Consider the following 134,253-nt stretch of genomic DNA (forward strand, 5'->3'; position numbering starts at 1 on the left):
GGTTTGGCCAGATCTACATTTGAAAAGGCAAACTGAGAAAATTACTCTGGAAATTTAAAGCAAAACACACAATATTCCCTTTATATCAGCCCACCTCCCCTCGGGATATTAACAAAAAGGAATTGCTATCTTCTAGTTTTCAATCAGTTGAATAGGGTAGTTGAATAGTAACAAAACTGGAAAGGGAAGGAAGGGAAAGGAAAGGGAAGGGGAGGGAAGGGGAAGGAAGAGGAGGAGAAGGAAGGGGAGGAAAGAAAAAGAAAGAAGAGAAAAGGGAAGGGAGGAGAGGGAAAGGAAGAGGAGGAGAAGGAAGGGGAGGAAAGGAAAAGGAAGAAGAGAAAAGGGAAAGGAGGAGAGGGAAAAGGAAGAGGAGGAGAGGGAAGGGGAGGGAAGGCAAGGCAAGGCAAAGGGAAGGCAAGGCAAAGGAAAAGCAAAAAGGGAGGGAAGGGAAAGGGGAAGGGGAGGAGAGGGGAGGAAAGGGATGAGAGAGGTGGAAGAGAGGAGCAGGAAGGGGAATGGAGGAGTAAGGAGGAGAGGGAAGGGAAGAACCAAATCTGCTTTTAAAAATTAGATTTCAGGGCAGCTGGATGGCACAGTGGATAGCAAGCCAGCCCTGAATTCAAGAGGACCCAAGTTTAAATCTGGTCACAGACACTTAACACTTCCCAGCTGTATGACCCTGGGCAAGTCACTTAACCCCAATTGCCTCAGGGAAAAAATAGATTTCAAAATCTTAAGATGTTGTATTTTAAATGTCATCTCTCATGCCTCCACAAGAAACTGTTATGGAGCGGGCCCACATAGGCATGAGCAGTCTCGTTAGTGGTGGTCTGATTTTTTCATGTTTCCCCTGCATAGGAAGTTTTCCCATGAGGGATGATAAACCTGTCAAGACATAAACTTTAGAAAATGTTAGTTACAGTAATGGGAACATTAGAATGCTTTTATAGCAGCAAAAATATAATGGCTAAACATGTAGGCAGTAGCTAAGGGGAATGGCTGCTCAGCATGATCCTGGGGAGTTATATGGGAGACAGAAGACCCAGATTTTCATCTTTGCTCTGCCCCGAATTCTCTGGGTGATTTTTTGCAAGTCACTCTCTGGTATTCAATAAAATTAGAGAATTGAACTAAATAATGTATAAATTCTCCTCCAAAACTAAGCCTTCCAGATTCAAACATACAAATTCCACAGATTGAACTTAGATAAGGAAGCATTAGAATGGTTAAGTCAAAATAAAGAGGCAGAGAAAATTATAGGTCTAGGGAGTCTGATTCTCATCTTCAGTTAATTTGTATGGCTGGATAATTTCTCCATTTCCTCATAAAACTACAATTCTCACAAAGACAAAAAGTAAGGAAATCATATTAACTCATTTTTTTAGCCTGCGCTGTGGGAAAATTGGTAATATCTGACATTTAAATAGCTCGTTAGAATTTACAAAGGATCCTGCATTCATTTTCTACTTTGATACATACAACATCCCATGATGATAAGTGAACATTGTTATCAATATGGAGACGGAGATGCTGGATAACCTACCCCAAAACTCACTAGATGGGACTTGAATCCAAATCAGAGCAGTATGATTGATAGGACGGGTGTTGGGTTTGGAATAGGAGTCCTTGGAGCCAGAACAAAGCTACACTAATTACCACTTGGGTGTTAGGTGGCACAGTGAATAGAGCAGAGCTTGGTCTCAAGAAACCAACTATGTCTGAGTTCAGACACTTATTAACTGTGTGACCATGGGAAAGCCACTTAATCCTGTCTGCCTCAGTTTCCTCATCTGTAAAAATTAATCAGATAAGGAAATGGCAAACCACTTCAGAACCTTTACCAAGAAAACCCCAAATGGAGTTATAAAAGAACCCACATGGATGAAATGAGCAAAGAACAAAGACCTGAACAAGCTCTCTCTCCTGTTTCAGGGAAAAGACTCGATAACTTCTAACTTTCTGACTCTAATATCTATTAGCTTAAAAGTGTTAAGAGATCATCAGCATAGTTTAGCATTCTTTGGCCTGACTCCCAAGACCCAGGATAATTCTCCATTGGATGATTCTGATCCTATCGGCTTCTCATTGCCTCTAAAGGTATCAGAAATCTCTAGAGATGGGATCAATAGTCTGAGGACACTTCAAAGGATCATGGGAAACTGGAATATAAGCCAGGCTTCCAAGTCAATCCTTGAATCCAGGTCCTGTCATGAAAATGTGGGAAAGTCACTTTCACTCTTTCTTCTTCGGTTTCATTATTTGTAAAAAGATCCCATGAGATGGCCTCTAAAATTTCTTCTTGCTTCAAATCCTATAATTTATGTGTAATGGTGGCGAAAATAATAATGAGAACCCAAAACAAATAAAATACGTGGCCTTTCTTCCTCAGTTTTTCTTCTTGTAAAACAGGAATAGCAAAGTCCTGTTGCAGGATCATAGATTTAAGTATTATTTAGCCTAGCCAATGTATTTTACAGATGAGGAAACTGCAGCCCAGAGAATGGAAATGACTTCCCTTCAGTGAGCAATTAAGACTGAGGAGAGGCAATTCCAAACTGGGATAGCGAATGCTAAGTAGAGATGTCTGTGCCCCTCAAAGTCCAACTCTGCTTAGAGGTTTAAAACCTAAACTTCCAGCATCCAAGAGAACCTCACCACATGTTGAGGCTTTAAGCCCTGTGGAAATGCAAATGTCCTGGGATGGATCACATCCTTATCAGTCATTAAGACCTTAATGTTGGAGCTCTTAATCTTTTTTGTGTCATGGATCAGAGAAGCCTATGAATCCATCTAAGGATAATGTTCTTAAATATATAATATAAAACATATAGGATTACAAAGGACATCAATCATACTGAAATGGAACTGTCAAAATGTTTAAAACAAACAAAAAAGGTCTTTGTTGATTCCAAGAATTAATGTGAACCTAAGATCTGAGAACGCATTTGGTAGGAGAAGGTAGAGATATAGCAGATTAAAGGGATGGGGTGGGGAGCATAAATACAAAATTGGTCGTCTCTGAATAGGCAGAGAGAAATTCTAGCTACTGTGGTTTTGTTAAGGATCTATTTTAGCATCATTTCAATCAGATCAGATCAAAGCATTACAAGGAGAACCTTGATACCTTATAACAATGAGATTTTAATTGATGAATCCTTGCCAAGATAATTAGGAAATTATACAGAATATTAAAATGTAACAACAACAAACAATTCAAATGTGATAGAACATGCAACAGAAAAAGGTAAAATATGAAGAGCAATTTGAGTATAAAAAAATTCAAGGAAATGTCAATGAAAATATGTAGATTTCCATTGAAATAATTATCTTTTCTCAGCATTTGCAAGGAAGTAATCCTGAAAATGCCTTTTTTTTTTCCTCTTCTCTTAATGGTGCTGCTCTAACCTACTTGGACATTATGAAAGTTTTCATATAATTATCCCTCTAAATAGAATCAGGTGACTCAAGGGAGCTTCATTTGCAGCCTCAAAAGCAATGAGGAAGTTTTTTTTAATGGTTATTTGTGAATCAGTCAAACTTTCCTTTTAAAAGTTGGTTTCTGATAAGAAATGACTTTTGTATTGCTGAACACAACAGAGAGGATCGATAAAAATGATTGTGTGATCCAAAAGAGACAGCTCAGGGACTAGATTATAGAGTGGTAGACTTGGAGCCAAGAAGGTGGTTGTTCAGTCATTGCTGATTCTTCCTCACCCCTTTGGGATTTTTGTGGCCAAGATACTGGATTGGTTTGCCATTTCCTTCTCCAGCTCATTTTACAGTGAGGAAACTGAGGCAAACAGGGTTAAGTGACTTGCCCAGGGTCACACAACTTTTAAGTATCTGAAGCTGCATTTGAACACAGACCTTCCTGACTCTAAACCTGGCATTTTATCCACTTCACCATCTAACTTTCCAGAGCTAGGAGGGCCTAAATTCAAATCCAGCTTCAGCACTTACTTACTAGTGATGGAACTCTGGGCAAGTCATTTAACCACTGTCTGCTTCAGATTCTTCATCTGTAAAAATAGAAATAATAATACCTACCTCCCAGGGTTGCTGTGAGGATTAAATGAAATAATAATTGTAAAGTATTTAACATAATGTCTAGCACATAGTAAACACTATATAAGTATTAGCTATTACTATCATAGCACCTCCCTCATGGGGCTGTTAGGAAAATCAAAGGAAATTATATTTGTAAAATATTTAGCACAGTATCGGTAGCTATAGGTGCTTAATAATTGCTCCCTTTCTCTTTAAGAAGAAAGGCAGTGTAGTCAGTGGAAACAGTTCTGGATTTGGAATCTGCATTTTGGTTCTCCCTCTTATTCTCTATGTAGCTTTAGGTAAGAGATTTAAACTCTCTCTTCACCCATTCCCCAGCCATTTCCTTGTTTGTGTATTAAAGGACTAACCATCCTTCCCTTTTCCAAGCAAAGGCACATAGTGAGTGGCCAGTGAGTCCGGCTGCTTTTAAGCATGAACAGGATGCTCAGCCAGTATCATCCTCACATGGACTTTGGGGCATTTCAGATTGCAGTATCTGGTTCTGGTCTGCTAACTACTCACTGCATACAGTGAGTAAGTGCCTCTTTTATTGGCTATGGCAGAGCAGCCAGAGCTAGGGAAGCATTCAGAAGGCACTAGGCAACCTCATTCCTTGCCTTGGTTCAGATTCTCCTAATCTGTTGGCAATGACAGACAAAGGCTAGAGAGGTTTTGGAGTTCTCCTTATGCAAGGCTAACATCTGGCCCAAGAATATTGGCCTTTGGTTTTTGACTTTGTGTTTGTTCTTCATTTTAAGTGAAGGAATTAGGACCCTTTAAGTTTCCACAGGTCAGACCACCGGCTGATCCAGGGATGGAATTGTGGCAGGATTTAGAGGCAGCAAGTCCAGCTTTGAGTCCCCCAAATCAAGGAGCAATTGAATGCAGAGAATGCTAAAACAAGGGCTTATACAGCAAAGATGCCAAATTTGGTTGTGAATGTGATGGGATCTAGCAACTGCATTAAGGCTAAGTCTGCTCTCTGCAGAACCCAAAGCCCTCAAGGGACAAGTATCCCCCCAAGTATAATTGTTCAGGGAGAGGGATGTTTGTATTTTTGTTCTGGATTTATATTTGAAGTAAATATCCCTAGATGGCACAGTAGGTAGAATGCTAGGCATGGAATCAGGGAGACTTCTTTTCCTGAGTTTAAATCCAGTCTCAGAGTCTTTCTAGCTATGTGACCCTGAGCAAGTCACTTCACTCTGCCTCAGTTTCCCCATCTATAAAATAAAATGGAGAAGAAGAGGGCAAGCCACTCAAGAATCTTTGGCAAGAAAACCTTAAACGGAGTCATGAAGAGCTGGACACAACTGTTAAGGACCTCGCCTAAGTGTGAACCCCAGAAATCCTGTCAAGGGTTAAAGGGGACTGTAGCATTAAGGGGCAAGTTGGTTCTCTGAAAGCCCCCACATCTTGAATCATAACACACTTAAAGGAATTGCAAATCAGTGTCTACTGACACAGATATTGCTTGTGAGTCAGGAAGGAAATAAATCGGAGGCAAGAAGGAAGAGGAGGGAGGCCAGAGAATACAGCTGCCTCTCAGTCTCCTTGTATCATTATCATCCTCGCACATGAAGGGATCTAGTCTGCTGGTCAGAATTAGATCCCCAGCAGCCATTAGCAGGTGGCTCCCATAACAGACAACAACAAAAATCCCTTTGTAAAAGGATTTTTAATTGTAACTGGTTAAATGGAATTAAATCGCTCACTGGTGATGAATGATGGAATTTTTTTAAAAAACCACTCCAAATGGACACTTGAGCCAATGACATTTGAAAAGCAGCATCCCAAGCCCTTAGGGGTACCTCTAGGACACCAAGGAGAAGATACAGCTGGGGATGGCGAGTACAGAGAGTTCTTATATCTATAAAACAAGAGAGATGAACTACATGACTTCTAGGTCCCCAAATCTCTGATTTTAGAGGGAAACAAATTTCAGAGCGATTCATTTTAGTCTCCCTCATGGCCTAGGAGCCGGGGACTAACTTAAAACATAGAAAAATGACAACTATTTCAACATTGATCTGATAAGATTTATTCATTATTCATTACTATTTATAAAATTTTAATGACAGAAAATACTTTTCTACACAGCATACAGATTTTGATTTTTTGAGAAGTCCAGTCTCTCTGTGTGTCATAGTGAAGGCTTGAAGCCTCTAGAACATAATAAAGTACAAGCAATGAAATTCTTCTACATTGCAAAGCACTGCTGAACCTGGCCCAAGGGCACAAGATTATCCTTGACTTTGGCAGAAAAGGACCAAAATACAGCCTTCATCTAAAATAAAATTTAGTCTAAAATTTTTTTTAAATTAAAAAACACTTTAGCCTAGAATCAGTCCTGTGTGTTAGTAGTAGGTTATTCGGTGATTATTCAATTAATTCACTGAACATCTGCAATCACGTCCATGTGTACATCCCCTTCACTGACACAGTCATCCCTCTATGACTAAGGACTTCTCTTTAAGGATTGTTGAATCACAGATTTTCAGAGCTAGAAGGGACTTAGTGGTCATTATGTCCAACTCCTATATAAAAGGATTACCCACTATTGTTATAATAATCAACTATGAAAGACTTAGTAATGCCGATCAATACAATGATCCATAATTCCAAAAGACAAGATGAAAAATGCTATTAGCCTCCAGATAAAGAAGTGACTCACTCTGAATACAGATTGAAGCATATCATTTTTCTTTATTTTTCTTGTCTTTGTTTTTTGGGAGGTTCTTTTTTGCAATATGCTATTATGGAAATATGTTTTCCATGATTTCATCTGTATAATGGGTTTTTAATTTCTTGCCTCCTCAATGGATGGAGGAGGGGTGGAGGGAGGAAAATATTTGGAACTGAAAATTGAAGAAAGGAATACCATAAAAGCAAACCCAATGAGTGGTGATCTAGTCTCCGTTTGAAGAGCTCCAATGAGAAGGAATCTACTTTCTCTTGAAGCTGCCCATTCTATTTTAGGATACCTCTAATAATTAATTCCACCTTGTAACAACCACTCGTGTGCTCTGGGTTTAAGCCGTCAGGCCTTAAATAGGATGACTCTGATCCTTCCCCCATGTGACAGCCCTTTACATACCTCAAGACAACTATTTTGTCAACGTGAATCTTCTTCCCAGGTTCAACATTTCCTTCAAAGCACAATGACCCCATAGCCCATGGACCCAAGGATCTCCACCATCTTGGCTGCCTTCCTCTGTGTTCACCAGCTTATCAAAATCCTTTTTAATTCCGGTGCCCAGAACAGAACACATTACCAAACATGAAGTTTGATGATGGTGGAGCAAGTGATCCCATTCCTCCATATTCCTGGGAGTCTTGCCTCTTTTAATGTAGCCCAAGATCACATTAACTTTCTTCTTCCCACTGAGGCCGATTGGGTTGTTTGCTTTATCTAACCTGCTATAACTTTTGTAAATGCAGCTCTGTGCTTACATGAACCAAATCCAATCTTAAAGACATTTCAGTAATTGCATTCCTTGGATCATGGTCCACTCAGGATTTTCCCTAGGAACATAGAAATCTGAAGTTAAATTGAAAGTATTTTTTTTTTTTTGGCAAAGGAGAGGAAAAGGGGGCAAGTAAAAGTGGATGTGGGGAGGAGAGGCGGAGCTGTGTGAAGAATTATCCATAAATACTAACCTAATTAGACACCACAGAGGGCAGGTATAAAGTCATTAAAAACAGCTTTAGAGACACCAGAAAGAAAATCCAAGGAAGAACTCAGCAATAAACCATCATATCGGATGCTTTCATAATGCATGATGCATGAATAGATCTTCATAACAAATCAAATTAATTTACTGGGGTTTTTATCTCTTCTGTTCCTTTTAAGATAAGTCCTTTCAGAGTCATATTCCAATGATGATTCCTATCCTATCAAGTGAATCAAGTCAATTTTGCCTCTGCTGCAGAATCTCTAATTTATTTTTTTAATTAGAAATTCTTAGTGTCTTTGAAGGCAGACATCCAAGGCTATGTTTGAGTATTGGCTTTCTATTTTAGATAGGATTTTCTATGAAGTACAAATCCGGTCTTCTCTTCTTCCTATGTCATGCCTAGCACTTAGCATAGAGCTTGGTACACAGGAGAAAAAATAAAGCTTTTTATTTTCAAAACACATGGATAGAGTTTTCAGCATTCACCCTCGCAAAAACTTGTATTTCAATTTTTTTCTCCCCATCATCTCACCATTGCCCCTAGACAACAAGTAATCCAATACATGTTAAACATGTGCAATTCTTTTATATATATTTCCACAATTATTCTGCACAAGAAAAATAAGATCAAAAGGGGGGGAATGAGAAAAAAAACCACAAAATGCAAGCAAACAACAACAAAAAGAGTGAAAATGCTACATTGTGATTCCCATTCAGCCCTCATAGGCCTCTCTCTGGGTACAGATGGCTCTCTCCATCACAAGACTGTTAGAACTAGCCTGAATCACCTTGCTGTTGAAAAGAGCCCCGTCCATCAAAATCGATCATCATATAATCTTGTTGTTGCACACAGCAGACATTTAATAAATGTCTACTGGTTGATTGACTGATTGGCATTGAATTGGCCTAGAAGTGGACAATTTCTTTCTACTCTTCCACTTGTAATTTAAAGCCTTCTTGAACTGAATCAGAAAAATCCTGGGAAAATGTCCTCTCATTGTCCTTTTTGAGGTGTCCTTTATTCCTGGCTTTGGGCCCATGGTTCTTATGTTGTAAAAACATGATTCCCTTATTTTAAATAGCTGTCAAATAGGTAATCATTGCTTCCTTTACCTAACTGTGTCAGGGTAAATCCAGCTAGACAATCCAGTAGGCTGTGAGTAGTCAAATTCCCCCTGCCTCCCAGCACAGAGATCTCTCCAAAGCAAATTAAATTCCTTTCTTTTTTTTTTCTATGTTTATTACAAATGGATGTTTATGTTTCCCTCCCCGAGGTCTAACAAAATGTAAATTAACAAAGAGCAAAGAATTTTCACCTGTAGTACCATTTTTGAGATATTTTTTTCAGCCTACCTCATTGCTTTAAAGAAAAGAAAAACTGACACAAGAGATGTGGGCCTCCATAAATATATGGCATATTACTTAAATGATTCTGTTTCAGAAGAGCTGAGAGATAAGTAGCAGGCTTATAATTATCCCTCTACCATCAATAAGCCTCAAATTGCTATCTACTCTCAGGGGCAGTGAAATTTGAAGATGGTTTTTGATGAATTTTCAAAAGTTGCATATTCATCAAGCTGCTACAGTATAGAATAGTAGAGGTGGATGGGACCTTGAAATTCTGCTTATGTAGAAGGAACTTATCAGTTAAAATTTGTAACTAAGATGCATAAGAATCATTTCTCCACCAAGCTTCTTAATCTAATGCATGGTCCCAAAGAGACCTGAACTTGATTGTGTACTTACTGATAGCACTAGGATCAAAACAGGAAGGGACTTGACAAATAAGGAAACTGAGACTCCAGTCAAGTGATTTGGCCAAGGTCACAGAAGCAGGAATCCAACTTCATTAATGTTCCGCCCTCTCCTCCCCCTACCCCCCCTTTAATTCATTTTCACCTTTCTAATTACATTTTACATTGCAGCCCCAATTCTCCCAAAGAAGCAAAATCAGATTAAAATGGAAGTGGTCAATGATTAACAAGATAAATAAAAATACAGTAAAACAAAGATGATGTCAATATGTGATTTTCTAAGTCAATATGCAGACCTGTGGGAATCCTTCTGTTGGACTTAGTGACTCATTTCTATTTGAGTTTGAAACCACGGTTTTAAAGGAAGGTAAGGAAAGGTGCAAGCATTGATTTGAGATTGGACCCAGTATACTGTTTGAATAGCAAATCCTAGTCTTCCTTTTTTTTTAGCATACAAGTTGAGTCAGATAGTCTCTGTTCCAGTCAGCAACATAAAGCTAAACAAAGAAAAGATTAGCTTCAAAGCGACTACAAAGGGAGGAGAATTACTTGTCTGAAAGGCTTTTGAAATAATGTTGTTGAGAAACAGAGCTATGTTATTAAAAAACCTTTTTTAAATCCTGCAAGCTCTAAATGAATGCAAGCACAGAGTACATTCAGGGACACATGCTCTTCCTTCGCAGCCTAGTGTCCCATTCAGTCCAAAGGATTTTGGATCAAAAATGCTTCTTGAGGAGCCAACGATGGCCCTCTTCACATCAATACCTATTGCAGCTCTCTCATTTTACAGATGAGTAAACTGAGGCCCAAGGAAGAAGCGTGACATGACCAATGTTATGCTTGTAGTAAAGGAGAGAACTAAGATTTGAATCCAAATCCTCTGACTTCAGACCTTGACCACTTCATACTGCCAAATGTACTTTAATGAGTAAATGAATGTAAAATGCTTTATAGGCTTTAAAATCATATGAAGATTTGGTGTCATAATTGTTGTTATTTATTCTTAGTATCCAGCGAGTGGTGACGGGGAATTACATCTATTTAAAGATCAAGAAAATGTATCCAAGGCAACAGATGATTAGAAGACTGAGGCTGACTTCTAAATTGATCATATCCTCAGAAAACAGAGTTATTGGGTTCGTTTTAGATAGCTCTCTCCAGTGACTTCAGCCGTCTCAAACTGACTATGCATTATAAGTATAAGAATATTCTTTTTAAAATACTGTGAATATGTAATGGGGAATCAGCCAAATTAAAGACCAGTTTCTAAAGTTGTCTTAGATATTTTGTGATGAGTTTCAGTACATGCAACATGTATATGGAGAGACAGAGAAAGAAGGGAAGGAAGGGGAGAGAAAAAAAAGGAGAGAAAGTAGAAGAGAAAATGAGGAAGTGAGAGGGGGAAGAAGGAAGGAGAAAAGAAAAAGAAGGAGGAAAGAGAGGAGAAAGAGAAAGAGAGCATTTTTTCTTCCTGCTTTCTATCCAGTGATGACTTGAGTTACTGAGCTAGAACTGAATGCATATAAAAGAAATAATGTACTTTGCTGTGCCCCTTTGCTTTTTTCCTTCTGGGAAGCTAGTGAAAAAGAATTTTCCTGACTCCTTGGGGGAAGAGCATTAGCTAACTGCATTGCCCAATCCCACGGCCATGTGTCCATGAGCACATGGAACCTTTGTTTTTTTTGTTTTTGTTCCCCCATGATCTTAGCCAATTGAGTATCTGGAGATGGAATTGTTCAGGTTGCAACCATGTAAACTCTGAAATATCAAGAGAGTCATCATAGGACTGAGTAGAAACTAAAGGAAGTAGGAGTGGCTAATGACAGAATTCTGAAATATTTAAAAATAGATGTCACCTGAGAGAGTCACCTAAGGATAGTGCCAGCTTCAAGGAGTAGGAGCCTTGAAGATCACAAACACAAAAAGAACAAATTGGCCATGTGCTCATGAACACATGGCCAGCCAAGGCCGAAAGCTCCATCTAAGAGGAGCTTCTAAGGACTCCATGAAGAACAAAGACCAGGAGGTACCCAGGGGTCCTCTATATTCTGCACATGTGTTTTTGAGCTCTTTTGTTCTTTAAGTCTAAGTCCATTCTCTACCAGGACATTGTTTGAAAGAGAGGAGGAAGAGTTAGGGGGATTTTTTGTTCTCATGATATTTTCTCAGTGAATCGGTTTGATTAATAATGGCAATCCCATAGGAAAGCAACTTGGGAGCTATAGCGTTAGAAACCCTAATCTCTTAGGTTTACTCCTAGAAATCTAAAGGGAGAAATTGTCAGCCACCTCCTGAGGACCTCCTCCACCAGTGCGTGTGGGATTGGAGAAAGTCACTCCAGAGAGAATCTTTCATGTATAAGGCAAGGTTTTCATCTTTTGGTAGCAGCTGATTTTTTTTTTTAAAGACAGCAATGTCAGTTGTAAGAAGGAGCCACTGAATTTTTTCATTGATTTAAAAGCCTGCTGGAAACATCTTGTCATTTTCAGATTTATTGCTGCCTCATTCTGAATAACTAACTAGTAAGCAATATCTTAAAGTCATATAGTAATCTCTCTCTGACTTATTTTTCATGTTAATAAGGTAGAAAACATATGAGGTATGACTACAAAACAGTTACAGATTTAAAAAAAAATTATCCCAGTCCATTGCAGTTTGGAAGGATTTAAACATTTCTATGGCAGAAGCAGAAACACTAATAAATGCTGAAGAAAATAGGTTTCTATTCGACGCATCTGAACTCACAAAAGGGAAATTCTGTGGTTTGTCTTAATACCAGACTTGGAGACAAAGTACAAATCCTACCTCATCATATGTATCTGAATTTGTCTACCAAAGAGACTAAAATGCATTCAGTTTTCAAGAGAAGTAAGGTACATCCATCAGCAGGCATTTAGAAAATGGGTGACGTTATTTTCAGTCCTATCAGGAAGATGCTGCAATAATAATACCCTTGCTATCAGAACTGAAGAAATCATTTTAGAATCATGAAATCTCATGGCTACAAGGATCATAAGATGCAGACCCAGAAGGAGCCTTTGGAATAAATTAATCCAATTCCTTTATTTATTTCACATATAAAAAAATTGAAGCTCTGAGAGGGTATATGTGAGCTATCTAAAAAAACCTAATGAATACAGAGTGTTAAAAGTGGGTCACAATCCAGTTCTCCTAACTCTGAGCTTTTAATCTATACATATATTTATATATTCTTTGGCAGCTAGTTTTCAAAAAGGAAATATACCCTAATCCAACTAGCATTTATTGATAACTAATCATTTTTTGTGGAGTAGTTTGGCACTTGCCTAGTCCAGAAAAAAAATCAGAATTTATTGATAAATAATCAAGCACTTGCTATGTGCCAGGGCAGCTAGGTCACACTGCAGTAGGTGGAGTGCCAGGCCTGGAGACAAGAAGACTCATTTCCTTGAGCTCAAATATGGCCTCAGACACTTACTAGCTGTGTAAGTAAGTTAATTTTGTTTACCTCAGTTTCCTGAGCTGTAAAATGAGCCAGAAAAGGAAATAATAAATCAGTCCAATATCTCTGCCAAGAAAACTCCAAATAGGGTCGTGAAAAGTTGGACACAACTGAATAACAACATGTGCTGGACCTTGTAATAATCAGCGCCCTAGAAGTACGAAAACAAAAATGAAAGAAATAATTCCTTGTCCTCAAGGAGCTTACACTCAGTTGAGGGAAACATTAGGTATATACACAAGCATAGAAAACATAAGTATTCCACACAAAAATTAGTCTAGACATGTGAAGGTTCTGATCAATGCTCTTTTAAAAATCTGCAATCTCAACATTATGGGAATTATGCCAACATTATGTCAACCAATATAGGTTACAACCCAGTGACTTCTTTTTGATTTCTGTGATCGAGTCTTATGCATGTCCTCGGAGAAGTACTGCACAGAATATCTACTTACTCAGTGTGCTACAAGGCCTTCTTTAACTTTTTTTTCAGATATTTCTAACTCAGAATATATTTCAGTAATATAGTATTAACATAGTAATAAAATATGTAGTATATATAGTAACACAGTAATAAATATATAATACTATACATAGTAATAATATAGTAAAATATATAATAACAAAATTTTTTTTAAAATAATACTTATTCTAAATTGATGTTGCTTTCAAATACTCTGTCTCTTTACTCGGGAAAGAATGGGAGATTTAGGTGATGTCTGAGTTCTTTTGGCTTCTTCAATGTGATGATTGTTAGTATTTCTCAGAAATGTTTAACTAGTGTAAAACAATCAGAGTTTCTAGCTTCATTTTTAACAATTCCCTTTTTTCTTTAGAATCAATAAATTGTATAAATAATTCAGGTTGGCAGTGTTATGATTATACAGTGACTTTTCATCTTTATCCTTTCTTATAATATGCTTTGGATTTTTATCTTTGTTTTAACAAATCACTGATTTGATTCCACAACCAGCTGAATCTGTTAACTCCAAATCAGCAATAAGTTGTTTACGATCAATTAAAATCTGGTCAATTTCATTTTTTGTGGAGTAGTTTGGCACTTGCTTAATCCAGAAAAGAATCAGAATTCAAGAGTTGTGACAGTTTAGAACAAAGAGTTGAAGCTAATAAGAAAAAAAATAGAAATAGATTTAAAATATTGCATTCAGGTATAAAATCAGCTTTATATGTAAAAGATGGAGACAGCACAGTTAGACATACTTGTCAGAAAAATATTTGGGGCCGAATATATTCCATATAGTGTTGTCTCAGGACTCTAGAGTTTCTTCACAATAGCCATAGAATCATAGAATCCTCCAGCAGGAAAGGACTTTAAAGGTAACCTCTTTGAATCTTCAACAGTGCAAAAATCCATTCTATAACATTCCTGTCAAGTGATTATCTAGTCTCTTTTTGAACACTTCCATTGATGGGGAACAAAAAGATTTTTTGACAGCATCCTTCATATGAAAAGGTCCCTCTGAGTATTACACCTTCATCTGTTTCCTTTCTTTCTATCCATTGTTGCTAGCTCTATGGCTCCAAAGGAGCCATACCAAAGTCTGATTTTTTAATTTGGAGAACAGCCTTTTCAATTATTGTTATTGTTTAGTCTTTTAGTCACATCCAACTTTCTGTGACCCCATGGACCCTAGCACCTCAGGTCCTTCTCTCCTCTACTATTCCTCAAAGTCTGCCCAAATTCATGTTTGTCATTTCCATGACATTACCTGTCCATCTCATCCTCTGCTGTCTCCTTTTCCTTTTGCCTTCAATTTTCCCCAACATCAGGGTCTTTTCCAATGAGTTCCATCTTTTCATTAAACAGCCAAAATATTTAAGCTTAATGCATAAGGATAAGTACCAAGTCATTTTTTCTACAGGTTAAACATTCCCAATGGAATTGGGAATTATTTTTATTATAGATTTTTATTTACAACACATATGCATGGGTAATTTTTCGACATTGATCCTCGCAAAACCTTCTGTTCCAAATTTTCCCCTCCTTCTCCTAGGTAGCAGGTAATCCGATACATGTTAAATATGTTAAAATGTTAAATCCAATATATGTATACATATTTATACCGTTATTTTGCTTCATAAGAAAAATCAGATCAAGAAAAGGAAAAAAAACTGAGAAAGAACACAAAAATGCAAGCAAACAACAACAGAGAATGAGAATGCTATGTTGTGTTCTACACTCAGTTCTTTCAGTCCTCTCTCTGGGTGTAGACGGCTCTCTTCATCACTGAACAATTGGAACTGGTTTGAATCATCTCATTGTTGAAAAGAGCCCTGTCCATCAGAATTGATCATTGTAGTCTTCTTGTTGCTGTGTATAACAATCCCCTGGTTCTGCTCATTTCACTGAGCATCAGTTCATGTAAGTCTCTCCAGGCCTCTCTGAAATCTTCCTCCAGATCATTTCTTATAAAACAATAATATTCCATGACATTCATATACCGTAACTCATTCAGCCATTCTCCCACTGATGGGCATCCACGCAGTTTCCAGCTTCTTGCCACTACAAAAAGGGCTGCCCCATGTGGCCTTTTCCCTCCTTTATGATCTCTTTGGAGTATAAGATGACATCTTTTAAAATCTTCTTTTAGATGAAAAGAAAAACTTTCAGATTCATCTATTCTGCTCTTGCTTTTTCTAAAATCTGGCTAATTCATATCAAACTAGCAACAAGAAATCTACAATCTTAATTCATTCATTTAACAAATTGACTGTGAGTAAGATTCTGGGGTAGAACTAGCTGGTTCTTTCCAATTTTATTATGAACAGTTCTAATTAAATAGTAGTTGAGAGTCTTTTCCCCAAAATATCCACAAGGAGCCCTCCCAGTATATAAATGAATAACTCCAATATCCTGTGGGAATGTGATTTCCTTAAATGCTCACACAGACTCGGTTTGAACGTTGGGTGATTTTTCAATGAAGGGGAGTGGGATTCTTTTCTACCACCAGAGTGAAGGGGGGATGTGGCCCCTCAAGCTTGTTTTAGTCTAGACTAATTCCGAGGTTAGAGTGAATAGTTTTGCCGCTACCCAGCAATCTGAAAATTAAATTAGAAAGTGAGGGCTCTGTATTCCAATCTCGACCCAGTTCCGATCCGCCTTCCCTCAGTTTCTCTGTGTGTAAAATGGGAATCGGGCAGCTAATTGGCTCAGACTGGACTCAGGAAGATATCTTTCCTGATCTCAATCAGGCTTCAGTATAGGCAAGACACTTAACCCCATTGCCTCAGTTTCCTCATCTGTAAAATGAGCTGGAGGAGGAAATGGCCAAGCAGTTCAGTATCTTTGTCAAGAAAATTACAAAAGGGGTCACAGAAATGACTGAACAAAAACAACAACAGGATGAGAATCATGATCCTCAACCCACCAGGCCCCTGCCCGGGCTCTAAGCATGAAGGAAAATGAGTTATGCTGAAAATAGAGAGATGAGCTATGGTATCACAGCTGCAGCTTTTCTCAAGGAAAGCCCAAGTCTACAGCCATGTCAACTCCCGGGGGTTTGGCGCCATCGTGTGGCCATTTCTGTTTTCTTCATCTAAAGCTGAAGGTCTAAGTCAGGGGTCCTCAAACTTTTTAAATAGGGGCCAGTTCCCTGTCCCTCAGACTGTGGGAGGGCTGGACTAGAGTAAAAACAAAAACTAGGAGCAAATCCCTATGCACGTTGCATCTATCTTATTTTCAAGTGAAGAAACAAAACGGGAACAAATACAATATTTAAAGTGAAGGAAAGTTAAATCAGCAAACTTACCAGCATTTCAATGGGAACTAAGGGCCTGCTTTTGGCTAATGAGATGGTCAGTGTCTGGTTCCATATTTGTCCCTGCTAGTCGCAACAAGGGATGCAAGTGTGCATCCGTGAGTCCTGATCTGGCTGGAGATTTCAAAGGTTTCATTCTAGAAAAAGTCTGTTCACAGACAGAAGTGCTGCCAAAGATGGTTGCCATTTTGAGTGCATGGTTCCTTTTTTTTTTTTTTTTAATTTTATATATATATATATATATATATATATATATATATATATATATATATGTATGTATGTATGTATATATATATATGTATACATATATATACATACATATATATACATGCATATATATATATAATTTTATAATTATAATAATTTTTTACAGTACATATGCATGGGTAATTTTTTTTTTTACAACATTATGCCTTGTACTCACTTCTTTTCCAAGTTTTCCCTCCCTTTACCCCCTCCTCTAGATGACAGGAGATCCCATACGTGTTAAATGTGTTACAGTATAACCTAGATACAATATATGTGTGTAAATCTGATTTTCTTGTTGCACGTTAAGTATTGGATTCCGAAGGTATAAGTAACCTGGGTAGACAGATATTAGTGCTAACAATTTACATTCACTTCCCAGTGTTCCTTCTCTGGGTGTAGTTGTTTCTGTCCATCCTTGATCAGCTGGAAGTGAGTTGGATCTTCTTTATGTTGAAGATTTCCACTTCCATCAGAATATACCTTCATACAGTATTGTTGTTGAAGTGTACAGAGATCTTCTGGTTCTGCTCATTTCACTCAGCATCAGTTGATTTAAGTCTCTCCAGGCTTCTCTGTATTCCTCCTGTTGGTCATTTCTTACAGAGCAATAATATTCCATAACCTTCATATACCATAATTTACCCCACCATTCTCCAATCGATGGACATCCATTCATCTTCCAGTTTCTGGCCACTACAAAGAGCTGCCACAAACATTTTGGAGTACATGGTTCCTGAGATGAGGATATGTCTCAGAGGGGAGAGATGCATAGAAATTACGAAGGCTGCTTGACTTGAATGCATCTTTCAGAGAGTCACAATTCTGCAGTTCAGCCAGTTCCATTTGGTAAATTGTATCCACATTTTCAATGTTAGTAGAAAATGGGTTACGGAAAAGCTGTATGTCCTGTTCATGGAGATGAAGCTCTTTAACTCTAAATTGGAACTCCTTTTGCCATTTTTCCAATGAATCCACACACGTTTTGTTTGGGAATGCAATCAGCGGTTTTTCTGCTAACAGATTTTGAGTTGTGGGGAGATGGCAGAAGTTTTCCTCCTTCACTTGTTTGATGAGGAGGCCTAATTTTACTTCAAATGCTTTGACATGTAATTGCACATCACAGATGAGCCTCCCGTTTCCTTCAAGTTGCATATTGAAGTTGTTGAGTAGCTCTGTTACATCTGTCAGAAAGGCAAGGTGCCATTTCCATTCTGCATCATTGAGCTCTGGTACTTCTTGGTTTTTTAAAAGTCGTAATCTATGGAAGTAAGTCATAGAAACGTTTCAAAACTCTCCCTCGACTCAGCCAATGGACTTGTGTGTGATATAGAACATCCTCATACTCCACATTTAGCTCAGACAGAAATTCCTGAAATTGTCTGTGATTTGTTGCATTAGCTCTAATGAAGTTAACACAAGATACCACAATTTTCATAACAGAGTCCCACTTCAGTGATTTACTACACAGCGCTTGTTGGGGGATGAGGCAGTGTATGGCTATTGGATGAGAATGGTTATGTTTGTCCATCTCTTGGTTAACGCGAGCAATGACTCCTTTCTTAGACCCCACCATGCTAGGGGCACCATCAGTTGTCACACTGGCTAGTTTAGCCCAGTCCAGCTCCAAACCATTCATCATTTGGCAAATCTTTTCATAGATATCCTCTCCTATAGTTGTTCCTTTGATGCTTTGCAGTGCCGCAAGCTCTTCTATGACTTCAAAATAATCGTTTTATTTTTTCCAATTATGTCAAAACAATTTTTAGCATTTATTTTTACAAAATTTTGAGTTGCAAATTTGTCTTCCTTTCTCCTTCCTTCTCCTCCCCTCTTGTTTAAACGATGGGCAATTTGATATAAGCTAAAATCTTACAAAAAATGAAAGTAAAAATGCATCATTTCATGTAATTGAAAAAATATACTAAAAAATAAAATGACAAAAATTGGGAGTTTTAGGAGAAAACAAAGATTTCAGGAGTGAGAGTTCAAAATGTCCTAAAGGAAGGGAAACAAAGAGGTTCAGAATAAAAGGCGATGCAGATAGACTCAATGTAAAGTATATGTAAAGTCTTTTTCAAACTTTAAATTTCAATTCCAATGCTCAAAATGACCACAATTGTCATCATTAAAACGCCTTCTAGTTAATAAGCTGCAAATTTCTAATGTTTGTTACCTGTTCTCATCAGCTATTTTTAGTAGCTGATTTTGTAGTCTTTTGTAAAGGTGGAAATAGAATGGTGGGCAGTGGAACATGTAGGGAAGAGAGAGTCTTTGGATCTCTTCTTTTTGCCAGAATGAGTGATAGAAATGGAGAATTTGGAAGTCAGAGCTAATAAGCACAAATGGACCGATGGCTGAGTAACATGCATTCAAGAAAGCTGTGGTGGGCAACAACCACTGATTGTGTTTAGCAAAATTAAAGAGAGAAAATGAGAAAAAGGACTTGACCAAGTAAAAGGTGCTCACCGACACCAAGATGGGGTAAGTGGCTCTAGTCTCAGGGGACTTTCTGGAGCTGTGAATATCCTGGACTTGTTGATGGTGTTTTTGCAGGAGAAGCACCAGGTAGCCACTGGATATAGCCATAAATCCTACACACAGGAAATCAGGAATAGAGAACAAAATTATAAATAGAGAGACTCTGAATGCCGCTGAAGCAGATTCTGAACAGAATCCTAGATTCCATACTCGTGTGTTGTTACTGTTTTTTATAATTTTTTTGTATATACACAATTATAGAGATATTAATCAGTATGTGTGTAGGATCTAGCAGAAAAGACAATAGGAAAATGTACATTGAGGAACACATTCATCATCAAGATCATACCCTCTAATACATTCCAGCCTTTTCTCTGAAGAATCATCATTTTAATACCATCTTCTGTATGCAATACTTCCATAGGTACCATTGAACTATTCTGGTTACCAATGTAATTATACAGGGTAAACATAGTGGCAACAGGATAATATCACTGATTACAATATTTCCATACCATAAAAATTGCTTCCACCAACTCTCTTGGAAACAGTTATCCCAGAACAGATTGGCATTTGGCAGACATAAAAATACAAAAATAAATTAACAAAGATGACAATCTAGGGAAACTGAGGCACAACATTGCACACTCTCCTTCTGAGTATTTGAATTATTGAATTATCTCCCCCTGGATACCTACGAGATCTCAGCACTATAATTTTGACCAACCCAATGTGAAGCAAATAAATCAAAAATAAAAAACTAAAAAATGCAAGAACAAGTCTCTTCCTGACAACCCCAGAGTTATCAGCAGTACAAAGGCCTTCATCTCAGCCAGAGAATCCAATTTGAGATGGACGGTTTACTGTGTCAGGTGGTCTGCAGTTATTTGTGCACTTAATTCAGCTTCTGCTTATATAGGGAGTAGCAGCGCTCAAAATAGCCCTATGCTAGGAGGGCGCCCCAAGTCTGTCAGGGATTCCAAAGGAGGGAAAGAGTGGGGCCTGGAGTAGCTCCATCTGTCCCCTCCGATAGAACAGGAACTGCTTTCAGGATCCAGAAAGCATTTCTGAGCAGAATATGCACAATTAGACCAGGAAGACAGGCAAACCCTGAACTTTAGAAGCTTGATGTCAAAATGGCAGTGTCCTCTGAAAATGCTGAGATACAAGTAAGAAACTGGGCTTACAGGACTGGAGACTGCCAGTCCCAAGACAGGTATCCATATCTTGGAGATTTCCTAAAAACAGCCAATCAGAGAACAGTCTGCCAGAGCAATTCCAACAGAATAAGGGATTCCAAAGCTAAAGCATCAAATAATCATCCCACATAGAAAGTTCCCATACACCCATAACAGCAATAATTGCACAATTTAACAATTTATCTTAAACACATATACACCTTATCTCTCTATTCCACACAAACCAAAGCAGGGAAGTCTGAGAGGAATAAAAACCCTTACCTTTGGGATTCCACCCCAATGTGCTGGTTTCGTTTCCATCGCTCTGTGACCTCAGGAAAGTTGTAGTCATCACATTTCTAAATTTCTGGAGAAATTTTAATTATGGTTCCAGGAGAAACAAGGTAGAATCTCATCCACTAATTCAATCTCCTAATTGAAGAATTTCAGAGAGTAACTGAAAAGAAAACCACACATTTATTTGAAACTACTTAGGATGTCCCTCACTAAGAAGTGACTTTGTGTTGGAATACATGGGAGCCACCCAACAGCGGCTGCTGGAGATCTGACCCAGAATGGATCTCCTCTTGTGAGAGGATGAAACAAGGAGACTGAGACAGTGGCTGTTCTCTGACCTCTCTGACTGAGAGGCTGTTCCCTTGTCTGATCTCCCTCTCTTCCCTCTGCCTCCAAGTTATCTCATTCCCAGTCCCCAACACCTGTGTCAGCAAAGACTGCCCTGCAACTCCTTCAGATGCTGTGATCCACAGCTGGGGAGGCTCTGGGGAATTGACCTGTCCCTTAACAATTCCGCGGGTTTTTTGTTTTGTTTTGTTTTTTGCTGTTATTCTCCCCTCCCTCCCCCAGCATGGTCCCCATACTGAGGAACACAAGCAGCACTATCACTTCTGGATGGTTGTATCAGATGTTAATCTTGTGAAATGTCATGGAGGCAAACTTTCAAACGGAGAAGAGGACTGTGGTCAGAACAGGCGTTTAAGTCTTTCATCAGTCTCCTGGCTCGGCCTTCCCAACCAAAACAGTCTTACCAGGGCTCTTCTTTCTTAACTCTGGAAGGATCCTTCTCATGAACAGTTCTGGTTCTTCTTGTAATTCTTGCCCCATGTTCAGATGCCATATGTTGGACTACACAGGAGAACTGCTGTAATACATGGGAGCCCCCTGACAGTGGCTGCTGGAGATCCAACCCAGAATGGATCTCCTTTTGTGAAGGGATGAAACAAGGAGACTAAGAGACCATTGCTGTTCTCTGACCTCTCTCCTGCTCCCTCTGCCTCCAATTTATCTCATTCCCAATCTGCAACACCTGTGTCAGAAAAGGCTGCCCTGCAACTCCTTCAGATGCTGTGATCCACAGCTGGGGAGGCTCTGGGGAATTGACCTGTCCCTTAACAATTCCGCGGGTTTTTTGTTTTGTTTTGTTTTTTGCTGTTATTCTCCCCTCCCTCCCCCAGCATGGTCCCCATACTGAGGAACACAAGCAGCACTATCACTTCTGGATGGTTGTATCAGATGTTAATCTTGTGAAATGTCATGGAGGCAAACTTTCAAACGGAGAAGAGGACTGTGGTCAGAACAGGCGTTTAAGTCTTTCATCAGTCTCCTGGCTCGGCCTTCCCAACCAAAACAGTCTTACCAGGGCTCTTCTTTCTTAACTCTGGAAGGATCCTTCTCATGAACAGCTCTGGTTCTTCTTGTAATTCTTGCCCCATGTTCAGATGCCATATGTTGGACTACACAGGAGAACTGCTGTAATACATGGGAGCCCCCTGACAGTGGCTGCTGGAGATCCAACCCAGAATGGATCTCCTTTTGTGAAGGGATGAAACAAGGAGACTAAGAGACCATTGCTGTTCTCTGACCTCTCTCCTGCTCCCTCTGCCTCCAATTTATCTCATTCCCAATCTGCAACACCTGTGTCAGAAAAGGCTGCCCTGCAACTCCTTCAGATGCTCTGATCCACAGCTGTGGAGGCTCTCGGAGAATTGATCTGTCCCTTAACAACTTTCCAATTCAAGAATGTCTTTCTTTTTTATTATTTTTATTTTATTTTCATTTTTTGACTTTTTTGCATTTTTATTCATTTCATAGCTTCCCAAAGTTGAAACATGCACTTACACTCATACATCTAGACATACATACATATATGCATATATACATATAAGAAATCCTCACTTGATTGCCAGTCTTCTGCTTGATATTTCTTTTTTTTTCATTTAATAGTTTTTATTTACCAGATATATGCATGGGTAATTTTATAACATTGACAATTGCCAAACCTTTTGTTCTCATTTTTCCCCTCCTTCCGCCCCCCCCCCCCATGGCAGGTTGACCAATACATGTTAAATATGTTAAAGTATAAATTAAATATATGTCTTTCTTTAAATAGAAATTGGGCCCCAAACATCAGCCCTTTCAGAGAAGGATATATAGCCAATGAGCAGTATTATATAAAGATTCTATTCCAATGTATGGGATTGCCTGTCATCTAGGGGAGGGAGTAGAGGGAGGGAGGGGATAATTTGTAAAAATGAATACAAGGGATAATGTTATAAAAAAATTACTCATGCATATATACTGTCAAAAAATTATAATTATAAAATTTAAAAAATTAAAAAAAAAAAGATTCTATTCCAATACTAATATCTTTCAAAGTAGGAAAAACCAAAGCTGGGGAAAGATTTTAGCCAACCATTTGGTGTTCAGAAAGCAAAATAAGACCTCTAGGAAATATATTAATCTTTGTTTAAAGAAAAAAAAGGAACATTGAACATTTAGAAAGTTTTATACTTGCTGCAGATGCTATCTACTCAAGAACTGAAAAGTAGAAAGGATTTTACATTTCATTTTGCTGAAGTGATGGAGGCTACCGGTATTGTTTTTCTTTCCTCCTTCTGAGGATTCAATTAGATGACCTTCTCGGGTCACTTCCAACTCTCTTATCTACCAATCAACAAGAGTTACAAATAGAATACAAGAAACATTCCTTCCTGACCCTGTGGTCTATGAATTTATGAAACAAAAAGTTTGTGATGAAAATGGTGATTGGGATTTGGAAGATGTCTGACAAAAAGGCATTACTTAAATCAAAAAGATTAAATCTGAGGACACTGCATAGTGCAGCAAAGGGCACTTGGCCTAGTAGCAAATCAGAAAGATATTAGCTAGCTAGAATTCTTATGGAAAATAGCAGCCTGCCTTCCCTATTTGCAGCAGAAAAGAGGATTTTGATCTCTCCGTGCTTCCCTTTTTACTTCCAGGAAGTGAGATGAAGCTTTACCTCTAAGGACCTGATTAAGAATCATAAAGAGGAAGACCCTCACTAGTCTGGACTCTGCTGCTGTGCTGTAAAGCTGGGATCTGCTACTCAGAGAATGGATATGAGAAGAGGAAGACTTAAGTTCGTTATAGATTCAAAATTCTCTCTTCCCTTAGAGATGTGATTATCCTTTCAGTAATAAGACAAGTAGTGTTGACTTCATGAAATCTCAAGAATGTCATCAAAGGCTTGAAATTTGTTCCACATAGAAAATACCAGCCACTATTTTTATTGATTGGTGATGATACACCTATCAAAATTACTAATTAATAATGATTATGAAATAAAATAATTTTTAAAAATACACTTGGGAGCTACTTGAGAAACTTTTGCAGGTTATCAAGAATAGTGGGATGTGAAATTGAAACAATATCCTTGGAGGATGGCGATAAGGAAGAACAGCTGAGGACACCTTGAGTGTTGTGTCTTTTTGTTTTGGTTTGGTTTGGTTTGGGGTTTTTTTGTTTTGTTTTGTTTTTTTTAATCTGGCCTGGATTTTCAAGCTTTGTTCTGGATTTTAATAAAAAGAATCTTTTCTCGTATTCATTTCTTTAGTCACTGATTATGACTTCCTGCATAAAGACAACATTGTTAAAATATTTTATATTCTCATCTGTCCATACAACTTATCAAATTTATGTTTTCAAAGCTTCCTCTTCCAATCTCTCTCTCTCTCTCTCTCTCTCTCTCTCTCTCTCTCTCTCTCTCTCTCTCTCTCTCTCTCTCTCTCTCTCTCTCTCTCTCTCTCTTCTCACTCTCTCTCTTTTTCTCTGTTTCTCACTGTTTCTCTCTGTCTCTCTCTGTCTCTCTTTCTCTCTCTCATACACACACACACACACACACACACACACACACACACAAACACTATTGAATACCTACAACAAATTAAGGGGTTGGATTGTAGTTGCAGAAGGGAAGAATAGATCCAATTCAACAATAACAAAATTTTATGAAGAAATCTTCAATGCAAAGATTCTTGAAATTGGAAGCATTATGTACTAATTCCCCCTCTGAAACTTAGTAGTTTCATGATCCTATCTAAGGCAATAAATATGAATATCATTTTTATTTTTTATAAAATTATTAAAAGAAGGTTATCTAAGATAGCTCATAATAAAAGCATGATGAGAAGGCATAAAGTGTTGTTTATAATGAGAATACCTAGGTTCAAATCCTCCTTCTGTTATTTATGACCTGTGTGATCATTTCTATAGAAGTCAAGTTTCTTCATCAACAAACCTAACTCTCTAGATTTTTTCACTTTCTCCATAACTGTTTGGCTCACATTGGTCACCCTCTCCACTCCTTCTTCTAGGGCCTTTTTTATGTTTTGAATTCCTTATAAGAATGTAGTTATCTGAGGCCAGAAATTGCCTCGATGAGGTTTATATAAAAACCTCAGGCAGGGCTTTGGCCATATGATCCTCAAAAGTTACAAACATCTTCCCAATTTGGAAATAAAAGAAACTAATACCAAATCAAATGGGAAAATATTTGCAAAGTACTTAGAGTAGTGCTTGCCCTATACTTAATGCTACATAAAATCCAATTATTATTATTGTCCTTATTCTTTTGTGGTTGTTAGATAAGTACTCAGATGGGGAAACTGACGTCTTGCCTATTTTTTATGACAGTTGATTTTCAAGGAATTCTCCAGAGAAAATAAAGAAAAAAAGAGACAGGTGGCAACAGGTTAGCTATCAGGCAGTGTGTGAAACATCTGCAGTTTCTGTCTTCAAGACCATGGGTTTCGACTCCTAAATGATGAATTCTAGATGTATATACATTTATAGTGTATAGCTTAGTATATAGTATATAGCTTGTAGTAGAAACATGAAAGAAAAAAGACAAGAAGAATGGGCAGCCTTTGTTCTGGCCCTGACTTTTGTCTATTTAATTATGGGTGTTTTAATCCTGTTGAAATGTGTTTGTAAATGTCTTCATGAATACCCATGGATCATCATAACCTTAAGAAGACTGGACTGAGGAGATTGTGAATAATGTACTGAAAAGGAAAACAAGCCTTCAATGAATTACAAGTCAAGGCAGTTTATTACTAATGGATACTCAAGTGTGAGGCCCTGTAGTCTTTCAGTGAACAAGCACACATAGTGGGTGGGCTTCTGCAGGAATGTGAACCCCGATTAAGAACCCAAAGCTCAGTTTCTGGCCTTACATCTAACATAAGAGGCTAGTGGATTCACAGGCACTACAAAGGAGGGGAATCTTAAAAAGAGTGGATGAACCAGGTGAAAGTTCAACATGATGATTATTACAGCAGTTCTCCTGTGTAGTCAACATATGGCATCTGAACGTGGGGCAAGAATTACAAGAAGAACCAGAGCTGTTCATGAGAAGGATCCTTCCAGAATTAAGGAAGAAGAGTCCCAGTAAGAATTTTTTAATTGGGGGTAATTAAATGGGCCAACACATTAAAGGGCCGAGCCAGGAGACTGATGAGACACTAAAATGCTTGTTCTGACCACAGTCCTCTTCTCCATTTGAAAGTTTGCCTCCATGACATTTCACAAAATCAACACCTGCTACAACCATCCAGAAGGGATAGTGCTGCTTGGGTTCCTCAGTGTGGGGACCATGCTGGGGTGGGGCAGGCAGGAGGGGGAATAACAGAAAAAAAAACCAGAGAATTGTTAAGGGACAGGTCAATTCCCGAGAGCCTCCCCAGCTGTGGATCACAGCATCTGAAGGAGCTGCAGGGCAGCCTTCTGACACAGGTGTTGGGGACTGGGAATGAGATAAATTGGAGGCAAAGGGAAGAGGAGGGAGATGAGACAATGCAACGGCCTCTCAGAGATATCAGAGAACAGCCACTGTCTCAATCTCCTTGTTTCATCCCCTCACAAGAGGAAATCCATTCTGGGTCAGATCTCCAGCAGCCGCTGTTGGGTGGCTCCCACGTATTCCAACACAAAGTCACTTCTTAGTGAGGGACATCCTAAGTAGTTTCAAATAAACGTGTGGTTTTCTTTTCAGTTACTCTCTGAAATTCTTCAATTAGGAGATTGAATTAGTGGATGAGATTCTACCTTGTTTCTCCTGGAACCATAATTAAAATTTCTCCAAAAATTTAGAAATGTGATGACTACAACTTTCCTGAGGTCACAGAGCGATGGAAACGAAACTAGCCCATTGGGTGGAATCCCAAAGGTAAGGGTTTTTATTCCTCTCAGACTTCCCTGCTTTGGTTTGTGTGGAATAGAGAGATAAGGTGTGTATGTGTTTAAGATAAATCGTTAAATTGTGCAATTATTGCTGTTATGGATGTATGGGAACTTTCTATGTGGGATGATTATTTGATGCTTTAGCTTTGGAATCCCTTATTCTGTTGGAATTGCTCTGGCAGACTGTTCTCTGATTGGCTGTTTTTAGGAAATCTCCAAGATATGGATACCTGTCTTGGGACTGGCAGTCTCTAGTCCTGTAAGCCCAGTTTCTTACTTGTATCTCAGCATTTTCAGAGGACACTGTTTTGACATCAAGCTTCTAAAGTTCATAATAAAAGCTTGGTGAGAAGGTTTAAGCAGTGGTCCTCAAACTTTTTAAATAGGGGGTCAGAATAGGTGAGAATTCACTTAGTAATCCTAACAGGTCAGCTCACTGTCCCTCAGACTGTTGGAGGGCCGGACTATCGTAAAAACAAAAACTCACACTCTGTCCCTGCCCCTCAGCCCATTTGCCATAACCTGGAGGGCTGCATAAACGTCCTCAGCAGGCCGCATCTGGCTGTAGTTTGAGAACCCCTGGTCTAAGTTTTCAGAGTTTCATATATGTGTATTTATGTATATTTGTATTTATTAATTTGCATATGTATGTGTGTATTGTGCGTTTACTTCTTTATATTTACAACAGCCACACAAGGTAGAAAATAAATTACAAAGAGGAATATCAGAAGATCAAACATTAGATCGGGATGAGCCCTTCAGACCTTCATTACCGGGATGAGGAAGCACCCCCAAGCATGGCGAGCAGGGGACTGGGCTGGGAGGCAGCAGTCCTGAGCTCTCAGACCCCTCAGACACATGACCGTGGGTGAGCCACCTCATCTCTCTGTCCAGCTGTAAAATGACTGATTTGGATGGACAGGCCTCTAAACTCAGCTCCAAAGCCACAAACCCCAGAGAAAGGGACACAGAAAAGGCATCTGGTCTCAGAAACTATGGACTCAAGCCACGTCCAGCTTGTGAGGCTGTTAGGCAAACCATTTTACTTCACGAGATCTCAGGGTCTTCACCAGCAAAATGAAAAAGATGAGCCAGACCAGGTATTTTTTAGCTCTAGTTCCTAGATATGAAAGTGAGGTGATAGGGGAGATAGAATGCTAGCCGGAACAAATCTGAGTTCAAATGCAGTCTCAGACACCCAATAGCTTTGTGACCCTGAGCAAGCCACTTAACCCTGTTTGCCTCAGTTTATTCATCTGTATAATGGGGGAGATAATAGCATCTACTTTGGTCTTGGTAACCTCATGTGTAAAATAGGAGTGAATTATAATAGTACCCAAGGATGGTTTTAAGGATTAAATGAGACAATGTGTAAAGTGCTTTGCATGAATGCTTATACATGCTGGATATTATGATCTCCTTCCCTGCTGGTTCTCAAATAAGCAGACAGATCTTCTAAAGGGTTTCTAGAAGGTTTTATTAATAGTCACCTCAGAGAAACATAGAGGAGCTTAAGATAATGAACACAAAGAGGTCACAAAGTGATAAGAAATCCTTCGATCTAACTCTGATCTTCCATTAAAATATAAATAGTGCTCAGGCAAGTTTTTCTTAGCTTCTCACACCTCACTCACAACTCATCTCTTTAATTCTCCCTTTGGGAAGGAAGAAAAATGCAATTAGTTCCCATTCAGGATCTAGAGTCTAGAAAGCTTCATCAGTTCACAGAGAGGCCATGTGATGTACTGGATAGAAAGACGGCCTCACAGACAGGAAAGTCTGAGATCTCATGGCTGTGTGAGCTTGTCTGTCACCCTTTGGTGAGGGCCATCTCCGGGCATCCTGATCTACCTCTGGTACAGGACCCAGATGGCTCTGGAGGGGAAAGTGAGGCAGGTGATCTGACCCAGCCCTCCCTCACTTACATCCAATTCTCCTGCATGGCATGGCAAAAACCTCCCTGAGGTGATGGTTCTCTTGAGAATGAAAGACAAACAACTTCCTTTGGTGGAGAGAGTTTTCTCATCTGGGAAGATCCTTTATTTATTTATTTATATGTTCTATTTATTTCATGTTTCACATTTTGGAGCTTTTGGCAACCTGAAGGGAACCATTTTAAGGAAAGTATTTTATTCAATACAACATCTCAAACAATGGCAGATCTCTCTCCCTTCTGGAAGCACATTCTCACCTCTGACACTGGCTACATAACCCTGGATAAGTCACTGGAATTTGTTTTCTTATCTGTAAAGTGAGGACAATAATAGTATCTATCTCAGAGTGGCCATCAAGATCCGGTTAAGTGAAATGATCTTTAGAAATCTCTGTATGAATGTCAGCTATCATTACCATGATTTTAGCCATAGAACATGATTTCAAGTAAGAGGCTTTTTCTCAAAAATCATATCATTTCATCTGCATTGTAAATCAAGAAGTAGAATGTCCGCACATGTAATCTAATCATATGCAAAAGCTTGAATCCATCATCGCCCCTAGCAGCCACATGGAGACATGTGGTTAAAATCACATCATATACTGACAGATGGAGTTTCATGTTTAGAAAAAAAAAAGATTTGCCCAGGAAACATGTGTGCTAGGATTAGAACAGTATAATGTCAAAGGTGCAGCTGCCCAATGGTCCCTCTCCAGGACTGCCTGAGAGAACTTAGCCACGCATGCAAGGGGAATTTATGGAATTCTGGGAGCCAGCAGACAGACTCCAGGTGAAAGACTGGCTTGCTCTGGGGAAGCCAGAGAGGGCCTTAGCTCTTTTAAACAATCCATTTCTACAACTCTTTGGATTCTGTTTTATTTCATTTGTTTGACTTATGTAACTGCTGCCTTTCAGCTTGGCCCCTCAGGGTAGACTTACAGAGCAGGAACTTGATTAAATCTACACCATTCATAAGGCTGGGAAAGCAGCAGAAACACGGGAACCACCTCTCAGGGATGGCAGTTAGAAAAGTACTTTGGGAAGGTCAGCAGAGTGGAATTCTGGGGAACGGAGATCATGCAAGAAAGGTGGCTGAGCTAGACTTCAATCCTGGGTCATCAGAGATCATACCTCCTATTTAGAACTAGAAGAGACTATCTATACTCTTCATTGTACAAATGAGGAAACAAAGGCACAGGGAAGCGATTCGCCCAAGATTTTGCAGGGAGTAAGAAGCAGAGTCAGGGTCCCATCCCAGTTTTCTCTAACTTTAAACCTAAAGTCCTTGTCCTGCTACTGATAATGATGGTGGCAGGAGAAGTGTGCATCTGTCATGTCAAAAACCAAAAAGCTAAGCTTCCCCAGGTGCTGAGAATAAGCATTTTGCAGACAAGAAGTAGGAACTGAGAGTCTGAACCAGAGACAAAGACCTAGAACAGTATCAGAAATGCCAGGTTGAGTCAAATGAGGAGCATCTAAAAGGACCGTTATATATAGCAGTCTATATTAACAGAAGTCATAGAATAAGGACTGGCTTCAAGGGCAGGAATAGCTGGACAGAGGCAGGGCAGAAAGGGATAAAAAGTTGACAAGCCAGTATCATAAAAGTTAAAAGGAAGATCATCTCTCCCGGGAGCTCAGGCTGTCCAACACAGACAGTTTATGGTTCTCAAACAGTGTCCTTTGAACAGTGGACCGGCACCGGCTTCATTAAGGTCCAGCAATCCCTGGCAGGTGAGAGCCAAAGCTTTACCTTCTCCCCCTGTCAGGACCATTCTCAAGTGACAAGCTGAGATTCCCTGGAAAGCTAATCACTGAGCCTTACTGTGGCAGGAATAATGTCTGCCTGAGAAGTCTCAAGGCCCTCCTGGGAATGTGGAGATTTTCTAATTTGGCGAATTGTAGCAAACCAAGGCAATGAATAAGCTGATTGAACACAGCATATTGGGGGGGGTTCATCTTATAAGTAACTAAAGAAGAAAGACACAATGAGCCTGGACCCCTCCCGAAGCTGGGAGTTGAATTGGATGGGCTCTGAAGCCCCTTCCAGAGCATCCCATGAGCCTTTAGGAGCTAAAGTATATTAAATGGTAAGTACCCCGCACTGATTGGCTAGAAACTCTTCTTGTGCAAAAGAATTTGAGCCCAAGATCTTCCTAGAAAGAATTAGATGGAGATCGACTGAATGCTGAGACTGAGAACAATCACAACCCAATAGAAGGCCTGTCAGGTCTCTTACTAGAAGGCCAGGGCTCACCGCTGCCTTTGTCACTTGCTACCTATGTGATGAGGACAATTCCCTTGCTCTGGGACTCAGTTTCCCCAACAGAAAAATAAAGGGGGACATCTTTCAGTTCCAGATCTGTGATACTAAAACAGAGAAAAGAATGAGAGGGTAACTGCATGTGTCTGTAAAGGATGCCCCCCCACACATCCGTCATCCAGGGATTCAATCTGGCAGGAGTTTCTGCAGGGACCACAACCCTCGCCTCCCCTGCCAAAGTCTGGGGACTGTCACATGGCACAGCCTCAGAAACGAGTTTGCTTATTTCGGTGGAAATAACAAAAGAAAGCGCACTGCCATCTGTACCTAAAGAGCAGTGACATTTCAGTCATTGTCTAGAAAGCTCCAAAATACGTCTTTCTACCAGAATATGAGCTCATTGAGAAAAGGCACGGTCTTCCATTTCTTTGTGTATCCCTGGTGCTTAGCACATACTAAACACTAATTATTTTTCATTCATTCATAGCAATAATTGCTAACATGTAGAATTTGATATGTATGTTTATATATTACATATTATTATTTATATATTACATTATATTTATATTTTATCATTTATACATATTTATACATTTATATTATTGCATGTGTTTACTCTATATATTAATGTATATATTTACTAAACACAATTTCTATGAAAATTATTTTATATAATTATATTACTTACATATGTATAAATAATTTCATTTGATCTTCACAACAACCCTGTGAGACAAGCACTATTATTATTCCCATTCTGCAGATAAGTAAATTGAGGCTGAGAGAAGTAAAGGGACTTGCTAAGAGCTAACAAACATCTGGAGGATGATTTGAACTCCAGTGTCCCTCCACCCCACCCCCTCATTGCCTAAGAGTCCCTATAAAAGTCAACACTACTTAGTTGACTTCCCTGGACCCCTCCCTCAGGGGACTATCAGCAAGCCATCAGATGAGGCTGGACCAAATGCTTCCATAAGGAAGCTCCCAAAGGCCCCGAGAAGAGGCCAGGAGCTGATAATCATTTTCAAATCTCTTTTCTTTGGGATATCCCAAGAGTCTCTGCTGCCCCAACAGGGGCCTGCCTCGAGCCCTCCAGCGAGAGTTTCCTTGTTGTGGACATCTGGCGATCAGCAGAGGCTGATCTTAATTAAATTCTAAAAAAAAAATCACTAACCTTTTAACACTTTGGTAGATCTGGGAGTTTTCCCCATAGACATTCACTCCAGGGATGTAGACTGAGACTCCTCCATGCTAAGGCAGCCTGGGGAGCCCTTGCCATAATTTCCCATCAGTCTTCAAAATGGACACACACATATCCCACAGATTCCAAGGGCCTTTCCCTAGATTTCTGTGGATGCCACTAAAAATAGGTGGGCATTAGCCAATGCACTATCCCTCCTTTCACTATAATGAAAATAGGAATAAAATAAAAAGTTGTTCAGTGGAAATGCTGTGTTGGAAGGTCGAATACCCAAATCCAAAACCTAATGAATTTTTTCACCCACAATTTTTCCTTATGTTCCTTCTGAAGTCAGTGTGTAAGATACTTTATCAAACTGAAGGAAAAAGAGAGAAAACTCAAGTCTGCCCATTTTGTTCTTCTATAGCAGTTCCGGGTACAATGTTTCATAAAGGGAAAGACATAGTAACTGATTACTAAAATGAGATTTGGGGATTAGCTGTAGACTTCGTGGATAATTGTTGCAAATATTCAATGAGATAGGATCTTCTTTTACCTTATGGGAGCTAATTATTTCATCCCATGGCCTGAAGTGAGAAAGGAAGGGAAAGAAACTTTCCATTAGCACAGTCATAAAAATTAATATGAGCCGCGGGCTAAAAAAGAAAAAAGAGGTCAAGCCCTTAAGAGAAAATCAGCAGCAGACAAATAATAATTTTATTAACTATTTTAAATAAGTTAATTTTTTCAGCTGAGTATGTTATCTGTACATGGAAAATCACCCCAGTATTTGTAAGTGTGAGAAGGACTGATGAGGAATTTAGACAGAAAGATTTTGAGGCTGAAGTAATATGAAAGAATAATGGAGCTAGGGGAGGAAGTGGAGTGAGGGGAAAAGGGAGAGCAGAGGGGCAAAACTCATGTCCTTAAAATTTATTTTCAATATCATATATATTGATATATTCAATATCAATATATCAATTAGATTTTTCAGGCATGTAATTCTGTCCTCAATAGCAGACTTTAAAATGCAAGTCCCAGCTTCAGAAGAAAAAAAAAAGTAAAGTTATAATAGAAATAAAAAACACATTTCATGAAACAATCTGTTTATAAATGCAACAACAGACAGAGAATTAGAAGGAAGAGGCAATTGGAGCTTTATTCCAAGATGCCAAATTGTATAAGATGCTGACAATTTATATTCCTTCAGAAGAAGGAGAGGACTAAACTAGGATTGGGTAAATGGATCAGTTAAAGTAGGAAACTACCTCTGCATCAGGGCTAGAGCATTCCCTTTTCCTGTTCTAGGCCCCGTCCCAAGTGGACACCTTCCAAGCAGCAGCTCACCAGAGCAAGATCTGCGATTCCTCCCTGATGAAAACTCAGATTTTGCTGCCGAAGGGTTTCTTTCCAGAATCACAGAATTACAAAATTTGAGTTCTGAAGAACCACAGTGGCATCCGTCCCACCCACAGGAAAATATACCTAGCATATGGTCATCCAGCCTCTGCTTGAAGACTTGCAGTGAGGGGGGCTTTCGCCAAAAGTTCCGGAGCTCAGTAAGTAGCCCAAAAAGTCAGGTTCATCTTCCTAATGGCACATTTCAATGAGTTTCTTGGCAGCTTGTCCCACATCTCCCCAGCGTTTGACCTCAGATCTGATGCTTGGCCCATAGGAGTGCTTCTTAAACTTTTTCCACTCACCACCTCTTTTCACTTGAGACCCTGGGTATATAGGTAGATAAAATAAGTATATAAATTAGGAATGTAAATCAAACATCTACAGATAATAAACACAAAGACCTTTTAAACATGTTTAAACAATTTGTTAAATTTAAATTTAAAACAATTCTTTGGTATACATGAAATTTTGCCATTTATTGAAAGCAAATTTGCATACTGAGATAGGTGTGTTTGTTTATTTTTACACAAAGAATTAAATCTCAGTAGAATATCTGCTGCCAAATTTTTCAAACCACCACATTCAGTTATGTGACCCCATGTGGGGTGGAGAACCCCAATTTAAGAAGCTTTGGTCTTCATGTAGTTGAAGAAAGCCATTCTGTGCCTCCTGGGCCTTCTCTTCTCCAGGCTGAGCATTCCTATTTCTTTCTTCACCTTTCTCTGAAAATTCTCCAAAGTCATGCCCCAAATGGGATAATCAGGACTGAACCCAGTGCTCCAGAAGAAGCTTATGCAGGCAGAGGACAGTGGGGCTGGCCCTTCTGGATCCCCACAAGTCATGTTCCTCTAAATGCAACCCAAGATCACATTAGCTTTTGGGGCTTGGACATAAGGTGTTGTCTAAGATCCCTTGCAGCTGTCAGGGTCTAGTCTGCCCCTAACACTTCCTATCTTTGACTTTTAACAGAGTGCACCTATCTCTAAATTCCTCTGGCCAGATTTGAGGGTGTCCCACTCTCGACAGGCAGCTCACCAATCTCTGCACGTCCATGGCCTCTCCAGGAGCAGGCCCATGGCATTTCCTTACCCATCACCTTTTAAGTTTCCTTTCAATTAGATTCCCTATCCTGGTACAAAAGAAGGAAGAAGAAAAGACTTCCTTGAGGCAGCATTGTATTGACTCTTCAGAACACAGAAATTTCCAAAAACTAGAATTGTCTAACATGATTAGGGGCAATGGAATAGACTCTGTGATGAGGTAGTGAGCTCCCTGTCACTGGGGGGTATCAAAGCAAAGAACTGATAAACCCCTGTCAGGGTCCCTCTAAGAATAAATCCTGCACTTGGGAAGGTCCTGAACTGGATGATATCTAACGTTCACCTCGTAATATGTCTCATACTTTCTCACCTCTGCTCATTCCATCCCCTCCATCTGAAATGCCTTCCCCAAGCTCACATCCCTCTTCAGAGGAAAATCCCATCTGTCATTCAAGGCATAGCCCACTTACTTCATCTTTCACAAAATTATCCTTGATGGCCAGAGCCAAAAGGGAGCCCTCTCCCCGAAATCCCTAGAATACCATTATGCCAAGAAGGTGTCGTGCCCTGATTTAGTATAATTATTATAACGATTTGCATACTTGGCCTATGTCTCTTACTAGTTTAATAATAGAATTAACTGCCATTTACATAACACTTCCAAGTTGGCAAAGCACTTTACAGTATGTATCTTCTGAGCTTCACAACTGTGAGGTAGGTAAGTGTCCTTAGCTCAATTTTACAGCTGAGGAAACCAAAGTTCAGAGTGGGGAATGACTTGCTCAGCCAAGCACAGCTAAGAAGTGCCACGGGTAGGATTTGAACCAGCTACTCCAGCCAAGTCCAATGCCTTTATTACTAAGGTAGGCTGCCTTCCTGCTTGACGCAGGCTCTATCACACCGAGCAGGGGATCGTCCACACAATATATATTTACTAAATGTAGGGAGAATTAATTAATGATGAAAGAATGAAACCCAATCTTGAATCATTCTACTTCTGAGTGACTAACGAAAGAAGGCTTTGCAAAGCTCTTTCTCTGTTACTGGGGATGGGCATACAAATCAAAGACAGATGGAACAATCACATATCCTTTGTATGCAGCGCAAAGCAAAGTTCTTTAAGGTTCTTTTCACTGATAAACATAATGATGTTTCCTGCTGGACAGTTTCTAACTTGGACCACTGAGAGTCAGTGCCAAGGTCGTGGATGGCCTTTTCTTGGTCTTCAGGAGCACCCACAGAAGCAATGGCCAGGCAGCATTTCCATGGTGGATCTGGGAGGGGGGATGACAGTGGTTCCCCAGGAAGATAGCCTGCAGGGTTAGAAGCAGGATTCATGGTCTGAGGGTGGAGGTGCCGTCACTCCTGGGCATCTTGGGCTTACGTACTCAACAGTGGAAGCTGGCCAACAGTTAGTCTTGGGGGTGATCAGGAAGGTGGTCTCCTCCACAATCATCCTGCTCCTTATAATGGCTTCAGAAGCCAGGCTGGGCACAGAGCCAGTGACCTAAAGAGTATTTCTATTCCCAAGGCTCTTGGGTCCAGGGCTTTGAGTTATTTCCTTCCAGGTCTCTGGGGAAGCAGTAGTCAAGGTGATGACATGGGTAGTCCTACCTGGTACATGTCACTTCCTGCCTTTCCCGCAGGGGGCCTGGCTGCTTCCACAAAATGCCTGCCAAGCCTCAGATCTCATTAGAAGCTGGGAACCTGGAAGATGCTGCCCCTTGTTTCTCTTGTCTAAATTTTGAAAGATCCTAAGCCTAGCTCACACTTCAAAGGGTGAGGCAAAGCCACATGAAAACAAAAGCATGTTCTCTGCTGAAAAACAGAAACCACCAAGTTTCTTTTAGCTCTATTATTATCTTTCCTGCAAACTGAACTCCCAGAACCCTCCTCGACTCAGCTCACAACCCAGCTTTTTGCCCATGGAGAGCTGCACCCTGGTTTTAAATTACACTATTCTTATGCTTATTAAAGTATGTTTAATATCACGTCTGCCCAAAAGACATCTCCCTGGGGTGTGACAATAGTACATACAGCCTAATTACAGGATAAATTCTGAGGATTTTTTTTTCCTCTAGCAGGTTGCATAGTAACTTACCTTGGATAATCCCTAAGTCATTTGCAGAAGCCTATAATTACTTGGCATTTACAGTTGAGAGATTTCTGTGTATTTGCCAAACGAAACCTATGTAGATGCTATAGACTATCCCTTTAGGCTCAGAAAATTATTAGGGCAAGAACATATTGCTTTATTTTCACTCTGTGGGATCTGCATCCCTGCTATTTGGAACTCCTAAATCTATATGTTAACTTGAGGAGGCTTTCCTGCCTGTGGGTATGATCGTGACAATGTAAAATTTAGGGAGACATGCTCGTGGTAGAGAAAAATACATTATATACATACATACATATATATATATATGTATGTATTTATTTATTATGGGGGAACTCACACAGGGCAAGCATTTACAAGGTGATCAGGAAAAGGGACAATCTCAAGGTCTCTCTTATGAACTTTAGAATCGATTGTATGACAAGGGAAACACTGGCACAGGACCGCCCAGCATGGCGTGCCCTCATCAGAGAATGAGCAAAAAAGATGTGAACTAGCCCAAAAGAAACATGAGATGCACAAAATTAGAGAAATCCCCCAAATTTTCATAGATTCTTTGTGTCTGACCTGTGACAGAGCATTCCGCTCCTATTAGTCTGAGCAGTCACAGTTTGACACACTGCAACTCCATGCTAACATAGTGGGGTCATTTTGGTGAACAAAGGGCAACAACCAACCAAACACACAAGCAAATGCAATGAATAAAACACTCTTCTCAGAAGGAACTTACATGGTAATGAGGGAGATATGCTCACCTACAAACGTATGCAGAACAGATATAAGGTAGTGAGGGAATAAAGTGGATAGAGAGAGTTTTAATTACTGAGCGAATGAGAAAAAGCTTCCCGTAGAAAGCTGTATTTGAGCTGCATCCTGAAGGAAGAGAGGAATGGGGAGGGAGCCAATCACAGGAGAGGGCAAAGATGGAAGAAGGGATGTTGTGTTTCTGGTTAGAGAGAAAGCCAGTTTGTCTGAATCACAGAGATAAGGAATACCCAATGAAGCTAGAGAGATAGGTTATTGGAACATGGTTGTAAAATGTTAGGATTACCAGGTGAGAACTCAGGTTGGCTGGATAGTGACAAGGTGAGAACTCAGGTTGACTTGACAGTTCTCTGGCTCAGACCTTTGGTTTGGGCCTTTAAAGGTAAAAGACCTTAAAAGTTAAATGGAAGAGTTTGCAGTGGATCCTAGAGGCAAAAGGGAGATTATTAAGTTTACTTGGATGATCAGATCTGAATTTAAGGAAAATCACTGGTAACTGAATGGAGAGTGAATTGGAGTGGAGATACAGTCATATTAGATACTACCTCTGAAAGGTGACCTAATCCAAAATGGCAGCTGTATGAGTAGAGAGAAGGGATCAGAGATGAGAGATGTTGTGAAGTTAAAAAAGATTTGGCAACTGATGCAATGTGCACAATGAGGAGTCAAATACGCCAAAATATTTATAGCACTACTTTTTGTGGTAGCAAAGAAATGGAAACAAAGTAAATGGCCATTGATGGGGGAATCTCTAACTAAATTGTGGCCCATTTGAATAAAGTAGAATTATTTTGCAAAAATGATATAGTATATCAGAGAAGGACATATGAATTCGTGTAAAGTAATCTAAACTAGGGGAATGATATACAAAAGGACCACTGTAACATAAAAGGAAAGAACAATGGCCTCGAAAATCAAAACTAAATGCTGTGTAATTATAATGACCCAACTTAGCACTGAAGAGTTACGATAATGCATCTCCCTCAATCAACAATCAATAATCAAGATTTATTAAACTCTTGCTCTATTGTCAGGCACTGTGCTAGGTCCTAAGAATATAAATATAATGAGTGAAACATTACCTACTCATAAGTAGCTTACATTTCTTGAAAGGCAAGGGATTAGAAAGGTGAAACAGCATATATTGTCAGACATGATTGATAATTTAATTAGTTTTGCCAAAGTGCTTTTTTTTCTTTCTTTTTTTTCTTTACTATAAGAAATAGCTCTCAGGATGAATGAGGAAAGGATATATTAAAAATTTTAAATGATGTAAAACAAAAGATATTAAAATGTTTTTATTCATTGAATCTCAGAATTGGAGCAGATCTCCAAGACTAATCCAATTTATACTCAACCAATACACTTTTCTAAAAACATCCCCCCAAAAAATGGAACTCCAGTTCTCTTCTCAAAGACCTCCTCTGAGAGGGAACCTAGTCCCTCCCCAGGCAATCCATTCCACTTTGAGACAAGTTGGTTAAAAAGTGTTGTTTTTTTTTTTTTTTTTTTGCTTATGTATAATCCAAATTTACCTTTGAGTCCTCCAGCAATTACTCCATATTATATTAATCTAGCCAAATATAATATCATTTGATGCCATACCTCATTCCTGACAGACTTTATAATGTTGTGATAAGAACTTTCTTCTGTCAATATGTAAGTCAGGATGGTTTTCCTTAGAAGGTATTGAAACCTTCCTCAATGCTTGGTTGGTTTAGGAGATTACAGGCTTAATAACTAATTAATAATCACTATTATTAATAATAATTAATAATAACACTAATAATTAATCACTATTAATAATCATCATCATCATCATCGACTGCAAAACAGTCCAAGAAGCTCCAGACTCTCTATATTTGGTTGATGGAAAATAACAGTCAATGCGGGCAAATCTGAAACTTCCTGAGATGTCCTCCACGTCCATTTTTGTTGAATATCCTTCTCCTACACCTACCCAGTGGCAGCTAGGTGGCCCAGTAGATTGAGTACCAGGCATGGAATCAGGAAGACTCATCTTCCTGAGTCTGAATCAAGTCCTCAGACACTTACTAGCTGTGTGGGCAAATCACCCAGGCAACCGTATTTGCCTCGATTTCTTATTAATAAAACTGGTTGGTGAAGGAAAAGGCAAACCATTCCAATATCTTTGTCAAGAAAACTCCAAAAGAGATGGAAAAGAGTTGGACATGACTGAAATATCCTAATAACTAGCTAAGTAAATTTTCTTTTGTTAACTATTGAGCCACAGGGGTCTTATCTTATGTCAATGCAAAATCTAATCTACCAGGATTAAGGCAGAATAAATATAAAACAATAGGCTTTTATAAACAGATTTGAAAAAAGGAAGCTGTAGTGGGTTTACACAGACAAAAAAGTCGAAAGATGCACAGAGAAGAGAAGCTTCAGCAAGAAATGGGACAGGTCAGGAGAGTTAAGACTTGAATCCAAAAAGAAATAGTTGAGGGCCAATTAAATTGAAACCCCCTAAGAATCATGCTTTCTCATTTTTTAAATAGGTGAAAGTGTAAACCCAATAAGTAATTAAGAGGATGTCCATGGAAGTTGACACATCACAGGAAAAAAAATATATTTTTCCTATGAACTGTGTGTAATTAGGTTCCCAAGGAACTTGGTAGCTGATTCAGATAACTTTGAAGGCAAAATGAACATTTTTTAAGAAGCAAAACTACTGTGAAATATAGTTGAAGTAAGAAGGGAGATGATCAAAGGCACAGACAAGAATTTAAGGGTCAAGGAAAGATTTTCAAGCTGAGGACTGTACAAGCCGATCTTCTGAAGATCTCTTTCAGCCATGATTAAAATATTTATGGAGTGCTTTGAATCTTAAAAATTTAAGATGGAGATGTGAGCCAGCAGCTAGAATAGTCATCCAGCAAACATATTTTTAAAGTTGCACTTTCTTATAGTCCAGAAACTGGCACAATATTAAAACTGTAAAATATCACTGCTGACCTTCTGGATATTCTGTTAATGAAAGCCTCTTTAAAGTAATTTTTAAGAATAGGTTTTTAGATTATCTTTAAAATCTAGATTGTAAAGCATCTTCCATCTCTTTACCTCTGACATCTTTGTGTGGGTATCTCTTTCGGATCAGTCTGCCAGTCCTTGTATTGCATATATTCAGGAATCTTGTGCATTAATAGTTTTCTATGGTGCCTCTGGTCTTGTGTATTGATGAGCTGCCAAGGTGAAATGATTGTGTCTCCTACCCAGAGGCCAAAATTCCAAACAAACTATTTTAGTCTTTGTCATCATCTCCTCCAATGGGTTTTCTACTCAGCTAAACTGGATCACGACTTTTTTAATGGATTGGACCTCATCACAAGTGCAAGAAACAACATTTAGGATCTTCTGGCTGGGAGGCAGCTCCTTCATTCACCACCTCAGAGATTGTTCCATAGCATCAAGGAGAAGCAAAGTTTCCCACCACAGAATGGGCAATATCCAACATTGTCTGCCAAGAAAGTTCACAGAGAAAAGTCAGCGATGGGAGTCCTTGTACACTTTGGGGTACTAGAACCCATGGCTCGGACTTCAAGGAAGTACAAATTAAAAGCTGGAGGAACCTGAAAGGTCAAAGTCATCCAGGCCCATGCTCTCATTTTTACAGATGAGAATAAAAGCCATAAAATGTGTAAAAGAAATAAGAATCAGAGGCAGGATCTGAACCTGGATCTTCTCACTCCATAGCCACCGTTTTTTCCATTGTATTATGCTCTCTCCCTCCTCCCAAAATATGGCCCATATTGGGAATACAAAGGCAACTTCACAGAAGAATTAAACTAATCCTTCCACATCAATCCTTTCTTAGGGGAACATTTAAATTTGGGGAGTTTGTCTTCTTTTATTTTTTAAATATGTGTGTTTAAGGGCATGAATAAAGGAAGGGGAAAGAAGGATATGATAGGTCACAATTGCTGGGGAGACAAGAGTATAATCAGGTCTTAGGCCATGGTTGGAGGGGGAAAGAATGGCCAAATCAGGCCAGACTTTTCTTACAAACCAGGGCTTTATGACTTTGGTGAGAACACACCTGGGACGTCTCCCCCAAGAACTAAAGGATGCTGCAAATGGCCAAGTGTATCACAGGTGGGAAGAGGTTGGGGGAAGGGGTCATGTCTCAGCCTAGCTCTTCTGATTGGCTTTCTGACACAAATCAAAAGTAGGGAATTGGCAACTATGAAAGTTGAAGAGATGAAAATTCCTAGCATGGGAGAGGTTCCAGGTACCGAATATTCCAGAAAAAGGAAAAGGATGCTGGAGGAAGGATAAGCTTATCTATAGCAAGGACAATGTGTTATAGAAAAACTAGGTCTGAAGAAAATGGAGTTCTTTTCAGACTATCATAAATTGCATATTTAATTTGATAATAATAATAATAAATTTAATAATAATGTTAATACTTATTCTGCCCTCAAATAAGATAACCTATGCAAGGTGCTTTGATTAAAGCACTAGATTTGGAATTAGGAAAGCTGGCACTGAATTGTCCTGGGGGACCCTAGACAAGTGCCTTCACCTCCTAAGTTCTCAGCTTGGTCAGGTGAGGGGGATGTTTGGATCTTCAAGGTCTCTTTCAGCTCCACATCTTATGATCTTCAAGCTCTATATAAACACTAGATATTGTTATTATTATTAATTATACACAGGGCACTGTGCAAACTGATAGGGATAGGAAAAAGGACTGGGGTTGTGATTTCACTAGTGTCAGAAACTTCCAGGTAAGGAAGCTCCCACCATCAGTGCAGGTCAGCATCTTCTCAGCATCCTAGAGTCTTAGAGTTTTGCTTAGAACCCTCAGGGTTCTAAGGTTTATACAGCAGCATACTTAAGTAAAGGAACAAATACTTTGCTACAGACCTAGGGAAGAATATGTTCCCAAAAGGTAGAAAAATTAAATGAATAGAGGAGGGGCACACTATCAGCCCACAGAGCCACAATACAGAATGATAGAGTCAGAAGGAACCTTAAACATTAGCTAATCCAACATCCCCATTTTATAGGTAACAGAACTGAGATGAAAATCAATATAAAGATATTATTCAATTATTATTCTGTAAGAAATGACCACCAGGATGATTTTGAGTGAAATGAGCAGAACCAGGAGATTGTTGTATACTTCAACAACAATACTATATCTTGATCAATTCTGATGGCCATTTTCAACAATGAGATGAACCAGATCAGTTCCAATAGAGCAGCAATGAAAAGAACCCAGCTATACCCAGTGAAAGAACTCTGGGAGATGTGGGAGATGACTATGAACCACTACACAGAATTCCCAATCCCTCTAATTTTGACTGCCTGCATTTTTTATTTCCTTCACAGGCTAATTGTACATTATTTCTTTTTGTGCAGCAAGACAACTGTTTGGACATGTATACATATATTGTATTTAACTTATACTTTAACATATTTAACATGTATTAGTCAACCTGCCATTTGAGGGGAGGGGGTTGGAGGAAAGAGGGGAAAAGTTGGAACAGAAGGTTTTGCAAGGGTCAATGCTGAAAAATTACCCGTGCATATGTTTTGTAAATAAAAAGCTATAATAAGAAATAAAGATATTATTCATCAATATGTAAAAATGAAAACTAGAAATAGTGATAGGTGGGATCTTTAGAGCACTTAAGGTTTGCAAACTGTTGTAAATAATCTGATCTCATTTATTCTACCTTTCCGATAAAGCATAGCAGGTCTAATTAATACATTGTTTGTGGTAGAGTTGTGAACTGATCCAACCTTTCTGGAGAGCAATTTGGAACTATGCTCAAAAGGCTATCAAACTTCATACCAGCAGTGTTTCTAGTCTATATTCTAAAGAGGTTATAAAGGAGGGAAAAGGACCCACGTGTGCAAAAATGTTTATAGCCCTTTTTGTAATAGCAAGAAACTGGAAACTGAGTGGCTGCCCATCAGTTGGGGAATGGCTGAATAAGTTATGGTATATGAATGTGATGGAATATTATTGTTCTGTAAGGAACGATCAGAAGGATGATTTCAGAGAGTCTGGAGAGACTTACATGAACTGATGCTGAGTGAAATGAGCAGAACCAGGAGATCATTGTCCATGGCAACAAGAAGACTATATGATGATCAGTTCTGAGGGATGTGGCTCTCGTCAACAATGAGATGATGCAATCCAGTTCCAATGATCTTGTGATGAAGAGAGCCATCTATACCCGGAGAGAGGACTGAGGGAACTGAATGTGGATCACAACACAGCATTTTCACTCTTTTTGTTGCTATTTGTTGTGTTTTATTTTCTTATTTTTTTTTCTGGTTTGATTTGATTTTCTTGTGCAGCAAGATAGTTATATGAATATGTATGCACATATTGGATTTAACATATATTTTACCATATTTAACATATATTGGATTACTTGCCATCTAGGGAAAGGGGTTGAGGGAGGGGAACTGGAATACAAGGTTTTTGCAAGAGTTAATGTTGACAAATTATCCATGAATATGTTTTGAAAATAAAAATCTTTAATTAAAAAAAATTTTAAAGCATAGCAGTCTGATCTATCTCTCTACATTAGAAGGCTTCAATACTGTGACAATTAGCGAGTCTCTTTACTTCTCTAAGTCTTTTCTCCTTGAAGCTAAAAATCCTCAATTTTCTCAACTGATCTCCAGGCCCTCTTCTTCTTGACTTTTTTGAATGGAAGTCAGGAATAAAAACCCTGGAAAGGGGAAAGGAGAATCATAATAGAAGAAACAAAGCTAAAGATGTTTTAAGGAAAATGAAGAGTCTGAGAGCAGCCAATGGGCCCCAATAACAGAACAGGCTTTTTTGTTTATATATAGGAAACACAGACTCAGCAGAACGAAGCCATCCCGGTGTGCCCCTCGCTCAGATAAGCCTATCTTGACAAAGACAGTGTGTCTTGATTTGAGTGAGTACAATATTAGGGATGTGGCCTTGGTGGGGGAGCAGGGGTCCCAGCAGGAGGAAATGTTACATTATTGTTAACACAATATGCTGCTTGGGTGTTTACACAAGGATTGCCCTGCTTTTCCCATGTGTGAAACAAAGATTAACGTGTTGTGAAAATTCTTTGAGGTAGTTCAAAGAATAATGAGCAAAAAATAATTGGAAACATTTTAAAAAAAAACACCAAGTGCTAGATAAATACTAAATAATAATTACTTCTGAAAATGGAAACGGGAATTACTCTGCCAAGCTTCTTTGGTTAGAATATAACACAATTATTTGTAAATAACTGTTAATGAGACCCTCTCATTAAAATTCCTAATTTTCTACTGGTTAAGTCTTTACCAAATCAAAATTAATGGTAAATCTAGATAACTATTGCTGAGATTGCCCTAAATGGTATTTGGCTGAGGTTTAATCAATTCCATTTCCTTTTAGGAACAGGTGACCCGAGCCACCGAAGAACACCACAGAGAGAAGAGGGACAAGACAACTGTCTTCTCCTAAGAACCCAGAAAATGTTAAAGATATGCTGCCTCTTGCCTGATACCTCGAACACTTAGATGTGTTCACTAATTGTATGAGCTCAGGCAAGGTTGCTCCCTGGGACTCAGTCCCTCATCTATAAGGGGAAGGCCTTGGACAAGTAGCCTCAGAAGGCCCTTCCAGCTGCGGGGTCTGTGATCAAGACAAAAGACAAATAACTGTGTCAGCTACAGGAAAATACAGAATAGAACCTGTTTCTCCTTCCTAGCTCATAATGATACTCCCCCATCTCTAATGGAGGAGAAAACCTCAGAGCCTGTGACTCTGAATGTAATAAAGGTCATTCTAGGCCCCCAAAATAGTCCTATGGAAGAAGTTCTTGGGGCTGGCAAGAGCCATCACAGAGTCTGCTGCTTCAGCCTTTTCCTCTTCATCCCCTCCTTGATCATTCCAGTGAAATTGCAAGCTCGCCATGTTTCTTCTCTACAGGGAACCCTCTCACTTTTGCCTTGGGAAGCGGGGAAACTTTATTTTCAGGACTTCAGCACTCTTGGGTGACTTCATTAGTCCTCATGTAATTACCTCCCCTGAGTCCACTCTGGCTATTTCCTTCTGGATATCCTAGGGCCTTCTAAATCCAACATGCCCAGAACAGAACTTACTCTTCACCCCCCACACAATCCTCTTCCAAATTCTGCTATTTCTTTCAACAGTAAAAATGTGTGCACTTATAAAAAGGAGTCCCTCATTCATCCCTGAATGTTGCATATAGGGAGCTGCAAACTTTGGATACCTAGGATAGGGTAGCTGGTGCAATGGATAGAGCATGGGCCCTGAAGTCAGTGAGTTCAAATCTTTATACTTGCTAGCAGTGTGACCTGGACAAGTCACTTAACTCCAAATACCTCATCAGAAAAAAAAAATGTAAAAGAAAGACTTAAGTTGCTCTGACTTATATTGGTAGAGGGAGTTTTCTCACTGGGAGTTCCCAGTTACTAATTAAATAATATTAATGAAGGAGAGATGTTGCATATTAAGAAGTAGAGATAATATTAATCACCAGCATTCTTTAGTGCTGTAAGGGCTTGCAAAGTACTTTACAAATATTGTCTCATGTGATCCTTAGAAAGAGCCTGGGAGAGAGGAGGTGACTTGTTCAGGGTCACACTCACAGGTTTAGTGAGTAAGTGACAAAGGATCCAAACGCGGTCTTAGGCAGTAACAGTGGAGTCAGCATCACAACGTATCTGAGATCTGTGAAGGAAGAAGGGAGTAAAGGGTGAGAAGGGAATCTGAGAAGATGGAAAGGATTGAGGCCACGGGAGGGGGGGCAACAAGACAGCCAACGAGAGGTGCTGATGGGTAGCGACAAGGGAACAAATGCCTGGGTCCTAACTCAATGTATCCTCTGATGATCTAGATAGTCTATTATTGCAAATTTCTTCCAAGCTGCCCCTAGTGTCTCATCCAGGGCTAAACTTCCAGGGTCTACCTTTGCAGTGACAGTTTTGTCAGCATAGCGCTGACGAACGAAGCCGTCATCTGACAAAGGGGTTTCTGAAGCTGCACTTTTCTGAAGGGCTCAAGTTATTTTCATGCTGGTTGACTCCCCTGGCCTCTGAGAACTGTTACTGCTCCTATTAACACTACTAGGAAGTAACTGAAGGTTCTTTCACTTGAGGCTGTGAGTTCAAAGCCTGGCTGACATGTGGAACAGTTGCATTTAAACTGATAAGCCAGCGTCATGGCCGCTAGCACGCAGGGTCATGAAATTCCGGGTTGGAGAGAGCCTTAGAGACACATCTTTGGGCAAATTACCCAAATAATAAAGTAGTGATGAGCGCCAGGATCTGAACTCGGAGCCTCTGACTCCAAATGCAATGCTCTTTTCACGGCTGCCCTGGGGACAGCCCCCTACCGGAGAGCCCACTGCTAAATTTTCAGTAGGAGCAAATATTTACACCTAGGAAACCCGCAATAACTACAAAGCAGGACTTGATGCCATAAATCAGGCCTTGGTTTACTGTTTTAAGTGTCTAGACTTATTAGAGAAAATGTTGATATTTCAGATTAAATTTAAAGTGTGTCAAGGGCGAGGAGAAACTGAGAAAACCTTTATAAAGGGCTATTTACTGTCACAACTATTCCATGAGCCATCCAGGAAAGGCCCCAATATCCAGGTTGCCCACCAGGTGGCGCGCCGCGTGAGCCTTCGGCTCCCTTTCTGCCCAGGCTCACACTTGCAGAGACCAAGCTCTCCCCTTGCTAAGACCCCCCCTCTCCTGAGATTTAAAAGGCTCCGTGAGGGAGGCGGGGGACATCCCTGGTCAGAGGGCATCTGGATGGTCAGATCCCATTCTGGGCAGGCCCAGTGGATCACTGACAGACGGGAGAGGTGCCGAATATAATGGCCAAGGGGGGGTAAGCAGGGTGAAACTGTCCCATCTTTGGTTAGAAATAGGTACAAGATTTGGGAGTGAGGGCAGGGCCCGCAGCGGTTGTCTCCAGATATCTGAAGGCGATCACATGGGCTTTATTGGTGGCCCCCAAAAGATAAAGGCTGGCACAGTGGTTGCCATCATAGAGGTCAATTTAGGTTTAATGTCAGAAAAACTTCTCAATGAGAGCTTCCTAAAGTGGAATGGGCTGCTTCTCCCCCAAAGCAGAGGACACATGGACTTTATTTGTATTTTCTGCATTTTTATTTGTCAGTATTTGTATTTGCTAGCAAAGGTTCTTAGTGGATTACAGATTGGAGCAGATGGCTTTCCTTCTAGCTCATAGATTCCGTGATTACTCATTTCCACAATCCCCATTCATTTGATGTCTTCTGAGCTTTGACTCAAATTCCCTTAAAGATCTCTGCTTTCTCTCTAACTCACTAGAAAATATCATGGGTTTAGTTAGAAAAGACCTTGTTAAACTCTGTCATTTTTTTTAAAAAAGCTAAAATCATTGAATCAGCACATGATGTAAAATATAGCCCACCTGGATCTCGACGAGATATTTGATGATCTTGAATGATCAGATGGGGGACAAGAGGGAGAGATGGGAGCAAGTTGGAGTAGGATAAGAAGGATTAGAACCTTATTGATCAAACTTGCTTAAAGAGTATTAATGAAGGCATCCGTGTCATTCTAGTGTGAAAACCAAAGTCTGAAAGGATGGATACTTGGCCCCATCCTGAAAAATCACCATTTTTGATCAATGACATAAAGGTAAAGGGCATGAGCATTCAAATTTGTAGATGACACATAGATTAAGAAATGGCTAACGAGCCAAATGTCAAAACTAAGATACAAAAAGATTTTGGCAAGTTGGATCAATGCATGGAATTAGGATAACACAATTAAACAAAGTTATTCCACAGAATATGAAATTTTAATTTTCCAGAATGAGGGAAACTAGCCTAATAGCATTTTGTTGAAAATCAAACCAACCAACCTTAATTTAATCTTTGGCTACCTTCATGAATATGACAAAGCAAATGAGAGCAGGCAAGTCAATCTTGCTGAAGCAGAGAAGCCCTGTGAGGGAGAGCCAGGAAGCAGCATATGCTAGGTAAGGAAAACCTTGACCAGCCTCTCTCCTCAGATCCTGATGGAGGCAGCCCAGGATCCCAAAGCCAAGAGCCATGGGATAGCAATGCTTTCAGCCCAGTACCTTCAGTCATCATCTTGTACCAAGACAAAATGCTCCTGAAAGCCTCCAAAGACTCAGAAAAAACTTTTGTCACCAAGGAGATTTATTCCAAAAGCTTCAGAAGACAGAATTAGGATCAATGAGTAAAAGTTGCATGAAGGGAGATTTTTGGCTCATTAGAAGGAAAAATATATACTGGAATGAACTTATATTGCAACAAGTTCCATAACCCTGTAGCTAGCTGTTTGAGCAAACACTACATGACTATGAGTGACAGACTTTTTCAACGGTGTCTTATATTTAAAGTTGAACTACGTACCTCTAAAATGATTTGTTATAATCCCCTATGAGAATGTAAACCTCATAAGGTCATGGACTAGTTCATTTTGCTTTGAACACAACCTCAACATCTCTAAAATTTCTCTTTACCTTCATTCTTAACCCCTTACATGTTTCTGGTAGTAATTTTACTTGTCTAGTCTCTACGGAGAGGCAGCTTGGAAGTGAATAAAGCACCAAATGCTGTCAGGAAGACCCAGGTTCAAGACCTGCCCAAGTCACATATTATGTAACTTTGGGCATTTAGTCTTTGTGATTCAGACAGTTCTGAGACTGTAAGTGGCAGAAGAGTTTATAAGATGCATTAGATGGGAGTCCCCTATACCACTGAACTCACAGAATTTTTTTTTAAGATCCTCCTATAGCCTCCAAAAACTGTGTGTATATTGATTGGACTTTTGGAAGGAAAATGTTAACTTTATGTATTTAAAGGTTCAATATTTCAAATAAAATTTTTTTGGACATGTATATCTTTAGTATCTCAGGATGCTTAAAATGAGTTAGGAAACATGTTTTAACCAATTAAAAAAAAAAAACAACATTAACTGCCATTTAAGTAAATTTTCTCAACAATGGTAAAAAAATATTTAATTTTTTAACAAAACACATTATAAAATAACTTCCTTAAGTTGACATATTATTCTGTTTAATTTGTCATTAAGATGACAATCTTTCAAGAAATAAAGTTTGTGTTGAAGAGCCCATTATTAATCTCATGGAGAACATGTAATAGCTGTGAAAGAATAAAGAAAATCTAAGGAGATCTAAGAGTTGTCTTTATTTATACAGCTATTCTATGGGAAAGGTTTGATTCTTATGTTGAGAGCTCCAGAAACCAGAATTAAAGTCACTGGGTAGAAGTCTCATGGATACAGATTTCAGCCCAAGATAAAGAAAAATAAGCTGGAAGATGAAATACCAAAAAGATGTCTGTAGGTTTTTGAAACATGGTACTAGAAAGTGCCCAATCCAGAGACAACAAGGAGAGACCCCATATGTTTATCCACATATGTATATTATTTCTTAATCCAATTGGTCATCATTAGCATCATGCATCTATGTTCACGTGCACACAAAATACATGTTACATGCTAGAAATACAAAGGGTTGCATTCGTCCCACCAAAGCCAAAGGAGTTGGTTAATCCAATGCGTCTTTTTTCTGATTTCCATTCCTGGGCTGTCAGTGGGACATAATTGAGGTCAAACTCGGGGTCCAAGCAGTCCAAGTTGAGGGTGGGTGGCAGTGTTCCATGGTAACAAGCCAGGGCAGTAAAAGCAGCTTCCGCTGCTCCGGCTGCTCCTAACAAATGTCCTGTTGCTCCCTTGGTGGAAGACATTGCAAGGGAATGAGCATGCTCTTTAAAGAGTTGTTTGACGGCCTTGTTTTCAACAGCATCTCCTAGAGGTGTGGAAGTTGCATGGGCATTGATGTAGGATACATCTTCAGGAGAGATGCCTGCGTCTTTAATTGCAGCAGCCATACATCTAAGGAACAAAGACATTTCATTAGGTAAATTGTCAAGAATAAATATCCTCTGTATGGACTTTTATTAGTAACGCAAAATATGCATCTATTTAGCAATATTTTTAGGGAAGATAAATTTGGTTAGAAACTCAACTTATCTTTAGGATGTACGGCAAGATTCCTTCATATCGATTTTCTAAAATCTTCCTACACATTTATTCAGAGAATTACAGTTAACAATCCTTAACGAATTATGAGTGGCAAGTACCATGAGGCAGAGGGAGCTGGCCTTGGGGTCAGTGACCTTCATGTGTCCAAATCAGAGAGACCAGGTGACTCTGAACAAGTCATTTAGCCTCCAGTCCTCTGGGCAGCAATAAGGCTATCAGTTGAAATGCATTTCTGCATTTGCATTAGTAACGGAAATTTATACACCATGAATTCCCTCAATACCTATGAAATTAAAGGCCTAGTCTGAAATATATACATATATACACACACATACCATATGTGTCAAATACATGTAGGATCTTATACTTTTCAGTTTCCTGATCTGTAATTGAAGGGATTATACTTAATGCTCTCTGAGGTCCCTTCCAGTTCCATGAAACCATGTTCTAACTAAATTAAACTGGCATGTTTTCCTGGGGAGAAGTCCACGGCTCCGGGACTGGGAGGAAGGGTGAGGAGAGAGGGAATAATAATCGCCCATGATGAGCTCAGCACTGAGCAGAGCACCCAAGTTATTGATAAAAATCATTAAAGACAAGTCAGGTCCAAGCACATATCTCTGGGCTGCTCCACTAGGGACCTGCTGTCCCACTGACACTGAACTAGTAACAATTACTCGGAATCCTGGGAGGGCATAATCTGCAGGAATGGAGAGAACACCCAGAGCACCGAGATCCCTGGGGGCTTCAAAGCCTTCATTTTTGGTCACTAAATAATCTGGCTCAGAGTACCAAGCTCCCAAGTAACTTTTGAAAAATATCTTCCCTGAAGCCAGTAAAGTAATCCTCAAAAGCTGAAAAGCAAATTTGCTAAGTTATGAAATTACTAATTTACTAAAAACAAAGCTATGCTAATTTCTAAAATGTCTCTGTGGCTAGGAATATAATCTGTAGCTTTCCCTTAATATTCCAAGTATATTTTCTAATTTTTTTTAACAATCAGCCAACTTCTTTGGCTAGAACCCCTGTTTAGCACCTTCTGCATTGGGGGTCCGCTCAAGCCCAGGCTAGAAAGGCTGACGAGAACAGAGGGGTGATTTGAAGCATAATGAAATCCTTCTCATGCCCCAACCCGGCAGGCCAAAAACAACTTCTCCACCGGCCTGACACCTACATAAAATTCCTAGCCTTAATATTTACTACTTCAGAGTCCCTAAGTATACTTTTCTTGAGTACAGGGTAATAGTAGGTGGGAGAGCTAATACAATAGCAAGGATTCTTTTATTTAAATCAATGCTACCGATCTCCTCTCACTGGGCGCTGAAGAGCAGATGTGGAGGAACAAAAAGCTCTACCTTACGGCGCCTGCTCCCTCCGGGTGGGGGGCTGTTATGTGGCCGGCGTCCCCCGAGAGTCCATAGCCCAGAATTTCCGCGTACATCCTGGCGCCCCTCCGAAGAGCGTGTTCGTACTCCTCCAGCACCAGGACGGCCGCTCCCTCTCCCATCACAAAGCCGTCCCTCTGGGGATGGAACGGGCGGCACGCCGACTTGGGATCCGAGTTTGTGCTCAGGGCCCGAGCCCTGGAGAATCCGGCCAGGGACAAGGAGCTGATGCAGGCGTCTGTTCCTCCGGCCAGCATCACGTCCGCGTCCCCGTGCGCTATAAATCTGAAGGAGTCTCCCACGGCGTGTGCGCCCGTGGTGCAGGCCGTGGATACGGCATGATTGGGTCCCTGAAGGTTGTAGCGGATGCTGACGTGACCAGCTGCCATGTTGACCAGGATCTTGGGCACGAAGAAGGGGCTGACTTTGTTGTAGCCTCTTGTCTGAAACATCACGGCCGTGTCAGAGATCACTTCCAGGGGAACCATCCCCATGCCGATAGCCACCCCGGCGGTCCCGTGGTCAGCTTCGGTCTCAGGGTGCCAGCCAGAATCTTGGATTGCTAATTCCGCTGCTCCAACGGCCAAGATGGTGGGATAGGACATGGCTCTGGCCTCCGATCTGGACACAAAGTTTTCTTCGTTAAAATGGCCTTCCCCGGGCCCTTTGGGCACATAGGCGGCAACTCTGCACGGGATGTTCTTAAACTCTTCACCCTGCAGCGAAACAACGCCGCAGTGGCCCTGGATGAGGCGCTCCCACACTGACTGAGTTCCAACCCCGAGCGGAGTGACTAATCCAATCCCAGTGATCACAACTCGCCTTTGCCTTTTGCTCGGAGGCCCAGAACACAACAGCCGCGGCTTGCTTCTAATTAGCCACGGCAGTAGTCTGGACTGGGGAATGCCGCCATGCGTCACTTTCATTGCCACTGGAAAGCAGTTGGGCAGCATGGTGGAGAAGGGAACATGAGACGCTCACTCCTGAAACAGACCAGAACAAAGCCATGAAGCAGCCGCTCTTCCGAAGCAGGGTTGCAACTACTTCTGTAATCGGGGAGCAGCTCTGGGTGATTGCTAAAGGAAGCCCACACAGCACCTTTTTTCAAAAACCACCTTTGTGAGTTTCATTCATCTATTACAGCATTTCTGAAAAAGTCCTGCATCCTGGGCTGAAAGTGCCCTGAGGGACTCTGGGAGATCTAGTCCAAGGTCACTAGCTCGAATGGATCAGAGGCTGCATTTGAATGCAATCTATTACATGCTTATACATTACAGTATTATGGGATAGGTTACAGAGGGTTAGCTTTAGAGTGAGAGTTCCTATGCTAGGGCCCAAGAACTATTAAAAAATATCTTCATAACATTTCAGTATAATTAATTACTGTTATCTTATATATGTACATGACTCTAGAAGAGAGACTGAGACCAACTTTGAGCAACCCTGTCTCACTTAAATCCAATTTATGCTCAAATCTAAAAACACACCATTTTACCTTGACCCCATCATAGGGACATCATCTTAGTGCTTTCCAACAACAACTGAAACACTTAAAGTCTTCTAGAAATGCACATGTTTAACATATACTGGATTACTTGCCATCTAGGGGAGGGGCTGGGAGGAAAGCATGGAGAACTTCATTTGGAACACAAGGTTTTGCAAGGGTGAATATTGAAAACTCTGCAAGCGTTTGAATAATAAAAAATTATTAAATACATAATTATATTATTATTAAATAGTTTTTTTAAAAAAAGTCTTCTAAGAACAGGATCCAGAGCTTCACGAAAATGCCCACAGGGTCTATGACACCAAAAAAAGGTTAAAAAACCCGGCCTGTCAGGCAGAGGCCTCCTTTTGGTGCACAGCATCTCAGCGCCCATGAGCATGCTGCTTAACCTTTGGTACACTAGGCAATTTTCTAAAATGACCTCTGGAGTCTTTCCTAACCCCTGACCTAAAATCCTATTGCTCTCTATCGTTTGCCAATTTGCAAGCGTGCAAAGTAGGAAGTTGATAAATAAGAACTGAAAAAAATGGTATAAAGTTTGCCAGCCGGTCAACCCCTGGAAATCTCCTGCACACATTGTGTCTGGCACAGCACCTGCTGCGCTTTGCAGGCCCCGAAACATCACAGGCTCCGCCTCTAAAGACTCTCCCCTGAGAGATCCTCCACCAGGAGCTTTCTGGATGCTCTCTAGGTGTTACTACGGGTTTAATCAGGGAAGGCATTCCGTATTTTTAATGATGCAGGGAACTGCCAAGTGTGGAAATCCCTTCTAGGATAAGTTCGCCGCTGTTCTGCAGCTTACAGTCCTTAGAGAAAGCCCCCAAAGGATCTCCTGAGTCCTCCTGGCTCAGTTCCACCCTGGAGTTTGTGGATGCTTAACAGCGCGAATTAATCCTTATGTGAAAGAGCCCAGGTCCAATAGGTATCTTTTTACCATTTTATAAATGAGTAAACTGAGGCTTAAAGGCTGACTCAGTGACCCAACAGATAAACTCTCCACTCTGCACTTTACAATTAATTTTGTTGAAATGAACTATGCTGAAGATATTGGCAACATCTATTTCATTCTGCAAAGGAGAAAGCTGGGGCCGATGGGATTAATAGGGGGAGGGGGCCACGGACATCTCGTACTTCCTCGTTTGACAGGTGGGGAAACTGAGGCACCGGGAAGACTGACTCTCCCTGGTTCCCCAGCAGAAAAAATCAGGGATAGATTTTAAAACCTGCTTAAGCCGAGGGATGCCCAAGAATATTCCGGCCAAAGCCGGGGCGCAGCAAGCTCTCCCACAGACAAAGAAAACCACGCCTGTCTGAAAAGGAACCCTGACTAAGGTCAGGGAGGTGGGACCTGGTTGGTGACGTCACGTCCCACCCGCTTTGGCCTGACGCATGCGCGAAGGAAGCGAGGTCTTTCAGCGCCTGCGCAGAAGAGACAAAAGCTCCCGACGCCTGCGTGGAAGCGGTGAAGACTCTGCGTCTGCGTAGCCTAGAAGATGGCTGCTGCGAGCCTCTTCCTGTGGTTAGGCCGCCTCTGTGGGGCTCGGCTTTGGGCTGAGGTGGAAGGATTTGGGGAAGCGACGATTAAGGGTCGCCTCCTTTAAGGAGAAAGGGAGAGAGGGAAGCCCTAGGGCCACTGCTCCTGGTACCTGGGTCCGGTCTGGCGCTGCAGTGCAGCCACGTTCCACCTCGCTTGGATGACGCAATACGCAACGTCCCTCCCCCTCTGTCCTTGCTAAATGGAAGGGCGGGAGCGGGGGCGGGGCTTTGCCCTCCAGTTCTGCCTTTCTCCGGGCTCCGAGCCTGCGTTTCGGAACCGGAAGCGTCGCGTGAGCTGACATCATACACTCCTGCGCCAGGAGTGCGCGTGCGCCTGCTGCGGCCCAGTCAGACGCTGCCTTGTAGGCTCGGGTGATGGGAGTGTCCTGTATTGCAACACCCCCCCCCTTTAAATTTTTTTTTTTTTTTTTAATACAATAATTGTTAAATATAATTATACTCGATAATATTCATCCAAGTCTAGAAGTATTAATTGGGCAGATTAGAGGACACGGAGTCCAACATTATTTTGCAAACTGAGGCACACAAGGTTTAGGAAGTTGCCCAAAGCTCCTGAGGAGCAGGCAGAATTTGAACCCAGGCCTGCTGACGGCGGGTTTCGTAGAACCTAGCTGTATATTGCGACGTTTAGGGCCTCCAGAACTACCCTGGCCGCAGTTCCTCACGCACAAGCAGGCCCTGGCCTGTTAACGCTGTTATTGTAGTGGTCTGAAGAGCCGGAAGTTCGATGTGAGGGATAGTGCTGGGAGAAGTCACCCAATTTCACTTACATTTGCATCTGCAAGTGATTTTGCGTATATAAACGTGAGGCAGAACTTGAACACTGACCCTTTTGTTTCTTCTTCCTTGACAGTTTCCAGGGTCGTCCACATTTGGAAACCATCACTCCTCCACTGGGCTTGACAACAGCAAGTCCTGGAGCCGAGGTTTCAACCTGGGCGCTCTGATTTGTTCTTTACCGCCTCTTCAGAGACCTCTTGGAGCACATTCTTTGAAGTTATTATTATGGATGACCATAAAAACTGCTCCTACGAAATAATAATAAATTAGTACAAAAGGGGCGGGTGACAAATTCAGGAAACCTTCAGAGACAGAATTTGTCCCGGGAGGATTTAGGGTAATTTGGCATATGGGCTTTGCTGTAGCCCCATGTTCGTGAGATCCTGCAGTCAATCTGGTGACGAACAAATTTATTTTACAGTTCCATATCATAGATACAGAGAAGCCTTTCCAGGTTCATGGGATCTGCCAGAGCTCTAATATCTTCTTGTTCTAGCCCTTTCTTTGGTTCCCCATTTCCTTGATGACAGTTTTTTAAGACTATTTCTCAAGCAAAGCTTTGTGGTAAATGTTGCAATCTTTCCCCTCCTCCCCCTCCATATGGCTTTCTCCATTCCTCTTTGCGTCGCTTGCAACTTCAATTCTTCAGAGATGTCGTATTCCATGAATTGCATCACAAAACATTATCGAACAGTGTAGATATTAAAAAGGCGAGCTTTTGTTTCAAGGAAAGCACAATGAAACTTCCCAAGTGAAACCCAGTCCTTTTTCCTCCCATTCATTCTTTTCTGGACCTTCCTTTCCTTAGCTCTAGGTAGGACTTGGTAAAAATGCCCTGCTATGCTGTGTAATACTGTTACCTATAGCTTTAAGTTAAAATTCCTGATTATTGCATTGAATTCAGATATTTCACAATCTATCTCCATGTAGGCTACTTCTCTACTAATTACAAAGTTGATCCCCCTATTTCCCAGAACACATGTTCCCCAAACTTTTCTCATTCCTCCAACCTAAATGACTACCCTGTTATAGTCCTTTTCTTCCTGATGACATTCTCCAATTCCATTTATTGCAGTTCCCTCTCCCTTTTCTCAATTCATAACATATACTTACATATGCTTACGTATACTTACAGCACATATTTGTATTATTTCTTAAGAATGGGGAAAGAGCTGATCAGGGAATGCCTGATGAATAGAATTCTACAGTCCACTTACAAAGGCATTCCATTTTGAGTGACCCTTTTTTGCTTATATTAGACTTTCGAATAGTCTCAGCTGAACACAAAGAAGCTGTCTCATGTGGATGGCTCTACTCCCTTTTTCCTGCATGTTCACTGATGTGAGAAAGGAGACAGGACTTCACCAATCCCAATTTAATCAGTAAGGAAGACTGTCAGCTCTTACCATTCAGTTCTAAAGGACTGAACTCTCCCCACCTTCCCCCCAATAGTATTTTATTTTCCAATTGCACATAAACATAGTTTTCAATATTCATTTTGTAGGATTTTTAGTTCCAATGTTTTTTTTCTCCCGGCCTTCCTTTACTCCTCCACTCCCCAAGAAAGCAAGCAATCTGATATAGGTTATAATGTATAATACTTTTAAACATATTTCCTTATTTGTCATGTAATGAAAGAAAAAACAGAACAAAAGGGAAAACCATGAGAAAAAACAACAAAAAAGTTAAAAATCATATGCTTTGTCCCTCATTCAATCTCCATAGTTTTTTCTCTGGATACAGATGGCATTTTTCATCCCAAGTTTACAGTAATTGTCTTGGATCACTATATTGTTGAGAAGAGATAAGTCTATTATAGTCAATTATCACATGATCTTGTTATTGTATATAATGATCTCCTGGTTCTGCATCATTTCATGTAAATCTTCTCAGGCCTCTCTAAAATTATCCTGCTGGTCATTTCTTACAGAACAATAATATTCCATAACATTCATATACTATAACTTATTCAGCCATTCTCCCACTGATGGGCATCCAAATCCACTCCGTTTCCAGTTTCTTGCCACTACAAAAAAGACTGCCGCAAACATTTTTGTACACATGGGTCCATTTCCCTCCTTTGTGATCTCTTTGGGACACCTGTAGAGACACTGCTGGGTCAAAGGATGTGCACAGGTCTAAATTACTCTCTAGAATGGCTGGATTAGTTCACAACTCTACTAACAATGCATTAGTAAAGGACTCAAGTATTTTTTTTTAAATTTTTTTCAAATACATGCAAAGATAGTTTTCAACATCCACTTTGTAAAACTTTATGTTCAAAATTTTTTTTGCCTCTTCTCTACCCCTCCCATAGACAGCAAGTAATTCTATTATAGCTTAAACATGTGCAATTCTTCTAAACAAGTACTGAACTCTTAAAGGAGTTCTGAGGATTGTATAGGTCAGAAAAGGATACTTTTCTCCTCTAACCCCAATAATCCTGTAGCAATATCTTGGCAGAGAAGAACATGGCAACAGGAGATATTTATACACAGCTTGAGAAAGGATGTTCCTTTCTGAGACCAAAACTTTCATGAAAAGAATCTAGAATAAAGAGAGGTTCACACTGGCAGTTGGGGTCCAGTTACTAAAGAGATGGTAGGCTTCAGAGCTGAGAACTGGAGATAACAGAACTGGAAGCCCTTCTCATTGGTCCTTAACTAGAAGTTTTAGTTCTTTTAGGAGCATGACAGTGCCTGAGTCAAAGCTCAAATAAACCAGATACTGGAAGCAACAGAGATTATAGCCAATGGGCAGAACCAGATGCTCTGTAGAGAACCCAGTCCACTTAGCCAAGAGGCCTCAAGCAGCAGGGACACCTCCTAAGCACAGCAGAGGCCTGCAGGATCAGAGACTGAAGTGGCTATAGCAACTTGTTTTATTTTGTTTTAATTCATTTTTAATTTAAATACAAAAAGACCAAAAAAATAAAATAAAACATTTCCATGTTCATACATGAAAGGATTCTATTTCTCTGGATGCAAATAGTATCTTCCTTTGTAGCTTCTTTTTGATTGATTTGAGTATTTACAATAATCAAAATGATTTAATTGTTCAAAGTTATTCTAAGAACAATATTGCTGTTAAGAGTACATTTCTTTGGTTCTGCTCATTTCACTCTTTATGAAAGTATCTTTTCTAAAATCAAGTAGCTCATAATTCTTTTTATCTTAGTATTCTATCACAATCATTCCATTTCATTTGAATTGTTAAATTTTCTGGCATATAATTGGACAAAATAATACTGCATTATTGCTTTAATTTTATCTTAATTAGTTGTATTATTCATTTTTAATACTAGTAATTTCGTTTTCATCTTTTTAAAATCATATTAATCAATGGGTTATCTATTTTTTTCATGAAATGAATTCCTAATTTTAGTTATTAATACAATGGTTTTCTTAAACTCATATATATGCTTATGTTCAATTTTATAGACCCTTTTTATATATTATATTTTATTTCATCTGTAATTTTTAGGTTTTCCAATTCACTGTTTACTGGGGATTTTTAATTTGTTTTTCCAGTTTTTAAAAATCTCATACCAAATTCGTTGTTATCTTTTTTCTCCATTTTACTGATGTAAGTACATTTAGAGATATAGATTTTCTTCTGATTACTACTTTTGCTCCATCCCATAGGTTTTGGTATGTTATCTCATTATTGCCATTCTCTTTATTGAAATTATTGATTGTTTCTATAATTTGTTCTCTAACTCATTCTTTAAGATCAAGCTGTTTAGTGTCCATTTAATTTTTAATCTTTGGTTCCATGATTCTTATTGCATTAATTTTAATTGCATTATTGAAAATGATACATTTAATATTCTGTTTTCCTAAAGTTTTTATGCCATAATATATGGTCTTTTTTTTTTTTTTTTTTTGTAAAGGCACCATGTGTCATTGAGAAAAAAACATTTTCTATTCCCATTCACTTTTTTCTAGAAAGCTATTATATCTAGCTTTTCTAAGATTCTCTTTACCTCTTTAAAGCTTTATTTTTTTAAAATTAGATTTATGTAATTCTGAGAAGATTAAAGCCCCTCCTTCCCCCCCACACACTATTTCAGTATTATATCGATTTCTACCTGTAAACTACATCACATCTCCACATTTCATCAATTTCCCCATTAAGAATATGTATGTTGACAGGAGAGTGCTTCCGATGCACAAAAGAAGGAGGGGAATATTTTGTGTTATTTTATACAGTTCTAGTAAATACTTTTGCATTGAAATAACTGTGTCATATATCTGATTATCCAAACATATTATTGGGCACTTGTGAGTTATATGTTTAGAAGTATAACCCCTAGAGTACTTAGAGGCTGAGTCTCCTTCCCAGGACAAAACCTATAATTGTGACTTAGGGGGCTGCCTTTATAGTGCTACATTTATATTGTCATTTTTCCTGTTACTTAATACTACATTTTTGCATATGGATTTCCTGAAATAATGTATTTGAAGATATTTTACAGTTTGAAAATTACAAATATGCAAATATGCACAGTTATTATGTTTTCTTGTTTTTCTCTTACAATTTTTAAGATTGTAAATTCTTAAAGGGAAAGCATGTCTTACACTTATTTGCATACCCCATAGCACAGTAGGTATTTGATAAATATTGCATGGTCTCTATGATCCCCTCTAGTTCTAAAAGTGTACAATTCTATTATTTCTTGATTTTGTGAATTATTTCATATAAGTTCAGACTATCATGTGCCACTTAACAGCTCCTGAAGTACTTGTTCCTTCCTGATATTTAGTGGTCTCTGATGCAGACTTTAATATTTTAAGTGGACAAAACAGAGCTTAATGAGATATATAGTAAGTACTAAATTAAATAGTGTGGCAACAGACGTTCACATAGTAGTCTTTATAAAAAATTGTTTAACCATATGGGCACAGGACACAAAGTGGAGTTTTTTTCCACTAATTTAGCAATAGTGCCACCATGTGACATTAAAAATGCCATTTTCCACTAATAAATATGAAATCTAAAGAAAATTCACAAAAGATCAAGAAATATACAGATACTACAAGAAATATATAGATATTCACTTTGTAGGATTTTTAGTTTCAATTTTTTTTCTCCCTGCCTTCATTTCTTCCTCCACTCCCCAAGAAAGCAAGCAATCTGATATAGATTATAATGTATAATAATACTTTTAAACATATTTCCTCATTTGTCATGTAATGAAAGAAAAAACCAGAACAAAGAAGAAAACCATGAGAAAAAGCAAACAAGGTAAAAATCATATGCTTTGATCCTCATTCAGTCTCCATAGATCTCTCTCTGGATACAGATGGCATTTTTCATCCCAAGTCTACAGTAATTGTCTTGGATCACTGTATTGCTGAGAAGAGAGAAGTCTATCATAGTCAATCATCACATGATCTTGTTATTGTATATGTTTTCTTGGTTCTGCTCACTTCATTCAGCATCAGTTCATGTAAGTCTCCTCAGGCCTCTCTAAAATCATCTTGCTGGTCATTTCTTATAGAATAATAATATTCCATAACATTCATATACCACAATTTATTCAACCATTCTCCAACTGATGAGCATCCACTCAGTTTCCAGTTTCTGGCCGCTACAAAAAAGACTGCCACAAACATTTTTGTACACATGGGTCCATTTCCCTCCTTTGTGATCCCTTTGGGACACAGGCCCAGTAGAGACATTGCTGGGTCAAAGGGTATGCTACTTAGAAATCACAAATCAGTAATTTTCAAATCCTGGTTCTGCCATTTACTGTCTGAGTGGCCTCATGTAGGCCACCTTATCACTCTGGATGCAGTTTTCTCATTTGTTAAAAAAAAAAAAAAGAGGGTCTTAGAGACGCCCTCTAACTTTTAAGATTCCTTACAACTCTACATGGTGATCATAATATCGAGACTCCTTCTCACTAAAAGTCTTAATGGATTTTCAGCTATCTTAAATGATTTAAACTAGAAGTAATTTAATGAAAACTTCAGAATGAGGAGGAATGGATTAAATAACTTACTGGACAATTCATAGATGAGTTGTTTCCATGGTTTCATAAATTCCATTTCCACAAGGCAGAGAACTAGAAAGAAAAAGAGAATTAGCTCTAGCCTTCACCTCGTTCATGACCTCCAGATAGCTCCAACTGTCTTCTGGACATCTCAAACTAAACGTCCATCTCAAGCTGAACATGTCCAAAACTGAAGTCATGTTTTCCCACCAAACTCTTCTCTTCCTAATCTCCCCATTACTGTCATGGAAGGTCCTCCTTGTCATCCACACCCACATCCTAAGTGTCATCCTCAACTCTAGACTCTCTTACCACCCATATCATTTGCCAAATGTCAATTCTACCTTCAAAACATCTTTCATGTAGTTCCCTTCTCCCCTTACCCTAGTGTGGGTCCTAATCACTTTGTACCCAGACTATTACAATTAGTCTTGCTATCCTAACTCTTCCTATCTACTCCATCATCTATTCAGCTATCAAATTGATCTTCCAAAGGCACAAGTCTAGATCATATCATCTCTTTGTTCAATAAACTTCAGTGTTTTCCTATTAACCTCCAATGACAAAAATGAAATGTTTGATTTCTAAAATTCACTTTCTCTTTCCAGTCTTCTCATTATTCTCTCTGCTCCTCCCCATTTCACCCCTGCTAAAGTAGTCAGTGATCCAATAATACTGTCTTCCTTGCAGTTCCTCACACAAGAAACTCCATTGCTTGACCACATACAATTTCCCTATTTCCCTTGCCAGGAATCCCCTCCTCCTAGATTTTCTGCCTCAATCTAAATCCTACCTTCCTCAAGAATACTTTCTTAATCTCCCTTAATGCTAGTTGCTTCCCTCTGTGATTATCTCCAATTATTCTGGATATGGCTTGTTTATATATGGTTATTGAGCCCTGAGAGCAGGGACTGTTTCTATCTTCCTTTGCATCCCAGTGCTTACCTCAGTGCCTGATACATTGTAAGTGCTTAATACATGCTTGTTGACTTGGATGGATCCTCTGCAGAGGATCTGTGCAAGGAGGTGAACAAAAATTACACCGGATAAGACGAAGTAGATAAATTGAAACCTGCATCTAGGGAAGGAGTGCCCACAAAGATGAGATTACAAATAGATCCACCGAAGTTTGTCTTCCATTGATACAGATTATAACTCCTCTGATACTGAGCATAGTTTCCAAAAATTGATATTATTCCAGGCTCTCCCAGTGGGAGCAAGATAATTTAGCTAATTAAGAGAGAATTCTGGATCTCATCCTAAGGGAAACTTTCTCAGTCTCTACAACAGCAAACTGGGAATAGAGACATGATAAAGATTCCCAGCTTCTCTCCTGTGTTCTGAGTCTTTTCCTTCAAGCAACCTGAAATGAAGTTGATCTCTTCCATCTTCTTTTTGGTAGCCAATAGTACCCAAGCAGTTTCTAAACTAGAAATCCAGAGATTGAAAAAAGTTTGGAGGCATTCTCAACCAACCCCTCATCTCGAGCAAGATGTTCATCTCCACCAATAAGGAGAAAGTCCCAGATCAATGGGCTTTGAGAAAGGAGTTGCACTGAAGAATAAATACAGTACAAAGTAACCATCTTCTATCTTCTCAATACTTAGCAGGAATGGTCCTTAAAAAAGAATCAGATAGTCTAAAACCAGGCCCTAACATAAAGCTTATCCCTTTTGATAAGACTTGCCATAACTGGAACTCTGCTAGTCCCATTCAAGCTTTCAATGTAGTATCTAGGTTATGAGGATTTTAAATAGGATTTTAGTAGAGGTGAACTTTCATGTAAGAGAACATAGCTCCCTTGGAAAAGAATAACCAGAGGATCCAAATCTTGAAAGTTTAATTAAAGGACCTGTTTATTATAATCATTTTTTAAAATTACCAGTAAACAGATAGCATTTGAAATTCTTGAAGTAGATTACATTAGTAAGAGAATTGAAACAAAATCCCTCATAAGAGGCTTAACAAGACATTTCAAAAGGAAATATCATAGCATTTAAATAGGCAATTTTATATTGGAAGGCCAACCAAGGTCAGACAACGGATTGAGGAGTTAGTTATGTATGGTTAAAAGTCATGGAAACATTTCTAAAGAAACATGGAAACAGGAAGGAACAATATCCTTCAATTTTGTTACAATACTCCCTCCAAATGCAATATGCTCAGGCCCCCACTTGGGGAGATGTAAATCCTATTTGGCTGAAAAACCTCTGACACTCTGATGTTACATCATACATAAAGAAAACATGACTTGGGATTGGGAGAGAAATTTTGAGAAAAACTGAAGTTCAAAAGAGACCAGGTAAGAGAAAAGGCACATACCTTTGAATGGCTAATGGGAGCTCCCAAAGCCTAAAACATAAGAAAGCTGTCTTTCAAAAATGTCTCTTGATTCCAAACCCTTGTTCCCTAAGGACTGCTAAGGGCAGACATCGGAATCATTCTTTCCTTGGTTGAACTGTGACTTCATCTTGCTTCCAAGTTGAAGAGCCCATTTATTTCTGTCTTCTGTTATCCACTCACTCTACTCTACATAACTTCCCTGATTTATTACTTCTTACTTGAATTAATATCGGTGTTCCATATGTGTAATTATCTTTTGTCCTTTTTATATCAATCAAAGGAGTGTGTTCCTTTAAAGCAGTCCAGGAAAGTGGCTCTAATCTTGAAATCCTGAACTGCTATGCATTGTGTAGTAGATGACATAATTCTATCCCTACTTTTCTTGGAGATTTGAAAATAAAGAAATGAGCAACCACCAAAGCTTCCCTCCTGTCCCACCCAAAGGTGGAAATCACAGCTGTCTCTTAGGGATGTGCAGGGGAACATTCTTGATCTCATCCGTCTTGCCACCCGGTCTCTCTAAGAACCCGTGGTCAAGGTTAAATCTATTCCATTGGTAAATGGAGTTCATTAATAATCACAGTTTCATTTCAGTAACATCATAGGACCGGAAGACCTCATTAAGTGAGGTCAAACTAAACACTGCTGTGCCATGGATCAGATGGTTGTGACCTCCAAAAAGGCACCCTTAGGGAGAGAAAGGAACAGAACTCGAATATTCTTTTGAGAGAATTCTAAAAGTGGTGGGATGTTTCCTTAGTTCATTGTGTTTGTATACCAAATATAAGGTGAACTTCCAAGTATGGTGATGTCTTTTGATTCATGAATAAAATGGATTTAAGTGAGGCAGAGCAGAAAGAAATTTCAAAATATGTATATGGATAATTTTCAACATTCAATCTTACAAAACCCTGTTTTCTAATTTTCCCCTCCCTTTCCCCTCTCCCCCAATGGGTAAGTGATCTGATATATGTTAAACATGTGAAATTCCTCTATACATATTTCCACAAATACACAAGAAAAATCGGATTTTAAAAGGGAAAAAAAGAAAACAATGCAAGCAAGCAACAAAAAGAATGAAAATACTATGTTGTGATCCACACCCCCCTAACTTACCATAGGTTTGGGACCTTTGATTATCCTCAACCTGGTTTAGCCCATCTGCTGGAAAGGGTTTACTGGGCTGTGGCCCCAGTGCATGCTACAGTTTCTTGGAGCCACAAGTGAGAGTTAGGTGGATCAGCTGAACACCAAAGGTAGAAAGCAGCCTGATAAAGGGATCACAACACAGGTACTAGCCTTCCCTGAACAAATCCCACTCTTACAGTTCTAAGAGACAAAGTTCAGCGACAGACAGTGTTTTAGCCAAGTTTTTAGCACAGGTCCAAGAGAAAAGTTCAAAGGTTCTCTGGATGAACCAAAGTTCTGGAATATCTTACCTAACAAGTGTAGGAGGAATCCAAAAAATTCCATGTTTCTGGTTTTTTATCAGAACACATAGAGGGAGTTGGGAGATGGGAAAAGGCAATAAAGTCTGGATTTGATAGAAAGATCCAAGAGCACCCTTGTAGTTGCTGAGTTTGAACGGTCCAAATTACTAACTGAAAATTCACATTCCATTTATTCCATTCAGCCTTCATAGAGGAGATTGTATTTCCCACATATTTGAATAAGGATGACAAATAGCTTACAGTAACATAAAGGGTAAAAAATGTCATCTAAGACTAGGGATTTGTTGTGGAAACAGAGTTAAAATAAGATTCATGTAATTTTGTGAAAGAAAAAAATGACAGGATTTCATGATAAATTGGATATAGGATGTAAAGAAAAGTAAAATTCAGTTTGCTGTAATGTGGTTACTAGCTTTAGTCCAGGAACCTGAGTTTGAATCTTCATTCTGTTATTCATACCTCTGTGATGGAGAATGAAAACCTAGAATTAGGTACTCCTTTTTCTCAATTTTAAATGAAGGGCTTGGAGTAGAAGATCTTCCAGCTTTAAATGCTATAATCCATTCATCTAAGAAAAATTCAATTTATCGATATAAAGTAACAAAGCTCTTATGTGAATACATAATGGTTTCTGTGCTAAAGAGCTGACAATAGAAGAGGAAAGATGTCTACAGATAATTATAATGTATGTGCAAGAGAATCACAAGTTTATCTGGTGATGAACATCTTCAAGCACAGCGAGGCTGGTCCTCAGATGACAGTGTATTGCCAATTCATACTTAAAATCTCTCTGGCCTGGGAGGATTTAGCAGAGCCTGGACTCCATTGGCAGTCTTTGTGAGCCTATGTTTATTTCCATTTCATAGATGACAAAGTAAAAATCAAGTAGATTCCACAATTTCTGACTAGAGAGATGCTTAAAATTATAACAATATTAATAGGCCAGTAAAGTCGTTCTGGAGAATTAAGGGATATACTGTCAAAAATGTATAATTATAAAATTAATTTTTAAAAAAGAGAATTGAGGGGAAGAGCAACACAAAAACAGAATATTCATCATGTTAAGCCTCTTCTCAAACTGAATTCATTGATAGATGATGCAATGATGAGGTAGAAAGGTAGTTATCATACATTTTTATTCACTACATGTGGCCTAGGGACAGATTTTGTGGAGCTTGGTGTTTTGTGTGGGGTTTGGGAAGTGGAAGAGGATCCAGAACTGTGAGCATGGAAGACTCTCCTTAGGGAAACCCTTTCCACTTACACCAACCAGCAACTGTAACTTGTAGTGTTGAAATTGCCTCAGGCCCTGAGAATTTAATTGATTTAGCCATATTCACCCAGTTAGTACATGCTAGAGACTAGCTCTGAACCCAGCTTCCAGATTCCAAAGCAATCCTAACCACTCCTGGGCTTATTGGACCATATGATCACTCAAAAAAGAGGCATAGAATAGGACATAAAAAGTTCTGAGAGAAAAACTGAAGGAGTACACATTGAGGAGAGAAGTTTCCCAAGTGCAATCAGAAATGACTAATCAACTACTGATTAGTGTGGTAGGCGCTCTGCCAAGAGTGAAGGATAAAAAGATCCAATAAAAGGAAACAATCCCTGAAGGTCTTCCCCTCCCCATTCATTCATTCATTCGTTTTTTTGGACTAGGTGAAAGAGGAAATTCTCTGCCTCGATTGCTACCCAGTCTTAATCACTAAACGGGTGCTGCTGAAGAGCTGCTGAAGAGCTGAGCTTTAAAAGGCCGAGGGCTCCCGTTGCATCCTGATCTCTATCCCACCACTGGACCCTGAGGGCTCTGCAGGGGAAAATGAGGCAGGTGACCCTGCACAGCCCTCCCTCTCTTACATCCAGTGCACTTGCATGTCATGGCATGACCTCCCTGAGGTTCTTGAGAACAAAGGACTAACTACAACTCCCCGTCCCCCAGAAATTTATAGAAATCTGTAGGGGAAATCACACATACTCAAAAGAAATAAAAAAAATCTATGAAAGCACCTGCAGCTGGAAGGAGGTCAGAAAAGTCTTCAGGGGGGAAGCCTGGATTCTAAGGAGTAGAAGTGAGACAGAAATGCAGTGGAGGAGACTGAAGATGCAGGTTGTAGAGTGTGAGCATGATGGGCCTGGAAGGATGCTGTGGAAAGGTGGATTCAGAGCTGGGAAGGATCCTGGAGACTATTTTTTAGAAGCCCTCCACGTGGTTTCACAGATGAGGAATGAAGCGGGGACAAGTGAACGACATGCTGAAGGAGGATGCAGACTCGGGTTCGGGCCCCACAATTCACCTAGCTGCCCCGTGGTCTACGTCAAGAGCTTGAAGGACGAGGGTGCTGCTAGTTTATCCTGCCAGCCGCAGGGAGCCCGGGAGCTTTAGGCGTGTCCTTTTGTCAGCTCTGAGGATGGATCGGAAAAGACTGAGTGGGAGGCTATTGCACTAATGCCGGTGAGAGGGGAGCAGGGCTGAACTGAGCGAACAGTCGGGGAAGTGAGGAGGAGCCAGATGCTAGGAGCTGAGAATTGGGAATGGGGAAGAATCAAGGGCTGAGCCTGACTGAGGGGAAGAGTCTGGGTGACCGGAAAGATGGTGGGGCTCTTGGCAGAAGGCAGAGTACGGAAGAAGGGCTGGTGGGGGGGGGGGGAAGTTTTCTCTGGGACAAGTTTAGTCTGACATATCCACAGGCCACCCACTGGCGCTGGTTCCGGCGAGGTTGTTGATGGAAGGGCTGGGAATCACCTGCACTGCGGGGATAACTGAAGCCAGGCCGGCTGGGGTTGGAGGGCACAGAGAGACCCGGGACAGAGCTTGAAGCGGAAGAGATGGTCCACAAAGCGGGCCGGCTACTTCCTGCATTTGATTGTGGAGACGTCCCGGCAAACGGGTGAATTCTAGAACTGGTTTTGGAAGGGAGCAAAGTCAGAGGGGTGAAAAATAGTGGGTGACGATCAAAAATAGGATTGGGGGCAGAGCCTCTGGTTGGAGAGAGCTCCTTCCGTGGAATTGGACCACATCGGGAGAACTGTGGGGGGCGTGCGCGTGCGTGTGCACTCTCAGCCACAGGTGGATGCGGGAATGTGCCGGGCCTTCCCGGACTGCTCTTGTGGTCAGATGTGCCATCAGAATCGGGCCAGACCTTCCTGTCAGAGGCTGAGGCTCACATCTCACGCTTGGCCAACCACAGCAGAGCTTTCTCAGCAGAGCCGTCGGCCGGGTCACTGAGGTCATTTCTGTTAAGATTGGGACCCCTTGGGGCTGTCCGTGCTTGTCCTACCGGGTCAGGGGCTCAACATGGAAGGGGGGAGAAAACGACTAAAGGCCTCGAACGTAACTGGAGGCTCAACGCCGAAGTGACACTGTGGGCTCGCTCCCCGTTTAACTCTAGATATTTAGGGGCTGGTGGGATGGAGGCAGAAACGCGAGGTTTGGCCCCGCCCATTCTCTCCCGCCCCCGCGGGTTACAGAGACTCGGGGGTCAGGAAAACCTCCAGGGGGGTTCTCAGAGGCAGAGATGAGGAGGGGGCGCCCCGAGGGGCCGGGCTGAGTAGGGGCAGGAGGACCAGGCTGTGCGGGACCAAAAGCGGCTCGGGCCGGCTTAGCTGGGGCTGTCTGGGTCTAAGGGGGGGAGGGTTTAAATGCAGCCAAAGAGGCGAGTTCGCGTTCGACTCCTCCCAGGAGCCCCAACTCGGCTATCGGGGCCCCCCAGGGGAGGGCGGGCAGGACTCGGACGCCGTTACGGAGGGCACCCCCTCGCAGGGACTCCCCGGGGGGCCTCAGACAAGTGTTCAGTTAGTGCCGGGGTCACAGAAGGACTCCGGGATCTGAACCCCCGGGAGGCCGAGGCGGCCGGAGAGAATTATCCCGGGGCCCGGGGCCAGGGGGAGGGCCTTTCCCCGGACCTCGCGTGCCCCCTACACTGGGTCCCCTGACAGGAGCCTGGCGCGCGTAGCCGCGGCTCGCTCCATCCCTCGGCGGGCCGGCGGGCGGGGCGGGCGCCTGCTCAGTGCAGGGGGCGGGGGCCGGAGGAGGAGGAGGAGGAAGAAGAGGAAGAGGAGTCCGAGCCGGAGCCGGATCCAGATCCCGAGCCGGAGCCGGAGCCGGAGTCGGAACCCGAGCCCGAGCCCGAGCCCGGGGGCATGGCTGCTGCGGCCGCCGCCGCGCTCGGCCCCTCGGCGCCCGCCCTCTCCCGGGCCGTCTCGGAGCTGTGCCAGAACTCCCGAGAAACCTTCCTGGAGGCCTCCAGGCTGCTGCTCACCTACGCCGACAACATCCTCCGGTGAGACCCCGGCCCGGCCCGGCCCGGCGGTGAGACTTGCCCGCACGTGGCCGGGCTGCAGGGGAGGGGGCGGGCGCGCCGAGTTTGCGGGGCGGGGGAAGCCTGGGGGCGGGGGGCACTGCGGCACTCTCGCCGGGGCTGGCCTCCTGTCCTTCCAGGGGGTCCGGGGACGCGGCCGACGGCCCGGCCTCTCGGGGAGGGGGAGGGACGGGACTGGCCGGAGAGCGCTGGGCGCGGCCCCGCCCGGAGCCGCTGCCCCCGCTCCCCAGCCTGGCTGCCGGCCCGGCCCCGGGCCCCCCTCCCCGGGAAGCGAACTAGCCCTTTCCGTTTCGCTCGGCTGCGCGCCGAAGTTGTCAGAAAACGCGGGGAGGCTTCACTTTCTCCATTAATGCTCGGGGAGGGTCGGACGGGGGCGAGCGGCCGGGCCCCGGGAAGCCCTCGCTGCTGTGAGCTCCCCGCCCCCCGGCTCCCTGAGCTTCTCTGGAAGTTCCCGCAGTGACCTACATTACCCGCCCCAGCCTCCCGGCTCCGGGCCCGGCTCTCGGCCGCTTCCGCTCCATAGAAGGGACCATTAGCCACGTCGGGAGCGTGGTCGCTTCCCTGGGCGTCATGTGGGGTCACCACCATGGAAGAGGGCGAGCTCGGGCCGCGTCTGTACCAGGCTGCGCGCGCCTCGGGATTAAAGCCCTCTGCCGGGCCGCCCGGACCCCTTACCGGCTTCAGCCCCTTCTCACCGGGACACCGCCCCCCGACGTGCCCCCCCCCCCAGGCCGGGACACCGCCCCCGACGTGCCCCCCCCCCCCCCCGTCCGGGACACCGCTCCCGACGTGCCCCCCCTCCCCCCGCCGGGACACCGCTCCGAGGGCACCGCCTGGGCTGGGCGCGACTTCCACAGACCCCGCTCCCCCGGCCCTGAAAAACCAGCGCCAGCTCGTTCCCCAAACCCGGAGCGTGTGGTCCGGTGTCTGGAAAGGGGGGAGGGAGCTCCGGGGCTCACTTCTTCCTTCAGCCGAGGGCAGCGCTGCCAGGAAGTGCAGAGGCTCCTTTTGGTCCTCCTCATCCGTAACTGTATTCACCTGTCCCTTGTTGAGGTGCTTCTGAGACCCTGCCTGGGCATCAGTCACAGGCTCCCCGCCCCCTCCCCCTGTGATTGTACCGGCATAATCTAGAAGGGGACCAGTTTGCCGTGTCCCCGGGGTGGGGGAGGGGAGCCCTGTCCCCCACGTTCTGGAGCCGGGCCCAGGCTGGCAGCACCTCTGGTGCCCGAGCGCCCTTTGACCTTGCTCAGGGCCAGGCTGGCTTGGGCTCACGAGCTGTTGGTTCACAGAAAAGCCCCGCATCGGCCCAGTTTTTGTACTTTTCCTTGATTCTGTCGGTGTCAGCGCTTGGTGCGCTCTCCAGCCTGGGAGAACTCTCCAGAACCGCGAACTTCCAACGCAAAGGGTGGAGGGGCCCCATCTTCTCAGTCAGGAGCGTACCCCCGCACAGGCTTTGGGACCTGCTGCTGCCTTCCGGAAGCTGCTGAAGCTGGAGCCGGGAGCGGTAACTGCAGGATCCCGCGGGTCCTGGACCTCCAGAACCCCCCACGGCTGCGCCTCCTGATCCCCGGCCCCGAAGGGGATGGCCTGGCCATTCGGGCTTCCAGAAATAAGGGCTCCGAGTGCGGGGAGAAGCACCTCCGGACTCCCCAAAAGAGGGCCTCGCAGGCGGGTGCCCAATAAAGAGCCACCTCTCAAGTGGGTTCTCACACCCCCTTCACGCAGTCCGGGATCTGAGCCGGCCAAGCATGAGTGCAGTGCCCCAGAGTGACCAGCAGCTGCTTCACTGCTAAATCTAGGCTTTTCTCAGTTTCCATCTTCCTGCAGGCACTGATGCTCCAGGTGCTTCTTCCTCCCTTGCTACCAAGGCAGGGTCTCCTCCTGTGGGCTCTCTAATTGAGTGTGGGGCTGCAGACTTATGATTTATTATCACTAAATGAATCTAAACTTTCTTGGGCTAAAGGGGGTCCGAGGGAAACGTTTAAGAAGCCCTGGCCTGAATGGGCCTTCCTTGAGGGAGGAGACTGCTTCTGCCAGTCTTGCACTTGTTTGTTTCAGCTCCTCCAGTTCCCTCCCTTTTGGATCTGGCGCCCCTTTATGTGCTGTCTCCCCCAGATGCACCTGCCTTGAGGGCAGGGACTAGTACTCTGCTTTTACTTGTATCTCCGAAATGCGTTGCCTGATGCTACCTATTTGTCGCTGCTTCCTGATCACGTGACTCCCAAAGTCTACCGATTGTAGAATTTGACATTTGGAAGGGACCCCTACCTATAGTAAGGAATTCTTACTGTAGCCAGGACAAGTAGTTCTCCAGCCTCTGCCTGAGAATTTTCGGGAAGGGGAACCTCCGGACCTTCAGTGCCGCCCTTAGCCTTTGGGGACCGCTCATCAGGAGGAAGATCTTCCCGGCATAGAGCCCAAATCGGCCACTTTGCGGTCTTCACCCGCATTGCGCTCTGGAACCAAATGGAATAAGTGGCTGTTATCACCTCTGAGACCGCTGCAGACAGTTGGAGGCAGCTCCGAGTTGTATTTTCCTCAAACTAAGCAGTTCCCAGTTTCTTCAGCCAGTTTTCATGAGGTGTGGGCTCCACCTCCAGGTGTCCCCCTGCGGACACTGCCGCTTATCGGTGTCCTTGAATCAGGTGCCAGAACTGGGCAGAGATGAGACCTGCCCAGGACAGAGTCCAGAGAGACACTGTCACTCTCTTCCTGGAAGCCGTCTCTCCCCCGGGGTCTCCCACGGTCCAGTTTGCTGCATTACTCCTGACTTGCAGCCCAGGGCCCCCCCAGATCCCTTTGGAGCTCTCCCGAGCCTCCTGCCATCTGCGTGACTTCATTTACCTCAGTGATAAAGGGACGGCATTCTCTTCCCATTAGCAAATGACTCAGAGCCAGTCAGACCTCATGTGGGAAACCCAGAGACTTTGTGACTTACTTCTCCAGCCCTGGTCTCTGCAGAGCTCCCTTCCCCCTGCCTGATGTATCTGCCAGCTTCTTAAATCCAACACCGTCTTTTCCTCCTGTTCTCACTCCCCCCCTGCCCCTTCAAGCCCTCATGGAAACTTTCCTTTGTGAGTGAGTGGGGCCGCTATCCCCCTAATCATGATGAGGATTTCTCATTGATCTTTTACTTTCCCCTTGATCCTCATAATAATCATGGCCAAGTCCTTGAAAGTGTTCCTCTCCACATCTTTCCATCTCTCTCCATTGCTGCCACCCTGGCTCAGACCCTCATCACCTCTGAGATTACAGTCGCCTGATGGGCCTTCATACTTCAGGATTCTTTATTCATACTCTGGTTAAATAAAATTACAAAGGCCCAATTCTGCTCATATTATTTCCCTGTCCAAGCACTCCCAGTGACCCACTGCTACCTCTTGTATAACGTACACACTCTTTAGTCCGCCATTTGAGGCCCTTTGAAGTCCGATTCCAATTTATCTGGATTTTCTGTCCTGATTCCTTGGAGTTCCAGACCTGCCTTTCCATTTGGTTCTAGAATGTTTTTTTCATCTGGATGCCCATCAGCATGGCCCAAAAACTTAAATCAAACTTCTTAAATCGGTTCCTCCCTCTGACTATAGAATTTATGTCCCTGTATCCATTTTCACACATTCAAAATCTTAAGTTTATTTTCCTTCTCCCTTACTTTAGTCATCAAATTCTCAAGATTCTGAATTGGTGGGGTGGAGTTTGGAAAAGGAATACATTTCTGCTTATTTGTATATGTATAATATGTAAATATAATATATATGTGTGTGTGTGTATATATATATATATATATATATGTGTGTGTGTGTGCATGTATATATATAAAAATATAATATATATGTGTGTGTGCATGTATATATATATATATATATATGTATATATATATATATATATATATATAAATAAAACATAGTATTGCTATAAAATTAGTACCACCAAGCACCAATCTTCAAGAAACAAGCGCTCAAGGGCATGTATAGCTTCCAGATAATGGCTGTATAAAATCCTTCTCTGCTCAGGTCCCACTTCCTCGGTATGCCCTTTATTGATTTCTCAGTAGAAGTCTTTTCTGAGAGCGTATTGTCTGGATTTCTTTGCCCCCCTCACTTTTCACCTTCTATCATCTCTGTGTATACGTGCCGTGCCCTTTCTTGAAAGCAGCTTGCCCCAAGCATTATATACTTGTTGAATTGAACAGGAGAATATGTTGATGCTGGAGGGATTTTAATTCGGGCAGTCAGGAATCCAGATGTTAAATAGGAGGAGTCCCTAGCATGGCAGCAGGAATCGTTTCTCTGGGTTCCTGAGCTACATCGGGAAGAAAGAGGGAATGTGTAAGACAGAGAGGAGGTGGGGGCCATGTGTGTGAAGAGTGAAGGCCCTCACTTGGGTGGGCCGTGGAATGACATGGGACCAGGCCCAGAGACGGTGGAGTGCCCCGGATCTGATTGTGCAGGAGAATGACTTGGGCATTGGAAGAGCCAGTCCGCAGTGGGGATTGCAGGAAGGTGTGATAGAAACCAAAGCTGAGGTGATGAGAAATGCTGGAGAGGGAGAAACGCAATGGCACCTGGTTGTCTGTGAAGGGGCAGGAGAAAAGCTACAAACCTGGAAATGAAAACAAACAACAAACAAGTCTACCTTTGGCAGAAACGGGGGAAGGAAGTTGAAAAAGGCTGAGTTTGAGAGGAAATAGATTTCAGTTTTGGACATTTTAAAGTTTCAGAGATTTCCAGTGCATCCAGTTTGGATTTTCCTCTGGGAGGGCTAATGGCGTGGGCCTGAAGCACTGGGAGAGACACTTGAATGGATAAATCTGAGCCTTCTGTTTTGAGAGGATGATTAGGAAGATTCTGAAGATCTCCTGACAGGGTAAGATACAGACACCAGATCCTTTCTCGAACTGAACTGCCAAGCGTTCCAGCTCTACTGCAGAGAGCACAACTCTGTTGAGCTGGCCATTTTGTCTAAATGCCAAACGTGTTTGCCAGAAAATTATTTTATGGAGAATCACACAGGGCAAGCACTCACAAGGTGGTTAGAAAAAGCAATTAAGGACACTCTCAAGATCTCTCTCTGTCTTTTAATTTAATTTTTTAAAAATACACATTGCTTTATGAATCACATTGGGAGAGAAAAATCAAAACAAGAGGGAAAAACATGGGAGGAAAAAATACAGAAAAAAAAAAGAAATAAACATAGCATGTATTGATTTACATTATTTTTTTTTTCTGGATGCAGATGGCTTTTTTTATTCAAAGTTAATAAGATTGCCCTGGAAGTGTCTCTCAAGAACTTTAAAATTGATTGTGTAACATGGGAGATCCTGGCACAGAACCGCCCAGCCACGGTGCTGTGGTCCGTGAGAAAGCAGAATTGAGTTAGCCCAAAGGAAACGCAAACGACACAAAGTGAGAGAAGCCCCTGAATGTCCCTGGGTCCTCTGAGCTCACGTTGGCTGATCAGCCACCATTGGACCCGCTGTAACTCGACTCTAATGTAAGGACGCCACTTTGGTCCTCGAAGATGAGGTCCTGAGAGCAGGGGTTTAGAGAGAAGGGGAGGGCTCTCCCCTCGTCCAGCTCCCTCCATCTGGACAGGTTCACTGCTGTGGGCAGAGTCACAATTCAAATCCAGCCCCCCGACCCAAAATGCCCAGTGTTCTTTCCTTTGCCCCTGGAGCTCAGAAAAGAGGGCAGCGCTGGAATTGTGGACCTGGGAGTCCTCCATGTGAGCATGAGGTTGCCAAGGGGGATCTGGGAGAGAAAAGGAGACCAGACTCAGAGCCCCAGAGACAGCCCCAGTGAGAGGCTGGAAAGCAGGTCGCCCGATAAAAGGACTGTCAGGAGAACCAGAGGAATGTGGTGTTCTGGAAGTAAGGAGCAGAATGGAATGTCTGAAGGAGATGATAGTCAGTGCGCCAGATGCTGCAGAGAAAACAAGGAGGGCAGGAAGTGAAAGTGGCAGGTGATTAAGGGTGGCCTTTGAATGAATGTCAGCGGAGGGGGAAGAAGACATATTGCAAAAGTTTGAGATGACTTTTCATGATGTTTGGCAGCAAAGGAGAAAAGAGATGAGATGGTTAGAAGTCAAGGGGACTTTTGTTTTTTAAGAATTATAAAAATTTGTACCTTAGGGATACAAAGAAAGGGGGAAAAAATCCTTCTCCTCATGGAGCTCACAGCAAGGTGGTAAGGAATAGTTAGAGATGACTTTTTCATGATGTTTGGCAGCAAAGGAGAAAAGAGATGAGATGGCTAGAAGTCAAGGGGACTTTGTTGTTTTGTTTTTTTAACGATTAAAAAAAATTGACTGTGGGAAGAAATTATGGAGAGGAAGCTAATGGAGATACATGAGAAAGGTACATGATTGCTAGAACGTGCTCCTAGAGGAAGCGAAGGGAGATGGGCTTTAAAATCAGCCTTCTCAAAGTAAGGCTCTTTTCCTACCAGCGGGGATAATGGGTGGGAAATGTTGAGAATGTGGGAAGTAGGTTAGTGTTTAGAGATGAATATGCAAAAAAAAAAAGTCATCAGTAAAATCCAAGAAGCAATAAATAAATAAAAGGGCAGAGAAAGACACAAGAGGTGTTTTGTTACTGTTAGTCAGTAAACATTTATTAAGGGCCTGTGAGGCGCCAGCCACTGTGCCAAGTCTTAGGGATAAAAAGAAAGGGGGAAAAAATCCTTCCTCTCATGGGGCTCACGTGAGCAGCTGTGTACAAACCAGGATGATAAAGGATAAGTGGAAGGTTCTGCTGTTCAGAGTCCTCGGGAAAGGCGTCTGGGAGAAGATGGGATTTCATCTGGGACTGAAGGAGCCAGGAGTCAGAGGTGAAGAGGAAGAGACTTTCAGTCCAGAAGACTGGGCCCTGAGGTTGCAGGAGCTTCCCTTGCCAGATAGAGGGTCTGGTCTCCAGGGTGAGAGGAGATGGGTGGACGGAAGATGAATGGAAGCCGGAGGCTGCCAGGCCATTGTGGCAATCCAGACCCTAGCTGTCAGGGCCAGAGGGAGAAAGGGAAGTGCTCAGGAGGAGCTCACAAGGCCAAGTCCAGGCCTTGGTATGGATTGCAGAGGAGGTGATTTCGGAAGTGCTTCTAGGACTCCCTGAAACAGGGTCTTCAAGACCCAACCACTTTTATACATAACAGACTGTTCTCAGTCACATCCACCTCTCTGTGGTCCCGTTTGAGGTTTTTCTTAGCAAAGGTACCTGGGTGACCTTCTACGGCTCATTTTGCAGGCCAGGAAGCTGAAGCGGACAGGGTGAAGAGGCTTGCCCAGGGTCACACAGCTAGGACAGATTTCACCCAGGAAGATGAGGCTCCCAGACTCCAGGACTCTGAAGAATACATGACTTTTAAAAAACAAGTTGTATGGAGCAAGCTGTTTCTTAAACAAGACTCTTCCTTGTACACTGAAATGTTTATCTTTATTAAATTATTTGTATTGATTTTTTATTAAATTTATTATGAGTAAATTAACAATAAAAATGACATTCATAGGTTTTCTTTTTGGACATTTATTTATGTTAAAGAATTATGTGGTTAGGATGCTAGAATGGTGGTCAGTATAGGAGCATAGATTAAGAGTTTCAAGGTGCCTTAGGGGCCTAGTCCAAACCCTTCTACAGAGAAAGAAGCAATTAGCCCAGTGTCCCCTGGGAAGGAAGTGGGAAAGCCACAATTCCAGCCAAGCTTCTCTTTGATTCTCCTCTCCACCGCCCCCTATTCCCTGCTTCCTGGCATTTCCAAGAAGGGAGGTGTGATGGAGGGAGACCGGGACACAGAGATTAAAAGTACTGAGAAAGTTGGGATCTGGGTCAGATGACAATAACAAGGATGGAGAAAGAATGATATAATGGATTACAGAGACATTTTTTTAAAAGATTTTTAAAGTGTCTTGTTTATTTTTTCAACATCAGTGTCACTTCCCACCGATTCACTCCCACAAATAGAACCTTTCCTTGTAATCACCAAGTACGATGAAACTGGACAAATTTATCCTATTAATCCATGCCTAGAAACGTGCACCTCCCTCCACAGCCTCAGTCCATGGTTCTGTGAACAAATGAGAGGCATTCTTCACTGTCAGTTCTGTTAAGCAGAGGTGTCAAGCTCTCTGCCCAGCCTGAACCAATGAAAATCTAATTAAGAATGTCTAGCAAAAGAAATAAAAACAATAAGACACAGATAATGTTATTTTGTGGTTTTCTAATAAATATGGCAACAGAACCTTTTCTGTTTGAGTTTGACAACACTGCTTTAAAATGATGATTCAGTCTCTACATTGTTCATAATTTTGAAATATTTTTCTCCTTTTTAATGTTATTCATTCAAGTGTTTTCCTTTTTAATGTTATATTCATAGTCTAAAAGCTTCTTAAACTGTAGGTTGTGACCTCACATGGGGTCATGTGGGAATTGTAAAATTATGATTTATTATCAGAAAAATGTGTGATGTATGCACCTATTTTATTATACCTATATACCTGGGATTATATAAAGAATTTTTTGATGAAAAGAGGTCACAAGTAGAAAAAAAAAAAAAGCACAAGAAACCCTGATCTAAATGACTGCTTTCTCTATTGTTCATCATTTTACACAGCTCTTCCCAAGTTCTTCTTATTTGTCATTTTCTGTAGGGCAGTAGGTTTTCATCCCATTAAGACACCACAATTTGTTAAGCTTTTCCCAATCAGTGGGATCCCATTTTCTTTCCAACTCTCTGATGCCACAAATATTTCAAATACATGGGACCTTTCTCTTTGTCTGACTGGAAGAGACCGTACATGAGTGAGCTCTCCTTAAGAGAGTGGATGTATTGCTGCTACCCTCTAAGGGTTTTCTTCCCGACCTCTCCAACCAATCATTTCTGTCCTGCATCCTGTTCTTCAATGATTCTGTTAAGATTTAAGAAAAAGGAGCAAGAACAGTTGGAGAATAGGACCCAAGGAATTGATTGCTGGAGTGGAAATGGCGAGAACCTTGCATGGGAAGGGGTGACTGCGGCTGCATCTTAGCAGCTGTGATGGAGAGCAGGAGCAAAGCCCGGAAGCCCACATTTGGGGGAGCATTTTTCAAAGAGTTCAGGAAAAACCTAAAGTTATTTAGGAGAAGCTCTTAAGAATGCAAGATTAAAAACATTAATAATTCCAGTGAAGATGAATAGGGAAAGAAAGCTCTCTGGAGAGACTGGTAATGGATGCACAGGTAACTCACTGAGCAGCTGACATTTTTAAAAGGCAGGACAGAAGATGGAAGCCAGATGGGATGACCAAGCATAAAGACAAAAGTCCTGGCTGAGAAGCGCGGGGCTGAAACTCCAAATGAACTGAGCAAGATGGCCAAGGACAACTGGAGGAGCAGGGTTTTAAAATCTTTATTGAAGAAAAGAGGATCAAAGAAGGCATTGGATAGGGGACCATACTACTTGTGAGACCCAAAAAAGGCAAAGTTTACTGTGCTGTTTTCTCTGCCAAACAGAATACTTGGAATATAAAGAATGGAACAATAAGTTAATATCTAAGATCAGTATGGAGATAGTAAGAAATTATCTGGCTGGCCCTGAGGATTTCAAGTTACCAGACTTTTCAAGGACTGAAAGAACGAGCACGTGATTATTGAGCTGTGGGTGATTGCTGAAGTGTGGAGACTGGAAAATTGAGGTCTTGCCGTAGGAGGATCAGTAGAATAAAAAAAAGGTGTTATCATGAAGAAGGGAAGATTTAGGAGCAGGGGATAGCTGTTTCTGAGTGTTTGACAGAAATGTGGAAATATGAAAGAAGAATTAGGCTTTGTTCTGTTTAACCCTCAGGAGGAGCAGGCAGCACAATGACAAATAGGCCCCTTTGGGCCTGATGGAGGGCCACGGTAGCCGCCAATTTGAGCTGCCCACAAGGGGATCGGGCCGCCTCAGGAGGTCCTCCTGGAGGACGTTCTCATTCCTCTTGGTCTCCAGGGGACAGCTGGGTGACCTGGGACAGTTTCTGTGGTCTAATTCTGAGAATCACAACCTGAAGTTAAAAGGCGATAAGAGTTAGAGTCTTAGGTAGGGATCCAAATAGATAATGTGGGGCGTTATGACTCAAATGATGGAAGATAGTGGAAAAACGACAAGATTTGGAAGCAGAGAAATTGGACTTGAATTTTTAGCTGCTTGACAGCACTTGTGTGTTGCTGTTTCTAGGCCCCCATTTTTGGTTATGAATTTAGAGGACAGAGTTAGGGCTGGAAGGGGGGCCCCAAGGTCTTCAAGGTAAGGCCCCTCCCCTCACAGAGGAGGATCCCGAAGAGCTGAGAGGGTGAAGGGTCTGCCCAGAGTTTCCCCGTTCTTCCAATTCCAAGTCCTTCCTGTGTGACACTGAAATAGAAACAGGTTGTAAACCTAGAAAAGAGTCCCTGCAGCGGCTTGTGGCTAGAAAACCACCTGTTAGCATGATCTCTGTTCCATTGTGTTTTGTTTATTTTGTCAAGTGTTTCCCAATTACATCTGGCTCAGATCAAGGCAGCTTTGTGGGTATTTGGCCCATGCACTTCTGCCCTGTTCCCCTTGATAGTTGAACTAGTTGACTTTGGGTGGGGGCATCCTTTTAGCTTCCTTTTAGACTCTTGCTCCTGTCCTAGAATCCTCCATCTCTCAGTGGTTTTCTGCTTTGTATTTGTACATAGTAAGGACCTAATCAATGTGGTCAAATGAATGAATGCATCTATTCCTCAGTGAACTGGAAAAAGCTTTGAATTTGCCCACGAAGGTCATGGTAGTCAAAGAGTCATTAATTACAGTGGAATGCTGAATAAAAAATTATATTGTAAGAAATTGAGGGAGGAAGGTGTGGCAGGTAGCGCTCTAGGTCACACATTTTAAAATCCCATTTATTTTTTCCAGAATGAAACTGTGGATATAGGTTGAATACAGGTTGGGCTTGTATGTCTGGTTAGAAATGAGAAAGAGCTAAAGCTCTGGTCCCCTCCATGGCGAGGCTAGCAGAAGGAGCTGTTTAGGCACAGCAGGGCGGACAGGGCTTCTGGAGCCAAACCCAGCTTCTTTGCCTTGGTATGGCTTGTGGTGGCCTACAGGCCAAGGGCCAAGGGCCCAGCTGGCGTCCCGGGCTCCTGGTGATCCGGAGCCTTTGTCCCCCTCACGTCCAGCCCTTCCCAAATGATCCTTTCTTCCTCAGCTTTCTGGTTCCTCTTTATGTATTTTCCTCCCCTTAAAAGGTGAACTCCATGAGGACAGTGTCTGTCAGAACTCCTGGCCCACAGTGAGTGCTCAGAAAATACTTTTTCATCCATTCAGCCCAGTCTTGAAGCCAGTGTAATTCCCTTTTAAGAAAAAGAGCCAGTCTGTTCCTCTTGGCAGGAGACGGATAAGATTCCTCCTACCACAACCACAGACGTGGTGATTTGGTGACAGTGCTGGTTACAGTGAAGTAAAAGACCAGTTTGGATTATACAGTAAGGAGTTTAGCTGCCAGAGAACTTGAAAGGTGGGAAGTGAGGAATAAGTCATTAACCAGGGCCCTTTGATTCAATTTATTTATTTATTATTGATCTTGGCCAGGGAGCTACTATGGTTATATATTACTATAACATTACTATAATATATTATGTTATTATAATATAGATTATATGACAATATAATATATAGCTATATAGTACTATGATGTTATATAAATCATATAATAATAACACATATTATATAATATATACTTATAAAGTATATTATATATACTATCTATTATATACCCTTAAGAATTGCTTCAATTCCAGGTTCTATCATATCCTTGCTCCTTCTTTCTTCTATCCTATACTTAATTGTGTGGTGCTGGGCCTCCAGAGACTGTTGACTGCTACTCGCTTTGGGTGATCTGTGGCAGGGATGACATTTTCAGAAGGAAGCTAGAAAGGGCTGTTAGGGAAGTTGAAATCCTGTCAAGAAGCAGAAAGCTTCAGTCTATTGGTGCTATTTTCCTGCCTCCTTTTTGTAGGCAAGAACTTTAGATGTGGGAAATTAACTGATTAAGAAGATGGTAACTGAGAACATTCTTTAGGTTTCTGCACTGGGACTTAAAACAAAAAAGGATGGACTTTGGTTTAGAGGCAGGGAACTCCCTTGGAGGAATGTTGAAATATATATTTGTTTAGTATTTAGTGTTACAAATCAAAAGGATTCTCAACTGCAAAGACAGAAGGAAATAGAAACCTGCTTAGCCAGAGCCAAGAAGCTAGCTAAGAAAGTAGCTACAGAATAGAAAGAGGAATGGCCGCAGAGAGGCCCAGTAATTGGACATTGCGTCCAAGAAAGGAGCCAACACATAAATCTGTGGTCCCAGGTGTTTATACAAGTGTGTGCAAAGTAGGGGTGACAAACAAGGGGTGCAAGAGATCCTGAGTCAGGGAGACAAGTCTCACCTAACGAATTTCATCTAAGATTTGATAGGATGGAAATTCATGTCAAAAATATGTGACTGCAAAGGTATACTTTAGTAGAAGCAGAATAGATCCCAAGGGGCAGAGCAGAAAGGTTTTGTGAAGATAAATGTATTTGAGGAAATCCAGAAAGGATGGACTAGAGGGGTAAAGAATGACTCTGAAACCTTTAGAAGCAAACCCCATGGAGGAGGAAATGAAAATCATGTTCAGGGAGTTTATTATAAACCATCTAGACAACAGAGAATAAAGGAGCTTAGGAAGCCTGAAAGAGAAGCATGATATAGTAGTGGTGGGAGGCTTTATAACTTATACTTCTTAAAGGCATGGCTTCTTGTAAAGGTGGTGATCAATTTATCCTTCAGAATCAGTGAGGGGAACTGATACTCTCTATTTTCTTCTGACCAAAAAGGAGAAATTGGTTCCCAAGATTGAAATGAAACAAATCTTTTTTTGGGGAAGTGCCAATTCTATATTAGAATTTGTGGTAGAGAAAGAAAAGAAAAGGAGGAATTATTCTGATATGTGCCAATCAATCACTAAGCATCAATTAAACACCTACTGTGTGCCAGGAATTGTAGTAGGCATCAGGAAATGGAAATCTACCCCCTTCTGTTGGTGAGACACCATGTACACTTAAGTGTAATCAGAGTCAATAAAAGGGGACTGTGAGCTGAGTTTGGGAGGAAGTAGGGGGTGTCCTGAGGAAATGGATTCTGGGAAGGGCACCTCCTGTGCCCATGAGCAGTATGAAATGGGGGTTACTGAGAGGAAGACTATGGGCCACACCAGTAGCCTGGTTGTGGCAGTTGGAGCCAGGTGGTAAGGACTTTCAGCCTGATGGATGCTGGAGGCAGTAGGCAGTGGCAGAGAGACTGGACTAGCAGGATGGGTTGGTGTGGGGAGAGATTTCCAGCCTGTCTTTGTATCCCCAGTGCCTATTACAACAGCTGGCACTTAGAAGGCATTTAATAAATGCTTACTGATTATTATAAAAGAAGGGAGCATTTCACACCAGGAATGTGCCCGAAGGCTTAACCTCAGCTCCTCCTAGCAGGAATTTCAGGTTCATGTTTTGCCCTGAAGCCACAGGGACCAAATGGAAATTGTTCCAGGGGGAGTGACAGGTCTGTGTGTTGGGAAGATTATTTGGCCAGTGAATGGGGGATGGAAGGGGAGAAACAGGGTCTGGTAGGCCAGGCCAGAAGTGACGGCCCTAAGGAGGAGAGGGCCCAGCGACCGCCCTCTTTTACCCTTGCTATTGAAAAGAGCTTTCTTGTCCTTCAAATGGTTGAATTAAACAGCCTAGGCCGGAGCCTCCTAGCAGAAGGGGACCTTTTTTGACCTGTATTTCCCCTAAACACTGTCTTATGCCCTTACCATTCTCTGCTTTGTGGTATCTGTTTTTTGTTTTTTTGTTTTGTTGTTATTTTTGAGGCATTTGGGGCTGTCACACACTTAGGGAGTATTAAGTGTCTGAATACGGCTTTGAACTCAGGGTCTCCTGACTCCACGATGGGTGTTCCATCTACTGCGCCATTGAGCTCCCCCACTCCCATTAGGCCGTAAACTCCCCTATGACAAGGGCTGCCCTTTGTCATCTTTGTGTCTCAGGTGCCCCTGAGGTGACCATCTGTTTGGATTAAGTATGGTGTGATGGAAGGTAGTCTAAGGACCTAGAAAGAAAAACTGGGAAAGCTGCCCCAGATATCTACTTGATAAAATGTTGGAGTCAGAACTCCCTGGGTCTGTATCCTTCTTCTGGTGCTTAAATGCTGCATGGCCACAGGCATGTCACTTTATGTCTGAAGTCAGTTTCTTCTTGTGTTAAATGGTATATTACCTCCTTTATCTCCCTCACAGCATTATTGTGAGATTAAATAAGATAATGTGTATAAAGAATTTTGCAAACCTTAAAGCATCTGCCAGACTTTAAAAATTACTATTATTTACAAATAAGCACTACGTAGAAATTGATGATTAAAGGATGAATCTTCTAAAAACGATTTTAAGAGATTGTAGGGAACAGAATTAGGACAAAATAAAGCTCTCCTGACAGATGCTGTCAAAGTCAAATTTTTTGATCCCCCCTCCCCCGAGCAAGAATTTTTTAAAAAGGGTATCATCTATACCATTGCCAAGGACGTTGGCCCTATGTCCCAAGAAAATAGAGAAGAAGGGATGGGTGACTGACCAAAAGGTTACAGATCTTTGTTAGAACGAGAGATAGAGAGGAGAAAGGAAGAGCTGCAGGAATGTTGGTCAAATGAGTTGTCTAGTAAATTTAAAGAAAAAGGAACTCACAGAAGAAAAAGGAAACATTCGCTGATTAGATTTTGAAGCAATTTGTAACACATTTATATGATTCTGTGAGGTGGCTGAGTGAGTGTTACTAACTCCAACTTTACAAGTCAAAAATGGAGGCAGGGAGAATCAGAATTGACCTCTGTTCCAATTCAGACCTTTCTTTCTTCTGTAATACACCACCTTCCATATGTAATTCATTTGTAGCTGTGGATGTTCATCTGTACTTGTGGATGCTTTACTGTCCCATGTAATTCACCTGTAGCTGTGGATGCTTTACTGTCCCATGTAATTCACCTGTACTTGTGGATGCTTTACTGTCCCATGTAATTCATCTGTACTTGTGGATGCTTTACTATCCCATGTAATTCACCTGTACTTGTGGATGCTTTACTGTCCCATGTAATTCATCTGTACTTGTGGATGCTTTACTGTCCCATGTAATTCATCTGTACTTGTGGATGCTTTACTGTCCCATGTAATTCACCTGTACTTGTGGATGCTTTACTGTCCCATGTAATTCACCTGTACTTGTGGATGCTTTACTGTCCCATGTAATTCATCTGTACTTGTGGATGCTTTACTGTCCCATGTAATTCACCTGTACTTGTGGATGCTTTACTGTCCCATGTAATTCATCTGTAGCTGTGGATGCTTTACTGTCCCATGTAATTCACCTGTACTTGTGGATGCTTTACTGTCCCATGTAATTCACCTGTACTTGTGGATGCTTTACTGTCCCATGTAATTCACCTGTACTTGTGGATGCTTTACTGTCCCATGTAATTCATCTGTACTTGTGGATGCTTTACTGTCCCATGTAATTCACCTGTACTTGTGGATGCTTTACTGTCCCATGTAATTCACCTGTACTTGTGGATGCTTTATTATTGCATGTAATTCACCTGTAGCTGTGGATGCTTTACTGTCCCATGTAATTCATCTGTACTTGTGGATGCTTTACTATCCCATGTAATTCACCTGTAGCTGTGGATGCTTTACTGTCCCATGTAATTCACCTGTACTTGTGGATGCTTTACTATCCCATGTAATTCATCTGTACTTGTGGGTGCTTTACTATCCCATGTAATTCACCTGTAGCTGTGGATGCTTTACTGTCCCATGTAATTCACCTGTACTTGTGGATGCTTTACTATCCCATGTAATTCACCTGTACTTGTGGATGCTTTACTATCCCATGTAATTCACCTGTAGCTGTGGATGCTTTACTGTCCCATGTAATTCATCTGTACTTGTGGGTGCTTTACTATCCCATGTAATTCACCTGTAGCTGTGGATGCTTTACTGTCCCATGTAATTCACCTGTACTTGTGGATGCTTTATTATTGCATGTAATTCACCTGTAGCTGTGGATGCTTTACTGTCCCATGTAATTCATCTGTACTTGTGGATGCTTTATTATCGCATGTAATTCACCTGTAGCTGTGGATGCTTTACTGTCCCATGTAATTCATCTGTACTTGTGGGTGCTTTACTGTCCCATGTAATTCATCTGTACTTGTGGATACTTTACTATCCCATGTAATTCATCTGTACTTGTGGGTGCTTTACTATCCCATGTAATTCACCTGTAGCTGTGGATGCTTTACTGTCCCATGTAATTCACCTGTAGCTGTGGATGCTTTACTGTCCCATGTAATTCATCTGTACTTGTGGATGCTTTACTGTCCCATGTAATTCATCTGTACTTGTGGGTGCTTTACTATCCCATGTAATTCACCTGTAGCTGTGGATGCTTTACTGTCCCATGTAATTCATCTGTACTTGTGGGTGCTTTACTATCCCATGTAATTCACCTGTAGCTGTGGATGCTTTACTGTCCCATGTAATTCATCTGTACTTGTGGGTGCTTTATTATTGCATGTAATTCACCTGTAGCTGTGGATGCTTTACTGTCCCATGTTCTTCATTTAAATTTGTGGATGCTTTACTATCTCATGTAATTCATGTGTGGCTGTGGATGTTTTACTATCCCATGAATTCATATGTATCTTTGGATGCTTGCTATCACATGTAATTCATAAATAGCTGTGGATGCTTTAGTATCAGAGATGTAATAGCTCCATTGGTTTTGCTTCCCTCCTTTATTTGGTTGCAAGGCAATGTTCCCTGGGGCAGTTGGGGCTGGGTGGGCCAGGGGACACCTGAAATGACTATGGTAAAAATAATGTCATCAACTGAACTTAGATAAGGAAGTCATCAGTTGTGTAGCATGATATGGTCTTACCCAAGTCTGCCATTCCTACACAGCAAACTGTCATGTTAAAAATCCTTTTTTTTTTTTTTTTTTTTTGGTAGCTCCTAAAATACCCCCAAACATTTATAGTTAGTTATGACAGTTCTGTGCACTGATGGTCATACTGAGCTTCTACACATTTTGCCCATCATGGTCCTTTCTCTGATCTGAATGCTAGCTTTTCCTTCAGTATCAGTCCAGTGCATGAGTGACAGAATCCTTACTAATCCTCCCGGACCACAGGTTATAGGTCATTTAGGAATGAGCAGTGTAGACTCGGATAGGAATGCCTGTTTTACTTAGTTTGTCCTGGAATATACTTAGGTATTAGAAATGAAAAGATGTCAAAAAAGTTTAAGGCATTGTGTAAAATTTAGAGAAGAATTACAAGTGAAATTTTTGTTTATTTTTTCTCAGAAACCCTCATGATGAAAAGTACAGATCTATCCGGATTGGGAATGCAGCCTTTTCAACTAGACTCTTGCCTGTCAGAGGAGCAGTTGAATGCTTGTTTGAAATGGGGTTTGAAGAAGTAAGTATTTTGCAGTAACTTCTCAATTGTGATTTTTTGGGTTTTTTTTTGTTTTGTCTATAAGGTGTGGACTATCTTGTCAGACGTGTGGAGATGCGTGCTTCCCCACCACACTCATTCATGAATTGATAGATCAATTTAGCTTTTAGGCTTAAAAAAAAGCCCTGTGTATATCAGTTCTAGTTTTACTGGCCTGAATCCCTTAGGTTAAATAGAATACTGTATATAAATTTTTTTTAAGCTTTGAGAATGATCTTCTAGAAGACTATGTGCCCTTGAGCCTTCTTGATTCCCTGCCAACTTTATTATCAGTTTCAATTTGATCATCTCAGCATAAATTTAAAGATGGAAAAAACTGCAGGAAGTCAGGGTTAGAGTGGGGATTCATACCCAATGCGGCCCAGCTCAAAGCCCATTGTTCTGTCTGCTCTGTCACCCAGTTCCCTAGGGATTGGTGCCTTTGTTTTTTTTGTTTTTTGTTTTTTGGTTTTTTCCAAAGGAGAGGGGATTGAGTACAAAAGCCTTGATGCTTTTAAAAAATGGTTTACCTGAAAAAGTAGTCCAAAAGTTAAAAAACTGAGAACATTCTACTTGATTCTGATTGTGTGTTTAGGACAAAATAGACCGTGGTCCTTGTGAGCTACTTCTGGTTGGTTGGTACTTCTAATTAGCACATAGCAGCAGGTCAGGGGTGCCATAGTACACAGAACACTGACTTGGAGTCAGAAAACGTGAATTCAGATCCTGCCCCAGACACTTGTGCTGTGTGACTCTGGGCCAGTCACCTCATCTCTGTCTACCTCAGTTTCCTCAGCTGTAAAGCAGGAATCACAATAGTACTACCTCCAGGGTTATTGTATCAAATGCAATAATAATTGTAAAGTGCTTAGCACAGGGCCTGGCACATAGTAAGTGCCATATATGATAATCAATCATCATTATTATACACGCATTTTATCCATGTTTGTAGAATTAAAGCGGCATGTTCTGCCTTCTTGCACTCTAACAAATAATAATCCACTCCAAAGAGAATGCAAAGGGTGAATTCCTGTCTTCTTGTGATTTCAGGGAGAGACCCATCTTGTGTTTCCTAAGAAAGCCTCCGTTGAGCAGCTCCAAAAAATCCGTGATCTTATTGCCATAGAGAGAAGTAGCAGATTGAACGACTCCAATAAGGCCCACAGAACAGATTCGTCTCCGAGGCCCGCGAGTGATGGCCAGCCCACGACATCCCAGCTTTCCAGTCCTGCTATGCTAAGCCAGTGCCCAGTAAACAGTCAGCTCCAGGCAACAGCTGCTCAAACGGTAATTCTGGATTGGAAATTGCACTTTTAAAAAACATTTAATTACCATAATATTGACAAGTTTTTTGACAGACGTCATTTAAAAATCGCTTCCAGGGTTTAGCCCCACATGGGGAACACTTTGTAGTTGCCTTTAAAATTATTGTGTGGCTGCCAGATTTGATTATGGATGGATTACGAAAAATGTTTTCTTTTTTGACACTTTCTTACTTTTATGTTGGTGTCTTATTATAACGATGAGACCTTAAGATATTTATGACTGCCCTCTGTGTCCTGCTTCGTTTTTTTATCTAAAATGGTAGTTCCTACCAGTGTGGGGCTGATAAAGTGATTGCAAGGGATCCAGCTTATTAAATGACTTAAATGTACTAAATAAACAAACATTTGGTATAGACAGAATGAATAATATATTTTACACATATATTTTGATTAATAAAATATGTTTATTTAAAAGTATTACTGAATCTGTAATGACTTTTTATCTTACCATTTCTCACAGAATACAATAGTATTCTTAGGAATCTGTGAATTTTTTTTTACATATGATAACAGCTTTTTATTTTTCAAAATACATGCAAAAATAGTTTTCACTCTTGCAAAACCTTGTGTTCAAAATTTTTCTCCCTTCTTTCTCATCTTCCTCTCTCCCTTAGACAACATGTAATCCGGTATAGGTTAAACATGTGCAATTGCAAAAATTTTGATAATCAGGAAGTATTAATAATCAAAGATTTGGGTTCATTGATTTACATGTGTGCCTATTAACATAGATCAGCGGTATACATTAGTCTTTAGCCTAAAATCAGTCGATGGATGGATAGAACTTCCAAGAAAGTTGTAGATTGAATCTCTATTGATCTGGCTGTTGTCATCGTAATGATTCATTTATTTAGCAGGTCAGCATCTACTTTTCAGTAGTTGGGAATTAGCATATTCTTCTTGACTGGCCTAACACTTGTTAGGTCTCATACAGAATAAAGTCTCTTTTTTTCTGATGATGGATGTTACAAGTTGTGAACTTTAGCCATCATGAGACACCTCCAGACACATATACTTAGAAGTAGAGTAAGATCATCTGATGCTATCCCTTGCCTTATCCAGTGTCCTTGCTGTTCATCTGAGGATCCATCCTATTTTTACAGACTTCTCACCAGGAGATAGAGTCTTCTACTTTCACTCATTCCTAATGGTCAGAAAATTCTTTCTTACTTTCTGATATAATTTTGTCTCTCATCAGTTTTCCATAGCCTCTTGTCCTTTCTTTAGCCAAAAATAGCTTTTCACTAGTCTCTCTTTAGCAGCTCTTTATATGAGACATTGTTAAGTTATTAAATCTCTTTTTCAGAGTAAATAATTTCAGAACCACCAACCTTTCCTTCCTTCCTCATCAGGGTCACAGAATATGTCCATTACTCTTTATCCATTCTGAGAAGGCTCTGTCTACTCCTTGAGAAACAGAAGAACAAAGTATCTAGTCGTTTTTTAAGGAATTTTTAAAAAATTTAATATAAATTTCTTTTTTTCCATGAGACTATTACCTGTTTATGAGACTATTACCTGTTTATGAGAAGGTGGATAGCATTTTTCTTCATTACTTCTCAGATATGTTGATAACATTCTTAAGTTTTTCAAAGTAGTTTGTTGTTATAATGTTGTTGGCCTATAATTTATTCTGGATTTGCTAATTTGATTCTGCATCAGTTCTTATAAGTCCTCCAAGTTTCTCTGAAACTTTACCTTTTGTGATTTCTTACAGAATAGTATTTCGTTATATTCACTTTTCTTTTCATAGTTTTCAGTTTTTTACATCTCCTCTTTACCAGTGGAAAGAACAATAGCCCTAGTTATTTCTACTTATGAAAGCTAATCAGACCTGTATCATTAAAATTGATGAAAATTAGGCTGCAGAATTAAGGATTTCTTGGCTATTTAATTTGCTAATTATGTTCTTATTAAAAATAATTCTCCTAAGACTTGCTACTTCACCCCGTACATATTACCTAACAGTTTACCCTTGTTAAAGAACAATTTCTATTTTAAAAAATTGCACATCACTTTTAAAAAATATGGGCCTGGATTAATGTATTGTTATTATTCTGATTTAGAGACTCTGTCTATTGAATTCATTTTCAGATAACCCTCCTTTTTTATTTCAAATATCTTGGAGGTTAGCACTGTGGTATTGATTTCAGGTTATGCTAACCACAGACCTCTGTGCACTCAATGAAAAAATAAAAACACTATTTCATTGTTCAACCAAATTCTGATTTGATCTCTCTTTGTCCCTCATACACTTTTATAGCCAGAATGATTATCTTTTGTCTGTCCTGTTCCTTGGGTACTTGTGACAATTGCATTTTTAAAAATATTGAGTGGATTCTGTAAAAGGAGATAGGGACTTGCAGGAATTTGGTTCTTAGAAAAACCACCCATCTTGCCTCAGGAGGAGGAGAGTGCCAGCCGACATTCAGATCATGACATCCATCAAGAAAAGGAGACAAATTGGGGGGTTGGGGAGTAATGAGATGGCCAATAATGGAAAGACAAAGGTCAGTCAGTAATCAGGGATATAGGAAAATTCCTACCATGGAACAATATCTTCTCTCTTACTTGCAGGAATTGATATTTTTAAGAGTGAAACACCAGCAAAAAAAGGGAACTAAGGACAAAACCTACCAAGCAATAACAAAATCTTTAGCAGATGGAACCTTAAATAAATACCTCACAAGCCTTAATTCCATGAAGAATGCAGAGAATAAAGAAGTGAAAATTCTGTGAATCTTAATAGCATAGAAATAGTAGCATAGAAGATAGTAGAGTAGTAGCATAGAAAAGATATGGAAGATAAATAATAAAGAGAATGCAATTAAAAATCCTTTTTAGAAAAAAAAACAAAAAAAAAATTTAAAAAACTAACAAATTAAAAACAAACTGAAGGAGAAGGAAAAGAATGGGGATTCTACTCTATTACTTGTGAAGGGGAAAAATAATTAAATAACTAGAAAAAGCAAGAAATAAAAAGGAACTAACTAATAAGCAAAACTTTCAAAATAGAAAAAGGAGTAACAAATCAGGTAAGGACTCTTAAGAGTGAAGGGTATAGAGCTAGTGTGATTATAGTTGCCTTAAAATAGATTACGCTAAAAAAAAAAAAAACCCTAAACCTAAAAACTAAATATAGAGAAGAGGTAAAAAATCCTAATGGGGAGGGGGAGAATATTAGAGAGAAATGGAGAAAATAACAATTTAAATGTAATAATTATAAATGTGGGTGATTTAACAATTCAATAAAATGAAAAAGAATGAGATTAAATAAGAAAACAAAACCTCACAATCTTTTGCTTGCAAGAAACACGTTAAAAATAAAGTTTAAAAAACATTAAAAATCAAAATCATATACAAGATAAAAATGAGAGATTGGAAAAAATTTACCATGCATCAGATGAATCTAAAGAGGCAGGAGTTGAAATCATGTTAACAGACAAAACAAAAATAAACACTTGAAGCCTAAAAGAGATAAATAAGGAAACTATATCATGCTGAAAATAACCATAGATAACAAACCAATGTCATTATTAAACTTATGTTCTCCCAATGCCTTAGGATCTAAATTAATAAAAGAAGCATTAAATGAGTTACAAGAAGATAACAGACAGTAACACAAAAGTGACAGATTTTAATGCCCTCTCTCTGTTTTTAGTAAGTTTAACAGAAAGATAAATGAAAGGCAAAAGATAAAACTGAACAGATTTAATAGAATTGCTGTAGAAACTAGAGCTAAAAGATTTATGGCATCTTCTAAATGGAACTGCTAAAGAACATACATATTTCTCAAAATCACTTGGAACTTGAATACAAATTGGCCATGTATTAAGCTGGCCCTGACATATTCTTATAAACATGTAAAAAGACAGAAATAGTAAATGCATTCTTTTGGATCATAATGCAATAAAAATAGTAATCAATCCAGGGACTACAAACAAAAAACAGACCCAGATGGAGACTTTAATAATGAAAATCTAAATAATGAGCTGCTCATAGAACAAATCATGGCCGGGGGGAATATATGTGAAGAAAAATGATAATGATGGAACAACATATCAGAATTTCTGGGATGCTTTAAAGCAAATATCCCTACAAACATACATTAACAAAAATAAACTGAATGTGCATATTAAAAATGAGAAAACCAACAGATAATACAAATCAAAAATAAAAACAGAAGAGATTTTTTTTTAAAATTAGAGGAGAAATGGATCAACTACAAACAAGAATAATTGATAAACCTTTAGCAAATCTGATTTAAAAGAAGGCAGAAAATGAGATTAACAAATAACAAATGAGCAAGGTGAAATCAAAATAAAACAAGAAATAAAAAGTATAATTAGACTCTATTGCGCAGAGTTATACACTAACAAAAATAAAAACTCAAATGAAATAAATAAATACTGTTAGAAATGGAAAATATCCAAACTAACCCAGGGCCAGTTAGAGATCTTAAATCACTTAACATCAAAAAGAAAATAGAGCTAGCTGTAAATGAATTGCCAAAGGACAAAAAACCTCCTGGTCTTAATGAATTTACTGGAAAATTCTGCCAGACTTTGAAAGAACAATTAGTGCCCATCCTACAAAAATTATTCACACCTTACCAGAATCCTTTTTATTAGACAAATATAATTCTAATACCTAAATTAAGGAAGGATAAAACATAGGAGAACAATACCATTAATGAATATCCATTCAGACATTTTAAATAACATTTTGTCCATTATAGTAATTTATCCAAGAAATTATTCATTATGACTAAGCTGGATTTTCGCCAGCAGTGCGAGGATGATATAACATTAGGAAAATAACTAACCTAATTAGTATTAAAAACAGAAACATCCAAAGTCATGTGATCATCTCAATAAATGAATAAAAGCAGTTGACAAAGTACAGCACTCATTTATGCCAAAATGCCTACAGAGTATGATAGAAAGGATTCTTTTTTTTTTTTTAAATCATGAAAGCATGTAAAATTTTTAAAAAATTAAAAAAAAAAAAAACAAGCATCATGTTTGATGGGGAAACATTAGGAAGGAAGAAAACCAGCATTTATTAAGTGCCTACTATGTTCCAGCCCTGTGCTGTCTAAATGTTTTACAAATATCATTTTGATCTCTCAACAGTCCTGAGAAGTAGGTCCTGTTATTTCCATTTTGCAGTTGAGAAAACTGATGCTGACAGAGGTTCAGTGACTGGCCCAATTTCACTAGTAATTGTAGTAATTCTGTGGTGAGATTTGAAGTCTTCCTGAGTCTGCATTCTGGCACATGCAGCTATCTTTTCCAGTAAATTAGAGAATAAAGAAAGGATGCTCTTTCTTCCTACTGTTATTAGACATAGCTGTAGAGATGCTGGCAATAGTAATAAGAAAATTAAATTAAATTTAGTTAAAGAAATTAAAGTTGCAAAGATATGTAAAGAAGCTATAAAATCATCCCTATTCCTTGATAATATGATATCTCTGGAAAATTGTAGAAAAATCCAGTTAGTTAGTGGTTTCGGCAGAATTTCAGGCTATAAGATAAATCCTCAAAAATCAGCAGCATTTCTATAAAATATAAAAAGTCCAAGAAGGGACTTGGTGGCATTGAAGGGAAATCCCTCTCCAAATGACTTCAAAATGCACAAAGCATCAGGGGATTGACCTAGCAGTGTGCACAGATTTGTGTAGAATCAAGTACAAAGTACTCCTTAAAAACAGAAGGAGGAACACATTAATTAACTGGAGGAGCATTTGGTGCTTGTGGTTGGCCTGTGACAAACCTGCCCAAGCTAATTTACTCTTTTAATGTTACACCAGTCAAAGGGATACTTTAGAGAACTGGATAAAATAAAAACAAAATTTGTTTGGAAATATAAAAGATCCGGAATAAGTAGGGAGATATTGAAGAGGGGGGATGGAAGGAGAATAGCACTTTCAGAATTCAAATTTATTATAAAGCAGCAGTCATTGCGACCATCTGGTGTTGGTTAAAAATAGCGAGGTCAGTCAGTGGAACACGCTAGACAAGGGAGAATCAGAAACAGCAGAAGCCTAAAAACACAAATTACTTAGGAAAGAGCTCCCCGTTTAACCAAAAACTGCGGGGAAATCTGGAAAATAGCCTTGCAGAAATTAGGCTTAGACCAACAGTTTACACCATATCCACTGTAGATTTTCAGCGGAATTACGGCCTTAATGTTTAAGATGATGCTATTCAGAAAAAACGAGAAAAGAAGCAGATCATATATTTAAGGCCTTGTCATTGAGTGCCATTTCTCTGCTAATGCTCCCCTAAAACTCCCTCCTGTTTATTGTTACAAATTCAGACATATTTTTGTCGTCCCTATTATTTCCTCTGATAGAATATAAGCTTCCGTAGGGTCAAGGGAATGTTTCTTTTTGTCTCTTTATGTCCCTTGAGCCTAGCCCAGCCTGGTACCCAGGGGATGCTTAATTGATGCTTGTGGGTTGTCTTAGTATTAAAAAAGAACCAGCCTTCCAAACCCCATATTGTGGGGATCAGTGAAATTAGGATTTGTTACCAATGAATGTTTGATTTGTAAATCTCTCGTATACCTGGGCTCATGTAAACATTTCTTGGGTGGGAAAAAGTTTAAGAAGCCCTGTTCTAAACAAGGAGTGAGTTAAAAAAAGAATTAGAAATGATGGTGTATTATTTAGATTGTACTGTCCTTTAAAACTTTGACTTTATATATTTGATTATGTATTTTTGGTGGCCTTCTGCATAAATAGCCTACATGGGCTGCCCAGTGGGATGGTTTTTATAGAAAAATCTCCAGTTATCTCCTTCATTTGCCTCGCTGACCGCAGGGATCTGCTCCTTGGAATTCCCGGTCCTCAGGTCAGACTGCAGGCCTGGAGTTTCCTGGTGACCTTTTTGCTGACACATTCCGTGTTCCCGTGCTCCTGCTGGCCAGGGCTCTGAGATCATCCCCATTAGGAAGATCTGGCAGAGGCTCCGAGCCTGACAAGGCCAGGAGGTTCTGTCCCAAGGCTCGTTCCTCCTTCTGGGGTGAGAAAGACAGGCCTAAGGCTTGATTGACTTAAGAAAGCACACTCACACACACACACTGGCAATTAGTGAACAGCTGGTCTAAATTTATACTATCGGGCAAGTGTTAGTTGCAGAACATGTGTGAATTTTTATGTGCTTTTCTTAGCAACCAGAGCAGCATATGAGTTACTGCCATGTGTGGAATATTTTTTTTTTAAAGAAATAATCACCATTTGAGAGCTCTCAGTGTTAGAAAAGTCATAAAAGTAATTCGGCCCAGTTACAGTTTCTGTGATAAAAATCAGACTCCTTTTGTGTTAGATTTTGTGTTTGCGTGCCTGTGTACATATAAGAAAGAGCAATTGTTAGATGAGGAGGTGCAGTTTACCCTGTTTTCTTGTTCTCTCGTTCTTAAAAGACCAAAAGTGACATTTAAACTCATCGAAATATATAAAAACTCTTTCTTCTTAAATCATAAATATAAATAAAATACAAATATGAAAATAAATGGAAAACAACTCTTCTTAATACGTAAATATAAATCAATAAAATGCAAATATAAGAATAAGTGGGAAAACGCTTCTTTTTTTAACCACAAATATAACTAAAATGTAAATACAAATTAAAAATAAGTGGAAAAATTCTTTTCAAATATAAAAATATAAGTAAATTAAAAATATAAATATAAAAATAAGTGGAAAAATTCTTCTTTTCAAATATAAAAATAAGTAAAAATATAAGTAAATTGAAAATATAAATATAAAAATAGTGGAAAAGTTCTTCTTTTCAAATATAAAAATAAGTGGAAAAATTCTTCTTTTCAAATATAAATAAATTAAGTATAAATATAAATGAATATAAAATATTAATATAAAAATAAGTGGAAAAACTCTTCTTCTTAAAATCACAAGCAAAACCTAGAGCCACAGAGGTGAGAGGGACGTTGAACAGTTGGGCCGAGGGCTAGCAGAGCTCAGACTAGAAAGAGAAGTCTTTATCTTCTTGGTGACAAAAGGCACTTGTGGGCGCAGCCTCTGTGGGGGAGGCGAGTTTTATCCCACTGACTTGGCAGCCTTTGCCAGATGTGTGCTTTTCTCCTGGTGAGTCTTAAATACGTCTCCATCTTCCTCCTGGTAATGCAGAGTGGGCCTCCACTTAATGAGAAACAAAGACACCTCCCAGATCTAACGTTACATTTAGCATTCTAACATTGTCTCTCTCCTGCAAACATCTCTTACTACTCCAGACAATTAACTCCTGCTTCTTGTAGCTGTTGCCTTAGTACATGGTTACCAAAGCGGCTGTAATAGCCATGTAATCAGCAGTTTATTTTTATGTCTGCACTTATCTGAGCTGTGCCAATGCATGCATAAAGAAATAAACCTTGTTATTTAAATGCCATTAAAATCAGAAGCAGTGAAGTCGTTGGCAAATTGAAAAAGACAAAATTGAAAATGAAAGCACTTTTGGAAAACTCTCCTCCCCCATTCCATAAATGAGAGTTTGAGTGGAAAATTGCTGCAAGAAGAACCGTTTTAAAAACTCATTTTAATATGAAAAAACAGCCTTGAACATTTCATATAAAGCCTATGCTCTGGTAAATACCGATAAACAATTTCTTATTTGGTGAGTTAAATTCATTATTAGTTACACTATCACAAGGCTGTGTCACAGACATGGAACCAGATACCTGCTGATTCATCGGGTCTCCAGAATCATCATAAATATATAAAAAATAGTTGTTAGTATATAACTGAGATGGTAGAGTTATAGCATGTAAACATGGCGCCATTGGATTCATATTATTGTTTAAAATGAGCCCATTTCTTATGTTTATTTTATTTTTTATTTTATTTTTTTAATTTTATAATCATAAATTTTTGACAGTATATATGCATGAGTAATTTTTTTATAACATTATCTCTTGTATTCATTTTTCCAAATTTTCCCCTCCCTCCCTCCCTCATTTCTTTTGTTTTAAATAGAATAAATTTTAGTGTTGCAGATCTTAGGAAACAAATTTTAGATAATTTAGATAAATCTAAGGATTGTGTGTTTGTTTTCTCCATAGGCTTCTGATTCAGCCATCCTAAAAATGCTTCAGACCAAATTTGAGGATGTGCTTATTTATGAAAACCCTGTTCTCCAGAAGAAAGCTTTGTCTTGTATTCCAGTACAAGAATTGCAAAGAAGAGCTCAAGAAAAGTTTGAAAGAGCTAAAAAATTGGATCAAGGTAGTACCTTTGACAATTCATTATATTCATGGCTATAAAAGTAAAATAATTTAGACTGCTTATAAAGAGTTAATATAATATATTCTATCTAAATTTTTGTGTTTTTTAAAGGTCAACAGTAATATAAACATAAATCTATTTGTATCTAATATGTACAAATTTATATTTATACATACAGAAATAATGTCTATGATAGTCTTGTCAGTCGTCAAAAATAATCATCATTCCTGATTTGACACATTAACAATGTAATGATCTATTTAGCATATGGCTACTATTTACAACTCTGTGAATAAATCAAAAAAATGAATTTGAGCCCTAAGTAAAATTATCATTGTTTTATTCTTTCACTCCTAAAACTAATATTTTGTGTATATGTAAATAAATAAATCAGTCACTAAATTGAGAATAGCATCAACACCCTTGCTTAATTTCATGTTTGTCACATAGTTCTTTCCCACATAATATATGTTTTAAGGTTTATTGTATGTTATAGGGTTGTATTGTATGTGTGGTATTGGATTATTGAGTATAATTAATTCTTTTTTTCACTTAATAGTTTTTATTTACCAGATATATTCATGGGTAATTTTACAACATTGACAATTGCCAGACCTTTTGTTCTAATTTTTCCCCTCCTCCCCCTTCCCCAAGATGGCAGGTTGACCAATCCATGTTAAATATGTTGGGGTATAAATTAAATACAACATATGTACACATGTCCAAACAGTTGTTTTGCTGCACAAAAAGAATCAGACTTTCAAATAGTATACAATTAGCCTGTGAAGGAAATCCAGAATGCAGGCGGACAAAAATAGAGGGATTGGGAATTCTATGTAGTGGTTCATAGTCATCTCCCAGAGTTCTTTCGCTGGCTGTAGCTGGTTCAGTTCATTACTGCTCTATTGGAGCTGATTTGGTTCATCTCATTGTTGAAGAGGGCCTCGTCCATCAGAATTAATCATCACATAGTATTGTTGTTGAAGTAGAGTATAATTAATTCTGATTTTTCCTTTTCTAATTGTTCCACTGGCTTTTTGATAATTTTATGATATCATTTTATGGTATCATTTAGGGGTTGTTTTATTTCTACATTTTTTGCTTTTTCTCTGGGTATTATAGATTTTTTTTGTTCCTTCAAATTAAATTTTCATTACCTCTGTAATGTATTCCCTTGATAGTTTTCAGGTATAATACTAAATCTGTACATTAATGTAAGCAATATTGTCATTGTCATTGAATATTCTTCTAGTTTTTTTGTTTTGTTTTGTTTTGTTTTTGTTGTTGTTGTTGTTGTTTATTTCCTTAAGGAACATTTTGTAACTGCATCATGTGTTCAGTGTTCTTTGATTGTTTGATTTCCATATACTTTATGTATTTTGTAGTCACTTTGAATATAATTTTCCTTTCTATTATTCTCCTGCACTTAGTTGTAGCTATGTATAAATGTTATTTAATTTTGTGGATTTATTTTGTATTCAGTACTTAGTGAAGCTATTAATATTTTCAGTTATTTTGTTAATTCTCCAGGATTTTCTAAGTTAAACCATCATGTGTTATTAGCAAATGGAGCTTTACTTCCTCTTTGTCTATATCTCTGATGTCTTTTTTGTTTTATTGCTATTTTTTGCATTTCTAGAACTATACCAAATACTAAAGGGACATCCTTGCTTTATCCCTGTATTTATTGGGAAATTTGCAAGTGTTTCCCCATTGTATATAACATTAGATTTTGATTTTAGATATTTTTCATCACACTTTTTAAATGTCCTTCTAACTTCATACTTTGAAAGATTTTTTTTCTTTATATAAATGAGGATTTTATGTTGTCAAATGAGTTTTCTGTATCCATATTAAGTGGCAATAGATATTTTGTTTTTAATATGACTAATTATTTTCATTATTTTCCTAAAGCATTCTTGCATCCATGTAGTGTTTATCAGATAATTGTAGTGTTTATGTCAGAATGTGATTTAATTTTTAAATTGGCATTAATTAAACATATTAGTCTATTGCTATAATCCTGGTTTAGGTATGAGTACTATAATAATATAATACTAATAACAGGAGTTTGGTTTTCACTCCCAATTTTTAAGAATAATTTGCATAGTATAGATGTTAATTATTTTTTTAAAATATATATAATCCTCTTATGACTCCATCACAGCTGAGAGTTTTATTTTTTGGTAGTTTTTCTATATCTATTTTGATTTTCTTTCTTGATACTAGATCTTTTTATTCTTGGTTTTGCTAGCATATAACTATAGCAATTTCTGATGATATTTTTAATTTCTATTGTGATTTTATGTATTTGATTTTACTTATTTTACTCCATTAATTAATTTTTGGTTTTTTAAAGATATAGTTTTCAATTTTTCAGTTTTAGAATATTTGCTAATTTGTCTGATTTTCAGGATTTCCTCTTGGATTTCTAATTTTTAATTGCATCTTCATTAGCACTTTCTTTTGATTTTACTAAAATATGTTCTTAGGGATATCATTTTTCTGAGGACTTGTTAACTGAATTCCAGAAATTTTAGTATTTGGTTTTACCACTTTCTCAGATTTATAAATTGTTTCTCTGGTTTGTTTTTTGGCCAGGATGTTTATTTTTGGGGCAGGATGTTATTATTAAGTTTCTACTTAGGTCTGTGTCTTTTGAATGTCCTCTCGGTTTCAGTTACTGCTTATATTGTGTTATCTATAAAGGAGACTTAGTATGTTTCAGAGTAGGGAGGACAGGGGTCTGCTGTCTCTCTGCAGTTGGGCTGTAGTAGGGTAACAGGGAGTGGAAAGGCCCCAATTGGAAGCTTGGCTCAGGTGGACCTTCACTCAGGCCCTGGTTTGGCTTGTCTCCAGTGTTACTGTGCATTCCGGGTGGTAATAAACTCAGAAAAAGTACCTGTTCTATTCTGACTTTCCACTTGTCCGTGCTGTGAGAGTGAAAAACGGTGTCTTCTTCTCCTTCCCCTGAGAATGGGCCACCTGGCCCCAGGCAGGCTCTGGGGACATCCATGGTCCTCTGCGGCTTTGGCCATTTGCTTTATCAGTGTCCTACTTGTGGGGTTTCCTCGTCAGATACACTAGAGTGCTTAGTCTTCCTTCTCCAGCTCATATTGCAGATCAGGAAACTGCGGTAAACAGGGTGAAGTGACTTGTCCAGGGTCACACAAATAGGAGCATCTGAGGCCGAGTTTGGATTCAGGAAGATGAGGCTTCCTCATTCTGGGCCTGGTATGTGCCCTGAGGGCTTCCTGGGTGCCCGGACACACTTTTATACAATATGTGGGCATGTACACAAATATGTGTCCATATGTGGGGATTATTAACCTAGAGGTTCCTGAACTTGGCTTTTAAGAATATTTTGCTAGCTATTTCAGTATAACTGGATTTCTTTGTAATCCTATGCATTGTATTTTATGCATTTAAAAAATTCTAGGAAAGGATCCATGGGCTTCATGATGCCTTCAGGAGGGGCCCATGATCCCCCCAAAGGTTAACAGTGTCTCATGATAGACAGACACTCACACATATAAAAAGGTAACATCATATTTACACGGATTATGAGTTATTATACTTTCATAGGCTATGTCTGTATACAGATATATCAAATAAACCATGCTGTTCAAGTGCTATTAAAATTCATACTCATGAATTTGTTTTCAGATTGAAAGAGATAACACTGAAAAGTCACTTGGAGAGACTTATTTTCTCCATTCCCACCTCCTTGGTTAAGGTGATTCTTAGAATAGAGCGTTCTCTCAGTAGACTATTGTACAATATTTTGGTGCATTTTTAGTTAAGTGTTTTTTAGTGTGCAAAGTAATTGACAGGTGTAGATAACAGTAATTTCTATTAGAATTTTTCTATTGGTTTTATTAGTTATGTAGTCATTGTTCTATTTATATAAATAAGCAACTGTTAGAAGAAGAAATAGCTTATATAATTAAGTCAGGAGATGAATTTGAATCCTGCCTCTGACATTTTCTAGCTGTGCATTCATGAAATCCCTTCACTGCTCTGAATCTCCATTTCCTTGTATTTTAAATGGAAATAATCAAATCTGAAATACCTACCTACATTTTGAGGATCCAATGGGATAATGTCTATAAACGTAGACATGAATAGCTTTGCTCCATTTAAAGTTCTATAGAATATCAGATGGTTTTGCTCTTGGTGTTAGGCCTTTGTTTTAGGCCAGATTGTGAACAACACTTGGCGCATAACATTCACTTAATACATGCTTATTGATTGATTGTAACAATTTAGATTTTGAAGAAGTAATCACTTTTGGTAGCCTTCTCAATGAATTAATTTGGTTTTAACTTTTCAGGTGGCAATATAAATGAAGAGGATATTCTTCTGATGGAACTTCTACAGTGGTTTAAAGGAGAGTTTTTTCAGTGGGTAAATCACCTTCCCTGCAGTAAATGCGGTGGCGAGACGATAAATAGAGGAAAATTGCCTCCTGATGATGATGAGCGGAGGTGGGGAGCAAGCAGAGTGGAAGAGCATTTCTGTAGCTCGTGCCACGTCAGTAATCGATTCCCAAGGTGCGTACACGCTCAGTGACTAAAAGCACCTTATCCCTAGCTTTCAAGAGTGTCTGTGAGTTAATTTTCCTTAGCTGAATTCCGTTTTTCCCATTGACTCTAATTACAAAATCAGAGATGTGTTCCACCTGAAAATATTATCCCTAGAGGTAATAGGGTATTTATTTTAGTAATCCTTTTAGAATGAAATGTATATAGGAAAAACAGTAACTTTCTAATAACATGAATAATAATGCTCAAAACTGTTGAGCTTAAACGTGTAAAAGAAGACTACTAAAGCACAATATTATCGGGTAGTTTTAAACTGGGAATGGGTTCAGGCACTCCTGCCTCATTTATTTTTTCGAAGGTATCAGTTTGCAATATTAATTTAGTCCTACATATGACTAAATTTACATCTAAGGACATTGATTTGGTCTTTTTTCCTTTGCTTTCTTCACACTCGTTGCAGTTTTTCAAGATGTTTGCCCGGTAGGACCTGCAGAATTTGTTAGAGTATTCTTATAAGACAGGCTACCTTCCCTACCTAGTTAATGTTTGGAATTCCCAGGGTTTTAGCATTAATCATTCAGAGTCAGCTGGGACCTGGAGTTGTCTGACAACCATCTCTTGTTCAGTAATCAGCACAGGTGAGTAGGTGCTACCCCTGCGGATTGTTTAATACCCAGCCGAGGAGCTTGTTACTTTAGCTGATGCCGAGGGACTGGTTAGCGCGTCAGCAGAAATGACAAAAGGTTTATCCGTGTTAGCTGGTGGCCAGAAGCTTGCCATTGTTCATATAAGAAGAACCAGGCATTTTATTTATTTGGCAGAAGGCAGAATAGGGGGCCGGATGGCCTTGTGGGATCCCCAAACCAGGAAGCCCTATTGTGAATTTTGATTTAACAGAATTCATAATTTCAGAATTAATTTTTAAATCAGTTCTCTCTTAAGAGGGACACTTACTTGAGGAATGTTCTTAAGCTGTTGTTAAGCTATTAAAGAACTAGCTGTGATTTTAATTGAGATCAAACACATTATTATTATTAGAAACAAGCCCATTTTCTATATGCAAACTCTTTAAATGCTCAGTAGGTTTTATTGATGAAGTTAGATTGCTCTTACTAGTTGTGTCCAGAGAGAGCTTGGAACTGGTGCTCTTGGACCCACCACAGCCTTTCCTGAAAGGGGCTTAGTCTCGGAGGGAGGGAGCAGGGTGCGGTGAAATAGGGCAGCGGAATGCAGAGTAAGGCAGCTGGGGCCGGGGCCGTCCTCGCCAGGGGATGCAGGTGAGCCATGTGGGAGGTGGCCTTGGAGAGGAGCCAGAAGGGGCGAGGAGCCCAGATGCATCTAGGAACGGCACAGCCCTGCTTGGCTTGAAATATGAGAAAAATATAGAAAGGGAGAGTCACAAGGACCTTGACTGGTCTGGGCCTAGGTTTGATCTTTACCTGGAAAGCAACAGAGTTAGTGTTGTCGGATTTGTTACTTGGCAAAAGAACAGGTGGATGGATGGGAACTGTCACTGGATAATAATGGTTATTGATTTTGTAAGTGACTGATCCAGGAATGGCAGCGTTTTACACTGTCACAGTGCTTCTTTGTTGGGCCCGTGAAAAGTCCAACTTTTCCAGTTTTAGGGTAATCTTAAATGTGGGGAGACTACGCCCACCCATCCCTCTATAGGTATCTCTAAACACACGCATCCATAAACGGAGATAAATGTATATATGTATATATAGCTTCTCTGTGTGTGGATGCGTATGTGTAAAAGAAAATGTCGAGTCAAATAAACATTCTCAGCAGTGCTTGGGGAAGCGCATCTTGAAAGAAGAGAAAAGAGCCTGATTACTACGAATGCTTCATTAAGGATCTTGTGAATAAGTAGCTCCCTTTTTATCTGTGGGAGGTTTAATTTTTCATCCAGTTGAAAAGAGCGACTTCTGCTGCCCCAGAGAAGCTGCTTCTCCTGGAAAGGGAGGGGAGCCGGCCAGGACATGGGGCCACTGGATTTGTGCATTTGTTTCCTCTCTTTAAGTTTCTCTTACTATTATTAGGAACTTGACAAAATAGCAACAGATAGTATGCAAAGAACCAAAGAAGTGGGCTGCAAATGAAACTGGGAATCTCTGCTAAACAGCTGGATGTGTCAGATTAAATGTGGTTGGTCCAATTTTAAAATTACTTTTATTTTGTTAAATATTTCCCAATTACATGTTAAAAAAAAAATTTCCAGTAGTCATTTTTAAGATTTTTGAGTTCCAGAGTCTCTCCCTGTCTCCTGCCCCTGCTGCTTCCTGAGAAGCAGGCAATTTGATGTCTGTTACAGAGAGTTCTCACTTAAATTAAGAGGATCGATCCATGTTACGTAAAGGGAGTTTGCCTGTGGATGGAGGAAGGGGAAGGAAGTTGGAAGGGGATCACAGGCTCATAGAGGGATGAGACTGGCCCATAATTCAAAGACATGTGGGAACCAGAGACACAGAAGCAAAAGCAGGAGGAGGGACCCTGAGGCAGGAGGGTCTGGGACCTGGCTTGGACCCAAAAGTGCAAGGAGGCCAGAGACATGGGGGCTGGACACAGACACAGGTCAGGACGGTGACACATGGGGTGGAGGGGAATGGCTGTCAAAGTCTGTTCTTCTGCATTTACTTGCAAAGGGTTTTTTTTTTTTTTTTTCAAGATTTTTTTTTTTATTATTATTTCTTATTTTGGTGGAAGGTTAGGAGACCATGGAACTCAGCGGCAAAAGTGGAGAGAGCACTATAAACATAACAGGTGTTTTTTGGAATGCAGATTTTTTTTCAGAATTCTTGAAGTTGAATTTGCATAATGCAAATTTATATAAAGCTAGAACTGTATACATGTAAAGTCATGCAAAACACATTTCCATATTAGCCATGTAGCAAAAGAAAACATACACAAAATCAAACAGTAAAAATAAAGTTTTAAAAAATTGTCAGTTCTCTCTAGAGGTGAATTTTCATCCTTTCCTTTCATCAATTCCTTTGGAATTGCCTTGGAGTATGTTCTTAATCAGAGTAGCTAAGTCTTTCACAGTTGATCATCCTTACAATATTACTGTTATTGTTCTGTACAATATTCTCCTAATTTTACTCAATTTACATCAGTTCATAAAAGTTTTCCCAGGTTTTTCTGAAACATTCTGCTCATCAATCTTTTCTTTTTTTAAAAAATAATAGCTCTTTATTTTTCAAAATGCATGCAAAAATAGTTTTCAGCATTCAGCCTTGCAAAAGCCTTGTGTTATATATTTTTCTCCCTACCTTCCCACCTCCCCCTATTCCTAGAAAGCAAGTAATCCAATATATATTAAATATATGTAATTCTTCTAAACATATTTCCACATTTATCATGCTACACAAGAAAAATCAGATCAAAAAGAAAAAAAAATGAGAGAAAAAACAAGCAAACAACAACAATAAAAATGAAAAGGTAAAAATATGTTGTGATCCATATTCAGTCCCTATAGTCCCTTCTCTGGGTGCAAATGGCTCTCTCCATCACAAGTCTATTGCAGTTGACTTGAGTCACCTCCTTGTTGGAAAGAGCCACATCCATCAGAGTTGATCATTATATAGTCTTGCTGTTGCCGGATCCAATGATCTCCTGGTCCTGCTCATTTCACTCAGCATCAGTTCTTATAAATCTCTCCAGGCCTCTCTGAAATCATCCCAATGATCATTTCTTATAGAACAGTTAATACTCGGAGCAGCTAGTTAGTGCAGTGGACAGAGCACCTGCCCTGAAGTCAGGAGGACCTGAGTTCAAATCTGGTCTCAGACACTTAATACTACATAGCTGTGTGACCCTGGGCAAGTCACTTAACCCCAATTGCCTCAGCAAAAAAAGAAAAGAAAAGAACAGTAATACTCTTTAACATTCATACCACAATTTGTTCAGTCACTCTCCAGTTAACAGTCAGTCATCCTCTCGATTTCTTATTCTTTTCTACCACAAGAAGAACTGCAATATATGTGTGTGTATGAATTTATATATATATATATATATATATATATATATATATATATATATATATATATATATATATATATATATATACAAACCTAGTAGTAATATTGCTGGGTCAAAAAGATTGTGCAATTTTATAGTCCTTTGGGCATAATTCCAAATTGTCTTCAAGAATGATTGCATTAATTCACATTCATTACATTGTTGTTCCACTTTTTCCACATCCCTTCTAACGTATCATTTTCCTTTTCTGTTATCCAATCTGATAGGTGTGAGGTGATATCTCAGAACTATTTTAATTTACATTTCTCCAATTAGTAGCTATTTAGAACTTTTTTCAAACAACTGTTGATAGCTTTGATTTCTAATTCTGAAAATTGTCTATTTGTAAACGTTTGACCCTTTATCAACTTGTGAATAGTTCTTATTTTCTATAAATTTTTCTTCTATCAATACAGATTTGTCTATTTTTCCTATCATGACTTTTTAAAAGTTGTAGACATAGTTTCTGTGTGATTTAATAACTTATTTATAACATAAACCAGCATGTGTATTAATAAAAGAATGATCATTTGGTTGTCTCTCTTAGACCAAAGACCCTTCATGGCAGTGGATTACAGTTTATTTGCCCTTGAAAGAGTAGGTGTCCCCACAGTTGGCAGTTGACTCTGATTGGTTAATAATAAATGAGAAAATGAATGTTATAGTGGGGGGTTGGTCTGTATTACCATGAAGGTCTTTGAGTATGTGACTTGGTCACATGTTGGTCAAAGAGACTTATCAATTTCCACATAACTTGTTTAACAAAAGGGAGAATTAACATTTTCCCAGACTTTTCTGAGCAAACACAGTGAGCGAGAATTTACCCATTAATCTAAATTTAGAATTTCTTTTATTATCTTTGTTGGCTAAGTCTCTGAGAGATTTCCCACATTGTTTGATTTCTAGATGAAGACATGGAAAAGGGGGAAAACTTGAGTTCTAATTCAATTAGTTATTAATATGAAAGCAAAATAATTATTTCTCTCACTATATATTTGAGAAATGAGGCCTTTATCAGTGAAATTTTTTCCCATGTTTCTCATTTTCCTTCTTTTTTTTCCCCTGCTGAGGCAGTTGGGGTTAAGTGACTTGCCCAGGATCACACAGCTAGGAAGTGTTCAGTGTCTGAGACGAGATTTGAGCTCCAGTCCTCCTGACTTCAGGGCCGAGCTCTATCTACTGCGCCCCCGAGCTGCCCCCTTTTCCTTCTTATTTTTGCTAGATTAGTTTTGCTTCTATAAAGATTTTTAATGTCACATAATCAAAATTACTTATTTCCCATAAAATTTTCTATCTCTTATTTGGTCATAAAAGCTTTCCTTATTGGTCAGTCTGACATGTGCATTTTTCCCTAATTGACTTATGACATTATCTTTTTTTGTCCAAATAATTTATCCCTTTTGAGCTTATCTTGGTATATATTGTGAGCTCTTGCCATATGCCTAGTTTTGGCTAAAGTGTTTTCTGGTTTTCCAAACAATTTTTGTCAGATGTTCCTCAGGGTTCCTGATCCTGCCCCTCTGGACCCGCAGAACCTATCACTCAAAGTGGATGTAGGCAGCGGGGCTCCCAAAGCCCATCTGGTGCGGTGTTCAGTGCCAGCCTTCTCTCCCATGTACAGATCCCTCCTTTTGACCTTCTCTGCTCTTGAAGGATGTCTCCTCTCACCTTTTGCTGGCTCTGCCACTCCAGAATTTGAATTGAGGTGTTATTTTCAAGTTGTTGGGGGGATGATGTTGAGTGGGCTCAGCTGAGTGCTCTCTCTGCCCTGCCATCTTGGCCCCCCCTTTGATTTTGAGCCTTTATTCTGCATAATTTAGCTATTTTATTCCTTTCCCCCCCCAAAGTATTACTCTCTTCTCCCCTTCCCCCCAATTGAATCTGCCATCAAACAAACAAACATCTTGGCCATGGCTGAGAGGGAATGTCCTGTTTATGTCTCTAGTCTACAAACTCTGTTCCATGATGGGAAGGCCTCTTGCTCAGCCCTTTGTAATTGTTGTCTACATTGTTCTGGTTCTGCTCAGGCCATTCTGTTGTCTCTATTCAGCCATGTCTGACCCTCTGTGTCCCTTTTGGAGGTTTTATGGCACAGACACTGGAGGGGTTGGCCATTTCCTTCTCCAACTCATTTCACAGATGAGGAAACTGAGGCAGCTAGGGTAGGTGACTTGCCCAAGGTCATATAACAAGGAAGTGTCTGAGGCTACATTTGAACTCAGAGCTTCCTGATTCCAGATTTGGTGCTCAGGCCATTCTGCATTCATTCATATACATCCTCCTAGGGTTCTTCTGTCCTTTCCATTATGTATGTAATTTTATTTTTTTTAACTAAAGCTTTTTATTTTCAAAACATATATATGGATAATTTTTCAGCATTGAACCTTGAAAATTTTTGTGTTCCAGTTTTCCTCCCTTTTCCCCTATCCCTTCCCAGATGGCAAGTAATCCAGTGTATTGGTCAGCAAGTCCCTAGTCTTGGGCCTTGGCTAGTTCTTTGCTCCCACAGAGCGGCACTGAGTGCTTCTGTGCGCACTTGGCCCTGTTAGGGTGCAGACACCCCATGGTCTCACAGATCAGGCCCTATCAGCGGGACTGCTTCTTTGAAGAGTTTAACATGCTCTATACCAGCATCTTGGGGAGGTTGGGATGGACTTGGGAGACAGAGTCTACTCCGTTCTCCTTTTTGTCAGGAAGGTTGGAAAGTCTTCTATTAAAACTGTTTTTCCCATGTCGGAGGTTTTGTCTTTAAGCTTTATTGCCCTGGTTTTGTTTTTCTGCATTACCGACGTTGCCGAATGGCTCATCTCCCTGATTTCTAGCTGACAAGAGTTTGGCTTGTTTTTTCAGGTACAACGATCCTGAGAAACTCTTGGAAACCAGGCGTGGGCGATGTGGCGAGTGGGCAAACTGCTTCACGCTCTGCTGCAGAACCATGGGCTTCGAGGCACGCTACGTCTGGGACTCCACCGGTAACCGTGACCTCGAAACTGCCGGCGGCTTTAACCCGCCCTAATGTGTTCTCGTGAACATCTCCTTCGTGGCTCCATAGAGGAGACACTGCATGTGGATAGCGAGGCGCCACTGATGTGATTTTAGAATCCACCAATCGGAGCTTTGTGTCTCTGCTCGCTTTTTAGAATGAGCCATTCTCTTCACTCTCCTCATTTAAAAATAAGATAAAAGACAATCCCTGTCCCCAAAATGACAATAAAAAGCCGCTTCACTATAGCTCCTGCTTCTCCCAGGTTATTACAGCTAGAGTTGGGACTTATTTCTAATGTAAAGAAATACAAATAGCATCACCGGGCTTTGACATTAGCAAAAGAAATGCTTTTGTTTTTTTTAAAATGTATGCTAATCAAAAAATTTCATTTGGGGACTGTGTTTCTTCCTGGTATTTGCATCCCCAGAACTTTGCAGAGTCTGGCAGAGAGTAAGCACTGAGTGCATGCTTTTTCCATCCATCCATCTGTCTACCTGTCTGTGCTGCAGAATAGTGATTTCTTAAGTCTGACTATAGGGCTAATGAGTTACAAGGAAGGTTCTTATGAAACAGGGGAAGAAAATAAAGAACAAGTTCTCCTTAATGTATTTCACACAAAATACTATTGTTATTGTGAATATGGGTGTGTGATATACATATATTACATGATACATAACCTATGTATGTACCTTTAGGTGTGTATATGTAAATAGATAGATAGATAGATAGATAGATAGATAGATAGATAGATAGATAGATAGATAGATATAGATATAGATATGCATGTCTATATGTAATGTGTATCTATAAAGAGAGAAGGTTTTTTTTGTTTGTTTGTTTGTTTGTTTTAATGGCTACATATTTTTGTCTCCTCTGTTGCTTGTGCAGACCACGTTTGGACAGAAGTCTATTCTCCGTCTCAGCAGCGATGGCTGCACTGTGATCCTTGTGAAAATGTTTGTGATAAACCTCTCCTTTATGAAGTAGGATGGGGGAAGAAGCTCTCCTATATCATAGCATTCTCCAAGGATGAGGTAGGGGAAATACTTTTTTTCCTATTTAAGACATAATAATTAAGGTATTTTAATTATTTCATTAATTAAACAATCTACTAAATTAGCTTTCTAAATAAAATTATTTTTTTTGTCAAGTTCTGAAAATTTGTTTGATTTCTCAATCATTCTAAGAAATATGCTGGTTATAATGTGAAAATTAATTATCTTCTCACTATTTACATTTAAAGAGAATAATCTTTAAAAAGCTACTAAAAAGCTTGCTGTATATTCTGCTTATTCAGAAACTACTTATCAGTAGTAGTGAGCATGATAAATATATACATCCTCTCTTTTATTTGAGATTGTTGATGTCACTTGGAGATATTCCTGTAAACATGAAGAAGTGGTCTCTAGGAGAACTCAGATTAAAGAAGAAGTACTTAGAGAAACAATTAATGGCCTTAATAAGCAGGTATGTGATTGACTAGTCTTTCTATGATGACAAAGACATTTTTATAAAGATTGAAAAAAAATCATTTTCTTTTAATTGTGCTATCCAAGTGGAAGGATTGTTTGCCAGAACTCATCTATTTTTCTATTTGTACTTTTAACTTTTTCACATGATGGAAAATGGAATCATTTTAAAAGGAACATTTTGTACTTTAAACTCCTTTGCTTTGTCTCTTGTATTAAAAATAGAATAACCTTCACTTTGCTTCATTGAAGTGTAACCCTCATACCTCCTTTGAGGTGCGGGGTCCTCAGTGGCTGTGACTCTTAGCTTGACTAGCTTGACCTCCGAGCTGAGAGATGGACCTTGCTTGAGAATCAGTCTAAGTATCAGGAGGCTCCTCATGGGCTTGACCACAGGATGAGGAAATTTCACCCTCAGCAGCTCTTAAAGAACAGTGATCCGCGAAATTGGAGAGAAGAGATATGTTGATAGAATCACAGATTTTTTATTTAAGTTTGAAACCTGACTCAAATACTATAGATTTGGGTCTTGTTTAATGTGAACCATTACAAAACTCAGCTAATCCAAATACACAAAGAACAGCTTTCTGTACTGAGAAGCTCCTCAGAGGCCCCAAATGGTATCACTGTGTTCGGGTCACGGTGTCCAGTGGTGACTGATCAGACCAGTATCAGCTCGGAAGGCTCTCCCGTGCGTCAGGCACAAATGATGCTCATCAACATTTAGAATGGAGAGAACTTTAAATTCGCACACACTGTGTTTCTTTTGAACTCCTGCAATTCTGTTTCACTCATTGAGCAAGTCAGTATGGGATGGAGATGGTCCCAGATCATAACTAGAGAAACAAGGGAGAGCATTTCTGTGTTCTCCCAGGAAACAGTGACTCGACACCCTTTGCCAGTTTCAAAGCACTCATTGGAGTCAAATCGGTTTTGTGTGTTTGGATCTAAGATTCCCGAAGGATATTTCAATTGTGGTCCCTTGCACACTGTAAGATGTAGCTAATGTGCCTGCTATGTCTTGTGTGTGTGTGTGTGTGTGTATTTATATATACATATATATGTGTGTTTTTATATATGTGTGTTTATGAATGTGTTTTTATATGTGTGTTTATACATATGTGTTTGTGTTTTATATGTGTGTTTATGTTTTATATATGTTTTATGTTTTGTGTTTATATATGTTTTGTTTTGTGTTTATATGTTTTATATGTTTACATGTGTGTTTTATATGTGTTTATATATGTATGCACATATAAGTAAGTGTGTGTGTGTGCGCGCACACACGTCCCCTTATCTCCCCCCCCCCCAGGCTTGTTCCAATGCTTAGTGGCTCAGAGGGGATGGGGGCTCTACAAAACTATGCTGGTAGGACTTGGCTCAGGCTGGAAAACCTTCAGGCCCAGCGGTGGGTTCCACGCCTGCCACTGCTCTGGTTTAGCTGCAAGGATTGAAGGCCCTGGACACTCAGCATCTGGTAGCAGAGTCCCCTCCCCACCCATGCACAAAATCATGCGTGTTTTTCAAACCTGACTCTGAAGTCTCTATTCCCTGCGAGAATCCTTTTTATCACCTTTTGCCTCTCTGAAGTTCATCCTATTTCAGGCACTTTATCTGAACATCACCAAATCATCTCGGGGTTTTATTCAGAGCCTAAACTGGACTGCTATTGGGGGGAAATAACCCTTTTAAAATTGCTCCCCTGATTGTTCAGAAGCTCTGAGAAGTTATTTCATGTGACCTTGCAATCTTTCCTATGCCCCGAGAAAGGGAAATTTAATGAAGCTCCATTCTTCTCCAAAAGAAGTCTCTCTGGTAGGTAATGAAGTTGGTGTGTGATAGGTAGTGGGAGTGGAGGGGGGGAAGCAACTTGGTTAGAGTCTTTATCCATCTTATCTTCTGCATAAAGCTCACTTTTTCACTTTACAAAATTCCTTCTGCATTTTTATCACCTGATAGACCGGTCACATCTTGCAGTGTTTGTAATAGAAAAAATTTGCAATATCCTTCAGGAGTCCTAGCTCCAGAAGGAAGAAATTGATGGTCTTAGAAGTGTGCATTTGGAAATTAGGCAAACGGTGTCAGTCATATTTTATTTATAGAAGATAGAAATGACTTCAGTGTGTGTTCAAAAATAGATTTGCAAAAGAAAATCGGAAAGAAGGATTTGAGTAAAATAGTGTATCAAAATGTAAGAATAGTTTTTGGTTGAAAAAGTAAGTTCAAAATGCTTTCTTTGAATAAATCTAAGCAAATGATTGATACAGTTAATTTAAACAGAGTAGAAGGTAGAATTATCTCAGGTTAAACTTGGTGATTAGCATTGTTATAGCACCGCTTCCTTACGTTGCAGATGAGGAAAATGAGATATTAAATGATTCCTATAGTGTTGAGAATCATTTTAACTTGAGTTATTTAAAAGGCATTTTATTTTGCTATTTTAAAAATAATAATAAATTTTGAAATTGAAGCAAATGTTTCTACTATCATGTTTTCCTTACCCTCTCCAGCTTCTTAGTCCTAAAGTTATTTCACATTTTAACGATTTTTTTTTTGTCTTAGTGAGACAAAACTGTCTTAAACACTACCAGTTTCAGAGAAAGTACCAGCCTGCATCGGTTAAGGGAGTTTCCTCTTTGGGGAGTTACTTTGGCCATTGAAATTATAGCCTCAGTCCCCTTTTCTAATCTTTCTTAGATTCTAGCTTCAAATAGATCATAACCTGAAAGAATTTTCACTTTTTTCCTTTTGTTTTCTTTTACCACAGAGGCAGCTCTCCTTGTCAGAGAGCCGAAGAAAGGAGCTCCTTCACAGGATAATTGTGGAGCTTGTGGAGTTCATCTCTCCCAGAGCTCCTAAGGCTGGAGAACTCGGTGGCCGGATCTCGGGCTCAGTGGCTTGGAGAGTAGCCCGGGGAGAAATGGGTTCTGAGGTATTTAATTCATTAACAGAAAGGAGCTTCTCAACTCCAACATGGGCCCACTCTAGGGAGCACTTCTTGGTCTTAGGATAATGGCTTTGACATTTCCCCCTATCACTTCAAATTAGAAAGTAATGCTTTAAAGGAAAATGAAAATTTGGAGGGAATTAGTAGCTAATTGCTTTGGAGGAGAAATAAAGAGAAATATTAGTTGTCAACAGTTATACTACATAAATTATAAGAATTCTTAAAAATAAGGGTTTGAAACTATTACAATTGTGGTTAAAAGATTTCTGATATTGTGATTAGAATCTGCTTATTTGTTTATTTTCTGTTCATATTCAGGCTGCTTAGGTTATCATTATAGAGAATTTATTACATTATAGTTGGTTGCAAAGATATAAAGAAATAGAATCCTGTTCTGCTTCCCTTTCCCCTGCTTTGTTTCTTCTTTAGATAACTGATTCTATAGTCTTTCATATAGGTTGAAAAATAGGTATTACAGTTGCTATCTATATTGATAAATCTATAGTTTAAATCCATCATGTACTTCATTAGATTTCACCAAATCTCACTGTAGTCTGCTTTGGGGAGGAAGAAAACACCCAGAAAACAAAGTCTTATATTGATAACGTAACAGTTGACCTTAATATAAGATAATTTGATTGAGGATTGTAATATCCTTAACTTTTAATTTTTTATCAACTATAGGACAATTTTGTGAGATAAAATAGGAAAAGTTAATTTGTTGGTGACAGTGAATCTCTAATAATTTTAAACCTATCATTTTGATTAGAAATTATTTTCAATGATGAAATTGTTGCTGTGTCTTTGAAATAAGTTTTAGGCAATTCTTTGGTTAATATTTCTGATGCTAGGTAATTTGCTATGTGGATAATATATTTGTCCAATCCTGGTAAATATGATGGTTTAAATCAAATATTTGAGCAGTTGCTGTGTTCGAGGTACCTTGATAGATATTGCAGAAGATAGGGAAATGTGGAAAAAAATGGCCCTTGACCTCAAGAGAATTATGATCTAGTTTATAGACAGCAAGGGGGAGTGGAGAAAGATAGGTGTACACAAAATATGGAAATATACATTTTTTAAAACCATAATATTATTTTCCCCATCGATAGCCCTCTGTCTCCCTAATTTTTCAAAATTTGTCATTACTGGTCTTCTACAGTAGGACTGAGGAGGGTGGGTTATTCTAATTATATTTTGCAAATAGTTTTTGCTGTAATAGAGATGACTCAGTTTTCAGTTCAATCTTAGAGCAATAAGACAAAATTCAGTCAATAACTCAAATCACTAATTGCTGAACAAGTTACAGTCTGACGAGACCTAATTTAATGCACAGCTATGTTCTGTTAGAAGTATGAAAATTATTTAGTTATTCATACCTTTTTCTTCTAATGATGGATGTTCTTATTCTTCTAATCATGGTAGGGTAGTTGATTAAGGAAGGCTAAGTATCTAACATTATTAGCCTTTATTTTTACAGTGAAGTCAGCAGAAGAAAGGAAGCTTTGTGATTCACCTGAGGAAGGAAGAAACCTTGGTCATATATAATGAGAGCTAATAAAATTTGTAGAAAGTCAATATTTTAATTGCTTTAATGTCTAGAATAAAAACATAGTTGTCATTTCAAATTGCTCTATTCATTGGGATAAAATGGGATGGGAATTGGATTGTGATTTTATTAGTATAGGGAACTCGAGGGTGAAGAAACTCCCTCCTAATAAATGGATGCTCAGTGTGAACTATAAAAAAGCTACTTAAGCTTGAATAGCTTAAATCTACACTAGGACATTTGGAAGCCTTGTATTACATATGACAGTATGATAAGTCTGCCATTGAGAGGCCTTATGTGCATTCCTGGACCCCTCTCTCTCTTCACTTCTAATAGATTTGGAAAAAATAATTCTGCTTTCTTTTGTTAAGAGAAAAGAAACTGTGTTCAGACCATCTGGAGAAGAGAAAATGGCGAAGCTTTTCCACCTCACTTACAACCCAGTGGATGATTGCTATGTCCGAGTTTCAAGTAATAATGACAAAATCTCCGGATGGGAAAATGGTCTTTGGAAAATGGAATCTGTATTCAGAAAAGTTGAGACGGACTGGAAAATGGTAATTGTGTGTCTGGGGCAGCCTGCCGGGGGGCTCTTGTGTCTGTGGGCTCTGTGGGCTGGGGGGCTTCTGTGTGGGTGTGTCAGTGACACTCCTGCGCCTCCTGCACGTGCCTCAGAGGGAAGCTGGGTCATTTCCCATTCCTCTCCCTATGCTCCCCCCCCCCTCAGGTGACCAATCTCCCCAGCACCCTCGGCCCTCCGTCCTTGTTGCTCCCTGTGGTACCTGAAACCTGCATCTCTGTTGTCCTTGGCTTTGCCCCCTGTCTGGGTCTCTGCATTAACTCTGAATAAAGGTAAGACATCAGGCCTTGGTCTCCATTTTAGTTAGGCTTATCCATGTAAAATGAAATCGCATATATTTTTGGAGCTGTTTTAAAGGCAATTTTTCAGTGGGGAGAAGAAATCTCTCTGTGACCAGGTTCCCCTTCGGACTGCTTCCAGGACTAGGCCAGGACCAGGCCCTTCCATCCTGGCTGCCATAAGCAATCCCACCTGATGGCCTGGCTTTTCGTGGCTGCGATCCCCCATTCCCATGATTCCTTTCCCCCTTTCTTCCTCCCCTCTCCCCTTTTGTGGCTGCCCCTCACGTCTGGGAATCTTCAGGCCTCTCCTGATCACTTGGTCAGCCCTGATTGGTGAGCTCACCACTGATACTGGCATGGCTTCAGGGTACAGCGGTTTTTGCCCATGATCCCCCTCATTAGAATTCAAGGGCAGAGGATCCTGTGGTTCCTTTCTTATCATTCTCAGCATTTAACACAGAGCCTGGCACACAGTTGGTGCTTAATAAATGCTTGTTGACTTGATGACCAAATGATGTCACTTCCTCAGAGAAAGTTAACCAAAGACTGATCAGTCAGTGCATGATTCTTACTTCTAGATGACAAATTGCTTCACAGCACATCCCCAGGCTTGTGTTTGGGGGTTCCCTCAGGGCAGGAGATCGTTAGGTGCTTTGGGAGGTGCTGAGATAACTCCCACCTTGTCCTGCTCCTGTGGAGCCACTTATACAAGACACTGCCGTCGTCCTAGCGGGGCTGATCGGTGTCTTTCGTTGTCACCGACTGAATACTTGGTGGAGTTGGTCATAATGCAGCTTGACTTTCCCCAAATCTAACCTTGATCCTTGCTAGTGGATTTTCAGTAGATTTTAAAACCAAATGAGTGGCCCATTTCCCCCAAATTTAAACTTGATCATTGGGAATAGATTTTCAGTGGGCTCTCAATAAGAGTGGCCCATTTCCCCCAAATCTAATCTTGATCAGTGGCTATAGATTCTCAGTGGGTTTCAGTCAGATGAGTGCTCAGACCATTAGCATCTGCTGCTCTCCATCTCTTGGATCACTTTCTTAACCTTTCAGATGCAACATTACATTTCCATTTAGGAATTTCTATAGTTCTGGAATTTTACTTCTAAATTATATCAGCATATTTATCACAGTTCATCATTCCTTCAAGATTTCTGTGGCAACTGGAATAAAACAAATCCTAAAAAAAGGCCTATGGTCTCATAGGTCATTTACGTAGCGGACAAGAGTTTGGGTATGGTTAAATGAAAAAGTGAGTTACATCAGTTAAAATTGACCTTTTCATCTTTCATACTCCAGTCTTTATATTTTCTTGCACATGAAAAATAGTTTTGTTTTTTTGGTGAGCAATGGTTTTTAGCTATATTTCTATTTTAACTAGTCTTTCTATTCTTCCAATTTCAAGAAGAAATGACCCTTGTTCAGTAATAACCCCTCCAGTTGTAAAGTGCCTCTGAAAGTCTTTGATTGTTCTTTGAAGAATAATTAAGACTATTTTTCAGTTTGTCAGGCCTTGGTTTGTTTTTGGTTTTGACCATGTTTTCCTTGGTGCTTTGATGTGACTGATCGTGTTTTTATTATGTCTTACTTAACTTGAATTGCTTGACTTCTCTTAACCCACAGTTCCTTCAGTACCTCTAATAGTTACTGATGTGTGCACTTTAAGAGCTATAACTTTTGCATATTTCCTTAGCTAATATAAAAAAACCACAGAATTTGAAAATTCAACAAAACAACAATAAAATGTGTGTATGCCAGGAAATTCAGTTGTCAACTAACAGAACCATATTATAGTGACTAGCACATAGTAGGGACTTAATAATTACTTAATAATAACTAACTTAAGGTGGGGAAACCTATAAAGTCTCATAGCTAAGGTCTAGTGTTCTGAATCAGCCTATTGTCAGTAGAAATGTATCACAAAATGTTTGAACCCCGAGCCCCCAGAGCTTCTTAAAGGTTCATCTGAGGAAAAACCCAGTGAACTAGGAATAGCCAAGTGTTGCTGAGTTACTCTAAATGTGAGCAGAGCTCCTTTTTGTCAGCTACATAAACTTCAGCTTGGCGGTAAAAATGGCTGGAGAATTAGCAGCAGTTGTATTATAAATACCTGCTTTTGATATCTTCAGCTCAATTTTCTAAGAAAAAAATTTGCCATGATTATACAAAATCTAAATATTAAAAACCTAGAAATTAAATGAATTGAAATATTCAATATTAAAAAAAATATTGAGAAATGAACCAAATCAGTTCCAATAGAGCGGTAATGAACTGAACCAGCAACATCCAACAAAAGAACTCTGGGAGATGACTATGAACCACTACATAGAATCCCCAATCCCTCTGTTTTTGTCCGCCTGCATTTTGGATTTCCTTCACAGGCTAATTGTACACTTCAAAGTCTGATTCTTTTTGTACAGCAAAATAACTGTATGGACAAGTATACATATATTATATTTAACTTATATTTTAACACATTTAACATGAATTGGTCAACTTGCCATCAGGGGGAGGGGGTTGGGGAAAGGAGGGGAAAAGTTGGGACAAGAGGTTTTGTAATTGTCAGTGCTGAAAAATTACCCATGCATATATCTGGTAAATAAAAAGCTATTTAAAAAAAATATTGACGTGGCTCAAAATGTGTAGTTAGCTAGCAGAACCTAAAAATTCCATTTGCCCCCAACTTTTCAGTATGCTTGAATTCAGTCAACATTGAAATTTCTTCTGGGATATGGAGAACTTTTTGATTCAGATTAGGCCCCGCCCTGGAATTCCTTTCCTCTAGCTCCTTTTCCCCTGATTTTATCTGCTCCTGGGGGTTAATGATCACCTCTGTGCAGGAGGAGCTGGCTATCTGTCTATCCAGCTTCCCTTCTGCAGAGCCATCCGCCTGGTGGACATTTTAGATCCCAAACTCAACCTTCAGAGACTGAATTCCTTCTTTTTTCCCCGAGGCCCAGCCCTGACCAAACTTCTTTATGGCTGACAATATTCTTCTAGTCTCTCAGCATCGTCCCTAACTTCTTACTCTTTTCTCACCCATCCAGTCGGTTGCCGGATCTTGCTGTTTCTTCCTCACGTATATCCCTTTTTCTCCTTAGTTTACCACCTCAGCTGCTCACCTGGTCTCAGTGCTTCAGGTCTCTTGTCTTCCCATCCCTCCCTCTGCTCTCAAAATCATTTTCCTGAAGCACACATCTCTCTGGTGTGTTGCTTTATCAGCATGGTTCCCAGGGATGTCTAGGGAAGATATAAATTGAGCTTTTTGTAGGCTAATTAAACATTATGGCCCGCTTCCACATGTGCAATCTATACATATCATTCTTCCTGCTATTCACATAGCATTTTTTCCATTGGCTGCCCCTCTATCCAGAATGTACATTCTCCTCACCTCTGCTTTATAGAAACCTCCTGAAATGTGCATCTCAAATATTACTGCCTATAGGAATCTTTTCCAGTGCCTCTCTTAACTAGCTTGTATTTATTGTGTAGGTTTTTAATCTAGACTTGCATATGTATTTGTTCAATGACTAAAAGTCCTACAGGGTCTGAATTCAGATCGGTTTCTATCCATGTTATTATTTCTCTTAATAAGGAAAAACAAGAAAAATTACTCCTTGGGAGTAAGGATTTCATTGTTTGTATTTTGCAACTCCAGTGTCTGGAAAACAGTAGATCCCTAATAAATGCTTGCTGAATGATCATATTAATAAATTTTTAAATATGAAAAAACATAGGTTTCCCAAACCGTTTGACTGCCTGATGATCACATTATAATGCTAGTCTCCATAGTTTTGTCCCTTTCCTTCTCAAAATTCCTCATTCACTCCATTTCATGTTTTCCCTCCTACTAGGTTTATTTAGCTCGAAAAGAAGGCTCATCGTCTGGCTACATTTCTTGGAAGTTTGAGTGTGGGTCAGTTGGGCTTAAAATCGATACCATTTCCATTAGAACAAGCAGTCAAACCTTTGCCAGTGGAAAGATAGAATGGAAGCTACATTCTGATTCAGCACAAGTAGAACTGGCAGGAGGTAAGCATTGTACTTAGAGGCTTAAGCATGGAATGTGTTTACCATTTTCCTGAGAGTGTAATCATATTTAACTAGATGCTAAATATTATCAGGCCCAATGCAATTTTTCAAAAGCCCCACAAAAAAAGGACTCCAAATTCAGGTACAAGTGAAAAAGTCCTTTATGGTAACTGATGTCAGGTGAAGTTGACTTTTTTGTCCATCTTAAAATAATTCATATTTCTCTGGGTAGGTTTTATTTTTTGGCCGGTGGGAGGTTGTGGTTAACAGCGTACGAGTACTAAAATACCCATTCCAAAACTGCCTCTTCATGCTGTGGACTTAAATTTAAATGACCTAAAACCGAGCTTTAATTATTTTTTATTTCTTTCCACTCAACAGATAAAAGCCTTCATTCCTATCGTGATTTTTCTGATGCCACAGAAGTTATTTTGGAAGCAAAACTAAGTGGAGGGGATGGTGATGTTGCCTGGCAACATACCCAGCTGTTTAGACAAAGCTTAAATGACCGTGAAGAAAATTGTTTGGAAATAATTATAAAATTCAGTGACCTTTAAGAACTTGAACATTACAGAAATGGTGGCAGTCATCAAGGACTTATCATGGTTTAACATCTTCTGTTAATTCATTGAATATTGGCAATTTACCACTGCTCTCTCCCTGCTGACATCATTTTTTTTTCCCTGGCCATCAATCCTATCACTCTTGTCAAAATAATAAATCTTTATGCCATGGACCATAGTGAAATCCTAGAATCTTTAAATCTACCTCTCTTTAATATGCTAATTAATGTGTGTTAATGGTCAGAATAAGGCCTTACTACACAGGAATCATATTTTACATTAAAATTGCATATGTAGTATCAGAAGTCAAATATGATGCCCTCTTAATGCCCCATTCATAGTTACGGTAAAACATGAAGGTATTAGTCTCGGAAATGTGGTGTTTCCCAACCTCTAACATTGCCTTGCATGTTGCTGGTGCTTCATGTATTTTTGGATTGGTTAAACTTTGAAATTTTTGGTAGGGAGATAGTGGAATTGATTCTTTATGATTCTTTACCTTTTATCTTTAAAATTAACAATTGAGAAGTTATGATGCATGATAAAGTTTTTATTGTAAATATGTAGGCATTTTAAATAAAATAAACTATTTTGCATTATGCCTTTTAGTGGTTGTTTTAAGACAAAATTTCATAAGGCATTATGCTTGAAAAGAAAGGTAATAACTGAAAAGAGTGTCGTTCAAAATTTCTTCTTTAACAAATGAATTCAGAGATCTTGCCAAAGATTTCCTAATATGTAAATACTTAGGGGGAAAAAAAGTCACTTTTGACCTGAATCTTTATCCCTCTGAATAAAAATGCCTATTCTGGGTATTGGCATTTTATATCTATTTCATGGTATATGTAAAGCATTTTAATGTTTTCCATGATAATTTATTTATTATCTGTCACATGTAAAGCATTTTAAAATTTTCTAAAGTGACTTATTCCCTCTCATCTTTGGGAGATATCAGAGAACACAGAAAGGAAAGCTGGAGGTGGAGCAAGGCCTGATTAGTCAAGCTCTCAGTGCTTTCCCTCCTCTATAAAATGGGGATAATATTTAGTTAGTTTGCCTTGAAAGTTGTTGTGAAGAAAACATTTTACAATCTGAAAATGTTATGTAAATGTGCATGAGAATCATTTTGTGTCCTTTAAGAACCAAGGAGCGTTTCAAAAGGTCCTGGTTCTCTTCTTGTCCGCCTTAATGGAAAATTAACATGTGTTCCTTATTTCAACACTTGAAGAGCTGTGATTTTTCTTGGTGTGGATTTTCCCTGTATTGATGTAGACTCCAGTTGCCCTGGAATTGTGTCAGCCAAATCAGGGACCAACCTTCTGGTGATGAGCCTTTGCAAACACATCTGTGTTGTGACAGTGACAGACATACTGTCAAAGCTTCTCCTCTCCAGCAGCGCTTTTTGAGAACCCAGAGTTGCCTCCATACCCTGAGTAAGACTGACCTTCACGAAAGGTACAGAAGGTCCCCAAGAGGGTCTTACTGGCTGTCAATGTCTATTAGGAGTCAAATACAGGGCTTCTGCTTCTGAGGTTAATAAGAGGGTCGTCCCCGAGCATCCCTTCTTGGACTTGTAGACCTCGAACTAGCACAACATCCTCTAGGGACAAGGAGGGGGTAAATTGTTAGAGCTGGCTGGGGAATTGAAATCATCACCCACCTTTTAACCAACTGACCCCGGTGCAGCTGCACAGGGAGGATTTTTGTTGGCAGGAAGAAGGGACCCTTGAACTCTTACAGAAAGCTACATAACAGCCGAAGGCAGCTTGACGAGGGGATATCGAAAATGAAAATGCTCTGGGGTGTTGTCCTGTGTACACACACACACAGAATTTCCTCTTTAGACACTTCAGCCGTATCTTTTTAGCATAAAGCATTTCCTTTCCCCCAGCCAGTTGTTTTTCTCCTTGGAGCCAAGCAAGAAAATGTTTGCTTTTCATGCATTCAAACAAGCATCTATTTGGGGCCAGAGCTTCTGATTTCATTCCTATAGGGAACTGGCAGGGATGAAGTTCCCTCTCCGTTGAAAGGTTAAGTCACTTGCCCAGGTCACTCAGCCACTCTAAGGATGGCGCTTGGACCCAGGCCTTCTTGATCCTGAAACCAGCTTTTCATATGTAGTAAAAGTGTCCTTAGATTGCTCCTCACACATAAGAAAATTACTTATGCTGCATACATACACACCCATGAGAAGTATGGCTTTCTTGCCTGGCTTGAAGGAGAAACATAATGGGAATGAGAGAAGAATATTTTGTGCTAAAATTATGTGGCCAAGGTAGCAAACAGGGGAAATTCTCTGGGCGCAGACTTGGTATTCCGTACAATTACTAGCACGAGGAACCTCATGAATGTCAGATGAGATCTCAGTATACAGAAACATCCAGAAATTGTTCGCAGGAAATGCTGGACGGGGTAATTTAAATTGCCAATTTGAAATAAAAATCAGACAAGAACTGAAAGGTGGAGGGATGCTTTGTAGGCCACCAGGTGAGGCAGAAATTATAAAGCTCTCCAACCAGTGCAGGCTTTGGGCGGCTGTCGAAAGCACTCCTCTCTTGCATGGCTAATTTATTGATGGACACTGTATTGTACTTCACAGCTCGAGATCAAATCCCAGCTAAGGCTTATTTTATTTATACATACATATATATATATATATATATATATATATATATATATATATATATATATATATATATATATATATATATATATATATATATACATATACATATATATGTATATAATGTATATATATAAATATATATGTATGTATAATATAAATATATGTATGTATATGTGTGTGTGTGTGTATATATATATATATATATATATATATATATATATATATATATATAAACAAATCTCTAATTTGCGTCATTTTCCTTTCTCTTCCTAACACTAATAAGGATAAATGGCAGAGATAATAAAAGCACCATAAAACATTTAGCTGCTGGCTTGGGTTAGCTGTTTGCGCATAGATTTGTGGTAATAAGAATGTGGCTCTCAATTGCACCCCTCCCCTGAAGGAGGCACAGAAAGAAATCTGAATCCAGCAGCAGAAAATGAGCTTTCAAGCATGTCTCCAAGAGCCTTTTCCAGGTGTGTTAGGGTGTTTTCTCCTCCTGCATAATTTGGGGAATTTCCTTTGGTCAGAAGGTTGCCATGGGGAGTGGCAGGAGTGTTTACCGCTGGAAGGGAGAACAAAGCCTCTCCTCAGCAGCTGATGAGTTCTCCTGGGTAAGGGCTGTGTGCTCGTGACCATTTTAAAGACATGTTGCCTTTGAGTTGGCAGTTACTGTGGCTGGGGACTGGCACTGGGGGGAAAGACTTCTCACCTGGGCAGCCCTTTCTGGGTTTTGTTGCTTGGGTTTTACAAGGCTTTGTTGAAGCCCAAGGATCCAAGGTCAGCAAATGTGCTTTCACAGTCTGATAATCAAGGCAGCCTGCAGCATAGATGATTTAACAGAATCATGGTGCATGAATTTGCTGATTAGATTTCCTTCCTGTCATCACGCTGACCTAATGCTATATGTGAGTCAAGAGTCCCTGGGTTCAGAGACTACTGTTATTGTTACCCAGCTCGTGGGCTCTTCACCCTTCCTTGTGTCCTGGCCCCCTGGAGAAGCATCAGGACCCCTTCTCGCAACCAGATTTTTAAATAATTTATTTTAGATTGTTTAAAATAATTGAAGGAAACACTCAATTTCAATTAGAGGTTGGGGGAAATAAAGGTGAAACTTTTTGGTTTTATTTTTTACCCTTAAAGCTCATGGACAACCTGAAATCCATGGACAAACAGACCTCTTAAGGGACCCATTGGCATTGAGCAAAATGAGCATTAAAGTTCCTTCCAGGGAACAAAGTCCCATAATATTGCTTTATTTCTAAATATGGAATTGGGAGCAAGGGGGACATGAGCATCCATGACTGGTGTAGGAAGCTCCTCATGCTGGGCTGAGTCCTCTGTAACTGTGGGCACCCAAAGTGGGCTGAGACTTCCAATTCTCATGGCTCAAACGCCAGTCTTCTAACCCCCCTTTTTCTTGGTTTTTGAAGCCAGTTGCTTGGTATTAAGAGATCTAAATGTCAAAATATGAAGTTTATCCTGCAGCTGCAGCTCTTTAGCACAGAGCCAGGAATCTGGACCTTTTGAAAAAGTGCTGAACTTGGAGGCCAAAAGTCTGAGATTGAGCCACAGTGGTACCCGTTACTGAGTGACCTCAGGAAAAAAAAAAAAAAAAAAAAAAAACAGCCTCTCTGAACCTTTTCCCAATACACTATTGACCTCCCAGGATGGTTGTACAAATGAAATCGGGCATGTAGAGTGCTATTTAATGCAAGCAATTGTTAAAACTCCTGGAAACGCTTTACTCTCTTGTTACGCTTGAATCTAACATGTTTGGTTTCCAGACTCACAAATTACAAGAAAGATGCTACTCATAGCAGTGACAGATGCTAGCTTCCAACCACTCCACTCGGGAAGACCAGAGAAATTAAGGAGAAAGCGGAAGGAACAAGGTAATCCGGGACGATTTGTGTGCCTCAATTTCTGAGAGCATTACTGCAGAATCCAACTGTTGGTTTTCATAATAGGGATGATGAACCATAGAAAGTGGAGCCCAGAGACGTCAGACAAGGGACTCGATCCTTTAGTTTCCTATAAAACATGTTCAAAGGATTCTTTCAACTCTGAAGTTCTGTGCAAATCAAGAATGGATTAAATTACAAGGCTGGGGGCAATGTATATTGCATTTTAGAATTTTCTCAATGCTTGGCTTTGCTTGAAAGGAGTGTCCCTTGTCCCCAAAATGCTAACTATAACAATTCACTCCATGCCGATGCCAGATAAATGAGACAATTATATTCTGATGGAGAGAAAGACAGGACTTTTAAAAACATCATACTAATAACAATTTGTATTTAATGTTGTAAAATACACATTTATGTTCTACATTGAAAAAATATAAACTTTTAGGGCTCTGTTGAGTTTCACGCAATCCAGATTGGGAAGAACTATAAGATTGTTATACAGGCTCTAGGGCCAATCAGACGAAAAATTGGGCAGTACTTAATTAATACATGAGCACTTACTGTATGCTAGGTTATGGGGAATTTACAGGAAAGAGAAAATGCCAATTTTTCCCTAAAGGGGAATTTTTTAAAATAGTTTTTATCTACCAGATATATGCAGGGGTAATTTTACGCATCGACAATGGCCAAACCTTCTGTTCTAATTTTTCCCCTCCTTCCCCCCCCCCCCAAATGGCAGGCTGACCAGTACATGTTACATATGTTAGAGTGTAAATTAAATACAATATGTGTACACATGTCCAAACAGCTGTTTTGCTGCACAAAAAGAATCAGACTTTGAAACAGTGTACAATTAGCCTGCAAAGGAAATCCAAAATGCAGGCGGACAAAAATAGAGGGATTGGAATAAAGGGGAATTTTTTAATTAATTATTTTTGCTGAAGTAATTGAGGTTAAGTGACTTGCCCAGGGTCACACAGCCTGGAAGTGTTAAGTGTCTGAGACCAGATTTGAACTCAGGTCCTCCTGACTCAGGGCTGGGGCTCTATCCACTGAGCCACCTTACTTCCCCTGGAAGTTTATATTCTAATGACGGAATGGTTGTTCAGCCATTTATGCCTTACATTGCTTCAAACTAGAGGAAAGCCAGTAATCTGATAGAGGGAGACTAGAGCCTGCTAGTAATTAAATGTATGATTTTGGTCGTCAGGCTTCTCATCTGGAAACTCAGAAATGAACTAAATGGTCTCTAAATCTCTGCCAGTTTTAGCATCCTATTTGCCAGTGAGACTCTTAATGACGTTAAATAGTCCTTTAATAAGATTGCTACTGCTTTTTCATGAAGTTAAAATCTATCAGCAAATTTATGGTTCAGGCTTCATTTTAGTCAATATCCTTATGGATGCAATCACAATTTATTTTCTTAAATTTGTATCTTTCCTCCAGACCCACTAGATTTCCTGTTACAAATGTGCTGAGCTTCTGTAATTTTTTCTGAATTCTCTGGGAATTAGCATCTGTCACAATATCCTGAAATTACCCTATGAATGTGGCTTAGAAGGACAGGTAGCAGTTTACTAATTAGGAGTCCTAAACTCCTCCCTTAGAACCGAAAAGCCTCCTCCTCACAGAGAATAAGTGGGTATCTTTAGTGATGACTCCTGTCTGGGCTGATGCCCAAGTTATCCCTAGAGGCAGAAATAAAAATCCCACCCTTTAACAGATCTGCTGGTACTGGGGATGAGGGGATTTATAGAACCACTGGACTTGGATTATTACTTATTAATAGTGAGAGTTAAGTATGGAGTATAATGTTCATGGCGTAGTGGATAGAAAATGGCCTTGAAGCCAGGAAAACTTGGACTCAGGACCTGCCTCCAGTACATCCTGGCCCTGAGCGTATGTCACTAAGCTTTACACTTTCTCAGAAGCTCTCCAGGACTACAAATTACAGAGCAGGTGCTACTTGCATTAGTAGAAGGAGTTTCCTCCTCTGGGAGTATCTTCTACCAAGGAAATCTCAGATTCAATCCTTATCCCTGTGTAGTGCTCCAGCTAATTTATCATTTTCCTTCATTAGCATTCCCACCATTAGCATTTATTTGCCCCAGACTTTCTTTAAATATAACAAAAGCAATGTTATTCCTTTGAAATTGTTTTCATAATATCACAGAAGTATTGAAGATTTCTGTCCTCTGATCAGTTTATCGTTCTGAAATGGCTCCATTGGTTAAAAAAGCCACTATATTTGTCATTAGAAATATGGTAGTTTTAATTTCAAGAAAGAAATACAAAAGTGTTTTCCTTCTCAACCTTGAAAGGTATGTATATATGTTCCTATAATGCCAAATCTTTGAATCCCATTGCTTCTCAGGAAATAATTCCTTTTATGATTTCATTATCTGTGTTTCAATTGATGCTACTGAATTGTGACTTGTATGTCTTGGGAAGATGAAATTTATCTCTAAATCCTCTTAAAAGACTTTATGTACAAGGTAACAATCCCCTTCATCCCCCATCCCTGACACACTTTTCAGAAACTGAAAAATCATACATTTTTCCAATACAAAAAATTTGAAAAAGGATCTCACGGGTTTTTTTGTTCTCTTTTAGGACATTCATCTGCGCTTAAGATTTGGGAACATTTTCATGCTTTTGGTCCCAAAAATGAACTAGATTCCATTTCCTTGTATGGAAAAAAAAATTGCACCCATTTCTGCTACTAATGGGAAATTTCAAGGCAGCAAGGTTGTGGTGAAGACTTCATATCTCTCAACTCAATTATCTTTCTGTTTCCATCTCTGACTCTCAAGAATATCAAGGTAGATTCTTTTTTAACTCAGAAATATTGACTTGCACCCCTACTGTAATCAATATTGTTCGTCTTCCCAGGTAAGTAAGGATTATATGGAGAGAAACTGGGATAATGGTATGTAAGAGCTTACAAGTGGCCAGTATTAGTGTCTGATTGCTTATCTTTTATGGATAGGTGACTCTCCAGGACTTAATGACATGATTGAACAGATTGTGATCTCCCCACCCCAGCCTGAATGAAATTACAGATCCCTTATATATTTGCAGATTTTTAAAATAATTTTCTCCAGGAGGGGTGTGGGCAAAGAGAGAAATCAAAAACCAAAGGATTCTTAGATCTTTGCATGGAAAGCAAGAACACCTCTTGGAATGTTGGACAATCACTTCAAATTGAGGAGATTTAAGAAAAGAGGACTTGGGGGCCTTTGATCTTCTTGTAATAAATAGTGAGCCATCGGCATTCTTCCACTTCTTGTAAATTTAATCTGAAACAGATTTAACTGCACTGGGCAATGACGGGGAAAGAAAGGAGAAAGAATGCTATGGGAAGTGGATCATGAAACCAATGAATTAGCCTTGAAAAGGAGGAACATCATTCTAACTAGATTCAAATGCACATTGTGAGGTAAAGGAGTGCTGACATATGGCAATCATGAAATGGGGAAGCCATCTTTATGATAGTAACAGTAATGGACTACAAAAGAGAGGGACATAATAACATTTTTGATGCTTTTAAGATTGTGTGTGTGTGTGTGTGTGTGTGTGTGTGTGTGTGTAGCCAATAATAACATCTGGCATTTCTATGGCATTTCAAGGGGAAAGGAACAAAAGATGTAGAGCAGATTTTAGGTAGGTGATTAGACAGATGGATTTATTAAGGGCCTACTATATACCAGGGAACGCTAACGGCCCTACTTCAAAGGTAAAATCTCTTTTTATTTTTTTGTACTTAATGTATATTTTTAATAACATATAAAGATAATTTTCAACCTTCATTTTGGTAAGATTTTGACTTCCACATTTTTCTCCCTTCTCCTTTCCTTCCTTACAACTATCCCAAGACAGCAATTTGATATAAGTTAGACACGTACAGTCGTGTTAAATCTATGTCCACATTAGTCATGTCGTGAAAGAAGAATCAAAACAAAAGGGAAAAACCACAAGGAAGAAAAAACAAAAACAAAAGGGAAAATAATATGCTTTGATCTGCCTTCAGACTCCATAGTTTTTCCTCTGCATGAGAACAGCATTTTCATCATGAGTCTTTTGGAATTGTCTTGGATTGCTGAGAAGAGCTGCATCTTTCATACTTGATCATTGCACAGTGTTGTGTATCCAGAGTTCTGGTTCTGCTCACTTCACTCAGAATTGACTCATATAAGTCTTTCAGTACTATTCTTCTAAAGGCAAAAGATAACCCATAAAGGGAACACGATTAAAGTGAGGCGGTCCTACCTAAAATGGTGGAGGAATTCACCTGTGAAGGTCCCAGGATGGAGATCCTCAGGGTTGTAATGCAACAGATACAGAAGGGGACGGGAGAGCTCCTCCATGAGTGAGGTGGACGACCCGGGAGCTCCTGCATCCTCCAGATGGCTTGTATCTGAATGAGACAGGCCCAGGGTGTTGTTGAGAGGTCCCTAAGGTGAAGAAGGGGCCTGGCCATCCAGCAGAGCTGCATGAGGTCATTCTAGGACATCTGCCTCTTCGCTCATCAGCAGCACCACGCCAGTCTCGAGGACTTGACAGAACTCAGTTGTCACAGTCACTGAATCACCCCCAAAATATTAAATGTACAAACTCTAAATTTTGTAGAGATGGGAGAATTGAAATACTCTCTATTTGCATCTGGGATTGTACTGTGCACATTACACAGTCACAGGTAAGTGTTATTTTTCTGAAAACTTTCCCATCTTGAGTGCTCATGTTGTTTCTTGGTTTGAATGCAATTTAATATGTGAACCTCATTTTCTTAGCATGAGTTTTGGGATTACTATATTTTTATTTATTTATTTTAATTTAATTTTTAATTTTTTTTATAAAAGAGGACATGTAGAACAAATTATACTTTTATTTGCTCAATAACCCTACTTCAAAAAAAGGAATTTGGAAAAGTTTTACAATTAAATTCTCAAGAAAGTTCTCCTTTGATGACTCATTATGGCATGGATGCGTGGCCCAAGGTTCTGGAGGACTGTACTAGGAAAGAGTAAGCTCTGGAAGGTTCAGAAACTAGAATGATCTCAAGCCTTGGCCTGGTGATGGGCGGCTTATTTGTTGATCAAAGACCAATCTAACTAAGTTCTGGCTTCATGGCTATGGTTTTTTCCATCCCTGGTAGTTCCAGAAAACTTTGTATAAAGTCACAAGGGAGGGATAATTAATTTGTATTAGTGAAGGAATTATTCACACCCAAGGAATCACCTACTGTATCTCAGTGAATTCAATAAAAGGAAAAGTAATATATACAAATCAATATAATTTTAATACGATTTCAAAAGACCATTTGTTTTGTCAATCTTGCATTTCCTACTAGTGCCTTTCATGTCGTGATGAAATTTCATATTATTGAATCTTAAAATTAGAAGATCTAATCCATTGTCATTTTATAAATGCAGAAACTGAGACCCATAAAGGCGATCTCCTCAACTGGAAAATGAGGGTAATAATAGCCCAATTAAGATAACATAAATTAAGTGTTTTGCAAATCTTAAACCCTCATGTAAATGCTGTCTATAATTTCCCGTTTTTTCCATCTGGAAATGATGAGCTGAGAGGAAGAGGTTGAGTTCAGGACAAGAACAAAATTAATTGATTAAACGTACTTTGATGACAATGTGGGACGGGAAAGCATCAGCACCATGATAGAATCTTTACAGCTGCTCCTTTCACCAGGGCCAATTACAACCTTTCTGTGACTCAGACGGTTTTCTGGAGTTGCTGTGACCAGCCCAGTAATTAGCTTCTGTGAATTTAGCTTAGCACTAACCTGCACCCAAAGTCTTCCGCCTATGTAGGGTCTATGTGATAGACTGAGAGAGCCTTTGAAAAACTAGGATCACCCTGACCCTGCCAGCAGAAGAGCCTTATTGTTCTAATGGAGTAGGAGCATTGCATCATTGAAATCCACAGGTAACATTTTTTTAAATTTTATAATAAATTATTCAAATCTTTGCTTTAAATGTTAACTGGAACTCCTAAGATCTTTCTCCGGACTGAGAAATGATCCAGACCATCCCTTTGTTATTTTTGCCTATTTGTTTCTATGGGGAAAAATGCTTTGGAGCAATAAAAATTGAGATGAGCTAGAGACCAAGTTAGCCTTGAATAAGTCTGGATAATTTTGAATAAAATTGAATAATTCTTTCTAAAGTAATTTGCGCATTTGTTGATACAATGATGAAATCCATTTTAGCCCTGTGATTACAATTCTCCATATTTGCTAATTGTACACTGCATGTCAAGCTGGCTGCATTACAAGAGCTTTGGGGAGAATTGTTTGGAGTTGCCACAGTGATTTAAAGTGATTCAGAATGATTTAAAACACACATAGTGTAGATTTTTTTTAAGCCATCAGCCAGATGGAGCTAAGCTTTTCCTTTACCTTGTCTAAACAAGGTTATCCTGAAAGTAGAATTTAAAACCTGGAAAGGATTATGGGTAAAGATTTCCCAGGGAATATTCCTATACTCTGCTAGCTTTGCTTCCAGTTCTCATGTCCGTGTAAAGTGAAAAATAAATAAATTATTCTCAAGGAGAAGGGCCGCACTCATTACAGCATCTGTAAAGGTCTGGAAGCACTTGCTCAGCAAACTTGGTTCTTATTGTGCTGAGTAGAACCCGGCACTAGTTAATCCCGTGTATCATTTGGGAACTCTGATGATTTTGTATATTTGTTGGTGGAAACCATTCTCAGTCTTGCTTACCTGCAGGAGGACTCCTCCCTTTGGTCCAGGACCCAGGTGATTTTTCAGTAAATAACAAATACATCCATCTCTTTTTAAGGCTTACAAAATGCTTTCCAAGATGGTTAGTACTAAAGAAAATTTCTATGGGTTGATTTGATTTGGCTCAAATAAAAGATGAGCATTCATTAAAATAAAGTACAGCTGTGTGGTCTCTGTGATTCATGTGCTCCCTCCAGCCCAACTGTTTCCTCTCCTCCTGTGTTAACGCTTGTCCAAGTCTCCCAGAATACCCCTCCATGCTGAGTGTCTTCCTTTTGGTATTCGCACGTTGCACAGATACCAGGACAGCACAGTACCCGGCCCCTGCTCATCCTTGCTCTCCTGAGGTTACAGTCCACCTTCTTTTCTGGGTCTCACCTCTGAGGAAACCTCCTCTTGCACATTGTTCCAGACCGCTGCATTATATACCGTCAGATCTTCTTTCCTTTTAGATGTTTGGAAATATACACTTTTTGTATAGTAAGAGATTCGTGACGTAGGCTTTTTAGGTTACAGAGAAGGAAATCTGATCTTTGTTACAATCAATGCAGTGCCTTGAACACAGTAGGCATTGGTAAATTGTTCATTTTTATTCTATAAGCTAATTGACAAGTCGGCTAGTTGCAGTTTGGAACTTGATATTAATAGATCACCTTCAATTATGGCCTGCATTGTGGACTGGCCTGACAACCTGATTATGAGTTTAATAATATTTTTATGAGCGGAAAATACATTCCCTTGGAGACACTAAAGACAGGAGCCCCTTTCTCGCTCCCTCCCTTGCCCCTGCGACTCTCTCAATGGTCACTAGTTGACAAAGTGAGACGTGAAAATGATGATTGTAACAGGGTTCTTGCTCTCAGGGATGCCCATGGGATTCTCTCAGTCATTTGCCTGGGGAGTTAGTAAATTGGTTCTTCATAAGCAGAAGAGTAGCTGTTAATCAAGTTTTTGCTGCTTATTTCATGGAGTATCCTACAATATGTGGAAATGGTGTTTGATGTGGAATCAGGAGACCCTACGGTCAAATCCTGGCTCTATTTTGAGTACTTGGGCATTTATCTTTGGGTCATTCCGACTCTTGGTGATTCCATATGTTTTTTTTTTGTTTTGTTTTTTGGAATAAATACAGATGTGATTTACCACTGTCTTTTCCAGGTCATTCATGAGGAGACCGAGACAAACGGGTTAGGTGACTTGCCCGGGTCACCGTGTCAGAGGTCAGATTTGAGCTCCCTGACTCCGGGCCTAGTGCTCTTATCACGACACCCCCCTAGTTGTCCTGGAACAGGACACTTAATGTTTCCAGGTTCCCTGAAAAAATGAGGGGGGTGGTATATCAATAATTACATTAGTAAGAACCTATATTGTTCAAGGTGGTATATTTTTGGTGTCTCCTTTCCAATACACATTTACAGATAGAAAAACAAAAAACAAACAAAAAAACAACTTGTCCTGTCCAGAATTACTTAATACTTGGCTATTCTCTTGAAGCAGAGGGCTAGACTGTAGATCAGGTGGAATACTTTAGGCTAGCCCTTAACTGTAATAACCCAGGTTCTTCCTCTTTAAACACGAGGGGTTTGGGCTGGATGATA

The 134,253-nt window shown here is 39.9% G+C and overlaps 2 protein-coding genes across 4 annotated transcripts; one reads left to right on the plus strand and one right to left on the minus strand.

Annotated features, from left to right (window-relative positions):
- Window positions 1-50,293: 50,293 nt before the first annotated feature.
- Window positions 50,294-55,598, minus strand: OXSM (3-oxoacyl-ACP synthase, mitochondrial). 2 transcript variants are annotated; one of them, XM_074268239.1, is made up of 3 exons: window positions 55,473-55,598; window positions 52,290-53,302; window positions 50,294-50,784 (listed from the first exon to the last, which is right to left on the minus strand). In XM_074268239.1, the coding sequence occupies exons 2-3, from the start codon at window positions 53,270-53,272 to the stop codon at window positions 50,382-50,384; spliced, it is 1,386 nt and encodes a 461-aa protein (XP_074124340.1). In that variant the 5' UTR covers window positions 53,273-53,302; window positions 55,473-55,598; the 3' UTR covers window positions 50,294-50,381. The 2 variants fall into 2 exon arrangements, with proteins under 2 accessions (XP_074124340.1, XP_074124342.1); XM_074268241.1 differs by lacking the exon at window positions 55,473-55,598 and adding an exon at window positions 55,050-55,453.
- A 12,576-nt stretch (window positions 55,599-68,174) lies between these two features.
- NGLY1 (N-glycanase 1) lies at window positions 68,175-121,534 on the plus strand. 2 transcript variants are annotated; one of them, XM_074268243.1, is made up of 12 exons: window positions 68,175-68,410; window positions 87,680-87,794; window positions 88,863-89,099; window positions 98,219-98,381; window positions 102,715-102,934; window positions 109,799-109,920; window positions 110,823-110,968; window positions 111,291-111,401; window positions 114,171-114,335; window positions 116,271-116,456; window positions 120,621-120,798; window positions 121,180-121,534. In XM_074268243.1, exons 2-12 carry the CDS (start codon window positions 87,780-87,782, stop codon window positions 121,353-121,355), a joined length of 1,719 nt encoding a protein of 572 aa, XP_074124344.1. In that variant the 5' UTR covers window positions 68,175-68,410; window positions 87,680-87,779; the 3' UTR covers window positions 121,356-121,534. The 2 variants fall into 2 exon arrangements, with proteins under 2 accessions (XP_074124344.1, XP_074124343.1); XM_074268242.1 differs by lacking the exon at window positions 68,175-68,410 and adding an exon at window positions 69,656-70,238.
- Window positions 121,535-134,253: the final 12,719 nt, after the last annotated feature.

Source organism: Sminthopsis crassicaudata, chromosome 5 (assembly GCF_048593235.1).
Source record: "Sminthopsis crassicaudata isolate SCR6 chromosome 5, ASM4859323v1, whole genome shotgun sequence".
NCBI lineage: Eukaryota > Metazoa > Chordata > Mammalia > Dasyuromorphia > Dasyuridae > Sminthopsis > Sminthopsis crassicaudata.

Bases quoted from the DNA above. Each gene is read 5' to 3' on its own strand.
- OXSM (XM_074268239.1), bottom strand. From the start codon at position 53,272: ATGCTGCCCAACTGCTTTCCAGTGGCAATGAAAGTGACGCATGGCGGC. The intron at 50,785-52,289 runs GTAGAGCTTTTT...TTTGTTCCTTAG, and splicing joins GAGGGAGCAGGCGCCGTAAG to ATGTATGGCTGCTGCAATTA.
- NGLY1 (XM_074268242.1), top strand. From the start codon at position 70,099: ATGGCTGCTGCGGCCGCCGCCGCGCTCGGCCCCTCGGCGCCCGCCCTC. The intron at 102,935-109,798 runs GTGCGTACACGC...TTGTTTTTTCAG, and splicing joins GTCAGTAATCGATTCCCAAG to GTACAACGATCCTGAGAAAC. The intron at 110,969-111,290 runs GTAGGGGAAATA...CTTTTATTTGAG, and splicing joins TAGCATTCTCCAAGGATGAG to ATTGTTGATGTCACTTGGAG.